General features: G+C 39.5%; 3 protein-coding genes across 3 annotated transcripts in view; 1 reads left to right on the top strand and 2 right to left on the bottom strand.

Moving 5' to 3' along the window:
- The first annotated feature begins 12,047 nt into the window (after positions 1-12,047).
- On the top strand, positions 12,048-14,258 carry TMEM252 (transmembrane protein 252). Its single transcript, XM_026100527.2, has 2 exons — positions 12,048-12,365; positions 13,477-14,258. Exons 1-2 carry the CDS (start codon positions 12,088-12,090, stop codon positions 13,760-13,762), a joined length of 564 nt encoding a protein of 187 aa, XP_025956312.2. The 5' UTR covers positions 12,048-12,087; the 3' UTR covers positions 13,763-14,258.
- A 4,078-nt stretch (positions 14,259-18,336) lies between these two features.
- Positions 18,337-90,689, bottom strand: PGM5 (phosphoglucomutase 5). Its single transcript, XM_026100526.2, has 11 exons — positions 90,414-90,689; positions 82,126-82,288; positions 79,669-79,815; positions 77,225-77,350; positions 74,226-74,416; positions 73,419-73,573; positions 46,719-46,834; positions 37,604-37,739; positions 36,396-36,579; positions 31,915-32,049; positions 18,337-19,883 (listed from the first exon to the last, which is right to left on the bottom strand). The coding sequence occupies exons 1-11, from the start codon at positions 90,672-90,674 to the stop codon at positions 19,794-19,796; spliced, it is 1,704 nt and encodes a 567-aa protein (XP_025956311.1). The 5' UTR covers positions 90,675-90,689; the 3' UTR covers positions 18,337-19,793.
- An 18,910-nt stretch (positions 90,690-109,599) lies between these two features.
- The window catches only part of LOC112983416 (zinc-regulated GTPase metalloprotein activator 1A-like), a 30,283-nt gene continuing 14,239 nt past the window's right edge, over positions 109,600-125,643 (bottom strand). Inside the window, 7 exon segments of the mRNA XM_026100522.2 lie at positions 109,600-110,089; positions 110,092-110,144; positions 110,846-110,975; positions 112,914-112,979; positions 113,079-113,147; positions 117,486-117,537; positions 120,718-120,774. Of these exon segments, the coding sequence (XP_025956307.2) occupies positions 110,039-110,089; positions 110,092-110,144; positions 110,846-110,975; positions 112,914-112,979; positions 113,079-113,147; positions 117,486-117,537; positions 120,718-120,774 (478 nt within the window). The 3' untranslated portion in view covers positions 109,600-110,038.

Raw genomic sequence — 125,643 nt, 5'->3', positions numbered from 1 at the left:
ATATATAGTGATCGTATTTCTTGGAAAGACATTATATTGGATGGTGTCTCTGTTACTGTAACTGCTACATATAGCCTGTCTCTCCTTTGTGGGAAGGAGCAATGTCAATTCCTCTTTGTAAAACGAAAGATCATTACTTCACTGTCTTATACAGGTGTGTAAGAAGAAAGTTATTATTCAAGGTGTAACACAGTGATCATGGTTTTATTAGTGATGAAATAAGAAGAGCTTACTGCTGCAATTTGTTAATGGTTGCTAACTCCTTTAGCTCCAGAAGTAGAAGCCCATGACATTAGTACCGAATGCCCTAAATCAAATCCTGCAAGCAGGATGTGTCTGCAATTCTTCAAAGAAAGAGCTACAGAGGTAACATAGAAAAATTGCGCCTCTGCTATGTTTAAACAAATGATTCAAAGCTCTGCTATTTGGCTCAGGATAATTTTGGAAAAATCATTTCCTAAACTAGTGTTTCTTGGTTTCCCATTCTACTCAGGCAGCATCAGTGCTTGGGTTTCAGTTCACTTGTTTTCTTTAGCTTAGTTCTACCAAAAAATGAAGTACCTATTCTTATCAATAATTATCATAAAATGTTCCCTGAAGAAAAGTAAATTAATGTTTGCTTGAATTTTCTAAAGTGAGAGTAGAACATTCTTTTAAGAGAAATACTATAGGTTCATCTTTTTTTCACTTGGCTTCATAATTGGCACAGAATGTATCCCTTCCTCCAGGAATTACTAGGTCATGTTCTTCCATTTTTTTTAGAGATTGGACTTAAAAATCTTACCTGTGAAACTTAAAAACCACAGCAGTGTCCCTTCCATTAGGGGTTACAACTTTGTGTATTAAGACAGTAGGTATAGAAAATATTGGATTTAACAGATGTTTTGTGGTTTATGTGGGCTACTTCCAGTTTGTATTTCTATCATCTGAATATGCGTTTTTGTGGGGCTCATGGCTACATTCTCCGAAACCATTTTATTTATTTATTTATTTATTTATTTATTATTGTATTTTACAAAAGGGCTTGGGACATTAAGTAAAGAGCAGTCTCATAGGTGCTACATCTTCTTCAGGTGCAGTTCATTCCTCAGACGAGACCCCCTACTCAAGACCTACAGACACCTCAGGCCTTGCCCTGGGGTGCACGTCAGAAGGTGCTTACACAATGCTCTGGTTTAAGCAGTGACTGACCATCCTCTCTGCACCCCAGCCGCTCGTTTCCATCTCCGCTGTCAGTGTCAGTGCGACCCAGAGCTGAGAACCTGGCTGAAAAAATTGCTCAGAGAAAAGATGTTATTCATGGTGGGATCGATTCTCCAACCTGCTTCGGTTGCCTCTGCAAATGTGGGCACATGCTAGAACAAGCATGCTCTGCTGAAAAAAACCTTCCCAGAGCTGGAAGAAGTGCAGATTCTTTCACAGCCTGCAATTTAATTAGCAAATGCCGAAGTATTAGCAACCCCGAACAGAGCATCCTTATTTGCCTCTTACATCATAAAAATTTACTGATAAAATAATATTTCTTTTCCTCATCTTTTATTGCTCATGAAAGTGCATTTTGGCTCTGCTTGGATTGCATATGCTATGTGTTACTCATTCAGAGTTGTTGATCAGTGGTAGACATTTTGTCATTTTTGCTCAGATGTCTGTCTCAGATTGCAGAGAATAGAAATTTCTCATGTGGACGCATTTTTTTCTTTGCATTTTTTGCAAGACCTAGTGCATTTATACTGTGCCCAATATAAGCAAATTTTATTATCATGCAATTCTTTTATTTTATCCAACATCTGGTCAGGAAAAGAAAAAATACTGATAAGAAGGTATCAAATGTAGGTATGACTTTCTTTCCATCAGTTTTGAACAGATACTGTGCTGGTATCAAAAAATTATTTATCAAAAATTTATCAAAGAATACTCATGCATTTGAAATGAAAAATGTAAGGAACATTCACTTTTCCGAGTTTTTCCTTTCTAAGTAATCTATTTGGAAAAAAAAAAAGAAAAATTAAGAAATGAATGAAATAAAATTCATCAAAAATAAATGATACTAACGCAATAAACTGGAGAGCTGATTTGCTTTAAACTCTCCAGGTTAACGTTCCTCTGAACAGTCTTTCACACCTTCCTGCTTTGAAGGCGATATTCAGGGAAGGAGATGAATACAGACATCATTTCCCTGCAGAAGAACACTGTTGTTTCCACAAGAATACATTACACGAGCTTTCATGACAGTACCATGTAGTTAAAGTTCTTTCATCAGCACCAAGGAGTTAACTTCATAGTCCCTAATATGAGCACAGGGTTTATATCCGCCCCTTGCAGAAGCCTGTTCATACAAACTCCCTTGGGAGCACAGGCTTGGGAAAAAAGGCACTGGGGATGTGCATTCACTAACGTCTAATCCCTTTCTAAAACCTATTAAGCTATTTTAATAGCTGTTACATTTTTTTCTTCCTGATTGTGGAGTGGGTCTGGAAATTCCCTTTCTAAGCCTATTCATTTCCAGGCTAAGTTTCTTCTGGGCTACTTTGTACGTTTTTTTTTTTTTTTTTATCTTATGCTTCCATGGTCAATAAATTAAACAGTTCTTTTTGTTCCTCTGGTGTTCACTTAATAATGTGTTTATAGACAATAACCATATTGCCTCTCAGCCTTCATTTTGCACCTGTTTACTTAATAACACATCTGTGCATCTGCTCCAGTCTCAAAGCACCCTTGAACGGGATAATCTAAGCTATGCATGGTAGTACAGACAAGGCCATCGTTGCCTTTGAGCACAGATACTAATGCTTCTCTGTCCCCACAGGAAAGACCTTTCCTGATACATCTTACAGCCATGTCTGTCTTTTTTTCTGGCCGCATCACAGTGCCTTATCTGTCATCAGCAGTGCTTCAGCTTTCTTTGCTCCTCTCTTGTGAAACTGTAAATGCTGTTCTCTTGGAAATGTTTACTCTTTTCTATATAGCCTTGCGGGTTTCTAAGAAGTTGAGTCAGTCCTGTACAGTGTACATTTGCCTGCATCTTCTGCTCCTCTCTAAGGACGTGTGTGATACTGTTTGCATTTACTCGTCAGTTCCTCTTAACTCATAAATTCAGTGTGGAGTTTCTGTCTCATGCAGACTTTGCTTTTGGTTGAGCTGTTTTCCTGCAAAACTTCCTTTTTCTTTACTCTTCTTTTAGTGAACTTGCTACCTTTCTCCTGTTGCTTTCCCTTCCGTGTATTTTCAGTCAGAAGCAGTGACTCCTGGCTCATTTTTGAGAGTCGCCGTACCATCCAGCAGATCAGCACCAAACAGTAACTCAGTCCAGTCCAAGGGTGGACATAAAGAGCTGACTGCACTGGCATTTCTTCCCCGTTTCGCTGTGAAGAGACACACTCTTTACAGGTCTGTCAGCTGTGGCTAGTATTTCACGTAGTCTCTTTGACTCATCCAGCCTTCCTTATTTCTAAATTGGGAATCTGTAATGAGTTTGTATTTTTGTGTGTGTGTGATTTTCATCTCCCTTGTTTGCTTTGGCAAGTCAGCTATGCTGTAAGTGCTGACAATCTGCTTCTTTACAAACTTGACTGCCTGAAAGACAGACTGTTGAGGCTTTCTTAAGTCCCCAAATAACCCGTTTGATTAAACTCATATGCAAGTAAACCATATCAAACAAAAACATATAAAAAAGCATCAACTGTAATCAAAAAATACAGATATTTGCCATTTCTGACAGCAGATACACTCTTTAAAATAATTGCTAACCAGGATTTGGTAACTAGAATCATTTGTTGTTTTTATATAAAACCATACAGAGTGATTCCTTTGTCTAAAGAAGGGCTTTTGCATCTTTCTCATGGCAACTTAAGATCACTTAAATTTCTTGAAAGTTACACCTAAAACAATTAAACGCTAGCTACCTATTAGTATCTGATGTTTGATCATGCAGCTTAGCCAGCCTCCCTGAGTGACGTCAAATCAGGAAGGTTTCAGGGGGTTCAAGTTAAGCACGTTATAATATTTAACTGTATTTTGCAAACAAATAGGAAGTCTGGTTTTAATATTAAACCTTCCAGCATAGCCAAAAGGCTAGCTGTAAGCTTTTCATGTTTGTTAGGACAGCAGTTCCCCTAGAATGCACTTTTAATTTGTTTCCTACAAAACCAGCCAAGCCTTACAGCCAAGCCTGAAGACCTGTCGTGGCTGCTGCTGCCAATGGCAAAACTGTCACAGGCATCAGTGGCAGCAGGGCTGCACTTCAGTGTCCTCTTCACCATAAAACTAAGGATTTTGTAAAAGTTAAACTGAACATGAGCACAGACTAATCCTCGCCTTGCCTTCAGGGAGGCAGCACGTTGTCATTTCTGTGCCTAGCTGAGCCCTATTTTGAGGGATTTACGTAAGGCAAAGCATTTGTCTTGCTTTAATTTCTTGAGGAAGAAGGTACTTTACACTAAAAATCTCCATTAAAAAAATTGTGGAAGCTTAACCTTAGGGACAACTGTCTTCTGTGTGAATGAAGGACATATAGGAAACGAAAAGATGAAAGAAAAGACTTTCTAAAAGCTGGAGTATGAACTTTGAAGTGAAAAATACTGCTTTGACCTTTCCTCCATTGGGACATTTTCTCCCCAGGATGGCTTACAGGGTCATTAGGCAGTATAGTCAGACAATTACATATGATAGCACTGCGTTCCAACTCTCTGGTGATTGTGCATCAATATATGGTTGAAAGCTTTACAGAACCGTCTTTAAGATGAACATTTCCACCGGCACGCCGTCTGTGTCTTCACCGCCTGAACAAAAGGGAACTTGTCTCCCATTCGGTGGGTCTTTATACAGCAGAGCCCAAAAAGTTTGTGCAGCAGTGCTATGAAGCTGTTTTTTTACCCAGAAGACATGGAAACACAGTTTTTCTTGAGACACCACTACTGAAGAGCAAAACGGAAGGGACTGCTGGACACTCCCAGTTGCGCCCACCGTATCATTGGACATCCACAATGTTGGCCCTAATTCTTGTGCCTTTGTAATACAAACGGCAAAGCCTTTTGTTTTGGTTAATTTTTGGAGTTTCAAAAGTTTTGTATGTCGTTATACACTTAAATTTTTCAGTCTTTAAATCTACAAAAGAACCATAATGTTTCTGGTTTGAAAGTGATGTATACACTGTTCACAGCTTTCCCGGGCTCTCAGATGTCATGCAAGATGTGATATAAGCACAGAGTGCCTGTATTTCCACTGGTAGATCCTTTTATAAGGATTTTATAACTCATTCCATATAGGGGAAGAGCAACATAATTTACCTGTATCTTTCTTCATATAGGTAACTAGAATTCTGTTCTTAACAGAAAGAAATGAAAATGAAAACCACCTGCTGAGAATTCATTCATTTTTATTTCAAAATTTCTTTAAAGATATGCAAATTCTGATAGTTTTGTTAACAGTCTTCTAAGTCAGAGATACCTTCACGTTATTTAGGAAACTGTCCTGCTTTGTGTTTTCTGTAATTTTTCTGACTAGCCAGTGAACCTGCATTTTTGCACTGTAATTTATTAAGATGTTAACACAATGATTGTATTACTTGACATTTTTCAGGACTTGGCATCTGGTAAGTATGTAAGATATCTCAATTTCCATTTTTTAAATAAATAAATATAATGGAGTTTCTGTCTCTAACATTTGGGAAGAATACCCAGAATTACTATGCATGATGCCTAAGATATTAAAAATAAAAACTCAAAATATGTTTTAAAAATCAAATTTTCTAAGTTGTTTTAAAATGTGGAATCCACCTTATTCTTATTTTAAGTATTATTATTTATGCTTGCTTGCTCTGGCCACTTGTGGGGTAAACTATTCTCAACTGTTTTGGGAAACTGCTCAATCAAAAGCCCTGACCTACTATTTCAAGCAAATTATTTCATCCCTGCTCCTCTCAAGTTGAATAACTTAACCTCGAGGTTACACTGTATACTGTCTCAATGTCTCAATTACAACCATCTACATTTACATTTCTAGGTCTGCATAAGCATCATCAAATTCATAGGTCAGGAACCAGTCTGTGAAATACGATTTTGATGTGACTATTACTCCCATACATTCTCATTCACTCTTAAACTCTCACATGCTCTCAAAACCTATTACTGTTAATGCAGACATGATATGGAGGGGAGATTATATCTGCAAAGCTAAAATTGTTCCCCATGACCTGAAGTGCAAATTTGCAACAAATATTAGAACTACTAAAGAGAGACAAGGTGGTAAAACTGCACTGAATTACATATGACATTATACAATTTCCCTTGAGTCACCTCCTACAGATAAATCATGTCAGCTGAGTATGACAGAACAGGAAAAGAAAAGAAAACTGGTTTAAATTCTGAGTTTTCACTTAATTAAAATTTGTACATTTCAGACTAGAGCAAAGTAGATAGTCTTGAAACTTCTGGTAAAACATCACTACTTTTAGTACATGTTACCCATTATATGATATGATATTATCTTGTTTTATAGAATATCATATGATACACCACTACTTCTGTCACAACTCACGTAATTCCATTAAAATTTCAATTTTTTTCTTTTCTATTATTTTTTCATTTAAGATTTTCCATTTTTAATACATAAAAACATTTTAATGTTTGTGTTTTGCAACTTTCATCACAATGCATATGATTTCACAAATTCCTTTTTGAATAGCATAGTTCAAGCACCTGGCTTGTATGAAAACTGTCTTGCAGATTTAAACAGGACACAGTGTAAACAATGACCTTTTAAGTGAAATACAAATTGAAAAACGATCACAGCAGTCAAATCACCTGGTAGAATAACCATAAAGTCCCTCTTCCATCGTGCTTCCTAAGCAGAAGCACTTTTTGTGCGTCTGCACTGCTACCTTTTGACCTTGGTCCTCAGCCAGCTCTGCTCTGCAACCTTTCCACTACGTTAGCTATTCCCTTTTCTCGCCTGACCCTCATTAGAAGCAACTTTCTTCCTGTTTTGTTACAGAGAAAGGACATCTACTCATTCAGTTTGGTGCGGTCCAAGACACTGCCCTCCGATTAAACACTCGAGCTGTGCAGTGGGAAAGGAGTTGAAAAAGGCCAAGAACAAGATTAAAAAGAAGATCCTGAGTAACTGAAAAGCAGAAAAATAATGGAACCATGCAAATTAAAATGTATTATGAGGCTATTGCAGCCTCTTGTCCTCCCTCCCTTCTTCTTTACATACCCGCTCTATAAGATACAGTAATTTGAAATCAAGCGTGCTGTTTCAGGACTGAGCTATCCACTGGCTGTGGATATAGCTTGCTGAAATGGGCAAGTCTGCAAATGTGACACAGATGACGGAAAGAGTAGAGTGCCCAGAAAAGACTCCCTTTATTACTTTGGCAGTGCATTATTTCAATCATCTTTGTAATTTCTTCATTAAAGTTTTCTGGCAAGATCTCTTTATTTCTGGTATTTAATGGGAATGTATCTGAATTTTCAAAATGTTTCACATAGCAGGAATATAACTTGCTGTCGGGCTTTTTCTATAGCAATTAACTTAGTATATATCCACACTGATACAATAGTGTCAAGTTCAGGCTATAAGATTAAAACATGCAGTCTGATAAGTACAGATCAACCGAAATAAAACAGCATGTATAAGTTCTTTATATCAACGTCATTATTTCAGTGAACACTGTGTTGTGCCAGATGTACAAGTGCTACAGAAGATATGAGTTACAATAATTGCCTGAGCTTTGGATAGGGGTCATGGATAGCTTGGATAGCTCAGCATTTCTGTGTACCTGTGTCGGTAGTCTCAATGATTTCAACATCAAAAAAAAAAAAAAAAAACACGGGTAAGAGGAATGATTTTGTAAAGTAAAATGTGTTTGACAGATAGGGAGAAGGTTCAAATTACATAGGAAAAAAATGTCATTGTAATTTTAGTTCGATCCACTATCCTATGGGGAAAGAAAATTGCAGAAAGGGCATTCCTGAATGTTTGGAGCAGCAAAGCATGAGGCAAAGGCGCCCCGGGAGACGGTCCTGCCCCAGCAGGGAGGAGAACTGTTGGACTTCATGTCAGACAGGACAAACGTCAAGCATGCCCCTATTTGAACAGTTTATTTTAATGCATTTCTGCTGTGTGCTTACACTTTTTCAGCTACATTTCCGGAAGAGCAGCTGTTGCTCGTGACCAGGTCCCTCAGCCTCTCCGTGAGCTGCAGGGCCATAACGCTGGTTTCCCAGGCTCGCTGCCCAGCGGTTGTGTGCGGAAACACCTAGGTTTAGGCTTGTAAATCCTGCATCGAATCTAGCCTGACACCTCTCAAGCGGGTTTTACTGTAGTCCTGCAGCTCATCGGACGTTTTCCTGCATCCTGATCCCCTCCTCTCACTTCCGCGGATGCAATCAGCTTTTATCCACCGTCTTCCCTACCTTCCTCAAACGCCTTCCTGCAGTTTCTGTGATTTCCCTTCCCTGTAAGACAAAACTGTCTGAAAAAAAAAAAAAATCAGAGAAAAGTCTGCCTGGAGACTTGCCTCCATAAAATGTCCATAAAGCACTACTAGCAAACCCTGGGAAGGTCAGAATGAGATAAAAACCTCCTGTGTTTTTCATGACAAAAAGCAACATTATATCAAATGCATTTTCTTCACCCTGTGTGCCTGTGGCACCTTGACACAGCAAAGCCTGCAAAACCTGCTGCTTCAGGTTCTGATTTTCAGCAAGCAATTGGGTTATATTTGCCACAACAGGGATCCATCCTCTTACAGTGTTCTCCATAAGGATGATACAAATGAAGACCAGTAATAACGATGAACAGCCGTATTTTTGTCACCTTGAGATACTGAGCCTTAAGGATGAAGTGTTACTGCAATACTTTCATTACTGGAATATAGCCAGGCACCAGGACATGTAGATCAGGGTTTTTAAAGCTATTTAATTAATAGGTGCAGTGGCAGATGGCTTAGTCTCCTTTTTTACAGCTAACATGATTTTGGGGTCCAAAGTTCTAATTTCACTGAAAATTAGGCCTTCGAGAGACAAAATCACTTAAATTGAGATTAAACTTATTTTGTTCACTTCAATTCATTTTTGGTTCAGCCTTCAAATACCCTTTCAAAACACAGATCAAATTTCTGTAAATTACTTTAAGGTGACCATGAAGTAAAGGCCGGACATTTATCATCTACATCAGAAAATAACAGTGATAACAAGAGCAATAACTTCAGTGCTATTGCTTGATATGAGGTATTGTATTCTGAACATGATGCTAGTTGATAATAATGTTTCTACCACCCTGCCATAAAACTTGTTCTTTGTCCCCTCCACCCACGGTGAACCAGCTTTCACTGAAGCAAAAGCATGACGATGTGGTGGGACTCCAAGTGCCTCCACTTCATCGCTGTGAGCACCGAGGATGCTCATGACCCTTTGCGGGATGTTAGGAGGAGCCGTCTATATTGGGAAGCAATTGCAGCAGGAACAAACTATCCCCTTATAAATCTCAGCTGGATGTGACTGCAGAAAGACAGCAAGTCAGTATTTCTTAAACCTGATGTGGTGGCAATTCCTATTTGGGCATACGTTTGATACTGAAAGCTGCACAAGTCAATGCAAATTAACCAAGGATCACCCCTTGTCAGAACTGTGACACCTCAGCCTTAATCCTTTCTTCCCTGTGTATAGGAAAAGGACGCACTTAGACTTTGCAGCCAAGACATAGAGCATATGTATGCTCAGTTAACTTCATTGTTCTTACCGGATGTCAATTTGGCAAACCACCATAATGCCATTACTTGCTGATATTCTTTAGCACTGCCTTACCTTGGCAAAACAGAGGTAAAAGGGTGACATGATGCTCCCTTTCAGAGAATGATTTAGCATGCATAATACTCAGAGTGCAGCAATTATTATCTATGTATGTCCATCTATGCATTGTATCTATGTATTCATAAGTAGGACATATATGTATGTACATAGATAGAGATGTATCATACAACTTTAAGGTCAAGCTTGCAATTCATCTTCAAGGGGCTGCTGGGATACACTGTCCAGAAAATGCGGAAGCACAAACCAGAGTTGGTTAATGACTGGTTGGATGCAGTGCGAGCATATGGCAGGAAGCACATGGAAAATTAACTTGTCAGACATATGTCCACTGTTTAAAAGTGGTATAGATATAATCTGAAGTGGTATAGATATAATCAGACAAACTGCCTTTACTGCAGTTTGTCAAGCGCAGAATTCATGTTTTCTGTATGAAGCCTTCACTATAAAAGAGCAAAAGCCCACTGAAAGCACTGATACACAAAATTTGCTCTCCTCTGTTTCAGACAGAATCTCAGCACAGGAGAGTTCACTGCTTGGCTATAAGCTACAGCATCACAGATGTAAAAACTTTATAGCTCCTTACAAACTACATACAAGCAAGATTCAGAGCTGCATGTAAAGTATTTTTTTCATATCATAAGGATCAGAAAAATAACCCAACATTCAGTCCAGATAAGCTGAAATCTCAGTTCAATTTCAGGGCACTCTTTTTTTTTTAATTATTCTGTGACAAAAAAGCGCAGAGCATGATGCTATATTCCTTAAATGAATAAACAGCCAAGTTCTTCTATATATTCTACATTCTACTAAAAGTGCTACCACAACATGATGAACAGTATATCAGTCTTCCCTGCAGAGTTAACCCAATGTTGCATTTTGGCTGGTTCTCCCCTCTTCTCCTCTCCAGGGAAGTGTAGCATGAAAGAGGTCACACTGGAAAACAGCATTTGGCTGCCCAGTGTCCACACCGGACTTGTGTGCAGCATTTAGGTTTCTGGGGAAACATCCCGTGCTTTTGGTGCTGCAGTAATTTCATCCTTTTTATGAGTTCTTTCACAGCGAAGTGGAGGATGATCCATGGAGGATGATCCGTCCACCTTTTCCATGTTTCCAGGCAAAAACGGTGGCAGCCTAGGCACACGTCAAACTAACGTGGCTCCAGCCTGGCACATGCGCTTCAGGCATGGGTCCAAACGGTGACGAGGATTGTATCCAGCCCACGGGTATGTGTCAAACACGGGCATTAACACAACCATTACTCTGGCAAGAGGAGAGGCATCGAGGCTCAAGACCCAGTGGCAGGGATCTTGGCTGCACCTTGCGATGTGGGAAGTCAGGAGAATAGTTTGCATGGCTGGATGAGGAGTCCAGATGATCTGGATTTTTAGGGGCAGAGGAACTCCCTCATGAGCAGGCCAGCGATTTCAAAGTAGGACCAGATTTCCTGATCAGTGAATTTGAATATTTTTTGATGTCTAAATACGCTCAAAAAAACCTGACTCTAGGTTTTTCTGCATGGCTTTAGGCACTGACACTTTCGAAAATCAGTTCCAAAGTTGATAAATATTGCTGGAAGAAAGAAGAGAATAACAAAAAAGAAATCAACATACAACTGAAGCTAGTGACGAAGAGATTTTCTGTGTGCCTATGTCCTTTTTTGGCATGATGTACCTTCAATTTCTTTCATTTTATATAATAAAATCCATTGACAATATCAGAATGCAAGCTAGAAATTTATCTTTTTTTTGAAGAACTATTAGAAAAGTCAAGGCAGCTGAAAAACATGTCAAAGAAAGAAGACCAAAATCCAGTGAAAGAAGAAAATGCATGATTAAGAAAGTATGTTTTCCCTTCAAACTTTTAACAGAGAATTAGGAACAGTGATCATTGCGGGGGGGGGGGGGGGTTCGAAGAAAGACAGATACAGAAGGTGTCATTCATAAGCTAACGAAGTGCCCAAACTGTTCCGATTTTAGCGTGTAATGACCGCAGCAGTTCAATATGCCCTCCAGCGATTACAGTGGCAAATAAATGGTGCAGGAAGTTTCTGTTTCCCCCTTAAAGTAGGTTTAAGATTATAAATTAATCTTAAAAGAGATTATGAGTATCTCAAAGAGTTAATGAGTATCTTCTAACTGCCTATTTCTCTTAATTGTCCAAAGGCCAATTGATCCTGAAGTGTATAAAACACTGACTCACGAAGATGAGATGCACAGCTAAGATAGCAAGCAAGCAAACAACAGACAGGGGCTAAGTGCTGTGTCTGCTGGGAAAGATGCCCAAAGGTGTTCTCTCCTTCATTCGTCTTTTTGTGCTCTTACTCAGTTTCTGTGCTATTTGTCTGGGAGCATTTTGCCTTTCCACAAGCACTTTGCTATGCAAGTGTGGAAATAAGCAGCTGGCTGTTTACTGTCTGTTACCTCTGGGGTTCCTGCTCCTTGTGACTGGCATTTGCTGGAATGCTTTCCATGAAGCCATCAAATACAAGGGCCTCAGCAACATCTTCAATCGAAATCCCAGCCTTAGAGAGCTACGTGTCAGCACCATAGACAGGTATGTGTTACTGTTCGGCTACCTATGGGTAGAGGGGAGAGATGCTGTTTTGTAAGCATGCTCCGAGAAGAAAGCAGCAATACAATGATAAACAAATTTCAGTCATTTTATTATATTTGCATGGAGAGAACTGTTGTCAGAAATTTTATTTGCAAGATCAAGTAGCAATCTGTGCAATGCAAAACAGTTCGTAAACTACACTTCTAAAAACATTGCAGGTTGCACAAAGTGGTCCAAATCCGTTCATGGAGAAAACAGATGAAGCTACACAGATTTTAGTGGGGATCTGCAGGGACATCATTAGTAACATCATAATAGACAATTCACAAATCTGTTGCTGTGGGAGATATTCTGGTACTGTTTATTCTTGCCACGTTGTTCAGTGAGCTTCAGTTCCCTATATGGTCCCTGCTAAGGTTGATTTTTTTTTTTTTTTTTTTTTTTTTTGGTAAATGTTCCTGCTATTTCTGAGCAAAGTCTGATGCTTTAATCCAGATAGTTTCTTAAGCTGATCGGCACCGGGCCTGACAAAGTTTTTAACAGGGTCACTGGATGCAAGTTAGTTTTCTTCAGCTGTTGTAGAAACAGTGCTATAAACACTGACAACGGGTGCTCTAAGAGCTCTGTAATTGCAACATATGGCAAATTTTGGTTAGATAAGCAGGGACATGCAAATCATATTTTAAACCTGAGGAAAATAGTGATTACTCTAACAATAATTTAACCTACTTCAGGCAATAGTGTCTCTCTTTTTCCAGATAAAACTTTTCTTGAGTACTTGTCCAAATATGTGCAAGAGTGAATGCTTACACAGCACAGGTGGAAACTCTCATAAAGAAGGCTCTTCTTTCTTGGAATTCTGTGTTTTAACAGAACATTTCGGAGAAAGACACAGATAATGATCCCGGCTATTGCAGCTATTCTGTATTAATACCTTCCATTGATCTAATCCTACTAAGTCAGGTTTCCATTCACAGTTTAAGCCTCAGCTAAGCTGTGGAAACATAGCAGACGCAATGTCTAATCAAGCTCTCTCAGCTAAAGCTCTTTTCACCGGGGTGTGCTTTATTTTGATTTGCATATGTTTTATTTTGATTCGTTTGTTTTTCAGACCCGATTTCTACCCCCCATCTTATGAAGACAGCACAGATCCTGAAAAACAGACTTTCCCACTGCCATTTGCCTCCACGCTAAAAGACGAAGAAGTCTCCAGGCTCCCTCCGCCTCTGTACACCGAAAGCAGCACGGAGTTCATCAGCGAGACCAGTGGACAAGAGGAGCCACCACCGTACGAGCTGTCTGTGCAGGAGCCACGGCAGCAGCAGACGGATGAGCAAGACTCAGCCGCCGAAAGAGTGTCTAGCACTCATGCACCCACACAAGAAAACAGTTGCTGACAAGGCACAAACTGCCCTGGGACCCAAGAAAGAGCAAAGCTGGTCAGAAATTCTGGGACAAAGTCAGTGGGTAAAGTCCCAAGTTTGTGAAGTGGGCAAAGGTGGAAGAAGATGGGTGTCCGTGCTCCCTAGTATTGCACCCCTAGAGCAAAACTGCCTAGGAAAAGCACTGATCACCCCCATGTTTGAGAGGAGCTGGACGCCTTATAAGGTGCGTGGTATTTTCAAACAGAACGAAGTTTTCAGGCTTGCAGAGGATTTGCTAAACCTATGGAGTGCCACCATAATGTCGTTATAACACTTGTTGTATAGGAGTAAATTCTTCGGCACACAGCTCTGCATAACTGCCTTTATCATGTAGAGCTCTGGCAGCGCTCTGAAGTACTGAAAGACAAGGAATATTTTTGTATCATAAGTCACTGAAGCTAGCTGTTCTGTTTTGGTGTGGTATAATGGGTATTTTACTATTGCATCCATGAATAAATTTTGTATTTAAGACAAATGCCATTTGCTTGCTTATGATACAAGGTGTCCGTGATTCAGGGTAAGCACACCAGAGAATCATAGTATCAAATACAGTTCCTGAATGCTAACACGACCACCCTGGTTATGCTCACAGCCTCTCAAAGGGAACTAGCAGGTGTAGTGGGAAAAACCTTCTCTGCATCATTCCTCTGAGCTGTCTTTAAAAGCAGTTGCTTCCTCTGCAGATTACTCAAGAGCTTTAGGGACTGAAAAAGGGATCCTATACTCTGTTTCTGACAGAAGTTGCCACATGTTTGGGGAGGGTGCAAGAAAGAGGACAAGAGTTTAAGAAAGAGGCTTAGATTGAGCCTCCCCCTAGTCTCCTTCCTTCCACAAATCCAGAGACAAATTTGCATCCAGGCCACTGTAGTCTGTAATTCCAGATGGCAAGAAAGAATTTTGCTGAGGCTCACTCGGGTTTGGACCTGCAATGCTGACTGTAAGTGGAGTTTTGCTCTTTGTTGCAGAAGCAGCAAGATCAAAAAGTTACCAGACTTTCCAGATGCCCGCCTCATTAAATAAGAACAACTTCAGCATTAGGGCTTCATTTACATTAGAAACGCAAGCCAGGGTGGTGGTAGTAATAGTGGCTAAGACCAGGGATGAAACCATCTAATCAGTTTTGTCTTCCAAAAATTTTCATCCTCCATGGAAAGGATATAAACTTTCACCTGATGTAGACAGACGGGAAAGCAGGATAAAGTGACCTGGAGTAACTACAGAGAAAGGAAAATAAATAGAAAGAAAGAGGAGGAGGAGAAGCATGTTAAAAAGAAAAGAAGCACAGACTAAAAAAGAATCTCTGAAAAACAGTAAAGCTGACAACATGATGTCATCAGCATACACAGGTTTTTTGAAGTGACTGAGAAGCTGTGCAGCACAGAAGAGAATCATAAAAGCCAGGGGAACATTACATGTTGTTTCCAAAACAGCTGAAGTGAGTATCTCCTACGCCAAGTGACCTTGGTAACGTCTTACCTCCCAGCACTTCCACATCTGCAGCCAGAAGTGCGTTGCTCCAGGGCCCAGGACCTTGAACGCTGTGGGCATTGCACAGGGATCAGTCACAACAGATGAGGCTGATTAGCCAGGACACATGACAAAATTCTGGTGATGTGGAAGCTGATTACTTTCTTGCTGTGGGTATTTACATTTTCCTACACATAACCTTTAATGTGAGCCCACGTGGGTGGGAAATAATCAAGACTGCAAGTAGCTCAGAGAGCAAGCACTGCAGTAGCTTTTCAGTAATCCCATATTTTCGTTTGATGACTTAGTGGCTTGCAGTATGGAGGAAGCATTTTGCATATCCAGAACTACCTTCTTCTTGCTGGATCATATGTGTGATCAGGAAACTGAAAGATACTTCCTGCTCCAAAGTATCCCACCAGCACAGACCTGAATTCATAGCTCTCCTTTAGGCAAGGTAGAGGATGACTCCTTTCATCCAAAAGACTGATGTGTTGTATACGCCTTTGAATAAATAAGGCCTCCAAAAAAAGGGGACATGTCTAGTCCCCATAGTGCAGGGAGGATATGGCAACTAGCCCCTTTTTTTAGGAGCTTTTTGACGTTTGCTTAAGGCACTTGGAAGGACGTTCTTGGACTGGGTTGCTATAGGGAATGCGACTCTCTCCACATAGTTAATGGACAGCCAGGAAGAGCTAAAACCATCTTCCTTTGCTTCCTCCCACAGCAGTCCTGCAGTGCCCTTTTTCAGCTCCGGTCTTCTGCAGATGTTTTTTTTTTTTTTTGAGTGCTTAATGGATCCAGAAATGTGAAACTGCAGATACTGTGTCTTCGGTCAGCCATATGTAAGGAAGCGTTTGAGAAATGAAGGTTCTTAACAGAGGGAGAAATTTCAGGTTAAGACCTAAATATTTTACTTTATTCAGTTTGTTTCTCAGTTTGTTTTTTTCAGCTAGATTAACTGCTCGGTTATGAGCTTAATGGAAAATGGTGTGGGCGATTAGCTCAAAAATGTCAACAATCTTAAAGCAGGGAAAGCTTTTAAAAGGTTTGTGTTGCTCACAGCTCCTAGCATAAATTCATCTTTGGCATGAACAGCCACTGAAGGTTTTAAATTAAAAGGAATCTTCTTTTTCCTAAAGGACCTGAATAAACCAAAATAAGGCTTCATAACAGATCAGGTATTTTCAGGTGAGTGCCATTGCCTTCCGGATTGCCTTCAGACAAAATGTACTTCTCATCCTGCCACCAACTTTCTTACAGAAGGGCATTCTTTCCAAAAGAAAATGTCAGTTAATATCCACTTAGCTGTGTCGACAGGTGAATTTGCTGATATTTTGTAATTTAGCTCAAGCCGCATGATGCTGAAGAGTAGAAGTTAGAAGTCTGTGTGGTAAAAAGCTTATCATTATGCTCCACACTTGAGACTACTCCAAACAGTTTGTTGCTTCTAGTCACCTTAGCATAACTACAGTCTCACACTGTTTTCGGTAATTTGGTGTCAGCTACTGTGCTTTTGTAAACTGTTATGGAAAGTTAAATCAGAGCATCCTTTTACCCAATTCCCCATATTTACCCATATTACCCCAAGTTTGGGTTTATTACCCTCCAGATTCACCTATTATTTATTTTATATGATGAAGGCAGTTATAACATTACACTGTCAATAAATACAAAAATTATGGACAGTAGGACATAGCTAAACACAGTAACATCCAGACTTGTTTAATTTTAACATTGCACATTATTAAATCTTTCTTGAACTACGCCACTTTCTTTTACTTCCTTTTCCTCTTTTTCTAGCTCTCAAATTCATTGTTGTGCTATTATATTAGCATTTTTCCATCTGCTCCTCATTATCATCTCTTTTCAGCTGAACACAGCAATATATCCTGTACATTCCTATCCTCTCCACCACTTGCTGCCTCTTTTTTTGTTCCCGGGATCTATCCAAGCCCCATCTTGGTCAGTCCTCTGCTAAGGCTCCTTTATATCTCTATCGCTCTCATTGGTCTTTGGGAATTCATCTTCGTTTTTTTTCTCCCTCTGCCTTTTCCCCACCCTGCATGCGAGGAATATGTCTTGGTATCAGTGGGTACAGAAAAACTGGAATTTTGGGAAATAGAAGGACTGTAAATAGTAGTGTAGTCACAGCTGAGCAGTATGGGAACATTGCAACTTCCAGACTTGATAATGCATACTGTGATAAAAAAAACAGTATTAATAGTAGCTTTCCCTCTGCTTGAAATGTGCTGTTTTCGAGAGCCTTGCATCTTTGTATAAGCTGATGCGTGTTGCTCTTTTCACTCACATCATGAATGTCCAAGTATTGACCTCCTGTGTTAGTAACTAAAACATCTCAGTGCATCCAGCACATTTAATGAGATTATGGCTACAGTCCTTCCCTGAACACAACAAACTGTTTGCAGTATCAGAAACAGTGACCTGCTGATAAAAGCACTGATATACTCTTTGACAGTTCTGATTCATTCTTCACGAATTTTCCCATTGCACGTTGAAAGACACTTAGATTTTTAAAAGCAAAACACACTGAGAATGCAAGTCCCACATTAAGCTCGGCAAATGCAAAGCTTGGTATTATAACTAGGCCTTCTCCACATCAGGTGATCAGATCACCAGGTGATCAAAAACAGTTTCATTACCAGGGAACTTGTAAGAGATTTTTGGAAATTCTTGGACTGTCCATTTCAAAATATTCATTCACACAGGGCAGTGATTTGAATTAAAGGGTTATAATCCAGCACAAGTGTATGCCTGACTTCGTGTAATCCCCTACAGTTAAGAGGTTACTATCCTGCACCTAGAGGAATCTGATCTATAGGAAAAATAAAAGATTATTTTTTCTAGGTAAACAAGCTTTCTGTAAAGATCAGTAGGCTTAAATTCAGAAGTAGATGTCCAAATTGTGTCTCTCATTGAGGTCTTCGCCAAAAAATCTATATAAAAAGCACTAAAACCTTAAACACTCTTTTGGCATATGAGAACACTTAATGGCAAAGTGGAATACTATGTGAAAACATTAGTGTCTCATCTGTTTAGAGTCAATTAAGTAGATAATGTAATCGTAATAAAGGCAGTTTTATTAGGATGCTTGAAAGTGCAGTGTTTCTTGTCAGCAAGTACGTATTAAGACAGAAATACAGCATTCCACTTTATTATGTACTAAATGTCATAGCAATTTCTGACAGAAGTGTTGAAAGAAATGAAAACAATTTCCTTCACTGCAATATTATCTAAATTGCACTAAAAATTCAACAACTGCAATGAATTGAAACACACTGCAAAGAGGCAAGTTGCACAAAGCCACCTTGACAAATGATGCAACAAGTGACCACACTGTTCCCAATGAAGCAAAACTTTCAAACAAGTCACATGCATAAAGTGTTTGTGTTCTTTAGAGCAAAGTACTGTAGCTAGAACTGCAGTATCATTTCGCAAGCAGAAAAACGTATCTGTTTCCTTCTCTGATTTATGATGGGACCTCTCTTCTCCCTTTGCACTCCCCAGCTGTTTGTTCCATGATTCACTATTATAAAGAATCTAAGAGAAGCTGAGTTCAGCTGGTGAGTAATTCATTAGTGTTCATTTTCATTCTGCCTTTGCTACACGCTCATTTGTGGTAAGTGGAACTTGAGTATTCCAAAGATTTAAAAAACATCCACAATAACTCCTTTATGAAAAATTACTGAACTCACAATGGTTACCTTTCAAGCAAACTAAGCCTGATATGATCTGCTGACATGAGGAATATTGCAAAAGACAGCTGAAGTTCCACACCCAACATACTGCTGGAAGGACACATTCAGCTCCTGTAGCACAACTGCCTCCCTTTGGAGGAAAAAAAGCGTCAAAATCAGGAAAACCTACAGGCACAAGTCACGCTGATACACTTTTAAAGCAGGGGTTAAAAAAACAAAGAGGGATGACCCTTTTCTTTGGGAGCAAGTGCAAGTGTGTACACAACACGGCTGCCAGCATGTCTCTGTGAGCAAAAGACAGGAGAGGAGTGGCATCAGATTAGGAAATACACCCTTGCAAAGTTTAGTATACAGCCCTTAGGCCCCAGACATGCTTTGTACATGTCTTTGTAAACCAACAAGAAGGTGACAAGAATCCCAAGCAATATTCACCATCATGTCTTTGCTTTGCAACCCCTCCCCCTCTCTCCCTAATTAAAAATTCCCCAACATTTACCATGGCATTCAAGAAGAAGCAGTTCACCCTTTCTGTCACGCTGTTGATAGCATTTGAGAGTTAAGGCCTTTTTCTTTGGTTATTTTGTTATCTGAAAGAAAGTTATTACAGCTATAACACAGAAGTCAATGCAGTACTGTCTATGGAGATCAATGCAACTGAATATGCTCAATATTATATTGAATTCTTCTTCCCCCCCTCCATATATCCCCAAGAAAACTATTAAAATCATACAAGGCACAAACAGCTAACATGTTTCAGCAAGGTCCTGTCTCTTCCTTGCTGTTCCTCTTTGGCCCTGGTTTAATGATCCTTTATGGCTTCAGGTGATGACGGTGGGTCCCTTTCGCCCTGTTCTCTCATGGATCTGAGATATTTTCAGTGCAATTGCTATAAGAGGACTCAGCACAGCCTAGAAAAGAAGAGATGTAATGAATTACATAAGGGAGAAAAATTAGCCAACACTGTACACGTATAAATCCCCTTTCTTAACTGCAGAATTGTAAAATAATAATAGCAAATTATTAAATAATAATAATAAGCCTGCCACTGCTACATCGTGTATGTTGTTCCATTACACTTGGTATAACTGAGTATTAGGCTGAGCATATATCTTGTGAAGTGTTACACTGAGTACAATCTAAATTATGCATGAAGAGAACCAGTAAATATAACGACAATGCGACAATGTAACAGGAATTGTGGTGATCTTGTGAAATCTGCTTATTTCTGTTCTGATAAGTGGAAGCCCTGAAGATGAGATTTTCTTACCATGCAAGCTTAATCTGTGAAGCTTAGGGTCAGAATGTGCTGTGACAAGTATCTTAATAGAAATCACAAAAAGGTGTTTGAGCATCTGAGGTTTTATTAGATGGGATAAAATCTGCACTCTCAAGTTTCAGGCTACAAACCTTATTGAATGACCCATATACATGAAATACTGCCTAGATGGGCACATAATAGCTATGGTAGTACCATATCAAGACCAAGTAAAATATAATTTTTTCAAGTGGCAACTGAATTTTCTCTGAATTAGTTATATGATATGCAAAGATAAACTGGCAGGAAAACTGGAAACCTTTTTTTCAGAGAATCATATATTTGACTATGAAACTAGTAATGTAATTTTCTGACTTTCAAGATTTTTCCCCCTCTCTCAGATAAACTACATTCTGGTTTATCTGCCTTTCTATCAGGTTTTAAAATAAAATACAATAAAATCAGTAATCCTGAAAAACTTAACTTTACAGATATATTTTTATAATCTTAATATATAATCTATTTTTATAATCTTAATAATCTTAGTCAGTACTCTGAATCTGTTTCAGCATTTAACAGTTTCTGACAGACTGAAGTGTTTGGTTTTTCTATACAAACGGTTGGATGGTTTAATAAAAGTAGTGAGCAGACAAGCTAACTGTCCAAACGGAGCAATGAAATGATGCCATTCAGTTTGTGATGTGCCATTGGTGTCAAGTGAGTTTATGATAAAGGTTAGTTATGTACAAGTGTGAACACTTTGACATGTTGCTATTCAAAAAGCTCCGTATTTGTAGATATGTATCGACTGAATAATGGTTGAAACAGAATACATGTCCATTAAAGTCAAACGTGCTTAGTGGAGATTAATATGTGAAGCACAAATACGAACATTTTTGGGCAAATCCTACAGAAGTACAAAATAAAATGGGCCAATTTATAATGTCTGGATCATATCATTCCTTTCTTCCAACATTATGGATTAAGGAGAACTGAAAAAGACCAAAGCATCTCAACTCCCTCTGGGACTCTCTAAGAATTCTCTTCCCTGTTCAATTAAAAAAAATAGGAAAACTTAATAAGCAACCCTACTGAACCAGTTTTACTTGACGATGCCTTCTTAAGCAACAAAAGCACTCTAAAGTGAAAACAACAAAACAAACAAAACCTTGCTCAATGCTTTGAACAAGAACCAAAATAAAATTAGTCAGATTTATGCCACAACCATTTACCTAAGTATTTTAGAGGCTTTTCTGTTGCCAAATGGTTCCAAATATCATTAAAATACTCCTGTCTCCTTTTTACACGTCTTACAATCACACTTGCAAACACAGAATGTCCTGTCTTTAGTTATGTGCTGTCACACTTCAGTTTAACTATACTTCTCATCCTGCAGATCTAAAAAATAAATAAATAAATAAACCATACATATTCTCCTTTTCTCTTTGAAGTGATAAGGTGAAAAGAGTAAAGCAGAATAACAAGTAATCTCTACAATGAGTGACTTATATTTCAGTTGTGAAAGAGAAACCACAGTTGGTGATCATTCACTTAATATGATTTTAGAATGACTTCTGGATCTTAAAGAGATCTCCAGTTAAAAATATTTTTAAATACTTCTTTCTACTTAATAAATTGTACAATTTTACTGGCATATGAACTTAGACAGCAATTGCAATCACTCCATACATTTAGTAATATATTTAACCCTGGAAACTATTTGGGAGGTATGGCATGTTATCCTTTAGATAATATTTAAGAAGGGAACCATAAATTAGCAAAATCATTGTCTCTAATCAGAATTTTACTTTTGTAAGAACACTGAGAAATTATAGCCTCTAAAGCCTATAACTAGGCTATAGAAATTATATCTCAAACTAAGTAGCCGGTAAGGATGACCATTCATGCCAGGAAATACATCAAACATGGAGATATCTGACACATGGCAAAGAGGTACCAAAAGCCCTTTGCTTGGGAATACTCTGCACTGGAGCTGTGAGAGGAATACCACTCCTTCCTGGCTCCTGCAGCCTTTCTTCTCCCTGTGACCTTGCAAGAAAATTCCATCCAGCTACCTTTCACCTAGCCACGTTCACAGACAAGATCTGCCCCTTGAGGCAGCCTGTTTGCCAAAGGGTCAGGTCTCTAATGTACTTGATTGTGGGTTGAAAGCTCAGGCGGTATCTGGGGTCTGGCTTTAGACAGATATTTTTGTTGGTCTGGGTGGATGAGTAACATCTGTATGTCAGAGAAAACCTTGTGAAAATCCACCATGTGAAAGTGGTAGTTTCATTTATGCTGCAACTTGACAACTTCCATCAAAAACTGATTCAGTTCTGACACAAAATCATAATCTGTCCAGACTTGCTTGGAAAGCTAGTCTTTTACTCAGTCTACACTGAATTAGAGTCTTGTTAGGAAAACCAAGTGTAGGTGAGTTTTATATAGCTTAGGCATGGATATCTTCATGGTCTTAAATCCTCTTTTCTCAGTTCAGTGTAAGCCTCAAAAATAAGTTGCCACATCAGTTTTATCAATGAAAAGAACGCTGCCGAACTGATCTGGAAAGGTAAAGCAACAAAAGCTCCAAGAGTGACAATAGCCTTAAAATAGTATTCGAAATATTTTAGTGAAAACATCATGTAACTACAACTATCTTCTGCCGTTCTCCAACTTTTGTTCTGTCTTCTCTTATAGTATAGCTCTGAACTTTGCATACAGCATCTTGCCAATGTATGTCACTGTGGGCTCTTCTCAGCTTAAAATGTACCTAACTGAATGAACAGGGGGGAACACTAAGAACACAGGACCAAGTTATGTGTATATACGTTGCTATTTGTAAAATATTAGGCACTAACCCATTTGCTCCTTGTCTTCTGGGATCACAGAGAAAGGTAATGGAAAGCTATCCAAGCTAGCAAGCAATTAAAAGAATGTCATACTGGGGGCAAAGGTCCAGCATCGGCCAGCTAAACTTTGTCTGATTGTTATACAGGTTTTAAGGCTCCTGATTTACTGATAATCAGAATGACACTTCGAACTCTAATTATTTCAGAAGAGACATGCAAGCCTGGCACAGTATAACTTATTCTAGTAGAATTCACCTTCCTGGAACAATAGTTAATGCCTCTGAGTTAAAGAGAGATAAACAAGTGGGTTAGTACAGCATGAAGTCCTCAAAGAAGGGCTATAGTTTAATACTTGGAGCTCTGTCAAGACAGTAATTCTGTCAAGTGCTTTCCATCTTTGCATCTTCCCTTTTTAAATGCTGCCATCAAACCCAAAATTCTATCTCCTCAGCTGCTCTTCTATCAGATTTACCATAAATTAAAGATGATTTATAGTAGTTTTCCAATTGATTCAGGATTTGCAGATTGCTCTGAAGTTACCAAGAAATGTAGGTGCTAGGTTGTGTTATTGTTGTTGTATGAGTTACGGTAAGTCTTGAAGTTTCAGGCAAGGGCTAGAGATTCCTTTCTCTCCTAATACTTAAACTCATTGTCAGTCCTGCTTTTCTTTAACCTTTAAATGTTATACAGAAGGCTGCTTAGAGGCCAGGGAAACTGAGACAGGTCTAAATCCAGCAAGAAGGGACACAAAGGAATTGAGGCATAACTCCTTCCTTTCTTGGCTCTCCCTGCTCCCATGACTTTTTCCCTTGCTTCATGAAACTGCTTATAGCTGCTGTTACCTTTTCTCAACATGTGCAGCAAAATCAGTATCACATGAACTAAGGGAGAGAAAAAGAAAGGGAGAAGAGAGGGAGGAATCCCTCAAACATGTCTCAGTGGCCTTACCTATTTAAAACAACTTTGGACATAACATGCTTTAAAAGTCAAACCAACACACTTACGAAGCAACACTGCTATGATGGAAGACAAAAAGAATGGACCAAAACAACTGGAAGGTGAGCTCAGCATTAGCATCGTACCAGATCATGCATGCTGTGTGGCACCATACCCGTATCCCCATCAGGGCTTATGTCGTGAGGGATGAATGCACAGCTCAGTGTGTCTACCTAGTACATGGATGCCTATGGGATCTTGTATTCCAAAAAAGCAGAAGTCTTTTGTAAAATTTATGCTACAGTCATCAGGCCTAGATGATCTAAGCAATGTGGATAACCTGGTTACTTGTGGAACAAACTGACTCAGTCTGTAACAGCCACAGCACTGGAGCTCTTCACTTTACCGCAGTGAAGAGCTACATTCACCGTTTGGGCAAAGGGAACTGACATCTCTGCAGTTCAGCACGGTCTGCCACTAACTCAAAAAAAATACTAGTAAAGGTCAGCTGTTCTGGCCTTAGCAGCTGTGCTGCCCGTAGCAATAAAGAGGAGGGTGTGTGTGTGTGGTGAAAAAGTGAAAAGAACAGGAAGAAAATGTAAATTGAGCAGTGCCTGCAGCAATCTATCCTCGTAACAGATTAGGGCTTTTTTCAGTATGTCCATGGAGCTCAGACTGAGGATTAGTTTTAATGAAGTAATTTATTTGATTCATGAAACATTTTATAACTACTGTCACCTGATTTATTTTTCTAATGTAATAGGAAAACAAACTATTCTATTTTCAACTGGTTTAAAGTTGTTCATTGTATGGCTTTGTGCAGAATCAGAAGCTAAATTATTTGAATAGCGTGAACATGCTGTGTTACATAAGAGTGATCAAACTTGGGGATGGAAATCCCCATATCCCACTTCCCCTTAAAGAAAACCTTATGAATTTTAACAGTAAAGGCAAAACTTTATATGAACTCTTTGAACCATACCGTATATTTTAAGAGTCAACCATAACCTTACTAGAAGACCTCATGCTTCAGAAGAAACAAAGAGGGAGTAGCGAACTGCCCTTGTGCTTAAGGATTGTAAGAGTTTCTTAACAGAACCCTATAGGAAGATGTAATTTTATCCCTTTTACATCCTATTGAGCAAAAAGATTTCTGCTTTATTGATCCCAGTTCCCTGGTCTTGAAGAAATTCATATCATAAACACTCACTTCATAGAAACATATTAAAATATAACCCCTTTCACATACTGACCAAGCTCCACCTCAGAACCAGTTCGTTTTTCCATCTGCTACTTGCCATTGAAATAACATTCTGGAAACTCAGTCCTTTGGTGATTAGGATACTTTTTTATCCCAATGATTTTTTTTTAAACAGAGTGCCTTTTAGGACAGAAACAAAACCAAAAAACAACTGTTGCTGCAGAATCTATGTTTGGCTGCTGTTATTCCAGTGATTCTATAGTTAACTAGCGTCTAGGTCAATTTTGCCTTTGGGAAAAGTAATTTACAGCATTTGTGATCCTCTGTGTCCCATTTAGAGACCATCTGATACAGACTGTGTAGGACTATTGCAGCACCTCTTCATTGCTATTGCAATTCAAGTAACGAATAATAAGATACTGTAAATAGAGCCAATTAGTCCATATTCAGAACAGTCTAATTTATTCACTGCAGTGTTTCCATGGCACTCACCCTGCAAAAGCAGCACAACAATATTTTTAAGGAAATGTTGTTTCCACCACTGAAAATATTCAAAACAATTCTACATAATGAGTCATTTCTTTTTTGGTCTTTGTATACAAAATGTCCTGTTCAAATCTTATCCAAGTTCAATGATACACCCAGGTAGCTAGGCAAAGGACAAGGAGATATTAGACATCTGTTGGGATCTGTACCTAGGGCACAATAAGGCGATCTATAAAATAAAACTATAAATGAACCTAAAGGTCAATAAACTCTTATTCTGGTACTTTACACCCATTCCACTAATCTCTAGCTTTGCCATCTGTGTTAACTATAGCACAACTAATAACTCAATAAAATTCAGAAAAAGAAATGTGCCAGTGCATAAGGGTACAAGGCTTCAGATAAAAGCTTGCTTGTTTCCACTGAATGATAAAGAAATAAACTTGCTGAAATTGCTGTTTAGTTGCCTACTTGACTGGTAAAAGCCAAAGAAGTTATTTCTTTCCTAAAATCTTCTAAGTTAGCTAGAAGACAACATTTTCAGTCATGCAAAGAAACCACTCATGAGAGGCATCAACAGAGTGTTTTCCCTTTCTAACAGGAACCTTCCAGTTTTAAAAAAGGCTTGGACATTGTGTTAGAGACTTTATTTTAGCCTGCTCAGAACTAGACTGCATCACCACTATAAATGATGCAATTTTAAAATGTTCACAGCAAATTGTCTTTAATTTACTTTGCACAGGTGGTATGCATCTTTCTTTATCGCTACCGATTTTTACTCGTATTGATACCAGCTTATAGAAAGTACTAAACCAGCCAGGGAAAAAAGAACAACCAATCCTTATCACCTAGCCAGCCATGAAGCTGGTTCTGCCAATTTCCTTCAACTGATCATTCCATAGCCAGAAAACACTGCTACTCACATACATCTATGACCTTGGACTTCTAATTATTGGCACATTTCACTATTCTCATTTATTGCCTGGTCTTTTATGTTGTTGATCAAGCACTTGGCTAAGCTTAATTTAACCTACGTGGAAAGTATTACTAATTTTAGTATCTATCAATCACACATATATATATACTATATCTTACTATCTATCACACAGTTAATAAGATTTTGGTGGCACTTACATTCACTAATAACTACTGTTTATCAATGAGCCCATTTTATTTGGCCTACGTATAAATCGGTACAAAAGCTCTTCTTATCTTTACTTCTCTCTAGTTCTTGTTCTTCTGTCTCTGCTTCTATCTAGTTACAACAATGTAGTTACTGAAGCTCTAGTATTTCTAAAGGAAAATGTGCACTTAAAGGCGATGAGGCCTGCAGATCTGCTGTTCCTCCAAGACCTGTGCAGAGCTATACATATGAGGAGAGCCTCACTGAGCACTGGTCTCACTGCTGGGTTGCATGAATGGCCCCCTGGGGCCAAAATTAAAAGCTACAGGTTTGAGCAGCCCCAACAGTACTTTAAAATACGTCAGGATTGCTGTTGGGTATTGAACCAAAGTAGGGCCTACAGCCAGCACTCTCCCAGCAGTAAAAGCTTGCTTTTAGTAAAAATGTACTCGTATATGTTAGGCTTAGTAATAGTCTCAGTTTACATGTATTTCATGAAGTGCCATAATGACATACTGGTTAGGACTGCCAGCATGCACATCTGATGTGTGTTTTAGATTCCTGCTTATCTGTGGAAAATTGACCATCATCAGTAGAACTGTCAAAGGAGAAGAGAAACAAACTAGAAAAGCTTGAAAACTGCTGAATAATTGGCTGATTAATTTGGAAAAGGCTTGATCTGAAAGGAAAGGAAAAAAATCTGGATGCTGATATGGGCACACTCAAACTAGCTAACCGTAACGACTCTACAAAATGGCTCTGTAATTTCTCACGAAGACGAACTCTCTACCAAGATGGAAAGATTTCTTGCTTGTAATGGGCAAAAAGGTGTTTCAAGGTATTTTTGCCTTTTGTCTTTGGTATCAACTGGTGTTGATACTAAACACACTAGTAGTGTGACTGGGCAGAAACATGGAGTAATGCAAAGCATTTTTCTCAAATGCCTATGTAAATAATGAAGAAAGGTACTGGAAGAAGGTGGTTTAGTGAGCAGAAGCAACCGAATGTTCACTTAAGTAAACAAGCAAAAAATAATTTTACGTATTGGTTTATGTTATACAAAGTATAGAAGAAATGGCATTATTCCTGATTGGCTGTCCCAGGCAGAGTGCAGTGATACAGAAGTTACGTGCGGTCATCTGTCTAATTAAAAAGGTCAGCTACACTTAAACAAAAATTGGCATTTATCCCAAACATAAGAACTTTATATGCAGTACATAAAGTACATACTTCATCCTTCCAGCTGTCTCCTGGGCTCTGCCTGCAGCTGCCCCGGAGGGACCCCAGACCTGACCACCCGCTTGCCTCGTCAGGGACTGCCGACGGGCCCCGTTACCAGCACCGTGCTCTACCAGCTCAGGCAGGTGCCATGGGACTGTGCCTTGGGCAATGCGGACACTGCTTGCACTGCAGCTGCTCTGGGTGCCCAGCTCCCAGCCCCTGAGGAGCAGCTCTGCTCTTGCTGCTCGCTGACATGGACCGGCTTGCTGGCGAGGTCACTAGACCTTGCTGTGGACTTGATGTGCATCCCTCTAGCTAATCCATTCAAAACAGAGATGAAATGCAATAGTAGGGCAGCACAGGTGTTCCCCCCCGCCATTTTTTATAGAGATAACCTCTCTTCTCTCAATCCAACCTCTTCATAGCTTGAAAATTCACTGAGAACAGATGCACGTTTCCAATTATTTAAAAAATAAGTTTTAAATATTAGACATTGACTGTAGATTTCTTTAAAACACACACAAGCCGAAACTCTGCCAGTATGTCCCTTTTCTCATATTGCATATATTATAAAAGATAATGTAGAACAAGTCGCTGTTACAAAAAGGATTCCATTATAAGACAGACTTTCTCATTTGTAATTAAATGGTCAAAGCTTATCTAGATGAATACTGGAAGTATATGTTTTACTGTTTGCTAGTGAATTTCATACAGCTTTGGGCAGTAAATCATTTTGTGGAAACAAATCTATTTTTTCTTGGGACTAGTTAAAAAGGAAGCATGTTCAGACCATACTTTTTGTGTCACATATCATGTTACTGTAAGTCCACCACAAACCTCTCATATGTGTCCACAGTGGAAATGAACTCTTAGTCTGTCTCCTCCAGTGACTTACTTTCATTTGGTCTATGCCTTGCCTACATAGGCAAAGAACCATGTTTAAACTGTGTTTGTATTCAGCCTGTCTGCAGATGGTAAGCAGTTTGTACTATAACAAAATTTGACATGCAAGTGTGAATGGGGTTGCAGCAGTGTTCTTCCTTGGTCAAAATACATTATTACCCTGTTAGCAATAGCCGCCTAAATCATGTGATAATTTGGACGCACAGAAACACATTAAAATTGCTTAAAATGGTTCTTTTTTCCTACTAGAAACTTCACATTGTGTGTATGCTATCCAAAGAGTTATTGAGGATGCAAAATGTTATGTTAAGGAATAACAAATAGAGTGAATGCACCATACTTGCAGGAATGGAATTTGGAAAACTTCTGGAGAAATGGAAGCACTTTTACGTGATTGGCACACAACTGTATAATGACAAAAAAGAAACTTGCTAAGTTTACCATGAGACTCGGATGAAAAAACAATGTCAAGCATTTACCTGGGGGTCAAATGCATTTCACAACATTTATGTTTCAGAGATTTTGCATTTGCATTCCAGTCATAATCACGCAGCTGCATGAGACCAAACTACAGATTTTTTGTTTGTTTTACTATAAGCCAAATGTTTATCCTGTTTTTCTTTCATGAAGCATCCTGAGTTGTCTTTTGTAGTACCTCATGTTGTGATAGTGTTTTTAGTGGAAAAAATCTGAGTAGTAAAAATCTAAGGAGTGAAAATACAATTTATATTATGAATTGTTTAATGTATCTGCTGGTAGTGAAGTACTGAAACTTGCCCTCTACCTCACTCTTTTTAGGAAAGAGTCTGGTTATGAATATGAGATAATTCTCAGAGTGCTGCAAATGCTTCCCTTACACGGAATCTCTATGTTGTTCAAGAGCTGGCAGTCATATTTCCCGGGATAGGAATCCCCGGGACACCTTAACTCAGTGACCCCCAGACAACCTACTTGAAAATTAGTTATGTTTTTGTAATATTGATCTATAACTCAGATTTCAGCACTTGCAAAAATGAGCAAAAAATTAAAAATAGCATGGCTTCTCTTAAAAGACTAAAATTCACACCCTCCAGCACTTATCACCGAGGTATCTAAGCCCTTAACATCCCACTGTGTTAGATATTACACAAACATATATTAAAACTGCTGGTTCTGCCTTAAAAAGTCTATATTCACATGCTTAGTAAAATTGCTCATAAGCACAGTAAACAAGGGTAAGTGTTTCTTCTGATTAAAGAGGAATGTATGTGGCCATTGCTATTGCAGAGGAAGTGTGTTACCTACTGACTCACTTCAAAAGAATAAAATGCAGAGAACACTCTACTGATCTGAGGTGTGAAGAAGTTTCTTCTTCCCCATTCCAGCAGTTAGAAGCAGAGGGAATGGATGGCTCCCCCAGCAGTTTTTCGGAAAGTCAGGAGTTTGCTCTGACAGTACCACTGGAGGAAATCATAAAATTAACCTTCAGGCTCTTCTGCAAAGAAAATATCCTAATGTCCCAAGTGTCTGGGAGTCATACAGATGTTGCTAGGGGAGAACTGAGCCTACACTAGTTACTACTCTCAAGCACTGAATGAGGATTATGACAGGAGCAGGTTGAAGGGGACAGAAGCAGAAGGGAACACTGGGAACAAGGCAGATGCCCTGTCATGGCTGGATTAGGGCTCCTGAGTCTGGAAAACGAACTTCACGACAGAGGAGCTATGGACAGCAAACATGAAGCAATGCATGTCTGGCCCTACAAGCCTCAGGCTAACATGATGCACTGAGTGGCTCTGAACAGAGTGAAAAGAAGAAAAGCAGACAAAAAGCTCACGAGCAGAACACAGAAGCACTCTCCTCTCCGTGAGCCCTGGAACTGCACTCAAGGCACCTGAAGCATCACTGCTACTCCCAGTGGCATAAAATGGGTCAAGACAGCCCAGTATCCTGTCTCAGCGTGGCACAGTGGATGGTTAGGAAATGAGTATGGGAACAGGACAAGTGTGCAACAGTTCCCCAGGACACTCTGCAAGCATCCAGCAATCGGTTGCTACAGACTTCCTGAGCTGGTGCTTACATCTGCAGCCCTGTGTTTTATGATCTAATAAATTGGGTTAAAGTAGCTCTATTTTCATCCTCCCAACTCCACATACTTGTTCATTATCCAGCCCAATCCAGATGTTACCAGCCCCTCAGTTGCGGTAATGCAACTATTTGTGTGATCATACTCTAAACTAGATCTGTAAAACATTTCAGATTGAAAAGGAGACTCCTACAGCTGATCCTGCAGACAATGAATGACAGCATGCTCATGCTATCAATCAGGCCAAGTGGCAGTACATCTTAAGGTCCTAAATCTTGCTTAGGACTCCCATGACTGGAAATTTAAGAAATTCCATATCTATTAAAAGATAGCATTAAAAGACTTGAGTAAAGCCAAAACATCATTCAAAGTTCAGGCAATATTTGGTGTTGGAGATGTCACAGTCATTCTGGCATTCCACTTAACTAATGACATTTTTGCTTTTTAAACAAAAAATGGGCTTTCTGTGTGTGTCGTATTTTCCACAGCTGCCTGGATTAAAGCATGAATACATGCATAGCATTGCTTTTCTCTTTATCCCTTGGCCCTCTGCTTGCATGGTCCTCACTGGTTTGAAGATCCTACATGCAGATTTCCAAAATGTCCTTCTAGAGTTTGAATCTGCATCATTATAACTACTGTAAATACTCCAGTCTCTCATTGTCTCTATAGAGGATCAAGAATAAGCTTTCCCAGTCCAAATCAAGGAATACTGATGCTTCCTGTTGCATTTTCAGCAGTTCTGGCACAATGTTCAATACAATCTGCCTTTAGCACTCAGTAAGAAAATACGTAATAGTGTACTGAACACCTCTGTGGGCAACTGCTGAAGAGCCCTGACTTCACAACAAGTACAAAGTGCATATTTTTGCAGGTCTTACTACAATGTTATTGCATTACCTGTGGTTCCTTGTCATGTTGGCTAGGATCCTTTTCATAACTCTCTGCATAGATCCGGAGAGTAGCTCGCACATGGCTAGAAGCACTCATTCTGAAGATGAGCCTGGAAGCATCCGAAAAAACAATCCGCAGCCCCTACAGGAAAAAAAAAAAGAGCAGCATATATGTAAGGTAGCAGCACCTTTACAAATCACAGTTCACTGCTCTAAAATAAAAACAAAATAAAAAGTGAAAGGAAGAGTGATTTGGATTCTGTTCTTCTTTGTGACTTCGTGCAACTTATTACCCTTATTTGCCTTCTGAAGATTAGAAACAGTCTCATGTTTTCCTTCCCATTCCTCATAACAAGAACTTTCTTACTGGTGGCTTTTCTTGCTCTAGCTGCTTTGTTCTTGTTCTATTTCTCTGAGACTTCATTGAAATCTCAGTGGCACAGCACAGAATCAGTAGCCTGAGAAACAGCTGTAAGATCAGTGAGTATCAATGGTCTGAGAGAGTTACAGGATCCCATGATCACAGAACTGTTGTCAGTAGTGAACACAAGGGACAGCATCAGTTCCTTCTCCTCCTGGACCACGCATCAAGATCTAGTTACAAAGATCTCAAAAAAAGTCTGTAGTACAACTCAGGAAACTTAACTTACAGTGTTAATTTAAAATACAGTAATTAATGCACATTAAGCTGTGTGTAGAACAAAAAGGATTTATTTTTAATTCACCATGAATGTGCTCCTAGCTCCCATCTTAATCTCCTTTTTCTTTTCTTTTTCCCCTTTTTCTACTCTGTTTATGTACACATTCTTCCACAGATCACATACTTGGATCCAGAGTCAATAGACTGTCTGTACATGAAGGCTGTAAAGCAAGCAAGGAGCTCAGACAGATGAACTTGCTCCTGCTAAAGCCAAAGGACTGAATTCTACAGTTAAACAGCTGCAGAGTTTTACTACTCTTCCAGTTCTACACTCGCATATTATCTAGTTCCCTTTCTGTGAATGTTATGATTAGGCTAAGTGCCACCTCTGCCATACCACTAAACTTTATTTCTCAATTAAGTCCTGCTGCTGGCAAGTGCCTGGTGCACGAGCAGAGACCCTTGCTGCTTCTGTTTGAGGGGCAGCAAGCCATTCAAAAAAAATGAAGAGGATTAAAGAGAGAAGCATTTTATTCTTCCTTTTCTATCAGCAGCTGCCTAGGAAGACACTGATGTTAGCAACATAGGGCTCCAAAATGCTAAAATATGAGCAGAAACCTTTGTTTGCTCAGGTATATGCTAAAACATTTTTAGTACCATATAAAGAATTGTTTGGTAGATATTGCCCACTAACACTAGAAAATACGCAACAGAAAAATATCTCACATGGGTAAAAGATTGGATTAGATGACCTAAGAGAGATTGCCCACCTCTAAATTTCGCAGTTTCATGAACTCTTTTTAGCTGCTAGCAATATATATATTGATTTTTAATATTATTTCAATGCAATTGAATTTTTAACATTATTTCAGTGCAATTTCAGTGCAACATTAATTCACCAAGTATTCTCAATATGTACAGCATATGTGACAAACAGAAATAGTTCACACTGAGAAATCTGAGATTTAAAGCATGTTTTTCTAATAGTTTGTGAACTTTCTCTTCTCTTTCAGCACTTGCTACGAAGCCAACTTTTTGAGTTCTGAGATAAAATCTTGGCTCAAGTGATGTCGGTGGGAGTTTTGCTGTTGACTTCAAAGGAATTGAGATTTCCTTACAGATTTTTAAAAGTATACAGTCAGTATGTTATGGGCTGATACTCTGAGCAATGGGTTGTCTCTCTGTGATGGCTAACTACTCTTAACTTTACAACAGTGAAGAAAGAGAAGATAAATCAAGGATTTTTGCAATTTTGGGCACGGTTTGTTTTGAATGGTTGTCAGAACTAGGATCCATAGCTCAAAGTATGTAAATTAATATCAATCAGCTGTAAGAGGGAAGGAAGGGAGTCTAACATATTTGCACAAAATGAATACAAGGGACCATAAACATCAAAGCATGTGCATATCTTTCTTTCCAATGCTTAAAGGCGCATTTTGCATATTCCTGATAGCTCTAGCCACCCCTACAATGACATGATTAGCAGTATTTGAATACTCTTCCCTATACTCCATCATTATCTGTCAATAATAACAGTGACAAACAGTTAGTTGGCTTAGTACATCGGATTCTGAAATCTTACCACTTGTTAAACCATGGTCTTCAGAAGTAAAAGTATTTATAAACACTTCCCTTCACTCTCTTCTACTGTATTATGCCAAAACGCTCCACCAAACTGGAGCAACTGTCGACTGTTTGATGCTAAAATTTATAGTACTTGGGACTCTTATGCAACGTACATATGCGCATGACCAGCATTCAGTCAGTTCTCTGCACAATTTCCCAGCTCTTCGTTTTCTTCATTTTACATTTCTCAGAGACAAATGCTTGGCAATATTAATTTTTACAAAGGGGTGATGACAGCTGCTATTTGTCTATAAGGGTAGGATTCCTGCCATGCAGCTGAGAGTACTCCAGAAAGGGGCGTTACAGAAACACAGCGGATGTACTCCTTATGAACAACAAACCTAAAAGCCAGGGAAAAATCATATACTAGGGAAACAATGGCCTTTAGAGCCAGGCTGTCAAAGTCAACTTTAGAGTCATGATATTTGCACCTGGAGATTTGGAACTCATTATTCAGAGAGTTCAACAGCAAAAATCTGCGTTCTGACTCTCCTTTGGGAACAATCACACTGATTTCAGAACTAGCAAAGCTTTTCACTCAGGAAGACCACAGAAACTAATGAGAGTTCTTAAAGTTTCACATTTGTCCCCACCATCTACTGGAACTTACAGCTAAAAGCCGTAAGTTAATAACATTTTTCAAAACCAAAAAAACAACCCAAAACATTGTTACCAAATAAATATGAAGACGCAGTATCTAGAGAATAAGCTATGGCACTGCATCTTCCCTAAAAAAAAAACAAGCAGTTTTTCCTCACTTTTTATAGAAAACCCATTCTAACATACACAGGGCTCCTTTTTGACATTTTTGAGCTTTTGTGGTCAACCTGATTAAAGCAAGCTGGTGAAATTGCAAGCACCCTACTTATGTTTGACATGACTGCATTTTTTCACCTGACATGAGCCCAGTTTAATGCCCCGTACTAGCTATTTTATTATTAATAAGGTATCAGATGCATGAACCTGTACCAGATAAAGTTTTATATGCAGAATTTATAAACCGATGTAAGAGGAAAAGAAAGCAGAGTAACATGCTGAAAAGCCCATGGGAAGGAGTAACTTTCAGTTATAATACGATGGGGCACACTATTGTCACTGACAAGAATAACATTATCTTATGGGAACCAGTAATTCTTTTTTCTGGGAGGAAGTAGATGAAAGAATTTAGTACAGCTCCCACACTGAACATCTGTGGATAATTATTTTAGTCAAATTAATCCTGCTAATAGATATTAATGAGCTGTGTGGAAACTCTGAAACAAAATTATGTCCCATGGTTAACCCACTAGCTTTGAAGCTGATGTGACAGAGACAAGCCTTACAGGGATTCATCCCTTTTACATTAAAATCCAGTTAAACAGCCCACTGATGTGTTAGTATTTATGAAGCACTCCCCCCCCCCCCCCCAAAAAAACCCTGCTACATATTCTACTATGTAGTTTGGTTTTCAGTGGTTTGGTGGAAATTTTGGTTTACAATTTCATAATTAAAGAAATAATTAATAATAAATTAACATGATAATTCAGCATGAACAAGACTAAGCAGCAAACTTACAGCAAAATAGCTTAGGACTTGCAAAACATTATTGAAGTACAATACCATGGAATATCACCAGCAAAAAATTTAGCCTAGCAGCAATATATTAGACATAGAGCCATGGACTGAGATAGCCTATGGTCAGCCCAGCAGGAACAGGTAGCTGGTCATTTGGGCTGGAGAGGTGACAGGTGCCCACATATTGTACAGTCCACCTATGTGCTCTGCATGCTACTGGCTACAAAGGCAATATATCTTCATTATGCAACCCCGCTGGGTCACCAGAAGCAAGAAACAATGGCCTTTTTCATAATGTGTGGCAAGTGGACATTTTAGGTGGAAAACAGCAAAAGCACGTCTTTTCTACATGACACTTGGCATCATTCGGGAAAGGGAATGCTCCCTGTACTTGAGTCTGTGTTGCTGTCCACATAGACTCCATCCCTTCTTACGTTCTCTGTGACACAACTGCCTCTAGCTACGTACAGGAAATGCAAGCTAAACCAGAGGTGGATATCTTATCCGGTTTGAGATAATCATGAGTAGGAAATGTGGTGTCTACTGCAGCAAAGAAAACATCATCCTATAAAAGAAAGGTGAGGCTTGTCAGCTCAAGGTCGGAAATGACGCTGTAAGAAAGGTGCTGATAGTTGTAAAACTTGGTTTTGCCATCACCACATCCCCACCTGTCTTTTGGTCACAGTGCCATCCACAGGATCCACATACTCAAAGCTGTCTGTTCTTTCCACACTGTAGATACTGCTGCCCACAGCAAACTGCTGATTGCTGAATGACTTGTCAGTGATCAAAGCTTCCAGGTCTCTCATTATGAAATAGGCAGTTCTGGGTTCCAAACCTTCATAATCAAACCTTGCGTATATAAAAAAAGTAGAAACAAGAAATAAGTCCTCTACTGCTGAAAAAACATATCTGTCTTCGCAAAACTCAATATATTCACAATTAGCAGTTTACTGCTTGCCTCAAAAACCAGAGGTGGGCTACTGAAATACCCACCGCAAATTAAACCAGCACATGAACCAAGTCCTGTGCAACCTGCCAGTTACGTGCGAGCATCACTGTTCTGTACTGGGCACCTGACTCTGAGTCAGCAGAACCCATTTAGAAAATGCATAGTTTCCGCAGTAGCACAGGAAAAACCACCGACATGCGAGCAGCTTTTTGAGCTGAAGGACACAGGCAATACAGTTCTCAATAGCCAGGAGAAACAGAGAAAACTTAGCTAAGAATGCTAAGGAACAGCTGTATGCAAAAGACATTATGGATATATAACCTCCACTGGATAAAGTCTATTCTGAGGGAGAGAGGGAGGGAGGGAGAGAGAGAGAGAAAGAAAGAGAGGCAGAAGCCAAGATAACATCTGTGTCATGTAAATTTCTGTCAGAATCCTCCCCTTTGAGACCCTACTAAAAATGAGTAAATGTCTATATCTTTGAAGGACTTCTCCTAAGTTAAAAGTAGGCATAGTTCCAGTTACCACTAAAATTGTCAGTATTGTCAAACGGAAGCACATGCAGGAACAAATGCATGAGTAAATCTTGCTGAGCTATTGATTTTTGTTCCAACACTATGTAAACAACTACTCCTATGGATTCCACATGTAAATAATTCCATATTTCTGCCATTTGATGTCAGCAAAAAAGTACTGGAAAGAAAATAAACACACTGCTCCTCTATTAAGTAAATAACTTTTGCTGCACTTAGTCTTCAGACAAAACTGCCTGAAGAACAGAGGCAATCCATGGCAGATTTTTGTGCTGTGGACATACCAAATATGCACTTAAGTGCAGCTGAGCATAGCTAATCAAGCCATGGTTGTAGAAGACTTGTCCTACTGTCTGCATAAGCTCCTGTGTCATTTCCTCCTGTTTCTCACCTGCAGTAGTAGTGCCGGCCAAATTTTGCCCAGTGATCCCTGACGATCTCCTCCACACTCTGCTTTCGAGCTGCTAGGATTGAAAGCCAAACTAGCACAGCCCACAGTCCATCTTTCTCTCGAAGGTGGTCAGACCCTAAAGAGACACAAGTAAAGCACATTATTTGGTACTGCTGCAATAAAGAAAACAAGGTGGTGAGGCTAGGTGAACTGCTCATTTAACTGTGTGTATCAGGTACAGTAATCAGGAAGATTTTAACTTCCACAGCTGTTTTATCTTCCAGGCTGATAACCAGAACCTATACCTAAGAGGTGATGCACCTATATATGAAAAGGTCTATATTACTAAGTTTAAAGGAAAAGATGCGCAGTTACTTGGATAGCAGTGGTAGAAGTGGGAAAACATTTTTAACCATGACTTTTGCTCACTGATGTACAGGGTGTTTTCACACATCTGGTAGTCTTTCCCAGAACTGGGCTAGATACGCAAGCTCTTGGTCATAAACCAGAATGTTCTGAGTTATGTGGGACAAGTTCAACGACATCTCCTTATCTCCACAGATGTTCATCTGTCAAGCTGAGGAGAAACAATTTTCCCATTCTGTGAAAAATGAAGATTTCCGGAATGTTCATGACCTTCCATCAGGACAAAAATCAGGAGCCTGTTTCTGGGAAAGAAAAAAAAGAAAACAGGAAACAATACTTCCCCCCCCTTCTGTAATTCTCTGTATTTCTCAGTGATAAAGATGTTTGAATGCTCAGATCTAAATCCTTTCTCAGGTTTATATCTACAAAAAGAGAAAATGATCCAGCAGTGGAGATGGAGAACTTCTCTGGAGTAAACCATAGGCTTTAGCATATGCTCTTGGATATGGGAGGCACAAGTTCAAGCCTAATGTGAATTCAAAAGAGCACAGATTTGAACCTGCAATTCCCATGCCCAAAGCCAAAATGTCAACCTGGAGTAATGGGCTGTCCTGCAATAGATAAGTAACATATCTTCACCAGCTTTGACGAAGCTAAGAAGCTCTGCAGGCTAAAACTGGAGTGTATAAATCAGCAAAAAGTTTCAATAAAATCAGTATTTTCTAACAAAGAACTATTTCATGGTAAGATTCTTGGACACATCATTAAGTGCCCCCTTCTTTGGGATAATTCAGAATAAACTTTTGTGGAAATCTGTATGCAAATCATATTACCCCATAAGATACCTGACACTCAGTAAATACTGAAGATGACTACTTATTCTAATAGGCTCAAGAAACTTGACTGGACAAGTCAATCCTGTGGCAATTACCCTGGCATAATGCCAGATTTGGTTGAAGTCTTAGCTGCAATGTTATCTTTTTCTGTCTGGTCCCACATTATGGAAACCCGGCTACAAAACAAGTGCAAAAATTCACAAGTTTTGCTTCCTGAGTGAATTGCAGTGACTCAGACAATGTGTGCCACTAGAAGACATTTAGCAAAATCCTACAGGATTCAAAACTTCTTCCACAAAAATCTTCTTGTACAAAATATTCTTCCTCAAAACCAAAAATCCTGTGGCAGCAAGACCACTTTGCAGTTCTGCTGCTTTGCACAGTAGTCTGCAAATTCTACACAGTCCTCTATAAAATGGCTGCTTTGCTGCCAGCAAAGGATAAGGTCACCATAATATAAATTGATTGGCTGAAGCAGCTAATCCTGCAAAAAACTGTCAACAGAATATTAAAGGCATATAAGTAAAACAGTAAGACCTGCAGGGAGTCGCTGTAATTCCTAGGGTTCACTCTGCCTTCTAGTCACTATTGCCTTTGACTTGCAGTGTCTATTACTGGGAGAGAGAAATAGTCATGGCACCAACAGCTACTCACACCCGTTTAGTAAGAGTCCATCGTCCTGGGCTTGTCACAGCTCTGCCTGCAACTCATACTTCTTGCCATCTGTTCATCTTGGGGGGTGTGGATGTCAACCCCCCTGAATCTTACGTTAAGAAAGTTTACTGCAGAGTTAACTAACAGCAAATAACTATTTCAGCACAATATCAGAGCTGTGTAGGCAAGGTTGCAAAGAGGAAAAGTAAATGTTTCTAGAAGGCACAGCCAAAAAGGCTTACGTGGAGATTGTGCTTGTGTCTATGAGTTTGGTAATACAGAGAGCTAGGACAATAAGCAGTGCAGAACAATTTAAGAACTGAGCCACACAATAACGTTCCTTTGCAATTGCAAAGTAGCTGTTATGATGCCAAGAACAATCCTGGTCTGCACTCTTTTCTGCCTTGATCTGTAGCCTGTGAGCTCCCTGGGACACGGGCAGTCCTCTCGTGCAATGCCTACAGCAAGGCTGGGCCTCTAGGAGTTGCTGTCGTAGCAGCAGCAGCTCCCTGCGTTCCCCTTTCAGAGTCTCTGGGTGCTATCATGGCACGGAGTGTCAACTAATCAGAATAAAAAGGGCAGGGTTATTTATGAGCTCTCAGGGCTTTGCAATAGCTTCAGATAAGAAAGGAAACAAAATGCCACTTCATAGGAAGTCAGCCCTTCAGATAATCAGCTCCTCACCTTCTCTACCCCCCTTTACGATAAGAGGCTGGACCAGCTGAAGGATGCCTTCCACAGAAATACCGAGAATGAGGCTTGCAGACACTAGAGTGAGCTTTGACCATTTACAGAGCAGGCAGTATGGTCGTGATCATTTTATCACAGCCAAGAGGGTCTGTTCCCTAGACAACTTTGCCAGTGCCAGAACCAGGAACACTAGGCAGGTTTCCACCACTGCCACCAAGAGAGACCTAGTGTCTAGCTGCCACTTCCCACTCACATCTGTCATTCCTCTGGCAGCAGCAGGAAAAGCCATCCAGGCACCATGGGGACCAGTATCAGTGGTGGCTCCTGGTGGCTTCTCCCACTGCCCCAAGAGAGCAGGACACTGGGGCAGCCGGGGCAGCCCCAGCCCCCCATGACATGGGGACATGGTGACCCCCAGCCATGGGGATGGGGACAGGCCAGGGCCGGGCTTGGCACTTGCTGCAGGTCGGGGCCAGGGTGGGGGGACTCTACGGGCCCAGCTCCAGGCAGAGGCAGGGCCGTGGCAGGGCTGGAGCTGGCACCACTGCAGTGTCACAGGGCAGGGGCTGACGGCCCTGGGCTGGGCAGAGATGGGGCCTCAGCTGGGCAGTGGAGGGGCCCTGGGGGCAGGCAGGGACAGAAAGGGCTGGGGGTGCCCGCAGCGCCCTGAAGACACCAAGCGTGTCCCACTGTGGCTTCTCCTTGCCCTCTTAATCTCCCTAGACATTCATCACGAGCACCAAAAAATTCAGTTTTATCGAAGTCTTGAAACCGTCTCTGCTTGCTGGTATTACCAGAAACTTAAGTTGCTTCAGTATCTGAACAGGTACTTGCAGCAAGTGGAGACGTGGTGTAGAGGTAAACACCTCAGTGGCCCATTCCGATGTAAGTAATGATTTATTCTTCTGTTGTGTAGCACTCTGTAGACTGCAAGCCATCCCATCACACTGTGAAAGGCACAGCATTCATTCAGCAAAATGGTCTATATATCATGTTAGCTGTGCAAAGGTCTGAGCTAAACACGGAAGAAGAGATGCATTTTGATTTAGCAAACACTTCAAGTATGTTTTATTGAACCTAAATGGTCCAGTGAAACATGGGCAGAAGAATTTTTGGAATGGCCTCTGTGGTGCTCCGAGCTCAGTGCTGGCACAACTTGAGCTCATAAATCTCCGTGAAGAGGGATGAGTGTATACATGTACCATTCTTCTGATCCATTTAGCAGCTTTGGCATGTGCTATGTCCTTGTACGTCCTTCAGGACGACAAACTGATTGTCGCCTCTGTGGAAAAAGAAAACATTGGAGGAAAGCAATCCAGGGGCAAAAGTCTGGATGGAAAAATGTGGAAGCAATCCAACAGGTCCAGAATCAAAAATCGCTGATTAAAAATGCTGATTAAAAATCCCTTTGGGCATACAGCAACAATAAACCCGTGTGCACAAGAAGTGTCTGAGTTAGTTCTTAATAGGAGGAAAGTTGACAACTAGGATTTCTCAAAGCTTGTTTATTCCCTCCCTTTTGTTTCACCAGCATATCCATCAGCTGGGTTACTGCTCATATGTGTGTTACTCTTATTGCCTTTCTTTTAGCAAACTAAAACTCTTTACCAAAACTCTGTTTTTTACCTACTGTATCTTTGTCTGCAGGTATCTTTGCTCACTTTCTCTCCTTCTCACTTATTCCTACTGCCCAGCTCAGATATTTGAAATATTTGAGATGAAGCTAGTTCCAATACCTCAGTTCACTGAATAATATATTTATTTTGGTTTATATATCCAGTATCTATAGCTAGGGATCAGCAGAGGCAGAACTGGTCCCTGCAAAGTGGTCAAATAAAAGATGCCTCGCAACTACCTATTCCTAACTAACACTGGCTGTACCTTGCTGAGGGCTCTCAGCAACCCCAGCATTAACTCTCAGCTGTACCTTTTCTTCAGACATCCAAAACATTAGTGAATTCTGGTCACTGTTTCAGGAGCTGAGGCAGGAAGGGGGAATAGAAGATTGGAGTCAATGAATTTGTTTTTGATTATCCCATTATATTTAATTTACCTTTGATAGGGGAAATTATCATAATGGCAACTACTTTGACAGCTTGTTTTTAAGTTAATCTGTCACACATCGCTTAATATAATTGTAGCAAAAGTTATTTTTTGCTACTGCAACAGTCAATTGCTATGGCCACACTAAGAGTAAACAATCTGGAAAAAACTGACATAGCATGTTCCCATTCATAAATAAGTACTCAATTTAAACAGGCTTAAACTGAAGTCTTGAGAATCAGTAGTCTGAGAAACGAAGCAAGCTCCTGCAAAAATATTCTTATTATCATTTCTCTGATACTGTAAAGCTGTTGGGCATACAGGCAACCTCTTACATCTTCTAATCCTGAAACAGACAGTGAGCCCAGAGGGTCCTATGCATGTAGAAAATATAACTTGTTTTCCACTAACTTAATCAATTCTATCTGGCATGTTACATTCTGTTAATGTGGTTTTTAAAAACAAAAATAAGACTTCAGTGAATATACACTCAGGCTTTTTTGTTTGCACACACTTTGCATCTTACAAATCCATCTTCCAGAGATCTGAATCTTCATGATACTTTTGGCAAATGGAGGTTTTGGGGCATATCATAAAGTAATGGTATTACATTAGATTTGTGTACTCTAACAGAGATACATATGGCTCTTTAAGTCTTTCATTACTTTCAGCAGTAGAACATCTTTGTGCTCTCCACTAGTTGTTCTTCCACATAATCTTACAGGAGAAGGTCACTAGTGTTGCTGACATCTGGAATTTTGGAAATGAAGCATGCAAATTTATGAAACATGCAGCAATTACTGAAATGGCTTACACCGAAGGAAGACAAATCAACCACACAGCTCTTTTAATTCTGATTAATAGTTTGCCAATGAAATTTAAATACTAATTGCTGATGATGATGCCCTTCTCTGAACTGCGTCCTGGGCATTACTCATAGCACCAGAAAGCTACTAACCTCAGCTGACAAGCTCCCCACACTGCTACAAAAATGGAAGAAGTTTTTAAAGCATTGGTTCAGTTCCAGGATTAGCTGCCAGAAAACAAGTCTGGGAAACACAGCCCTATGGGATGTTTTCAAAATCTTTTGTCCTTTTATAGCAGAAAATTTGCTTTTATTTACTGGAGCAAAATCCCTTATGTTATAAAACCAGGGCTCCCTATTATTTGGAAATTCCAGCTGGGCTGGATTACCTGGATATACAACCAGTCACTCTCCAATGTTGTCAGGTTAGTTTGACAATAGCATGTGGATGTCTAAAACCCCTTTCTCTTACACAGAACAGTAAGTTCCTTGCTCTGGCCAGCTATATGGTATATTTCTTTACATATTCCACACTGAAAGCTAAAGTGCTGCCAAGTTTCGCTTCCCTGAAGAGAGAGGATTGAGGGGAAGGCTGTAAAGCTGATTCAGATGCCCAATACTGAAGAAACTGGTGAGGATCATGCAGTTTAGGACATTATCAAAATATCTGCAAAAAGTTTATTACTAAAACAGTTTGCATTACTAAAGTATTGGTCATCAGAAAACCAGCCTGCATTTTACAAATATACCTCCTGGCATAGGAGATACTTTCAGACTGCTCCATTCAATTGACAGACAATAAGGAAACTAAGGCAGGGAGAAAAACAAACTTTATGCATCATAGTTGTTGCATAGTTGCCCTATATACCATTGCTATTCATTTAGGCAGAAACCACACACACTGAGAAATTTAAAACCCAGTCCTCAAGTTGTCTGGATGCCCATGGGCTTGAATCTTGGGGGCTGATATTAGTCTTTAGAAGACATTGGCAAAAATGCAAGGTCAGGGGACCTTCTGTGCTGTTGATAAAATAAGTGTGAGTAAAACAAAGCTCCTCTGACCAGACTGGACCAGGACGCACAGGTTAAGTACTGCTGTAGATGCTGGCCAACAACACATTGTTCAAGCACCCTTAAATCAGATGGCACCCTTAAAGCTCACAAGAGACAGGATTTATCAAGAATGTGAAGGATTAAGGAGAGGAGAGGAGGAGAACCAGATTAAGACAGGATCACAGAGAATGCTAGGAATGCAGAGACTGGTGTGAGGTCAAGAGAGGGGTGCTGAAAAACGGGAAGAGAGGCTATAGCACAAAATACAATTGTTCTAGGGCTCCACAAAAGGATACAGTGAAGAGAAAAATGTCAAGGGAAGAGAGACAGAGGGGTTACAAGAATATCTTGCCAACCTAGTAGAACAGGCAAGCTCCACAGGCACTTTCTTGACCTTCATGAGATATCTGTCTCTCTCTCCCACCTTCAACAACCATCTGCTACTCTAGGCACTGAGAAAGTTGGGCCAGCACAGAGCACTGATGCCATCAGTGTTTCAGTAGGTCAGCACAGCCCTGAAACCACTTATCTTCATTTCTGTGTAACTGATCTGCAGGGCTAAAGTCCATCAGTGCTTGGGGACAGTCTACTGAGCAACACCCCAACATGAATGTCAAGTCAAGCTTTCAAGGTGGCAGATAAATATGATGTTTGTTTGGTTGCTTTTTTATGATGGCACCATAAAGATTTCCTGACAAATCTCCTTCAAAGCCAGGCCTCTACTAATCAGTCAGAGATTTCTCCCTTCTCTTTGAGATGGGACACATTTGCAAGAATGACACATCAATATCATTAGATGCAGATGCTGCAGGAGCCACACCTTCCAAGCAGAAGTAGGCTTGAAGGGGTGATTTGTCATGGCATATGGCACATACAGGTTACTCTCCTTGCTTTACAGACCTCCACAGACAAAACTGCATGTAGTGGAAGATGCTGCACTCAGTGGGTCATGGTGCCCAGACACACTACAGTCTGTGGGGACTCAACATCAGACTCCTTTAGGCTCCTTTGAGTCACAAATCACCTTTACCCTCCTTCAGCACGATGATGTAGGCACGATTTTTTTCCAAATAATTTGGATGCTAATAAGGTCATCTTACTGTCTTGAGAACCACCCAAGTTTCATGGAAATATGTATTTTTGAATGGACAGGAGGAACTTTAATATTTAGAGAGAAGGGGTTCCAGAACTGGCCTGGTGAAAAAGCATTAAAAAGCCAGAGAGTTGAAAACTCCCTTGTCCAGAAAAAGTCTCACTGGCAAATGGAGAGAGAGAGCAACATACAGCAGAATGTGACAACACTTACTGAAAGATACAAGATCTTCCTGCTTCTGAAAATACCCCTTTCTACAAGCTTTCTAGAATTGTCATTCAAAAACTCTTTGAACACCATTTGAAAATATCTAGCCAAAAGATACGTATATCCAAGTCAACAATACAAATCTGCCAACCATGGCAACTGAGCCCAGGCATCCAGGTTGCTAATCATGGAACAGGAGTACACATTCACAACACAACGGCAAATAAACATTCATTATTCATTTTAATTCTCCTTCTTCTTACAGACACTCAAAGAAATCTAATGCGGTCTTGCTTCTTCCACCACAGTCCATCCAGATAGTCACAGAAAAGTTAATGAGAGGCTAGTGCATAAAAAGGTATGTGCATGGCTTAAAGGTTTCAGAAGGGCATCCTCAAATTTAAACAAGCCACATCCAGCTCTAACTGACCTCAACTAACTTAGTATTTGACATAAGTCCATCAAAACAACACGAAGTTTTACCCAAATTTGACTACATGATAAACAGTTTTCTAAGACAAGCTGTAGCCAATGAATTATCCCCCAAAAAAGAACTTCATATCAAAATACAAAATAAGTGTCTAGCCAGGCAAACAGTTGAGTTATTCTGATACAGGTTCATTCAAAAACATATACGTAACATAATGATGCTAATAAAAAAGAGGCAGAATTCCTTTGACAAAATCCAGCAGAGAAGAGAATATACACTGTGAAATTTATTCAGTGTTCCTTGTAAGTATGTGTGCAGATTTATAGACTACAAAATTTAAATATTTGCTCTGAATGCTTCCTCTGACAATACTGAATTCATGGGGGCTGCTCAGCTTTGTCATTCATACTGCACTGTATTGTTTGACTGCTTCTTGGGGCAGACAGAGGGAAGTACTTGGGGAAAACAGAGATGCCAGCATGCAGTGCAGTTTATTTCATTCTAGAAATGATTTTATCACTATCAGGCTTTCCAGTAATTATGATGTCCTAAAAAGGGATGCCTGGAACAGGTTTGGTTAGACATACCAACTCTTGTACTCTGTGTACCAAATGCTGTTGCTGTCTGTGATGGAAAAGCATTACAGTGAGACCAGTGAGACCGTTCACATTCAAGTCAGAAGAGTATGACAGGCAACTCTAAAAGTTGTCTAGACAGTAACAAGATGGCCTTAGGCTCCTGAATGTCTATTTATTACATTTTTCAAACCTCTAGGTATGTGTATTTGAAGTGGACTCTCAAGATATGAGCAAATGACAGTCCTTTGTTCAAGCACAAGAAAGAGTCAATTTGCCGATTCTTTTGGCTCTGACTTTAGGCACCCAAGAAAATGACTGTCATTAAAAGTCCATGGAAAATTTTGATTAGGGGTTGCTTACCAGTGCCAAAGCTTTCCTCTCCACAAAGTGAGCAACGTCCAGAGTCCATGAGATTGGAAAAATATCTCCACCCTGTTGGTGTTTCATACACAGGAACCTTCATTACTTTAGCCACTCTAGAGAAGACACAATAAAACATCACACAATTAAGAGAGTGCTTTTTTTGCATGGTTTGAGATCAGCTGAGGACTATATTAGGTCTTGCTGCATCTCCTTTGTACTCTACAGCTGGGCTATGAAGTAAAATAAAGGAGAACAGATCAAAATCAGTTCAGAACTGATTCTTGTCTCAGAATCTGACTTCAGCCCAAACCTGGATAGGTTTATGAACTCTAAGTGTAGTTTTTTGGTAAAGGAAGGAACTTCAGCTAAACGGGCTTTACTAGGATCTTTCAATTCGTAGTGAGCAACAATCAATTATAACTACAGATACACAGATATGTTATATTAATATTTCTAATGAAAGTTATAACACCATGTTGAAGTACCTTCCTTTGTAAAACATAGGTGGCCCACAGCTGCATGCCTGAGAGACATTTTTATTTCTACTCATGTATTCAAAGTCAAGACAATACCGGACTGTTTACACAGTGCAGCATCTGCTCTAACAACGCTGTCCCAGACCTGAGTCTGAATTTACTTTCCCTGTCTCCTCTGACACATCTACACAACAATGCTCCCCAGCTACTTAACTGACTGACGTGCCCGTATTCTCAAGGATCAAATAAAACCACGATATGTGCTGGATCTGCCTTCCCTTCCTCAATTTGCCAGCTGGTAATTACTCCTGTTACAAACTCTGCTGAAAAAACCCTTGCTTGGATTAAAAACAAAACAGAAGAAGGAAAAAACCCAAATCCTCTAAGAAGCCCATTACCAAGCTGAGGATTTATCCAGAAGGAATATTACCACTCTTCTTGTTCCTAATCATATTTGCTTGTTCTCATTTTGTGCTTAAGATTTTCAGTCTAATATTTTTTAATATGAAAACAAGACTTAAGAAATGGTCAAGCAATCTGACTGACTGGCAAGGACCTTAATACTTCCTCAGGACTGCTGCAACAACCATTTAATCCCATCCCACAGGAAAACACTTGAGGTGAGATGCTTTGTCTAATTTCAGCTGCAGTCAGGCCCAGGCAAAGCAGATCACTCAGGTGGGATTCACCTAGCACTGTCCGCCCAGAAGCTTACTGTTGAGGCTAAAGCTGTCACCTCTCTGATCAACAGAAAAAGATCTGTTTTCAGAGAGTCCTTCAACTTGTTTTAAAGTGGATGTGTAAGGTAAATAGGATGAACTGCCCAAACATGGTAAAACTGACCCTTTTGAAACCTGGTTCCTAAATGCTCTGGACAGTTCAGCCATTAAATATTGTCTCTGAAATCAGCACTGTACTAAGTCTCCAAATACACTGTTTTTTCCACATAATAGATATCCATTGATATCTAAGTCTCCAGCTATGCAGCCTAGATGTTCATCTTTGTATTTATATATTAAACTTAAAAGGGTGTTTTATAAATGAGATCACATACGAACTGCCAATACTTATTTGAAAAGGAGCTAATGAGGTATGTGAAGAAAAAAGAATATTATCAAAAAGTTTGATCTTAAACTTGACTTTCATGTCTCTAATTCAGAGGTAGAGGCACGTGTACACCTTCTTGTGTTTAAGCATTAAGTATATTATCGGCCTTTAGAAATAGCACTGCATAAAGCAGGTTATACAGTGCAGAGCTGAACAGGTGGCTGGCTGGCTCTGCAAGAACTCAAGAACATAAAAAGATTTAATCTGAGTGTGACAGTAAGTGCAGACTTGGAACGGGACCATAATGCCAAAAAGCGAAAAACAATCAAACAGAAAACAATGGCTAACACTCTGGAAGAGCAAAACCACTTCTCTTGAGGTAGCCTAACAAGACCCCAGGAATATCTATGCTTGCATTACCATATCCTGGTACTGTTTTTGGAGAAGGAAATTCTTTACCTTTCCCTGTTCCATATTCCACGAGTCTTGGGATAAACAGCCTCATGGGCCTATATTGATCAGCATCAAAGGTTTATCAGGGCTCCTACACTTTTTCAAAATTGTCTATTAACTAGGTCAGCACTAAAAATACAGATGATAATTCTGTTGGCATGAGGCTTACTTTAAACTAAGCCTTTCAAACAAGCAAGCAAGCAAACAAACATAATATACATATAAGCAGAATTTTATAGCAAAATATGATAGTTGATTCTTGCAACATTTTTTCATTCCTAAGTCTAAGGCTTTAACAGAGTAAATAAGTAGAAGTAGCAAATTAGGTCAATTTTAGCCACTTCTGTTCAGCAACTGGGGAAAAACTAGCTACATAATATCATGCAAGAAAGGCACAAGATCTAGTAGATAATGCACTAGACAACATACCCCATTCTAATCCTAGATTGTTTCTGTTATTAACTGTGCTTAGAGGAGCTTTATTTCTCCCTCCATGCCTGTTTTTCTCACTTAGACTGTCACTTCTTTGGGCAAGGACTAGATCTGTTTTCATAGTTCTGAATATGAAAAGGCTTCAATCCCAGCTGAGTCATGCAAACTACAGTAACCTTTAAAATAATCCTTCTTTGGCTCAAAGCTTCAGAAAGGTAATAGTACTAATAAACAAATACTCTGCATTAACATTCAAATATAATATCTGACAAGACTGCCACATCATCTCATCAAGATAGTGGTGGGCAGAATCGCATCCTAAGTGTGGGGCTGTATAATGATTAGACGATGCTAACTGGAGAAAATAAAGCCCCCCAAATTATCCCTGTCCATAGATCTGTGCCTACAAACTCAGTTACATGGGGAGAATGTACGTATCATACATGACAGCCTTAAAGAACCAGTGTATCTACCAGTACCATTTACTGGCAGCAGATAATACGTATCAGTAAATAAAGGGAATAGTTCCAATGGGTCTGGACATACAGAGGCATCTTTGAAGAGCACTGTTGCATGAGCTGCAGATTCTTCTAGCAATACACAAAGCAGTTAAATAATTTCTCTTGTATTTAGCTGTTAATCTCAAGAATACATAAACCCGTCCCTAGCAGTCAACAGCTGCTTTCAGGGACACTGTACTGGCTTTATAACCGCACAAAATGCTTCAGTTTCCCATGTTAATTGTGTGACATCACTAGGACTGAGGATGAGAGCTATAAAAGGCACACAAAAAACTGAATGCATCCTCTTTTTTTTATTGTCATATCATGGAAATAAAGGATCATCAATGAAAGTCTCAATAAACACAGAATGTGCCTTTCTGCAATCTGCAGGCAATTAAAGCAAATGATCACCCCAGAAACCATGAGGGGGATTCCCACAGGAAGGCACACAAACAAGAATAATGTGTTGCATCAGATTAAACAAATAACAATGAAGACCACAGGAAAATAACCTCAGAGGAAGGAAACATATATTCTGCAACTGTGAAATTACTAAATCTTCAAAGCCAGAGAAAACAGAGATTAAATGTTGGAAGGGGGAGGGATTTAAACTCCTCTGCACCTATGTATCTTTCTAAACAAGAAGTATGACTAGATTCAGTGCAGAGAAAGTTAAAAAAACACTCTTCATTTACCAAACCCTTTTTTTAAGTTGCAAAATCAGAACTGCCAGACACTGCTAGCCAGACACACAAAAAAGTCTGCCAACTCAGGCAAAAGGGTAACATTCCTTCTGAACCAAAATTTGTAAATGGTTTTATTTGTACTACAGAAGCTTTCGGGGAATTCCTAATGCAGCATATGACTTCATGACAAGCTTGAAAAAAAACTAATAAAATATTTTATTCTGCTAGGCGAAGAAATGCTTCAATGAAGCATAACTGGATTTCTGGAAATTGTAATTCAGAAAGAATGAATGCTGGTGAGTAAAGGTAAAGGTTCTTGTTTTGTCTCTAAGGTTCTCAGATTTGTTAATTACAGTCTATGAGGTTTCTAGCTATGTGCCTTCACAGGATATTCAAACAACTCTAAATATATACAATATTTTAAATTTCTCTTCTTCCTTCTCTATGTTCCCACTGGAGTCTGTGTTCTTGGATGCCTACACCTGGGGAGCTACGAATGGAAATTAAGTGCTTACCATAAAGTTTTCATTGTTTGTATGAGATCTCTTAGTCAGACAGGATACTATTTTTCTCAGAAACTGAGTTTTGGAACTAGTGCTGCAAAGAAATTCTACCTTGTAGAGATCACGGATGCATCATCTTACTCATCTCAGAATAAAACTAGTATGTTCTTATACATATATATATACGTATGTATGATACATCAGTATCAAGATACAGGTGCAGTAGTGCTCCTGACAAGACAATGCCCCAAACGCTGATTCCTCTGGATGTAGGTGTTAACTGTCAAAAAGGCCAAACTGATGTATGGAATGTACCTTCCAACTAGTTCAAAGTAAAACCTGAAGCAAAACACGCCTTATAAACAGGTTCATATTCCTAGTCTATTTGAAGTAAAAGCAGTCCATTTATGTCTAACCACATAGTTGATATACCTGTGTTTATATGTGCTGTAAGAATGAACTGTGTAGAAGCAATAGAGCAAACTGTGGACCTTCTGGGTCTTATCATCTCAGACATTTAATGGGACAGACTTCAAACAGTACTCTTGTTTGCCTTCTTTCAACTTCAGTGCTCACTACATCAATGAGATTACACAATAAAGTTTTTTGTGCCTGTGCATAGAGCTGGTTAGCTCTTGCTAGACTGGGACAGATGTATATACACTTGGACCTAAATTGTAGGACAATCATTTTAGTTATTGTACACATATCAGAGCTAATTGTATTTACGTTCCTAGAGTGCTGAAACACAAATTAAGGAAAACAAATCCAAATAAGAGGGAAGTGTGCTTTTTGCAACAACATATATCCTTTAAAACTGTATTTTGTGAATTAAAAAAAAATCAGCAGCAGTTGTTTTTAGATGGAGAAATAAAAAAGTGAGTTATAACATACAAATTATTGTAAGGTTATATAGTTAAATTTATCCTCCTATTGTAGAACTCCACTCTCATTTTTATTTTGAAGAGCTAGTCCCACACTACCTACACTGATCTTCCACTTTTTATTTAAATACTAGAAGAACAAAATGCAGCTGTGAGAAGAAGCTTGAGTTTCTTCATCACTAGAAAACAGAACCATGCAAGAGTTTAGTATCAACACAGAACTGCTAAGCCAATTCTTGATCTCTCCAATAAGAGCTATCAAAGCCTGAGCTGGCCGGTTCATAATAAAGGTAATAATGAACGTAATGGTTAGCTTCACAGTGAAGACCAGAACTTTTGCAAATTTCCTGCCAGAAAAAAAACTTAAGAACTAGTTCTAAAATTGCTTCAGAAAGCCTTAGCAGACTAATGTGGAAAACTTATCTGTCCTTCACGAGGCAGTTGGATTGCTTATTTTACAACCACACATTAAAATGCCCCAGATATTCTTCCTTATACTTTATTGGCTTATGCATGTCATCTAACTGGGAAAACACCAGGGTATAGGACTCTCCATAGCCCAAATCATTTTACTTGGCACTACAGCAAAAATATAACCCTGCTTAAACAGGGCATAAAGATTGCCTTCCACCTAACAGATTTGTTCTCTTACCTAAAAGAGTTAAAGAAACATCCTCATGATGCCTTTCTCTCTCTCTGTTTTCCATCCAGCAGAGACAACAGACTGTTTTTTATGGAAGGACTAATAAAGGCCAAGTGGCCCTTGAGGGTATCTCTGAGTCACTGCAGCTTTGTACTAACAAAATACCACTCACTTCAGCAGAATTACCCTGACTTACCTTAATGGAAGTCAGAGTCTGCTCCAACCTACTCTCTACAGTGCCACAAGAAGACCTAACAAATACTTATCATTTAGATACAACAAATGGCCAAGGGCAAGCTGGCTTTCTTGTGCCCAGTGAAACTTTGATAACTTCTCAGAATAGATCAGTCAATCAAACAGAATTATCCTGCCAAAGTCATGGCACCTGTTCACCACAAAGATAAAGGTCACAGCACTGGAGAAAGGGCTTTCTTTGACAGGTCTCATGAAATGTTGTAAGTGGTTAGAGCTTTGCATTGTAGGTGGAACACTGCCTGGGGTCAGCTCCAGCTTTGCATTCATTTCAGACTCTTACCTTGGAGGAAGAAAGAGTAACTAATAAAAGAATCACTGACGAAGCGGTTGTTGCATGTCTTTGTCTCTTGCCTTCCACGACTTGCAGGTGCCTGCTGCCCATCTCAAAAACACCAACAGACACTTGGACGAGGAGACCTCTCAGCACAGACCCGCATTTCACTGACACATTTTTTCAATATTGCTCCCCTCTGCAGAGCTAGTACTGAGGCAGACAGCGTGCAGTAACGCTTGGACCACAATGGGGCTGATTCTGCAGGGACTAAGCACTCTCAGGCCCTAGTGAGGTCAACGGGAACTGAAGGAATTTGTGAGACAGACAAGTGGGCCACTGTGGGATATTACGCCATAATTGCATTTCTCCAAAGATCAAACCTATATACCTGTTCCCTTCAGACTTACTGGCTACACAACAAATATGTTCCAAATTGGGGCTTCTAAATATTTCTGCCATGGAGGTAGAGCCTATATTACTTCCTCTAAACTCCAGGTGATAAAAGCCTCATCTGATACAAGGCCTAAAGCATACTTTATTCTAAAGTAAAGATTATTGTCTGACTAAAACTAAAAGATCTGTTTTTCTTCCCCGTTTTCTGTAGTCTTTCTTCATACAAAAAATGAAAATATCCCAAGTAGGGACCTGCAGTTTCTTTATCTAGAAAATCACTTGGCTAGCTGAAAAAACAGCAAGCTAGCTTGGCACAGTCTAACCTTGACGTACCTAAGCTATGTTTTATCTGATATTTTAATTACTGACGTGCTTCAGAATTGTTTTAACACCCTGGATACTTCTGAGATCAAAACAACTGACTTTTATTTGTCCACACCACTCTTTCCTTTCCCTTTATTAGAGATCCTGCTTTAGCTACTCTCTAGCTCTATGGCACAGTCTTTGCTTTGATTGACTTACTTAACAGTACTTGCAATTGAACTGAAAATTGCAGGGGTTCATTCTTCTGGAGTAATGAGATGGTATCCACAACTGAACTGCTTGTATCATGCTGCCACAGTTTCTCTTCCATGCCATCATTTGCTTTAGTCATCTCATTCCCTCTCCAACATTCAAATTACTTTTTTAAGGAAACAAAATATTTTTAAAACTTTACTGAAAATTAGATGCAATAGTCACTGGCTTTTTAGTTATACATAGAGTCCCCATCCCATTCTCATTGCATGGTTTCCACTCGTTCTTTCTGTGTTCTCTCCTTGCTGATGCTGAGGAGCCTTTGCCACTTCTTTTCTCAGCTTTTGGAAGCGTAACTCAGCTGAGCTTTGGTCAGTTCCCTCTTCATTCCTATTATTCCTCCAGAAGCAGGACCCATAAACTAAACAGCTAACTTTTTTCTTCAGTCTCATCTGTAAGTCCCCATTTTTTCATTTTAACTGTGAAACTCTAATAGCTTGTCAGAAATTCACAGCAGTAGCAATGACAGCACCAGCACTGGCACCACCTATAATGTGAAATAGACGCTCTGCTTCTGGATGTTTTCACTCTGCCTGCACCACCTTCCCTTAAAAGGCCTCGACTGCATATTGTTGAAGGAGCAGAACTAAAACAACAGTCACCCCCCCCTTATATGGTCAAGTATTACAGTGTTACTCCCTCATGGACTTTAATTTATTAAGCAAAAAGCAGTGGAATGCTAAGCCCTTGCACACAAAACAGATAGCCAGGACACTTCACTAAGATAAGATGTAAACGGCCACGGCTGGCAGAAGGGCTGTCAGGAGCACAAGGCAGAAGAAAAATATTTAGTGGACTGCAAGTTCATTTTCTTCCTGTTTTCTGGCATGCTATATTTCACAGAGAAAGATCATAACAACAGATAAATCGACAAACAAAAAGCATCTGAAGACATTCTAGCTACAAAGGATCTCAAACCATTCGGCTTTTTCTTGTTCCCTCCCCGCCCCCCAAGTTTTAACGCTAAGATGTTTCTGCAAGTGAGATAAAGGTACACTGAAACAAGGTCTGATGTTCAAGGGTAGTTTCTGGCTCAAGAGTTACTAACTTTAGGTGGGGGGTCTGGTCGACATTAAATCCGAGGGTGTGCATGCACTGCTAGTAACACTGCAGAAATCATCTCCTTGTTAAATTTTATCCAAGACTGCTTGAATTCCCTTTCTATCAATGGAGCCTCCTGGCACTCGTGCAAAATAACTGTGATGCCAACTTACTGTTCCAATATCCTTTCCTGCCCGTCAGTCCCACACTGGTCTTTCCTTGTGTCCGAAAGCTTTCAAGAGCACAAGCTAAAAATTATCCCAGGAGAAAGACAAGGTCCTATAAACACTACCCACCTTTTTCCTGTCCTTGTAACACACAGCAACCATATGTACAAGGAATTTACTTGAGCTACACGGAATACATTCATTTTCAGCACAACTACCACAATACTCTGAGGATATAAACTGTTGCATGAAAGTTCAGCCCCTTGGCTTCAAACTCCTAACATAAACAAATTAAAATTTAATATCTCCCTTTGGGCCTTTCAAGTTCTTTTTTTTTTTTTTTTTTTTTTTTTTGTCTCCTGTAGCAGCAGGCTTGAAAAATCTCACACTATCGTGACCATTGTTTAAACACTCATCAGGGAACTCAGGCTCCCAAACATATGTACGGCGTGACCCCGGGAGTTATTTACATTCCTTGTTGCCACCTATAGGCCATGCTGTGAACACAAAATTCAGTATTTCATACCACCAAGTTTTCCTGCACGCTGATTCTGTAACACCTCAATCAAACGACGCAAGCATCTCGTGCAACATACAGGAAAAAAAAGACAGAACTTCTAAAAGTCCATGAGGGCCTTACGAAATAACGGTAAACTAATTTGTGTCCCAATCCCAACAGGCATGTCTCTGGTTCAGGCCCCGGGGGAAAAAGTAAATTCACGTGCCTAACTTCATAGCCAACTATGAAGCCGGGGGAGTGCTGGGGAATTCAAATATTTTCCTAAGCAGGCCCACAGCTGCAGCACTACTCCACTTCAAAACTCTGAGAAAGGTCTGCAGACTGCCTCTGCCCTTTCCCTGCTGTTTAAGCAATAAATGATTGATGTAAAAATAGACAGCACAGCTTCTTGCCTTCAGGACTAATGTGATCATCCTGTCCACTAAAGGCAGGAGGTGTAAGGATACTTTCTATGGACACTGCATTCCAGCCTTGTCTTCCTAATTTGTTCTGGAGTGAAATACCATTTTTACAGAATTCATTGGTGAACAGGGACAGTAAATGTACCTTTAATAAATACAACAAGCAGGCAGCATGCAAAGCTGAAATGTTTCACTTCACACTCTTCGGTGCTGCAAGCAGGTTAGTGTCACCGTGACAAAACTACCGCTTGCGTAAAAACTACCAACGGCAGGCAAGTTACACACATATTGTCACAGTGGGATTGCTACCACCCCCAGCCTGTGGATAAAGTACCTTCACCTGAGAAGTCAAACCACTTTTAAGAAGTTGCACTGGAGGAGGCCTGATACTCAGGCTCTGCTTTTAAGGCCATAAATATAGCTTTATTTTAAGAGTTCCTAACTGAAGTCTAGAGGATGGCAAAGAGCCTGGCCAGTGTGATTCCAGGACAGATGAAAGCTCTCTGAAGAGCTAAGTGGTTAAGAGGCTTCAACTGAAGTTTCAGCATGTGGAAGCTGTCAAAGTTTCCTTCTTTTCAAGGAAATACGGCATCAAAGAAATTCCACCCCCAAAACTGAACTTTATCAGAAATCTCTCCTTCAGATAGGAAACTGGCCAATGAGGCTACAACATCTGCTTCTGCTCAGTCAGACTATCATGGTATGGACAGTGCTGTCAGCAAGAAAATCACTCTAGCTCGGAGTACAAAATGCACAATTCTTTGCAGTCTCCAGAAACCCCGTGCCAAATCCCCACTGTCAGCCATCACTCTGACAGATTTTGGCCTGGAGCAAATGTTCAGAAAATAATCAGAAGTGGACACAACCGCTAGACTCTAGAAGACTTCTGTGAGCATAAGCATAATAAAATAAAGCCAAATAAATACTTACTTAGTGGTACTTGCTATGAACAGAGCTACTAAGAAGCACTTTCTTGAAACTGCTTTGAAAATTAGAATTCTCCTGGGAATAGGTATGACCGCAGGTCAAGAGAAGAAAGATTTCTTCCTGTATTTTTAAAAGGACAAATCATTTTATCATAATGAGAAGCATTTCATTCCAGAAGAAATGCTTGCACTATTGTTACAGGCCGTGGAACCAGGCCTAACAGGAATTCACAACTAACCGCTATAAATGATTCTCGGTTACTTTTTACGAAGAATTAGTTGAGTGTAAAATTCTTTTCCTGAACTAGTTATAATTTTACCTATTTTGAGCTCCTCGCATGGCCAACACTTCCTTTTTCTTTCTCTCCAGTTGAATATTACATGCCACATTGAATCCACTGTGTTTAAAATTAACCCAGACCGTCAACCTGAACGCCTATATCTGGACTGAGTTTGCTTAGAGCAGGAGTTTATTCTAGGTATAGAACTGATACCAGTGGCCTTTTCTGCAGTGCATGAGGGAGAACACGGACATGGTGGGACAAGCAGAAACACTAAAGCAGCCCAGGAACCAGCCTGCAGCACTTCTCAGGTGCAGCTCCACAGAAGTCATAGCCCAAATATTTGCAGGGGCAGGGGAGGACTGAAGTGACTTAATGTCCTCTCGACCACCACTAATATTAGGCACCTCTCAGGGCTCCAGCGTCAGTAAAACATACAGTTATCCTGTGCAACACAGCATGATTCAGAGGTCTGTAATCTCATGCTCCTCCTACCCTACCACTTCCATGTCTTCTTATGTCTTCCCAGCCCTGCTGCAACACAAAACCCATGCCAGGATTTACAAAAAGAAGCAACCCTGGAGGCTAGTGCTAGGGGAATGCTGACTCAGCAGCAACACAACCTTGGTTTCTCCTTTACAGTACAACAAGCGTTTTATACAAAGGCTCAGGGCCAAAATGTAATAAGGAAAGTATATAATAAAATAGGAAGAAGGAGGAAAAAAATGAAGTCTTGGGAAAACTACTGCTCTATATACTCTCTTGTACAAAATTCATTTTTCTTCTCTATCTGATATTCAATTTTTTAAATGAACTACTACAAAAGGCTTTCATAGTCCCATTCAAGTCTCTGTGGTTTCTCACAAGTCTAAGAGTTAAGTGTGTGCTTAAGCATTTTCTTGAACTGCTGCCAAAAGGCAAAAGTCAGCTATTTTGCTTTATTAAGCAGTAAGCACCCATTAAAAAACAAGAAGACTACTTATGTGTACTAAAAAACCTGTTTCCAAGAAATTTGCTGCCAAATCCAGCACCTTGCAGGCAGAAATACTACTCCATATGGAGACAAAAAAAATCTGATACCAAGGTGCATAGGTCTGTGTAAATAATGATAAGTTGGAAAGTTTATTTTTTTAAGGGGTGGGAAGAAGTACTTTAATGTGCAAAAACGCATGTGTTCATCCTCTTGCTTCTGATTTCTCCTCAATGTGTACATCTATATAGAAAAACAGGATGCTGTGGGCACACCCTAGAAAGAACCCCAAGGTTTCTTTAGTTAGTTTCTGAAGCTAGTTGAGATGTTTGTCTGTGCTGAGCCTGTGCATTGCGCATGCTCTTCCTGCGCTTGGGGGCAGACCTTTTTTTAACCAGAAGTACCAATTTCTGTTCAGTTCAGTACCAGTTTCTGTCCCTTACATGACCTTGTTTAACCCTGTATTCAATATCTGTCAAACAGAGTAGTCAGTCATCAGTCATCACTAATAAAAAAATCCTAGCTGAGAGGGACTCCAAAGCTTGAGGGAGGACGCGCAGCTTGTGGGAATGGGGGAAGAAACACTTCTAGAATAAACAGTTACTGAAAGTTAAGAAGATTTTTTTTTCTCTGCGTCTCTGCCCATATGGATTCCACTCAATTATGGTGACTTGCCAGCAGTGTTCCAAGTAATAGGGTGCTATCTAACAGATCCTAAAGATAGCTGGTTGAATAAGGGGTTTGTAAAACAGCTGTCCTTAAATTGGGGCATGAGCAAGTCACCAAAGCTAAGGTGTAACATGTGTTATGGGCCCAGGAGGAACTTGGTGGACTCCCTTCCCATTTTAGCTCAGCTATGGGAATACTCTAAGGTATGCTAAAGAGTTGCTGGGCTCTCACCCATTCAAACAGTAATGCATTGAATGATCCATTTGAAGAATTTCCAAGAAGATACAGCCAGGCTTTCTGTAACTCTTTCCTGTGCCACAAAGAATGGACTCATCTGGTGTAAATAACAAAGTGCTCTGAAAACATCTGGCATATGGAGTTCAATGGTGGCTATACGGATGGAAGAGGAACAGACTGACAGCTTAGTTTAACCTGAGGTTAAACATTTTATGGTGAACATCTCAGTATGCTGTTGTACAACCACTTCATTCTTGTGAGTTACAGGAACCTCCATTCACTCTCTCTAGTTCTGCTGGCTGAGTGCTATCCACCACTAAGCAAATTTTTCAAATAAGCAAAATCATATTTAAATTGTACGAGGAGTATGCAGCTCACAGCCTTGTAATAACACCAGTAAGATCCCAGAATTAAGGAAGCTAAGCATGAATCAGTCCTCTTAAGGTCTGATTTCTAAATGAGGGGAGACAGGCCAAAACGAAATACGTCTGTACAGAGGTTTCTTCTGGAAGACGCAGAACCCAAGAGCTGGTACGAACGAGTGCATGAGAGCTTATATCCAGTGCTTCTGGCCCACAAAAGAGCTATCCTTATGACTGCATCATGCCCAGTCCTCCCTAAGAAATCAGTCTTCACATGGGAAAAAAGACTGAGAAAAAATATGAGATTGGATGACTGAAGAGGTAAAATAATTTGGCAGACTACCCCAGCAATGAGTGATCAGCCAGTCAGGAGCAGCTGCTAAATAATTTAATTCTCCAGTTTACAAATAGATCTATGACTAAGATTATTTCCTAACACAACCCAGCAGTAATTGCCTCGAGATGCTTGCTATATCTATGCTGCAGTTCTTCTCAGGAATCCCAGAAAGATTCTGCATGCTAGTTGAACCACCTGTTATTCCTATACACTGACATTAAGCAAGGAGGCTCTGTAGCATAATAAAGGAGACTCATAGCATGCTCTGAGTCTATGCATTCAGAAGTACAATAAATTTACAGTGGAAAAAAAGATATGGATTGGTACCTTCTGCATGCTGCCTGGGAGTCTATGTATATATAAACAGGTTCTGTCAGTCTTAGAGGAAGCAAAAGCAATTTTTACTGATAGATGACACAGTATTTGTAGTTAGTGCTGGTGACAGAAAACAGCCAAAGTGTAGATCATGCTCTCATTCTCACTAGACGGAATGTACACAGTAAAAGTTAAAAGGAAATGTAAAAAATCTGAAGAAAATGGAAACAAGGAGCAAACAATTAGGGCACTGACTAAATGAATTACAGTGATTATGGATGTCTTATAACCTAAATTAGATATAATCATCAGTAATGTTTATGACTGATTTCAACATATTATCATAGCAGGAAAATACTGCTGAGATTTGGTAGTTAGGGATGGAAATAAATGCCAGTTTGCTGTAAATGCCTTCTAAAGCACACAAAGACACAGCAAAGGCTGTGTCTACAGTGCTGTACAGTGCTATATTGCTACACACACCACCCATGAGATCCGCGCTGCTGAGAAAAAGAAACACAAAGGAGCAATCCGTACAGGAATCGTACAGGCTGCCATTTAGTCCACACTATAGCATTTTGGCAATTTCATGATGTTGGTTTAGAGGCAAGCTATTTTAAATGCAGTTCTATCAACATGAAAGAAACTGAAATGAGTGATACAACTGAAAAAAGTTATGAAAACAAGAAAATCTTCTTTGATCTCACAAACAAGTTGGCTAGGGTAAAAACTATTTGTGTTATACTTTTAAGCTATATATGGGAAATTACTCTTCTCCTCTTTAACATAAATAAGCCCCACCTGTATATAATACATGAAAATGCCATCACTCAGCCTTTTGACTTTATTGTATTTCCAGGAACCCCAACTGGTAAGTTTGAAAGTCCAACAAAAACTATTACAGTAACTAACATTGTTTTCATCTGTTTCCCTTGGTTACAAATGCATTGGAAAGTTTTGTACAACATGCAGTCTCTGTAACTCTTCCTTATTATGGGTTTGTTTTCTTCAGCGTGTGGGATGCTAACAGGTGTGCGCTCATCGTGATGTTCCATACCAGTGCTGTTCTCATGTTGCTTTAGTCATCAGTTCAAGATTCCATTCCGAAATGCATTAACTTTGCAACCACTTTTATAAATGTTTCTAGAGTCAGCTCCCAAAGGATGTGTATCCTTCAGGACAAAGTGCGTGTGAATCCCTGCCTTGTGCAAATTTCAATGCCCTCTTCATACAGGCTCTGACAGAATCACTAGAAAGAGCTGCTGACATATACGATATCTAGCTACAGCTGTTTTAAAAGTAAGGATAAAGAGAGAGATAAAATTTGCTTGTCTAAAGACAACTAGCAAATAGGAACATTTCTATGGTTAACTAATAAGGGAGAAATATGCTTTGGCAGCAACACATCCTGACAGAATTTTGTCTTTCAAACAATGAAACAGTTGGCACGGTGCTCAGATTCGCTATTAGGTAAAATTGCACACACATGTACTGTAGATCAACACTGATTCTGAGGTTTGATTGCACAGAGTTCATAACACTAGTGAAAAAAAATCCAACCATCTGGCAAGCACGTGGCCATGCACTACGGAAGTACTGCAGTAATCCTTAAGGTTATTCATGCCCTTGTTGGCTGAGATGCGGGAATTGCTTTTCATTATTATTTCAGCATTTGTTCCCATATACAGTAAGTTAACCCCTCCATAGCAGCAAATTAAAGGATGAAGGGAAAAGGTGGTGATCATGTATGATGACTTCCATCATTTTCAATAAAGTTTTATAAAACAAATGTAACTTCTTTAAAGAGTCCAAGCGTATTCAGCCTCTGGAAGTTGCCATGACTCACAGCAGAAAGGCTATACCTTGTTCTAGGAAAGATACTGGTCACATTTTTTAATGACTGCAGGTGGCTCTATCAGACAGCCTGTGACTGTCCCATTCCCCAAAAAATGGTCTGTGACTGTAGTTAAGCTTCATGAGCAGAGGCAGGTTTTTTGCTCTACACCCAGAAAAATGGCTGTCACTGTTAAGCTTCAGTATGTGCTATTAACAAGGCAAGTCTGCCTTGTTACTTGCTTCCTCAACCAGACAGAAAGAAGAACAGTTTCTCAATGCATGGAAAGAACAAAAACAAATTAAAAGGCTTAGGTTGTTTAAAGCAAGCCTGTCCCTCCAAAAGGAGATTCGGCTGTGAAGGTAAAATACAAATGAGCAACATGAAATGAATTTCAGTAGTGGAGTTTGTCCCACTGAGAATTTGGCAAGTATTTCATATTTACTACAATGATGAAAGCTCTGAAGGGTCTATAAGGCACATGTGCTTTGGGGGAAAAAAAGGCTTGAGCAAAGAATAATGTGTGCTCAAAGTTTCTGCACCTCCCTACATTTGAATTTTCTGTTCTAGCCTTGAGTCCCTCACAGGGCAATGCAATATATTAAATGTGGGAGTTCCTCAGCTAAAAAAATGGTCTATGAATACACAAGGGGAAATATTTTGTAAGTTCTCTTACTCAATGGAGATGGAGTTTTTATTATACCAGGAAATATGAGATGCAAGAAATGGGGAAAAGGAGGAGAGATTCTCCTTACATCACTTTCTCACCTCAGTAAGGTTACCACAAATGACTGGCAAGATGAATGGTGTTTTACAGAAAATAAAAGGATCCTATGAACCAACTCCTGGAAAAAGATCCTCCACTAAATTAGGAGTACATGCGTGACCCATAATCATTAGCCTCATCAGGCCTATCACAATGAGGTCAGCTGGTTGAAAAGGCACCATGCCTATGCTTTTTGGAAAAAGATACAAAACAGACAGATGTGAATATAACTGCAGTATGTGGCACCAAACTCTGTAACGACAGTGATTTAAATTGGAGTTTCAGCACTCTGAATTGTCTGAATCACTGAGCAACAAATCTTTAGGTACCTATCAGAAATTACTGGTTGCTTCCACAGCCTCTTCTTCTTCCCCTCCCAAATACTTTAAGACTACATCCATCCTCAGAGTCAGCAGGTTTGCTCAGAAAATGATCAGCAGAAAAGCACTGCAGCTTCTCCCACCTAGATAAATCTCTTTGACTTAGAATACAATAAAAAAAAAAGTAATGTACGCAAGCATGAAGATTTTCTATACTCCCTTTGTTGTAAATCATGCTAACTACAGAAGTGCTCAACAGTGTTGGTAGCACCAGGAATTTCCAGCAATGGTGTCTTTAGAGAGCCACAGCATTTTAGCATAATTCAAGTCTGGAAGGGACCTTGGGAGGTGTCTACTCCAATCTCCTGTTCAAAGCAGAGTCAGACCAGGTTTCTCAGGGCTTTATTCAGCTGTGTGTTGAAAAACTCCATGGATGGATACTGCACAACCCCTCTGGGATGCTGCTCCACTACTAGGTTGTCCTCATGAGGAAAAAGTTTCTCTCTGTATCTATTCTGAATGTCCCTTGTTTCAGACTACGACAGTCTCTCATCTTCCCACTATGCATCACTGTGAAATACCTGGCTCCATCTTCTTAACAGCCTTCGTGTAGGTACTGGCGGCTGCTGTTATGTTCCCCTGAAGCTGTCCTTTCTCCTGAATAAGACCAATTCCCCCTGCCTCTACCCCAGAACAGAGGGCTTTGAGCCCAACCATCAAACCATTTTTTTTACCCATCTAATTGTCCACCCATTCAGATTATGAGGGCCTAACTTGGATATAAGAATGCTGTGGGAGACAGTGTCAACAGCCTTGCTAAAATGGAAGTGAATGACATCCACTGCTCTCCTCTCATCAACAGATCCAGACATTTTATCACAGAAGGAATTCAGATTTGTCAGACATAATTTACTCTAGTTGCTCCTTAATGATGTCATCTGGATTTGGATTTCCTTCTTTACACTAGTTCTGCTTTTTCTCTTTTGCATATCGTCCTACAGATTTTAGAAAGTGGGAAATTAGTAAATTCTCTGTGTGGCTGTGGATCTCATTTGGAAAGGAAAAGTAAGAGAGCAGTTTCATCAAATTCATTATGTTCACAGAAACAGTGAAAAACAAAAGTAAAAAGGAATAAGAAATTACAATATGCCATAGAAAGAGACTGTTATAATGAAAATTACCAGAATATGAATTATATATGCCAGCACTTTCATATATACTGGTGATGGAAAGAAAATGTTTCATACTATTTTGAACACCGAGTACAATTAAAAACTAAAAATGATTTCTCAAACTCACACTAAAAACAGAGGTTTAATGGTAATTTACATGACCATTAAGAAAGGATAACTGCATTCTCTTTTAATACCTGCTTCTCCTACAAGCACTCTCTGACACAGACTGCCATAACCCTTTTCACAACCCTATTCTGATTCTGCAAAGATCTTCGGCCTCTTCCATTTCACCACAAAAAGAAGCAGAAGATAATGTTTCTGTTCTTTGGAAATTAACCTGACAATTCAAAGGACTGAGTCTTGAAGTAAGATCTGTTCCAAGGACACTCCCAAATGTCTTCAAATAGTGTTGACTGCTCTGGCTTTCACAGTTTTACAGAGATCTTCAAAACACCTAGAATTTAAGGAACAATTGCCTGTCTTCATAATTTGTAAACGACCTTAAGTAATTTAGCAGAAGATTATGCTCTAAGAAACACATTTAAGAAATAGGATTTTAAACACACTGTTTTGAAATTCTGTGCTGGAAAGAAGGTTGTCTTTTAAATCAGCAGGATACCTTCCCTATGAGGGTCACCCATTACAGAAGTCCTTTGATGGGAAAGGTTGCTCTCGGGGTGAATCAGCTGTGCTGTTCAGCACAGACAAAACGTGTTGAGACATGCTAATCCTTGTGAGAGCCTTTCTAGCTTGAAGCCCAAAATAAGACTGTGTAAGCCTGTGAGGGAAAAAGGACTTTTATTTTAAGCTCTGTTTTAGGAGTCACAAAGTCTTCTATAACTGCTTTGCTGTTGACTTCCTTGTATTGCTTTAATTAAAACACTTTTGGACTTTCTATTAGGACATTTGTAGGAAGTCCTATTGTTTATTCATACTTTTGTACTTTTTGAGACATAAGAGAGACACAGCAAGACGACCTTGTACAGTGCAAGAGCTGCTCAAAACAGTTGGATGAAAGCTTATTTTTCTTGGGTAATTTCTCACATGTGGCACATTAAACCCAGGTAAAATTTTGACTGTCTGTGAAAACTGCAAAAAGAAGTATTTCTTAATAAGAGTGGATCAAGTTTATATATTTATGGCCCACCAAGCACCAAAACCTGCTTTAGCTGTAGAGGGTAAACTGTGCAAGCAGACCTCATGTACAGCCAAAGCTTAAGCTGGAAAGAGAGCACTCTGTATTTTTAAACTAGCTTAGCCCTTCTTGTGGCCTAGCTGTAAAGGACGACACACAGGGTTTCTCTCCTGAAAATTTCCAAAATACGCAACACACTGAGAGACGTTCATTCTCCTCTTTGGCTGAGAAAATATCTGATAGTCTGTCTGTAGCTGTTCTGAAAAAGTGCTAAGAATAAACACTTACCCTTGCACTATTTAAACTGTAAAAGCACAAAAAGTCTCCTCACTGTCATATGCTGGGGATAGCAGCAGGAGTTAGATAAATACAAGAAATTCTAGGATCAAAGGGGTAGGAATCACTCTAAATCTTCATACCACAGGCTTTTTTGGAGTTGGCTCCCAAACTATTTTTCTTCCTCATTCATTACAGAAAGACTTTTGACTCTTGGCTCCATGTTATTCTCCTTTCATGCACGACACGATTAAAATTTAATGACAATTGTGAAAAACAAAGAAAAAAATGTTCTCCCTTTTATGAAAAAGGGGGAGGAAGGACTGTGGAGGAAATACTAACAGCCATTAAAGAAATCTTTGCTTTGTTACAGCTGTTGTGATGAATGTTCATAATGCGGTCAAGGAAAACTCAAGACACTCCTTTGGAGGAGGGTAGGAGCTCCCTTTTTACGTGGAATCTCACACTGCTGAACTGTTCTTCTCAGTCTGCAGGCTATTGGTTTGCAGCTGAAATCTAAGGAGTGCTTCTGGCTGAAAGGGCATGATTATATCATGCCTGCTTGAAAACTAATCTCTAGAAGGAGGGAGGGAAAAAACAGGCCGCACATACATCTGAGATGTGGCCTGTCATGACCGCAGTGCAAGAATGTTTTCATCAGTATAGGCTAGGATAATGAGACACTGGATAGCCAAAAATATAGTGGGCTTGCCGCAGTCAGATATACCACATTATACCAAAGCATACCATACCCAGCATCAAAGGAGGCAAATCATCTCCTTAAAGATAGCCCTGAAAACATTTGCAATGACAGATCACCATCACTGCTTAGGAAACATTCAAATAGGAGAGGATAACAGCTAGGTTGGATGCATTTTGTAGAAATAAAACTAAGAAGCACAGCTAACGAATGCCTTGTAATGACAATTGTTTCTTTTTTCTCCAAAAAGTTTTTCAAAGATGTCATTTCACTGTAAATGAAACATTCAGCTTTATAACATACTTCAAAGCTGGTACAGACAAACTACCATTTTTTACCAGGCATACAAGTACACAGAGGACTTCTAAGGCTATTTTTAATATTGCAATGTTATTTACAAAATTATAAATCCTGAACATATTTTCCAGCACACAGTGCTCAAAAGCATGGTCAAATGTATTAAATTTTATTTGCGAAGGCTTTATGCAGTTATCCTTCTGCAAAACAGACCTTCCACTTGTTCTTCTGTTCCACCTAATTTGACATGGACTCATTTTGACAGAGGTGTCTTAAAAAATCCACAGCCAGCCTATTCCAGATAAGAGCAAGTGAGACTGACTTATCCTACTGAAGGATTAGAAGATAAAAGAGCGAGGTTACAGCTGGCATAACATGAACACATCACAGTCACAGCAGTAAATGCTGTATCACCCAGATAGAAAGTTGTATTTATAACTTGGAGAAGTCTTTATTTCAGAAGAATCCCTAACTATTCAACAGTAGAGAACATTCACGTTGAGAAAGGAATGCATAGAACCTATTCTGCTTCTTGCATAAAGTTTGTCATGGAAACAGATGACCAACAATACAGAAGAAAAGGAGATGGCTGCAAAGAAGCAGTGAGCTACAGATTCACAAGAAAAGAAAGACAAAAAATCTGTGCAGTATTTATAAATGAAAAATTCAAGGAGATAATCAAAAAGGCATAAGTGGAATGTAGGTATATTGCTTTCCATAGCCATTCGGAGTTACATGCTTCTTTAATTTCTACTGCTTGTTAAACAGAGCTGAAAAGCCTTGTTCATTAATTCATCTCATACAAAACTTTGTTCAGTTCTTACAGAGGAAGGACTAAGCTTTAGCTTTGCCTATGATTAAATAACAGGAAACCCTGAGTCAACCTTGCTTTGCTGCAGACTTGTCTGACTTTACATATGTCATTTAGGCTTCATTTTTCAAACGTGGTGTATAATTAAGGAAGACTAATAGCCACTGACAAACTTTTCAGAGGTGCTGATCACCTGCTAACTCAAATGAGGTCTATCGAAGCTAGCGGTTCTCAGTATCATTTGAAAATAAGATCAAATACATCTAAACCAGGGAATGAAAACTTGATAGTTTCCAAACTGGAAACCACTTTGGAAGCAATGGACCTGCATTTCCTAGTTGACAACTTTCTTATTTACAATGAACTCACTATAAGCCATATTTCCTGCTTACATAAACTGACACAATTCCCCTGTTAACCTGCTTTAATCCCTGACAGTATTTGGCCATATGCCATCATTCAAGACTGTTGAGGTTTGATTAATCCCTTTGTGTCCGTAAAGTACATGAGATATTCAGACTGAAGACTAAACTTGTTTGTGTTAGACCTAGTTGAGTACGGATAGGCAGATTTCATAATAATTCTTTTAATACTTAACATGTTGGAATAGGCTCCCTTCATTAAGTATTGCAGAAAATCTTCAAATAGAAAATAATGTACAGCTAAATATCAGATTGAAACCATGTTGTAACAGAGTCAAGGGAATATGCTGTAATCAGGTTTTCTGATCAGTTGTAATAGTGCGGATGGGGCCTTTTTAACCTTGTTTAAACTACAGAATTTCACCCTTTCAGTTGACTCCAGTTAGAGCAAGCTCTAGCATTAAAAAGACACTTCATTCCCCAGCCTAGTTAAGGACTATTCAGTGCACCACACATAAGTTGAAGGCCTTTACTCCTTCAGAATTGTCCCTGTGACATACACTGTTTATTGGCACCTGTTCTGCTTGTGATCTGCCGGGTAGATGGATTTCCTAGTGTGGTTTCCTCCTATTATGACCCTGTTTTAAATGGCAAAGAGTGGTTATATCTGTTAGTGGAGATAACTGTTTGCTTCTCTAGCATTTCCAGGTAGGAGAGGACCTCTTCTTCGGCAGTTCCCTAAATCCAGCCAACTCTTCCTCTGTTTCTTAATTCTCATAATGAGGTTAAAAACTGGAACAGTGTTCCTCCTCTCTAAGCAGTAAGAGAGAGGAGTTCAGCTGCTTACAAAGGATAAGAAGAAAAAGAGCCTTTGTTGCATAGCTGGGAAAAATAACTGTAAGACAGTTAGATGAATTAATATTTTTCTTTCTATTTTTGTGTCATTCACTAGTCCTTTTATAGGGCTTTGGGCTCCTGTCCTACAGAAACAGGCAAGCAGAGCTATTAAAGCAGAGCTTCAGACAAAACTGACCCCACTCTGAATCCTCAACAGCACTGTGAATTTAAGAGTTGCTTGCTGCCAGGGACAGCTGCCTTCCAGCACCCAAGATGGCTTATTCAGAGCTAATCACATCTCTATACTCCACTCATGAAGACACTTCTTAAAGCAAGTCAGAACAGTCACCTTAAAACCTGCCTCTGGCCAGCCAGAGAGTAAATGGACAAGCAGAAGACAGAATACCAACCTGTCAAACATGCATTAAAAGATGGACAGCAGCACTACCAGACTTAAAATTACAGGGTCAGGTACTTAGCTTTGCTCAGGATAAGTATAATCGGAGCAACTACACAGTGTTGCAATGACCTGATACATATACAAATACAATTAGATAGTTCTAGCCACACTAGGATTGTCTAAACTGTCCTCTTTTCCTGTTCCGGCTTCACTGCTATTTTTCACATCCATCCAGCCTCTAATTCCTACAGAAACAACTTTTACTTGCCTTTGAGATTTTCAATTTGTAGACCATTAGCTAAGATCTCAGTATGCTGTTTCCCTTCCTGTTGTGCAGGCATGAGATAAATCAGTATGCAAGCACATGAAAAAGAACAGTTTGTTGAACAGGGTACACAGTTTCACGTTCCCCACAAGGAACACCAGCGGAAGGGCATGTACTGCCAGAGAATTCAAGTCTGAAGTCTGGAGACTTACTGCCACAATCCTGTTGATGTTGGATCATATTAACACAAATGTTTCCTGTCAACTGCTACGCTCTCCTAGCATGAACACTCTGTACATGGTAGTATATTCCAGCGGTCACTTCAAGAAAACACATGTCAACGTTAAACATCTTAATCAAATTCTCTTGTAATTCACCGTTCCATTTGCAAGTGCTACATCCCTAAGCAACATTTAAACTCTCTGGATTATTGCTTCCTTCTTTTAAGGTTTAATAATGCACGGTGAAAAATGTGTAGTGATTAAACAACACATCCGCAATCACACAAGTGAACAAAGCATCAGATTTTCTAAATCCTTTCTTTCAACCACTATGTATGATTTTTGTATAGCTAAAGTAAAAGCCCCAATACAATGGAGCGTTCCTTTCCCTTTCCCTTTCCTTTCCTTTCCCTTCCCTCCCCTTCCCCTTCCCCTTTCCTTTCTTTTTTGCCTCACCTTGCCGTCTATTTCTGCTAACCTAGGGCACCTATTTTTACTAATGTTGCCATTTCCTTTACAATCAACTTTATTTTAAGACGATTTCTCACTCTCTAGTGTTAAAACGTCAATATACCAAAAAAAAGGAATATCAGCATTCAACACCATAGTAAACATTTTCTTTAAGTATTCAGTTTCTTAAGTGTACTCTCCCTCCGTTGTTAATCAAGTCTTCTTATTCTCCTGGGGGCAATGAATTTCATAACTTCATGACTGTCCATACTCTTACATCATGTAGATCTAATTTGGCGTTGGGTATCTTTTCCTATATTTACATATTCTATTCTATTAATCAAAAAGACTTTTCAAAGTATTTTTAAACAACTACTTCTAGGGAACTAAAAGGTTTTGCATACACATTAAAGGCCAAATTATGACTAACTCAAGCTATCATATTTGGGGATTAAATCTAGTGGTATAAGTAGGATATGTCTAAGAAAACCACGAATGATAACAGAATTTATCGCTTAATGTTTGTCTAAAAGCAGATCTGTGATCCATTTACAGCCTCCAATAGAATGAGTATTGATTGAATGAATGGGGTTATAAATATGGCAGAAAGATTTAAGCATGTAAGGGATTTATTTTAGATGTTATCGTTCACAGCCCATAAATATTTTGATGCATGTTCCATTTTACAAGTTTCAATAAAACCATTAGTATTGGTGTAACTGCAAATAATTAACAGTTGCAAAGATGACAAAAGCCAAGAAGCTTTGGAAACGTATGCAAAATACACTGCAAAGGACAGATTACAACTAAAGTCAAAAGACAATCTGTAACATTTTATTTAAAACTGGTTTCATTACTTCTTTAATTAAAATCACTGTTCAGAAGTTCTTCAGAATTTATTTCAGTGAGATAATTTTAGTTGGCAGAGGAAGGCAAACCCTTGATTGCTATATATTAGAAATTGACCTTGTGTTCCTAAGCTACAAGAATCATATGACTTTTGTCTCAGTAGCACAATTTAAGCCACCAGCAACAATGGTATGATTGAATAAGGAGTGTTTGATTATGAAATGCAGAATTCAAAATCTACTACAGATAAAAAATCTGACATTTGAATTCAAACCCCACATTTCTTCAGAATTTATGCTAGTAAGACAATTCAAATGAACAAAGATTAATTTAAGAAGCTGAATTAACATTTACTGAAGTGATTTATCCTACCAGATTTTTAGCAGATAGAGCACATCATGGGTTGCTGACTTCAAATAATAAATATGAAATGTCTGTTAATTACAGAAATGGTCTTCTCATGGTACTCTGATCTTATCGGATCAAGAAAGTTTGAGGGAGTTTTCAAAACCTATTGTAACCTATATACACATAAGCTTTCACTGTCAGAGTTTTCACCCTGTGCCTTAACAATTCATATTTTCTACTGCAACTAACACTATATGACACAAGGGCCTTCTTCTCAGGATGAGGATGAGAAGAGTGGTGAGTGGGAAAGTCTGGAGCAAGGAAGGCTTACTTCAGTAGAGGAGCATCAGTTTAGGGAACATTTAAGCAAACTGGACATACAGTCCCTGAGACCTAACGGGATGCACCCACAACAGCTGAGGGATCTGGCCATGTCACTGTAACGCCACTCTCGATTTTCTTTGAAAGGTCATGGTGATTGGGAGAGATTCCTGATGACTAGAAGAAAGCAAATATCACTCCCTTCTTCAAGAAGGATGATCCAGTGAACTACAGGGCAGTCAGCCTCACCTTGATCCTTGGGAAGGTGATGGTGCAAATAATCCTGGAAACCATTTCCAAACATAGGAAGGACAAGAAGGTGACTGGGAACAGTCAGCATGGATTTACAAAGGGAGAATCATGTCTGACCAAACTGATGGCCTTCAACGATGAGATGACTGGCTCAATGGATGAGGGAAGAGCAGTGGATGTGGTTTATCTTGACTTCAGCAATGCTTTTGACTCTATCTCCAGTAACATCCTCATAGACAAAATGATGAAATGCAAAATAAATAAATGGACAGTAAGGTAGACCGACAAATGCCTGAATTGCTGGGTTTAAGAGGTTGTGATTAGTAACATAAAGTCCAGCTGGTGGCCAGTCACTAGTGGCATGTCCAAGGGACTGATATTGGAGCCAATGCTGTTTAACATTTTCATTAATGACCTTCATGATGGGACAGAGTGCATCCTCAGCAAGTTTGCAGAGAACATAAAATTGGGAGAAGTGATTGATACACTAAATGATGGTGCAGCTACTCAGCAGGGTGGAGAAGTGGGCAAACGGGAACCTCATGAAGGCCAACAAAGAGAAATGCCAAGTCCTTCATTTGGGGAGGAATAACCCAACGCCAGTACAGGCTGGGGGATGGCAAGCTGGAAAGCAGCTTGGCAGAAAAGGCCCTGAGATCATGGTGGACACTAAGTTGAACATCAGTCAGCAACGTGCCTCTGTGGCAAAGACAGCTGCATGAGGAAGAGCATTGATAACAGGTCAAGGGAGGTGATTATTTCTCTCTATTTAACACTGGTGAGACTGTATCTGGGGTGTCGTATCCAGTTCTGGACCCCAGGACAAGAAAAGCATGGGCATGCTGGTGTCCATCCAGTGAAGGGCCATGAAGATCATTATGAGATTGGAGCATCTGTCCCTGAGAAAGCTACATGTGTTCAGCCTTGAGAAGAGATGGCTCAGGAGGGGATCTTGGCAATGTGTATAAATACCTGATGGGGGGGAATGAACAAGACAGAGCTAGACTTTTCTTCTAGTGGTGTCCAGTGACAGGATGAGAGGCAATAGGCACAAACTGAAACACAGGAAGTTTCATCTGAACACAAGGAAAAACTTTTTTACTGTGAGGGCGACTGAGCACTGGAACAGGTTGCCCAGAGGTTGTGGAGTCTCCATCCTTGGAGATACTCAAAAAGCATCTGGGAACAATCCTGGGCAATGTGCTCTAGGTGACCCTGCTTGAGCAGGGGGGTTGGACTAGACACTCTCTAGAGGTCCCTTCCAACCTCAAACATTCTGTGATTCTGTGATTCAACCGGTTGAAATAGGAATAATTTTTTTAGATGTTCATTTAGTACTGAATTAGCACTTTACCTGTTTTAACTTTCATGACTTTCATAAGAAGAGCTGCCAGATTGTGTTATAAACCATTTTTTACTAAGAAAAAGATTTCAGTTACTTGGAAAAGAAATTACCAGTCAGTGGTTTCACTCTTAAAAGGATTTGACCTATTCATTTCTCTTTCAGGCCAAATTTAACTATTTTCATCCAAGCAAAGGTTGGGCAAATTAGTCTGGATGCAATCAAAATGTCCTTGAAACTAATTAAAACAGTGAAGCACATAAAGATTGCAAAAATCAGAAGCTCTTATCAAAAGACTTCACAATTTTGGAATTGCTATATATTACAGAACAGGGAGACAACTAATGTCAAAACCAAGGTGGTATAAATGAATGTTTTATCTTACTTGTCAAGGGCTGTGCTGGTAGGCATGCTCCTCCCAAATCCTCGAACACCCATCTGACGGAAGTATGGAATGCAAGACAGATTGGCAGCAATAATTGCCAATGAATCAGATGCATTAACAAAGAAACCATTTTGGCCAAGGATCATGTAGCGGTCCTGGAGAAGACAAGAAAATCAAAAAAGCATCTGAAATCCTGTTCTTTGGGGAGAGTTAATGATGCACACTAGAGAGGGAGTAGGAGGGTATTTCTGTTTACTAACAACAGAAAACAGCTTCTGTTCTTCATAGCCTTTTCATTCTTCTCACACCCTGTCAGGTCAAAAAGTTACTCCTGTAGTACTGCACTGTTTATAATGCTAGTGACAAGACATAAAGAAAAAAAAAAACAGAGCTTATGATTCAGTACTTCATTTAGATTAAAAAAACCAATTTATGATGTTAGACAAAACTGACTTCATTTAGTTACTACTTACTGTGACTGATCTCCATCATTTACATGTACTGTCTTTTTTTCTGCCCAGGGAGGAGAGATGTTATGCCAGTACAGGAAAAAAATCATACCAATGTTTAAAAGAATTCTCATTCTGGATTCAAATCCTTGATGGATTTGCAATCAGCTGCACAGACAAGTTATACCATATGTGTCTGATTTATGGATATGAACGCTATCATCTGTGCCTGAAGGTAGTATCACCCTCAGCATTGAGGGCTTACTGAAAAATGAAAAATTATACTTACATGTGCCATATCTGATCTCAGACAAAACAACATCTATGGTAAAACCTCTGGACAAGCCAAAATACTTACTCCATCAGCATCAAAAGCAGCGCCGAATCCATACTCTCCACCTCTCATAGCCTCCAGCAAGGCAACTGCATATGTTAAATTGGGATCAGGAGGCTGTCCACCAAAATCCTCCAGAGGAATACAGTTTATTGCAGAATTTGCAGGAGCTCCTAATTCATCACACAGGATTTTTCTCACATAAGGTCCCATAACTGAAAAAAAAAAAAAAGCCCTGCAACCACAAGAGCATATGCTTGACATTCAGATTTTTCACAGCACCATGGAGACTTGATGCAAAACATAACTTCTATGAGTCTATACATCGGTCCTAAAAATAAAATAAAAATTATTATTTCAAAGAACAGTATGTGATGGTCCCCACAATGAATGATAAGTTGACAATTCAGCAGCAAAAATGCAGTTCCTAATGAAGGTGAAAAAGTAATCACCGAATGGTGAAAGATGCAGGTTTTATTTACCCACTATTAGCAAAAGAAATGATCATTTAGGGGTTTAGGGCATTAACTTTATTAACAGCAATTAACATTTAGGGTTTTTCCTTACTAAAACAAAATGATGCTAATTTATCTGTCTGAATGGACAGGCATTTTACAATGTATTAGCAAATAAAGTGAACAGTAAGGGAATACAAATTGGGAGTAAGCTTATCTCAGCCTTCTAATTGGTAGTAAAATTACAACAGGGTTGTCCACCCAAGAACTTTAACACATTTTGGTTATTGCCATATGGATAGTAAATAACAACTTTTTTACAACTAACTCCAGAATAACTCCTTTATTCTGTTAAAGATACGGCCAGCTGAAGCCTCAGTTCATGCTATTATATCATAACTAATATAGGCAATGCTGTGGGATACCCCAGAACATTACATAGGTTCATTTTGAAGCAGTATTTTATTTAACCTAGATTCCAAATCAATGCCTTGGACCTTTTCTTTCTGTCCTAATAAGATCTCCTCCTCCTAACATAGAAATGCAGTCACTACGAAACTGTAAGGAACATTATTCAATCCCAAAATCCAGTTCTCTCTACTGAGAAACTGTAGTGGTAGATCTGTGTGAAGTCTACACTTCTGCATTTGGTGGCTGAAAAGAGACTAGCAACTGAGAGAGATCTCAGCATCCCTGAAACAAATGGGAGCAGGTCACTCATGGGGTGAAAAACTCACGAATGCTTGCTTGCTCTCTCTCTCTCTCCCTTTCTCTCCCTCTCTCTCTCCCTTCCTGTACTCCCAAATCTTGCTAACTGTAACCTGAACTTGACCTATGTGAGAAACTTGTGTTCAAGAAAATTTAGATGTTAATTCTGTAAAATACACAGTACTCAATCATTCAATTTCTTCTCAAGAGTAGACTCTTCACGAATCATTCTTTTCTATGACAATGGTAAACTATCAGTGTCTACATGCATAAAAGCATATTTCAGAGTTGAAAAGCTAAAACAAAATTTGGAAGACATAGTTTGACCTCTTATATATGTGGGCCTCTAATGTTCACATATTTAGAACTACGTTGAGGCTAGTGATTCACCTTTGGTTAATGCATACCATCCCGAAAAGCTTTTTGATCTGATGACATGAAGAAAAAGAGAAATCCCAACTATCTTTGGTAAATTGCTCTAACAGTTAATCACTAACACACAGAAATATGTGCTACATTTCAATGTAAATATTTCTGGCTTCAACGTCTCACATTATTAGTTCTTCTAAAAATGTCGTCTGCTGTATAAGCAAATCCTCTTGTATACACTACTGTATGTATAGTATGACTATTTTTCCATGAAGATACAAAGTCATAAAGATAATTCTCTATCACCTGGTAAATAAAGTAAGCAAACTCAATCATTTAATTGTCTTCTGATGCAGCAATTTTTCTAACTCCTCAAAAAGACTATGGATCTTTTCTATCACCTCTACAATTTTTCAGTATTCTGTGGCATATTGATGTCCACATTATAGATGCGGACATCGGAGCTCTGAGCACTATTTCAGTAATATTCCCTCCAGTGCTGCACATGACACTGAAACAGTCCCCTCCTTATTGTTCCCCCTTCATATTTCAAGGACACCATTTGCCCTTTTGCCACAGCCTGGCACTGGGTGCTCACATTGACTTCATACCCATTATAATCCTTTGAACAGTGACTATACTAGATAAAATGCTTTACAAAAGCTCATTAAGTCCAACCAGTTCCCTTTATCAGTCTGACTGTGTAATCTCCTTAAAGAGTGAAACCTAGTTTGTTTGATGAGAATTGTTTTCCATAAAATAATGTTGAATGACATTACTTACATTCCTATCCTTAAAATCTTTACATATGGAAATCTTTATTCATTTGTCCATGATTTTGCCCAAGAACGATGTCAGACTGGCCTACGTTTCCCCAAGTGGCACTGCTTATCATTTTTGAATACTGGCACAAAATTAGTCCTCTTGCTGTTTTCTATAATTCTTTCTTCCATTCTGCCCCAAGTACACTGAAATTTATTAACAATTAACATTAGTGAGACACAAGTCTCAGATAACTCTTTAAGGACTCTTGGGTGGAACCTTTTCAGACTTACTAATCTTATAGCATTTACCCGTAGCACAGACTGTCTAGTAACCTTCTGGTTTACTACACACTGCAACGTACTCCATCATCTTTGCATGATAGGATGATCTCATCCTGCTTGCTTCCAAATGCCGAAAGAAAACATTTATTGGACACATATGCCTTCACTTCTTTTTTATTAAGGATCAGCCTCTTTGCTCAATACGGGACCTAATCCATTTAGACTGCCCTTGTTACTAGTCTAATGTTCAAATCCTTTCTTACTAGCTCTAACCTTTCTACAAAGTCTGAATTTAGCATACTGTACCTTTATTGGGAAACTATTAAGGTCCCCACCTCTCCAATGATAAAAACATCTACTTGAGGTCAATGGCACAAAATATTCTTGAAGGACTTTACTGTTTCAGATGACATAATTTTGTCCTGATAGTAACATAAGTTCATACCTCCATTCATGGCATCAATCCTTATCTTAATCTGGTTGGGTCCAGTCAGCAAACTTCTGATCGCATTGAAGTCAAAGATACTTCGAAGGAGATTGAGGTAGATATCCACAGAATCAACAATTTCCACTAGAAAAATAAGGTTAAAAAAAGCACTACGGTTGGCACATGGGAAAATCTCTCCCCAAGCGCTGTTCAACAACCCACGTACCTGCACTAAAAACAGAGCATGCAGCCTCTGAGCATCATGGATTTGCTCTGAAGCCCAAAAAGGCAAAATAAAAGACTTGCACTGATTTCAGTGGTCTTTCCATCAAATTTTAATCCTCGCATAGATCAAAAGAGTTTTGCCTGCTACAGGACTGCAGGATAACCTCAGAGGACAGTTCTATTTCACTGAAAACATTCATAAAAACACATCACATCAAAATAAATTCTTTGTTTATCATTCACTAAATCACTGAACAACTTTTCAAGCTAAACAGGCTTATTCTCAAAGGGTGGAAGGTGTCCATGCTGAGAAAAAGCCACAACTTCTATTCCTCCATCTGACAGCAGTATCAATCTGCATTGCTCCATCAGGACAGAAATACTGCTTATTCTTCTTATTTTTTGGTATCTGGAATATCTGTTTCCACTTTGTCATCAATCAACCATTAGACTTTTGAATTTACATTTTACTAATTTAGAGAAGTTAAGCTCAAATACAGAATCTGTTTTTTGCTAAAATCATACTTATTTGAATTGTGAGTTGTAGAGGCAGGCAGCTATAATTTTTCTAATTCTGTTGGATGTAGAACAGATAAAACTAAAATGAATTAGTGAAAGTCTGTCATAATGAAAGCAGTTAGCAAACAACTGTCAAAAGCATGGCTTTTCAGTCATCCTGGAACACTTCTTCTGATTAAATTGAAGACCATGCATATACAAATGTCTTTTTATCTAGTCAAATTAATATCTTGAAATATTTTTAGTTATAAGATAAATTATCATTTAAGATATCAGCCAGTTTTCCTCAGAAACACTGACCTCACCTCAATGCTCTTCTTTAGGATAACATGAAAATGACACAGACATTTTTTGTGCCTGAGACAAAAGCTTAGAATAGATTAGGAAAATATACTTGAACTGAGCAACAAAAAAGTTCTCAAATCTGAGAAACAATATCCAAAACCTATTTGAAAATGAGTTAATTCTATCGAATATGTTGAAAGTCTCAAAGATTCGCTAAAATTAAATTACTGTATGGCTTCTAAACCCTACTCCTGACAATGTTTATGCAGGCTGTAAGCTTTACACACATGAACAAATGCCACAAATTCAGTGGAGCTACTCACACATGTTAAGGTAAGCATGCCAGCAAAATGCTGAAAATAATTTTAGCTTCTGCAAAATTGAACTGATTTATTCTCGATTGCTTCAGTAAGGTTCCCTTGGAGCCATACTGTCCCAGAACGGTGTATTCTGGGAAGAGATGGCTGGGAAATGACTTCTCCTCAGACAAATATTAAATCAAATTGGAATTATTTTTAATCTGTTTTTATCCTAGCTATTGCTTATTTTTTCTCATTTTCATTTTTAAAAGATACTATCTGGAGAGAAACAACTGAAAACAGAGAATCTTAAACTGCAGCAACCACCTATCTATAACTCTGGAGTGGTATCCACAACTGAATTTTCGTTGTTTTTTGTTTACCAAAAAAATCCAAAAGAACATGTTTTTCTCAATAAAAAAGACCATTTTAAAGATTTTTTAAATCAAGCAGTTTGTTTATCAAAATGTATTTTCTCTCAAAAGAGAATTTGATGGTGGAAAACAAACCAGCTTTAATTCTAGGATACCAAAAACGAGGAAGAGTTCTGGAGGCAACAAAGAGTTCTACAGTATTTGAAAAACTGTCTGGTCTGCTTCTTTTTTTTTTCTTTTGACTCACTCAGGACAAAATGGCAGTGTTAGCTCATTTTAAATCCAGTGTAAGCATAAAACTATTCACATGCTTAAAATTAAACACGTGCTTTAACAGTCCTTTCATATCTGGAGTCACTGGATGTAAACTGCCTTCTGCATCCCACAACATTTCAGAAGGGAACTGTTAGCAAAGAATGAATAAGCTGAGACTCACCAAATCTCCTGTCAATTCTGTCAAACTGTTTCTAGCCAGAAAGTGCTTATGTTTGGAGCTTAGCTACAGTGGGCCTAAGCACATACATGTGGCACAAGTATTTGGCTAACCGGTAACGCTTGATGCACTTTAAGTACATGCATCAGTTTCCTTATGGGCAAAACAAATGCAAAGCTTACCTGTACTGCATTGTATTTTGACAATTGGTAGTAAGGCATTCTGAAGAATTAAAGCTCTGTTCAAACAATTACCTACTCTCATTCTGTAGCAAATGTAATAATCAGAATCAACAGATTCACCATGCATAAAAGCACATATTGATACCTCGGAAAGGTTTGAATTTGTTCTCCAGATCAAATTCTTGTCTTCCTAGGCGAGATAAATCAACTCTGAGATCAGGACAAATGGCATATTCCTCCAAGGTTTTGCTGATTTGATAAATTTTTTCTGAAACAACATCTGGGGCAGGTCCTAGAAGACAAAGAAGAGTAGGGGTCATTTTTAAACAAACGTTCCCCACTCTAAAAACAGTATGTTTGCTACAGCACTCACCTTTTAAGAAAGTAACATAGCTATTAAAGAACAAGTTCAAACAAAGAAAACTATAGTAAAATATAGTGTCTTATTACAGTGAAAGGCACATTACACATTTTTTGAAAAAATGCAAAGTGGAAATACAGTGCATCACTCGCATCATTTTAGTTCATAAAAAGTATACAAACCAATCATCTGCCAGCAAACCTCAACATGTAGGTTAAAGAAAGCTGGTCCTTTAGCAGCAACTTCTGGGGTTTGGTAGGGCTTTTTGCAAATGCACACATGTGAAGCTGAGATACCTTTGTGTTTCACATAATTTCATTAAACTTATATTATCAGCAAAAAAACTGTCTTACCAGTTAGACAGTGTTAATTTCCTGCAGCTTTCCTCCAGCAGCTTAAGAAAATATATCTTTGTTAGAATTCAAAATGCCTTAATTTCTTCCTGGAACAATTAGGTCATTCAGAAATGGAATTCACATCTTAGTTGTGTATTACTTTCATTACCAAATCCAGAAGACTGGCTATATTTTTAAAGATTTACTGTCAGTCAAATGAAAGTTGCAGGCTTGAACCAAAAAATTATCTGATCAGCGATGTCATACATTATGCAAGAGTTTAGTCTTAATTACAACAGACACCTTTTTTGGATTTTCTGACTCTGCATTATTTACACTAAAGCACACTTCCACTCTGAAAAATGACTTCTTATATTCTCTCTCAGACACTAATCCAATGTCTCTATCTTTTTTACTACCGACTGCCCACCACCTCTAGTAATGCTGCTGTATTCAGTGCAGCTCCGCTATGTAAATTAGGATGTCACATCTCAGGTGCAGTGTACCACATCGTCCAAGGCAATAGTATAAATAACAGTTGTTTAAGTCTGCACTATAACAGAAACACTTGATTAGAAAGGAACTTTTACACATCTATTCCAAATCCACCCAAGGAGTGAGGACAGGTTTCATCAGCTGTATATCATCCTTGATAGATGGATGTCCTGCCTAGTAATATGCTAAAGAGATCCTATAGCCTCCCCTGGCAGCTCACCCTGGTGACTAACTGTTCTCACAGTCCAAAAGCTCTTCCCAATACTTAACATATATTTTCTCAGCTGCAGCTTAAACCAACTACTTTCCATTATGCCCTTGCTGACTAGCATAAATAATTGGTCCCTGTGATGTGTGCATGAGGAGGGGTTTAAATTTAAAGATTAATGGCCTGTTTAGGTTTTCTTTAAAAAGGCAAAATACACAAAAAAAGCCCCACCAACTGTTTCCCATTTATCAAACAGATTTTAAGTGGTATGCGGTATTTTGAAGTTTATGAAGTGCTAATGCACCTAATGGTTTGGACCTGGCCATGGCTCTCTCATTGTCTGACCTTACACATGCCGCTTAATCTCGCTGGGATTTAAGGCTGTTCTGTTTATAAAATTGCACTGGTTTAAACCTGCACATTTTTCAGTTAAACAGGGGACTCTACTGAGAGCATGCCCTTCTCAAAACAGAGAAGGAAACATCATTTTTACAGTAATTTGAGATTTTCAAACAGAAACCACTCTACATATGCGAAGTGCATGAGGTTTTAGCAGTTGTTACCATGATGTCTCCAATACAGAAAATCTGCAACATATAACATATATGATGTGTGACTTCTCTACATGTGTTAATTTGCAGACTTCAGAAAGCCAGAAATTAGCTACACACACAAATTCCATTATGTAGTGGAATTACTGTATTTAAAATGGTACAACCTTCTACTCCGAGAAGTGTGGTTATATCCTGCGCAAACATGAGAAGCGCTTACTTCCATATGAGAAAAACGAGTTACGCTGCTTACAGCACTTCAGAAATTACAAGCTCTAAAATAAATGCCAAGACAAGCAACACAGAAATATGAGCAAAACAGGGCTCCATCATAGGCATCTTTATAACAGGAACAAACTGTTACAATGTTCTGGTAGACTAAATAAAATGGTATAAAAATAAGATGACAAACCTCCTTTTAATAGAAATCCTATTGATATCACAAAGACCTCAATGAACATTTAATGCTTACTGTAAATACACACATAAATTAAGACATTCCTATCAGAGAAAAAATAGATGTACACATGTTCTTCATGGTAGTAACAGAATAACTGAGGAACCTATCTAGTTAAAATAACTTGCTATCCTTGTCAATGTATTTTCACCATTCTGAGATGCAATGATGTAATGTGTTACTAAAATAACCTACCTCCATTGGAAACCTCAAACTTGACTCCAAACTCTCCTCCAGGTCCTCCAGGACTGTGACTAGCTGTTAGAATAATTCCACCAGCTGCTTTGATCTTTCGGATAATACATGAAACAGCAGGTGTGGATAAAATACCATTCTGGCCAATAACCAGTCTGCCGATCTAGGTGAAAAAAGAAGTCACAGTACTCTGAATGGTACTAAACTTTAAAAAAATAACACATACACACACACACATACACACACATGCACACACACAAACACAGCCAGATATACATGTTCACAGTAGCTGGGATGGAAATTTAAAAGTCCTAGTACAGAACCTATTCTCTTGCAGCGAAACACACACAAGTCAGTAGTACGCTCATCTGAAGTGTTGACAAAAAATGTTGTATCTTGGCCCATTTATCACCAGCGGCCTGTGTGCTGCCAGTAAAGCAAGGGCAGAGACATGCTACTGATTTGTGAAGTACCCAAGCACAGTGCTGGGCTAAGGTCCTGCTATCAAAGCTTCCCAGGTATCCCCGTGGACCCACAAAGCCCCTCAGATATCAATATAGCTAGAGGCTGACCGTGAGGATGCAGTTGCAGATTTAGGGCTTTAATTGGCATAAAGGACACCAGCAAGCAACTGCTTTTCACTAAGTGACTTTTCAGAGCAGTCAGGGAGATCATGACATACTAGGACCTGCAGTCTGCATGAGCCGTGCTTCTGTAACCCAGACACCCTTGGAGGTCCTGCCCTGTAGAAAATCATGCTCCTTCTTCAGTCATGGGTCATTCTTTGGCTATTCCAGTTGAAGAGGGTGTGTATCCCCGGGCAGGGCCAAGCAGGGGAAGTTCCCACCATTCTTAAAGTATAACAAGCTTTCAGGTGCTGTTATTAAACACTTACTCAATGTGTTTGGTATTATGTGCAGTTCCACTGCAAGGTTCCAATTTCAAAACCTTGCCTTCATCGCCTACACAGATACTACAGTTTCAACTCAACATAAATAATCTAAGAGTCGACTAAAATTTATTTACAGAGAAATATGAAAGAGTTCTAGTTCCTGGGAAACAGGCAGATTAAAAAAATTTAAAAGCAAGGGAGAGGTTAGTGTCACAGATGATAAGTGAGGCAGCTGCATACAAAGCTTAAAAGGATGTTGCCAACCAGGTTTTTTTAATAGCCTCACTGAAAAAAAAAATTATTCAGTAACCTTTTGGGAAGGAAAAGAAGCAGAGAGCAAGAATACAGAATTCTTCACATTTCTCATCAAAAAGCAGAACAGGAATTCAACCTCAGATCTCCTCCAGTTTAAGGAAGGTCTGCTAGCTCCACTATCTGCATGGAAGAGCAGTAGCACAGGAGATGTCACTACCTGCCTCCTTTGCAGGAAGATCTGTTCCTTCATAAACAGAAGACCTTTGGGGTTCACATTTAGTGTAAGGCCCCCAACAAGATTTAGAAGGGGAATTCCAAATAATTTCAAAAAAGTAAAGGATTAACATTTTATTTATTTAGCCTGCTTTTGTGAACTATTCTAGTAAAAAAGAAAGACATACACTGAAATTATCAAAATTTAAAGTAAGTACAAGTAACTTCTTTGTAAGCCTCACAAAGCACAGAACTGTGATTTGCCATTTTTCTTTCACTGGCAATTACAAGACCCACTTTGGAACTGTAAAAAATGTTCAGAATAATATATTCTATTAACCAAGATTCCTGTCTCAAGATCTGATAAGATGATGTGTTTATTGGTTTGCTCTTCACAGTTTTATGCAGATAGTTTTGATGGCTATAGATTCTTGCTAGAAAACAGGAAAGATGGTCAAAATCATAAATGTACTTTACAGAAAATCTTCTAGGTTCAGTTGATTTGCTCTTACTACTGATTGGAAAGTGTTTTGTTTCACAGCCTTTTCTTCCCAAGAGTGGGGACAATTTTGAAGGAAAGAAAAAAAGAAATTTAAAAAACCAAAAATTTGGGTTTCTCATTTTTCTTCAGCAATTAAAATGTTTTAATTTCAAAAACAAATATCCTTTTTCGGGGGGAAAAGAAGCAATTCATCAGAACGCAAATGTTCTGGTTCAACAAATCATTTTTAAGTAGTCCTTCCACTGACATGGTCAATTGGCGAGGGTGCAGTGTAACACAGTTAACATACATACTATATAGCTGAACTTAATTTCTGCTTGAGTAGTATTGACCATTTTTATTTTCTATTCTGGTCTACTAACTTCACTATTACAGTTTCATAATCCTAAGATTGAAAGGGTAACAGCAATACCATCTCCCCATTATAGTTCCTGATAGAAGTATCACATAAATACCTCTGGTTATCTGTGTTATGAAGAGCATTGGTGAATACACTTTTCCCTAAACAGATTAGATGTTATGCTTGTGGACTGCAGCAGCATTTATTTCTGAGACTCCATGCCACCCACTGACATTTTAAGTTGCCTCTTCTGCCTTCCCACTCTTGTTTGTCATTTAATTGATTACAAAACAGAACTGATACCTTACTTACTGATTAAATTACTTTGTACTTATTTAATGCTTCTTCCAACTTTTAGAACATTTTGAGATGTCCCAATGCTATATACACATTTTCTTTTTTCAACTGCCTGGAATACTAAACTGCTTCAGAAATACTTTCTATATAACCTTATATGTTACCACAGAAATGCAATCCCTGCATTGTGGAACAAGGAATCCATTTTTTCATAGCAAAGGAGCTTTCAGTTGATGTGGGCTGACTTTTGACAGACACACTCTTGCCTCAGAAAATGGATAGGGTAAAACTCCATCCATCAGGAGACACACTGAAATCACTAGGAGCTCAAACACATGCCCTAAGGCACACTGGGAGTCAAGTTCAAGAAAGAAAACTTTCCATTAGCCACGTTACTTACTGTTTTATTTAAGCCAGCGCCATGTAAATAATTTGAAAGAGAAATAAAGAAAGATTTTTTTTTCAAATTGTTTTCAATTTGAGTGTGTCCTTTTATGGCTCCTTTTCAGTCCATGAAGCAGCTTTTGGACAACATGCCACTTCTTGCAAGACTCTTATATTAGTGTTGTCACTTAACCACTATTGCCAAATTGTACTGAGGCACTAGAAAATATACAGATCACTGGAAAACAGACTTTAACAAACTTTCTTCTGTTCTATACAACAGTCTACCCATGAACCTTTTTATGGGATATGAGGAAAAAATATTAAAAATGTTTTTTTTGATTCTTCTCCCTCCCTTTTTAAAACAATGAAGTATGTAGAAAAGCTAGGGCAATGACTCAGACTTCCAAATACAGCTGTCAGAAAGGGGTGCCAGCTTATAAACAGTATCATATATGCGTAAGCAAAAGGAATAAGACAAGAATTACATTTTGCAAAGCAAATGAAAACAACAACACTGAATCTATCAGGTACTGAAATATAAATGTATTTAAATTTGCATACAGGGTAAAGTATATGAATACATACTTCTTTTACGTCTCAGTGAGATTTATATTTTGCCCTTACGCACACAGAAACTAACTTTTTTTAAGTAAGCAAGATACTCAGCATTATTCAGAATGCATAAATTACCCAGCATCATCTCTTCATTGTATTTTCTTTTTTTTTTCCTGTTGAATTGATGTCATACAAACCAATTTTCTCATTTTTCTGGGTGACCAGTATTAACATGAACAGGAGTAATTTACTTGTCCTTCAGCATTTCTCATAAGGCTGTTATTTCTATACTACTTGGAAATGCTATTTGCAATACTAATGTCTGCACTACAGGAGTACTATAATACTTCTTATTCTACAATAAGGATGAAAGTGAAACGACACATTCTGATACACAGGTATTTCTGTCACAGCGACTACTGAAAGACCTTCATCTTATGTGAAGGTCTTCAGGTCTTTTATGAAACCCCTTGTAGATGCTGCAGAGTTGAGAAGTGTGCACATCCATCTTCTTCTGTCCTCTCCATCTTGATGGCAGGAAAGCACTCGCTCATTCTCTCTTGGCCCAGCTGCTGCTCATTTTGTCTCAGAATCAAATACTAAATTGACATTTATTTAATTTTAAGTAATGAACTCTCAGATTTACAGACTTCTTAAAATCTGGGCTAGAAAAACATCTAACTGGTGTCCATGTACTGATTCACAATTAAAGTTCCAGCTTCCTTCTGAAAATCTCAGACAGTCTCCTTGCATGGAAAGACTATCTTTGGTATTCAAAATTTGAGTGGCTACAAGATTACAGGCATGTAATGTCCCTTCTAATACTGTGCCCTATGCCACATTCTATCTTGTCACTCTGCTTTTAGTAACAACAGCAAAAAAAAAATCATGATCCTTAGCAAACCGTTACAGCTGAAAGAATAGCTCCCCAACAAGTACTTTACCAGAAGACTTTTCAGCAACGTTACCACATGCAGCTGTGCATTTTCAGACGTTTCAGTAGATTAACATGGAGTCACTTCATGTTCTTATTTTTCCTAGTAATCTCTCACATGCCTCAGTCAATTAAGCTTGAAAAAACATGAAGCAAACAGATTATATCCTGGACAGCATGGGGCTATGCCTTCCTATCTTTTGCTATAGTATCCTAATGGTGACTGCGTGTCATGCCCAACTGAGAAGCAAACATATCAACTATACAGGTGCAGGGAGGGAGGGCAAGATTTGCATGGAAGATCATGGCAAATAAAAATAACACTGTATTATAAAGAAGACAACTGGAAAACAACCATGGCATCTGACTGGTAGCTCTGCCATCTCAAGCCTCTACAGCATTACTAGCAATACTGCAATGTCTTCTATCCAGGATACTACTGGGACTTTGCATAGGCAGAGTATGGATCATCAATTCATCTGCTTCTTATCTGCCACTAAGACCCAGGCATATCAGCTGACCATTTAAACCTATCCTAAACATTGCACCAAAAATAAGGCATTCCTGGTGGAAGTGCATTATAAGTGATAGAGTTTTTTGCCTCAGTTCTTTCTGACATCAGGATACAAGAATACCACCTTTGGCAGCACAGAGGTGGAAAGGGAGACAGGGCCTCAGATGCTCTCCTACCGAAGCACTTCACAAAACTGCATGCTGCAGCATGGAGTAGCACAGGGCTTCTGCCTGGCTTTCCTTCCTGCCCAGGTCATGTAGTCCCTTTGCCAGATGTGAGTGTTTGCAACAATCCCAGCCATGGGCACCACAGAAGGGCCACCACCGGTTGACCACTTTCAGGTAACCCAACCTATTTGGGGGAATGGAACAATGCAGTGAAGTACATGCTGATAATGTTCTGTAGCACGGACCAGCCTCTAGCTGCTGCCAACAGTGAAAGCCTACACAAGCTGTAGCTGTGGAGAGTGAACCTGCAGCCCCAGTTTGGAGGGTGTCAGCAGGAGGGACTGAAGATGAGAGAAAGGCAGAGGCAAGCACTGGTCACTGACTTGGGAGGGGGCCTTGTCTCATTCCTTGTACCAGGACCGATGCCAACTCTGCTGGGCTGTTACAAACGGAGAATATGGGGTGAGTCACAGAACTAGGACAAGGGGAACCCGGTGAAATAAAGAACAGCACATTTAGAGATGATAATAGAAAATCCCTTTTATTTCTATACCCGGGCACACAGTTAACCATAGGATTCACTGTGCATCTTCCCAGAAGGAGATTCAAGCTGAGTTTATCAGCATGACTTGGCTGTCACCCTTGTGCAGCTCCAGTGTGGTCAAAGGTTTTGAACACAACTTCAAGGCATTCACACATTTCATTTGATCCTGTCCAGGCCAGCTCACTTTTTTTCCCTGTGATACTGGCTACGCTTCTTCAGTGAGATACCCCTCACTCTCAGGATGCTCTCTTGCCCTCAGTGTTCCCTTTCTCTCCCCCTGCTTATATAGTACAGTGATAAACAATGCCTTCAGGGTGGTTTATACGTTTTACCAGAGGACATATTTTAAGGGTCAAAGATTCAAGCATGTAATTAGTATAATCAGTTTTCACTAAAAAAAAAAAAAAAAAGTGAAGCTTGTGGGTTTACAGTCCACTTTAGCAAAATGGTTGAGGATGAGCACGGTGAGGATGGTAAAGAAGGGATGGATCCTTACCATGTGGAAATGAGAAGTCATTTCAATATCAGTATCGCCCTGCTAGCCAGCCTCCTGAACTTGTAAGGATTGTGTCATTAGTAAATGAATCATGCTTGAATTCAGATATCTGTAAGAACTGAGCAGAAAAGCTTGTTTCTTGGCTTCAGAAAACACAAAGCAGAAAAGATGTTTCCAAGAAACTTGCAGTAACTTAGGAAAGGGGAAGCACTAATCCAGCAAGCTGCCAGAAGTCTGTCACACTGGAAATCTCATGAGGTCAAAGAGACCTCAGGGTCTGGAGGGGGAGCAGAACAAAACAGGGAATGTGACAGCAGAAGCAGGAAGGAGGCAAACAGGCAAGTGGCCAGGAAAACTGCTCAGGAAGGAGTCCTGAATACAGCATAATTTTGCTGACAAATCTCTGGTCTTCTAAACGCTAAGCCTCTTGCTCTCCCCAGCACATTGGTCACCTTGTAGCCGTAATTCCCTCTATGGTTTACACTGGTACACAAGGGCAGCAGAAGACCTTGGTAACTGTGGATAAGCTCTTGCTGCAGGGCTCTTGCTTTAGCTGTTGCTGTGCTTCATCCTGCCTGGTCAATGGATGATTGTAGCAGAGACCGTTTCTTCACCAACATCTACTGCAGAGAAGTTACTAGACCGGAACACACCTCTCCGTCTCTTTCCATATCCCTTCATAATTCCCACATATATTTGTCTGGCACCCCTCCACTCGGCGCTACTCTGTGCCCACCCATACCGCGTCCCTGTAGCTGTGCAAGAAGGTGCCATGCTACCCTGGCCCAGCTGCTTCTGTAGCTTTGCTCACATCCCATGCCACACGAGCCCCTTCCATCTTGCCCCAAGCCCTTGTACGAACGGCAAGTTTCCAAAAGCTACCTGTACGTAACACGGCAAGTCTTTCTGAAATCTCTGGTGTCAGTCTCTGATTGTATTTGCAAATCTTGGCTTGGTGAGAATGTGCTTTAGAAACAAACTACAAATGTTCATTATTTATGTCAGGCAGGCTAATCTGCATTGCTAATACTTAATGATAAATCAGCAGGGAAAATTTAAACGTAGAGAGCATTTTGCTTCAAAGTGGAAAGTACTTCTGGCTATAAAATAGGACTGAATTTGAAGAACGGAGCTTTGGGGGGGAAAAAAAGGAAAAAGAAAGTAACTTCACTAAAATAAAATACTATAAAAGTGCTATCACTTCTTTTTCTGGATCTGGAGAATCAATTTCACTATCATAATGAGAGACAGCAGTTTTAACTCTGCTTTAAGTGGAAACTTCAAGGCAACATTAGCCAGTATTTCCAGCTTCCTATACACTCAAATTTATGTATGTGTATATGTGTGCATATACCAACCAAAAAACCCACATTTTTTTCCCTAGGATTTGTTATGTTCTTCTACAATTGCACAAAAAACTGTAGCGCACCTACTGACAGAAATATGTGTCACTGTTGTCTTTTCTCATTTAATTAAGTGAACAATACAGAAGAACAATTGTTTTCTTTAGACGCAGCAATAATTTGGAAATTCTCTTGTTTTAACATTACCATTTTCCTTGAATACTTTTAGAAGATCATCGGTAGCAAGTACATATTTGATGTCTCCCGTCTTCTATGCACTTATTTTTAATTCTTCTACCTTTCCTCCCGCATATTCGAACGCGTTTTTCAGCTTCCATTCCCCCCCCCCGTCGAAAACAAGGTGTGAAAGCCTGTGTGCGGCCAGCAGCCTTCCGAGGTTGCCAAGAGCACCGCAGCCATGTGCCGATAAAACCAGCCGTGCCCAAGCGCAGCGGCGCAGCCTCAGGGACTCGCTCGGCGGCGCCAGGCTGGCCGGGGCGGCGGGCACGCCGGCCGCGGAACCACAGCCGGACTCCAGGCTCCCCTCACTTCTCCGCGCGCCACCGGGGCGATCGCACGGCAAAGCCGCCCGTTTCGGACGCTGCTGCTCCCGCGGCTGCCCCCGCCTTCCCGCTCAGCAGCGCGGAGCCGCGAGGAGCCGGGGAGGGGCCCAGGGGGCGCGCGGGGGAGCGGGGCCGTTGGCGGCCGTTAAACGGCCGTTGGCGCGTGAGGGGCTGCGCGGGCGCGGCGGGAAGGCGCCGTGAGGCGACCGCCGCGAGGCGAGGGCGAGGGGCGAGGGCAGCGGGGGGGGGGAGGAGGAGGAGGAGGAGGGCAGGGGGAGCCGCTTACCCCGTTGGCCGCGGCCATTTGGACGATGATCTCGATGGCCGCCTTGCTGAAGTACCTGCCGTCGCTGCCCACCACCATGGTGCAGCCCTGGCGGTCGCGGAGGTCGACGGAGGAGAGGAGGCTCTGCACGAAGTTGGGCAGGTAGTTGCGCTGGCTCTCGAAGAGCCCCGTGGGCCGGCGCAGCCCCCCGCCGCCCGTCGGGCGCTGGTCCTCGTACGGCGCCGTCTGCACCGTCAGCACGGGGATGGGGGTCACCTCCATGGCGCGGCGCGGCGCCGCGGTGGCCCTGCGCCGCCCGCCCGGCTGCGGCTCCGCTGCGGCGCGGCGGCCTCACACAGGGCCCCCTCGGCGGCGGGCAGCGGCGCGGGGTCGGGCTCCCTCACGGCCGGCCCCCGCGGGGCCGGAGGCGGGCTGGCGCACCCCTCGGCGGCCCGGCGCCGCCAGGGGGGCCGGGGCGGGCGCGGGGCGGGGGCGCGCCGCCCCTTCCCCCCCGCCCCGCGGCTTGCCAGACCTCTGCCATCAGCATGCGGCGGCCCCGGCCAAAAATAACCTTGGAAGGCGAAGCCGAGAATTGTGGTCTCCTGCCAGAGATGTAACTGGAGGCTGTGGGGGGGAGCGGGCAGGACACACTTGCTCGGGGGGATCACGCTCTGTCAGCGCTGGAGCCGCCCGCGCCGACCCCCGCGGGCTGCCCGCAGAAGCGCGGCCGGCGTGCGGTGGGAGCCAGGCAGCTCTGCGCTGCTTCGCGGCCTCCCCGCGTGGGGAGCACCTGCCAGCTGGACGTGCGAGGAGCGCCCGCAGGCTGTGCGGCATCAGCTGCCGCGCTAGGGTGAGAGAAGGAAGCGGCACTGCCCTGTTTTGCAGGCAAGAAACCAGAGGAACGGGGAACTGAAAAGTGAACTAGCCCTTCCACTAACAAGCCTTCAGCAAGGGGAATGGATTTTTTTTCTATGTAAGGGCCACTGCTCAAAAACAACTTGTGCAGTAAGCAACCTTATGGGGCAGGGCGGCAGAAGCTCTGAGTGGTAGGGAGGGTCTGATCTGGTAGGAAGTCATGCTAATTTCCATCCAGGCTTACTCCCTGTGTGGCAGAGCAACGGTCTGAGAGTGTTTTCCCTTCGAAAAATTGAAATATATTACATACTTCGGAGAGATGTGATGAGACTCAGTTCATTGACATGTGTGTTCATTCTGCTTAAATTAAATGCAGAGCTGGTAGCACTGACTATTGTAAAGATGCCTGACATTTCCTAGTATAAACTCTGTTTACAGGTGCTTAGGACTGTCAAACATCAGCTGAAATTTTCCATGCAAATGCTCGCTTCACCCTCGGTCTACACAACAGTATTTTGCCAGGACAACTCTGCTGGCTGGAGAGCTGGAAAAAAAATAGGCATGCAACCTACATGTCATTCTTGTATTTACAAAATCCCTAGTATAGATACGCACTTGCGCAGACAACAGGTAATTTCATAGCTCAGTGTGTTCACTTTCACGGAGGCATTCACAGGGTCTCTGCTGGAGGAGTCTGCTCATAGTCTGCTCAGGAACATGATCGTGGCTCAGCAAGACAACATGTTCACTGAGCTACAAGAGGTGACCAGGCAAACATGAGGTAAAATGCCTTTGTCTATTGCATGTACTAAGTGCTCACTAAGAGTGAGCAAAACTCACCTGAGGAATGGTAACTCCCTAAAACCAGAGCAACTTAGTCATGCTTCTGGGCCCTGTCTGTACAGACCTTTTAGTGGTTCACAGCAGATAAAGTGTGACAGTTTAAGAACTGTCAACTCATCCCTTGGCCGGTGACTGCTTCCTCCATAACAGAATAGTACACAAGGCAAGGCCCAACAGTTTAGTTTAAATAAACTAATCCACTAAGGCAAATCAGGAGTTTTAACTCTGTTGAAGGAGCTGCCATCTAATGGCAGAGGGCCAGCACAGATACAGGGAAGCAGTAACCTCTTTATTCTCTTTTGTTGGACCCCTCAGAGCTTAATTTACCGTGGTCTGATCTTTCTGTGCAGGTGAGGCCTCATACTGTTCTTTTTGTGACAGGGGCTGATTTAATAGTCAATCATTCATGAAGAATGGTTGGGAAAAGTACACTTTCCCTTAAGGAAAGTCCTGTAATTATCTGATTGAGAAATTCTAGTGCTTCCATGTTTTGGGACAGCTGTAAAAGTGGGACAATAATGTGTATATTCGCAGAAGGTGAAGCACCTGTTTAAACCTGTGAGCTAGTTTTTTAATCTGAAATCATACAAAAATAACTAAAATAAAAATCTATCTTTGAAGTATTTGTTAGAAATGTTAATTCTGCAAAAAATAATCACATTTACAGCTTTCTGTTGTGATTCAGAATGCATTTTAAATAGGGGAAAAAAAACCCTGCAGTTACGGAAATGCTGTTTCTCTCACATCCTTAATGTAAACAGGGCACAGTTACAGATGAGGTTATTAGACCTTAAATAATTTTAGACAGTGCCAGTAATGAAGCCATGGTATATAGGCTGCAGTAGCCAAAGCGGAGGTGGAATCAGATAACTTGTATATACCACAGCAGCAAATCAACAAGGAAACAGCAACAAAGGTTAAAAGCATTAGAAACAATGGATGATAAGTTACGGGTGCCAAATAATGGGAAACACAGGACCAAAGTAAGAAACAAAGTACTAGTCTTCAAAACAGGGAAATGATTGCATGTTTTTTGTGGATAGGGGAAACATATGCAGCATTTGAAAGAAAATAAATCCATTTGCTAAGCATATGAACACTGACATTCCTAGAATGGACATATAATAGGAACTATCTATTCTCAGAGGTTTTTGTCTTCACCTGTACATAAACAAGAGTCAAAAATAGAGAAAAAGTGTGTTTTGCAGTCTTCTCATGCATCACCTTGACATCGGTTCTACTAGGAGTATAATGGGCTGTAAAGAGTACTGCAGATTTTTTAATTCAAATGCAGACTATGCTTGAGAAATAACTCAAAGCAAAAGTTTGCACAGCCTCTCTTTTACTGTGACTCCTGCAGTACTTTTCAAAGCTCAGGTTCCCCAAATCCTGCTATGTCTTTGTATAAAAAATAATTTACTGTCTTCAGTGCAGCAGAGGAAAATGTGAAAAAGTGAATGTAGTAGACCTGACCATTGTAGTACAAAATCTGAATAAAAGTAACTTTTTTTTATAAAAGCTTCAATTCTCAAGTTTCTGGATTAGCATTACGCTGATATATTTATCTATGGGCAAGCTCTAAAAATTCTCTTTCCTAGCAATAGAAGTGCCACAAGCAGCTCTGTGCTCAGCAAATCTGACTGAAGAGTTGAGCTCTCTGTAAATGGCAAATGTTGCAGTGTATTTGGTAGTTACTACTGTGTATTTCTAACAAAGGAATAATTATTAAAATGTGATGATATTAAAAGCTTGGAATGTCTTCTTGGAAAACAACAGCTAAATATATGCTAGTATTACCATAGTGTGTTGTCAGTGATTTTTAAAAAGTAGTTAAAAAAAAAAGATCAAACTTAATGCAGTGACAGAATGCATGTTGTATTTCCTCTATTTCCAAAAAACACAATTAGCTCTCTGACCGCCAGCTTTTCAAATGCAGCTTGCTGTATGCTATCCAATTCAGGAACATTTTCAACACTTACTTTGATTCTTAAAGTGTGTTAATTCCTGAGCTTTAAAATGTTTACCCTTACTTATTTGTATTGTACAGTCGACTGAGTCAATGTTACTTACTTTAAGAGACATAATTTTTGTGTTGCTTCTTCTTTTTTTTTTTCCCCCACAGCATTGTACTGGTGCCTTTTTTTGTCCCTTCAGATCCAATTCCTTCATCCACTGGACTGGACACTGGGTTGATATTTGTGTTGACTCATAGGAGAGAAATTGGTCCCACAGCAACAGAAGCCCTCTATAGCCATAGTTACTAAAGCTTCTGTAGACCTGGTGATCAACAGTTGCCCCATCTACAAGATGGCAGAAAATATCAATGGATCTGTTTAAAGGTAGATTATAGAAACCTAGCCCAGCTCTTATTTGGCACCAGTACACAGGAAATTGCTACAGAAGAGAAGCTTGTTTCCTGTTATGAAAAAGTCTTCCTTTGTATCTTCTTCCCAGTGTTGCCTCACCAGCAAAACTGTACAGCACCACTAACTAATCAAGATTTACTCCTTCATTTTTGTAAAGAACATAATTCAGCTCTATTACAATTGCTGAGTTTTAGCCTGAAACATATTTTTACAATTGTTTCACACAGTATATGTTTGTGATAGAAATGTGAACATTCAGTTAACACTAATTAAGCCATTCTGCATGGTGCCATATTTTACAGATCACATTCTCATTTTGCCACTCAGCTGCATTTTCTAGTTTCTTTTACAGTGTGGTTAACATTTGAAGGATGGCATACTTATTAAGATGAGGATTGTGAACTTGAGTATTGAAAAAAACCCAGCATTTTATTATTAGGACTTTTCTGCAGATGCTTATCAGAACCACAACTTTCAAAGAAAATGGCTGATTTCAGTTAATGTATTGTTTTGCAAATAAAAGCAAAAGTAATTTTAAAACCTAATGTTTCCAACTGTGACATTTTCTACATGTGAAAACTTCATTGTGTTTGATTTGAAATGACTTTGTTTCAAAATATAAATTACCTAGAAGTTTTAAAGAAGGATTAAAAAAGAAAATAAAACTGAAAGATTTTGAAATGTCTTGACGGACCTGATTTGTCTTTTTTTTCCTCAGTTCACAACTAAAAGGTTTTTTTTTCTGTGATCCCTGATATAAATTTTTTGGAAAAAGCAGAGAAAGTGTGTTTTTATAGACTTAGACTGTGTATTTTTATAGACCTAGAGAAAAATAGTTCCCTTGTAGCAGAAATTTACTGAGAGACGGTATGATCTGTTAGATATTACAGCCCAGTGGGGTTGTTTTCTGGAAGTTGTTCTTAATCACCAGAAAAGGCTGTATTTCACCACAGCTGTAGGTCTCTAATTACTATGAAACGGAGCTATTGTTCTAATCAAGATTTTTACATAAACCTACATGCAAATTGATTTACAAAAGCCAGAGAGCAAAAGTTTCCTAAAAACTCAGTTCTCGTAACTAAGAACTGACTTAGTGCTGTGTCAGCAACTCATTATGTTGTATAAATCAGGAGTGACTTATAAAATTGCCTCTCACTGTACATTAAATGAGGGAAAGGAAGGGAGGGAGAGGGGAAGATCACTAAACACTAACCAATCAGAGAAAGCAACCTTTTTTATAAGAGATATCCCCAAAATGCCAAATACTCAGCTGCAGAAAGTTTATTCCTATAGTTTCCTATACAACTCTGAGAAAATCAGGATAAATATTCCATTAAAAACTTTCAGTTCTCTGGATATCATAGAGTCACTAGCAATTTTTTATTTCCCACTGCTAGTAAAAGACCAGTTCTGTCATTGTTATTTTCAAACAGTAATTCCATAGGAATATGCAGGCATGCTCATGGAATACAAGGGTATGTGGTGCCACTTAAGGGTATGAAAACCAGATTCATCACATGACAGTTCTTGCCAATGTGGAGAATCTGACCATGGACCCAAACAACTGCCTTTGTTCCTGCTCTAGTCCTGCTGCAATTGAGCAGCTCCACTGCTGGCCTAGTCCGGGCTGCCAGGAGCGGGACAAGCAGGGGAAGCAGCTGACACTCTTAATTCTCCTGTCGCTTTAACAGCAGCTTGGAATGTCACTCACCAGCATGGCAGAGGAAACAAAATACAACGCCTGGGAGTCAAAGTAAGCCCGCTCTTCAGTCCTGCAAGAGGATGTGCAAGGCTTCTCCTCTTAGTATATCTCCTCACTGGAAAGAGCACCATTCAGCTTACTTACACAGGTTTTTTAGATCTGTCACCTGTTAAGCATTCCTTTCAGAGCAGAGGAAATCAAGATGTGTTAAAATCTTACTCCATGTGCTAGGTTTGCTAAGTGGCTGTGTAGACTGAGGCAGGCAGAGCTGTGCAAAGGCTTTTGCTGGATGTCTGAAATCCAGGATATAAAGGATTTGCTTCTGCACAAAGTACAGCTTCTCATTAGGCAGTCTGCCTGGATTGGCACTTGGGGGACAAGGGGGGGAATAAATGCTTCATTGATAATAAGGCTGTAAATGATGTATGATTCAAGTTTTTCCCAGCATTGTTCAGTAACCCCTTTAAACAGCTGCTATATTCCATCATTCAAATAAAATTCTAAAATGTGTACAATATTTTGGGCATATATTAGCCACCAACAACAGGAGTTAACACATCTGCAGAGGACATCTTCCAGGAGGATATTCAGCATTTTTTGCTTTGGTCCATTTCGAGATTTATATCTAGATGTGAGATTATTTTTTCCTGTGTAGCAATTAAGAAATTAATACCAGGAAGTTCAGGATAGGATGCTAAACCACCGGCACATGCAATGCCTGTGGTTTAATTAAGCAGATTGGGAAGTCACATGGCACAAGGGTAAAAACAGATATGATGGGGTTGAGGAAAGGCTAGGGGCAGGAAGGACCTATGCAGTATTGTTGTCTCTTTTTCTCTCGTGGGAGGGAGAAGGCGGCTGGAGAGGACACTGTGCAGTAGGGTTCCCTCCTGTTATCCCATAAATCTACCTCAACACTGTTAGTGCTCAGAATGGATATAGCACAGATGCAATCCAAAATCCCAAAGATGCCTGAAGCGGATGCTATACAAGTTATTTACAAAATCTGGAAATGTATTTAAGCCCTCTAAAATATTAACGTTCTCAAATACTAGCACTTTATAATTAACTAATTAAATTCCATGTTTAGGAACTGACAGACTATCAGAGTCCAACACAAGCCCTGCCCCTATGCATTCCTGTAGGAATTTGTCTTTTTGCTCTGGAAGTGTTGAATATGGGGAGATGCTTCACACCCTTAATTTGACCACTGTCAAGAGATTCATAAATTTTTTTTAAAAGCAAATGAGTAAGTTAGCTAAGCCTATTGCATGTAAAATCACATGTGAAATCTCCACTGTCTTGCTACACTACGTGACAGAGATAGGTTCTGTTTAAGAACCTGTTTGTGCTGCCAAGTAGACAACGTGTCGCCAATGCCTGATTTAGCAAGAGCTTACTCCATATATACTGTGGAAGTCTTCCACTTCCATTTATGGCTATTTACCATTTATTTCATGAGTAAAGAGTGGAAAGCTCTATTTACATGATCGGCATTCTGGCATGTGATGTACAAAGAACAAAACAAAATCTGCAAACAAATTGTACTGCAAAAGAACTAGAGACTTCAAGTCTAATTTTCAGAGGTGCAAGAAGCAGCCACTACAACTGCAGCCGATGAGAATGACACAAGACTAGGCCCTCCAGGCTGTTCTGCTCAGATGATATCACCTTCTATAACCATGACAAAATGTGCTTTAGTGCCAACCAAATGGCTTCTTCCACATGATCTCCCACTGGCACCCTTCAAAATCTTGACAGATAAATTGCTTCATGATTTAAAGTTCACTCCTCACAAACTGGCACATTCTCTGTGTATGTTCATCATTTTCATTTGAATTATTAAATAAAAACAAAATATCAGCTGAGAGTCAATAATTTGATCCTGGGTGCTGCACAGTGGTAATACAGAGATGAAACATATACTCTCAAATATGTACTGGTTGTCTCTTTGAGCTGCCATCTCCAGGGACCCTAGTTCATATGGGTAACATATAGAAAATGCTGTTTTTCTTACCACACTAACAGGTTGGTGCATGAAGCAAGAGGCTGAAATTATAGTGCAGACCTAGGGCACATCAAATTAAAAAGTTATGAATTTTTTCCATTAAGTCAAAGCAGATAGGAAGTTTAAAAATGCAGGGCAGGAAACATCCTCCTCCTGAAAATAAACATATCTGAAGGAAAATACCAAACTGGACATTTTTCTTCTGTGTTACATATATTGGCTTCTACAATGATATGCCAAGGTAGGAAAAACAAGGGATCATCTTGCCTGGAGACATGTAAATACCTGCTCTGAGTCACAGTCTCTCTGATGAGAGCCCAAGCCCTAAAGCCATTCAAGAATACAGCAAAAATGAAAGAGGAAAAACAGCTCCTTGGAATGTGAAAAACTTGGATTTTAATACCAGTTTGCTTTATGCTTTTGGGGAAGTCACTGTATCATGAAGTACCTCAGTTTGCCTACAAACTTCACTGGCCTTTTAGAAAGCACTATGAGATCTAAGGATCAAAAAGCCACCCTAAGTACAGTATTAAGAAAGGATCTCAGGCAAAACTCTACTTCTTCACTGTCTCCTGTTTCTGGCCCTGCCGCTTGCGGAACATTATTCTTAAGAGAAAAATCTCTTCTCTCATCTCGTTCTTGTGAATGGTGAAATAATGTTTTAGCACACACACTCTAAACAGCTAGCTGACAAATTCTTTTTTTGCCAGAAAGCTTATTTTATCTTCTAACTATAACTGATGACAAGAAGAATAATTTCTCACAGTAGTATACTGTGTCTGTTAAACTACTTCAGATTCTTTTTTAGTAGCTTTGATCAGTTCTTTGGCCACTACTGAGGCCAAATAGCAGACAATAAAGCACTAACTGCATTATTCTTATTGTTTTTATTTTACAACAGTTAAAGCAATCCAAAAAGAAACATTGACTCCAAACTCCAGAAAAATCAGACTATGACAAAAGGAATCACCACAGAATTATCTTTTTAACTAAAAGGCGTGGTTCCAGGATGCCTCAGAACACCCCCATTTTGAGTTTTGTGTTACAGATAAAAGCCCCACTTCACTGCTGACTTCAGCAGCAATGTGGAAAGCAGTCAAGCAGCGCCGCCTCCTGTGCGAAGTGTGCTCCATTCAATGTCTTCCTTAAGAGGCTGTTCCCAGGCAAAGTGCATTTCATTCTTCCCTTCCTCCACCCACCACACCTTGTTGCTCACCTCTGAGAAGTGAGATCCCGGTTCTAGCCTCCTGCAAGCCACGTAAGATGCTTAATTAGAAATATCCATTTGTATGTGTATCTTTGGGCGCCTGTATTCAGACAAATTAACCCTTCCTTTTTGGTGGGTTCTTGAGTCGGCTTTCCTATGGCCTTAGATAAATCCAAAGTAACTCCAGATTTTGTTATGTAGATGCTATGCAGGCATAGGTGGAACAGAAATTAGATACCCCCGGCAAATGAGTGTAGCTGTACCTGTAGTTATAATAAAAAGTTAACTAAAATAAAATTAATATAAAAGTATTAATTATGGGTGCTAAGTAGGACATTTCCCGTCAAACTTCCAGAGAGACTTGGTCTTGTATCTACTATTTCTGTGAATGTAAAGCCACAGAGGAAATAAAATCATAAAATTTGCTTCTCCATAGGAGAACTGTGGGGCCAAACTGATATTTGTACTGGGGTTTGAATCACTGAAGTGTTATTTGTTAGCACTTCTGTTGTGTTTTGCATTCAAGAATTTCTGAGTACTTACAGGAGAGGAAATGAGCTTGTCTCCACACCATAGTGTAGTGGACAAGAAATTATCAGCTTAAATGGCAGGTAGGGAGATGAAAGTGACTTTTGCAGTAGCTGTGGGAGTGACTCCTTAAACTCCTGCTATATATGAAACAATTCATTTTATACCAGCAGTCCATATCCAGACTGAGGTCTTCAGAGCCTACTGCTGCAGAAATAGAAATTGCCATGGAACTGGTTCAAGACAGGAGTTTGTTTTATTTAAACCACCGTGTTTTTTACAAACTAATACGTTGCTTTATTTCTTTGCTCTAGAATTGCCAGATCTTTTTCCCAGGAAGCCACCCTTGCACAAGAGCCTGGACAGCTGTTTTTACACACCCCTTTCAATGAGGGTGCTGGCCTGACTTGACCTTCCTGGGCCTTGCCTGTCAGATTTTACTTCAAATTGTGTTTTTGGTGCCATTCCCAGCTTTTTTCCCATTCAGCCTGTCCGATGGCTTGCCAGTTAATCAGCAAATACCTTCCCAAAACAATTATTTCCTGACTTTTATTTTTTAGCCTTTCTTCAGTGTTGAAGACAGCCCTCTCTTAACTCAAAATATTTCTTACAGATCATGTTGTTCCAAAGTTTAAAAGGATTTCTCTTTTGGCCTTGTCCCTTGGCAGTGCTATTTCTATTCACAAGTGGAAAGGGATGGAAGCATACTCAAAAATATATGATAAGTTGGTATTCTCTTCTGTTTTTGCAACAACTCAGGTCATTAAAAAGGGACTTAGACAAATTCACAAATGGGTCTTCGTGGAAACCACATCACTTTCCTTAGTGATCTCTCTTAATCAGGAGTATATGATGGCATAACCTCATTTCACTTCCACCCTACATTTTTCCAGCAGTGCTGTATGTGTCCTTTACCTCCTTGCTGAAACTCTTCATAGAACACAGAATCTCAGTTCTAAACCTCAAGATTTCATATGCCAGTGCCTGCCCTGTAGCAGCAAGAATGTGACCTAGCAGCCCTCTGAGATTATAAAAGTCTTAGCCTTTTCACGGTATGATATAAGCTTTGGCTGTACAATTTCTCGTTTTGACATAGGGGTTTCTTTTTTCTTCTCTTCTCTTCACTTTTCACTTCTCTTCACTTTTCTTTTTTTTTTCTTTTCTTTTTTCTTTTTTTCTTTTCTCTTCTCTTCTCTTCTCTTCTCTTCTCTATCAAATTATACTGAGAAAATAGTGGCTTTCCAGTCTTTTAGAAATCCTACAAACATGGTTTACTGGTTTTAAAATGGGCTATAAAGTGTTTGAAATAGACAATTAAAGTTACCCTGCCTCTTTTTTGGTGAGGGTGAGGGAGGGAGAAAACTAAAGCTTACCTTTCCAGGCACCTTTGATGCAATTCTTTCTTGCAATGTTGTCAGTAAGGTACTTCAGCAAAAAAAAAAAAAAGAAATCACAATTCTTTTAGTTGTAGAAGAGAACCAAAGCATTTAGTAGGAAAAAAAATCATTCTGATTTTAGAACTATCAGTAAAAGGACACAGTGTTTTCCTTCCTCATAATTCTTAGCCTTTACTACCTGGAAAAGAGTAAAAAAGCCAAAATGAATATAGAATTTTCTAGGAGAAAACGAAAACAAGAGCATTGGTTGCAGAGCTAAGGTCAAACAGTTGCTAAAATTAACCTTGCCACTAGATGACAGCAAATACTAGTTTTCTGTAACATTGTCTTTCCTTTGGACAGTGGGATTCTGAGAAAGGGGAAAAGCACAAAGAAATCCTATGCTAAGGGAGCAGATGGGATAAATACCCATTTCGAAACAACTCCTGCTCCCTCTGAAGACAACAGAAAAATTCCTCATTAAATAAAAGTCACTTTCTGGGCTGTAAATCCTCTTCTCTCCCTCAGCCTAAGTAGCATGCTGCTTTATGGTCACAACTTTATCCCGATTTGCTTTCTGAGATACAGAGCTTTCTGGTGTTCTGGCTTGCACACTGTAACTCCTGAAACTGTGTCATTTATGTTTTTAATCCCCCTTTCTTCACTTCCTTTTAAGGTAGATACTGATCTCAAAGGCATGGAACTCTTACCAAGAAGTAAAATGAAACACGTGAATTACAGTTAAGAAGTTGTGTATATTGATGCTATTATCTATGACTGGCTCCTTCTTATGGAAAATACAGCATCTACCATCATACCAACACAGTCTGATCTTCGTTTGGAGAACACCAATGCGCTGATGGCGGCAGTATCAGCATAAGGAAGATATCAGCCAAACAACCAAAGCACCAAGTGAATTTAGATAAGGAAACAAGACTTCACTTGTGCTAACTACACTTTCTTTTCTGCTAGTGATGAACTGATGCAATAGGCTTCTGTTGAAGAAAGGCTGTTTATTGCAAAGTGGGCACAGCTTTTGGCAACAAGAAGACTCCACCACAAAGCCACCATCCTCTCTATTCACTTGCTACCAAAAAAAAGAAAAAAAAAAAAAGAAGAAGTATTCCTATCACACGGATGTCCTTAAGGCAATTTATAAGCTAGAAAAGAAAACTGAATCCTTAGGAGAGCTGAGCAAATTAACACAACCAGATTTGCTTCACACCAGCGTTTCTGAAGAATACGTTTCTAATAGAGCTGAGCAGTAAAAGATGATATTTTAAAAGTTTTTAAACTCAGATTTTATTAAATTTACCGAGGATGGATCCAAATTCTGCTGCAAAATATGAGGCTATCCTGTCTTTAGCCCTCAAAACTAGGCAGTTTGACAGAAACTAACATAAGGAATTCAGGAACAATGACACCCAGAAAGTTTTAAAAGATACTGAATAACATATGCAAATTTGCTGTAAAATTTCATAGAGGAATACATGGAAGTGTGTGAGATCAAGTTTGAAACCTGAGGGACTTTAATCCAATGAACTAAAAAAATACTTCAGAGGTAGGAATTAATGTGTCTTTGCTTATAAAATGGGGTGCAGGCAAGGTGGGTGTTTCCAGAGCTGGACCACAGGCAGAAGAAAAAGTTGGAGGGTGAAATGACAGCTACCTTTGAGAGAAGTGGGAACACAACAGCTGTCACAACATGCTGCCATGTCCCTTAGCTTGCACCCCAGAAAGCAAGAGAGGCAACTGTGCTGCTGAAATTCCTAAACTCTACTGGATACTGTCCTTGGCTGAGGCACTCTGTCCCGGGGGGGGAAAGCCCTGTGCCAGGTCTGCTCCATACAGGTTTAACCCAGTGCAAAACTCACATCCTGTGAGAGATGCCATGGGACATAGGGTGTTACTGCAATATAAGTATCCCACTGTAGGCTAATATTGTCTCTTTCCTCCCTATGTGCTTCCAGAGAAAGTTTTTGGAGTTTTCAATAATGTAAGTCACAGTGAATGAAGAAGAGCATAGTTTCACAGAATGCTCCCAGTTTGTAGTTCTCTGCTGTTTCTATTGCTCATGACGCTCCCAAACTGTTTTCTAAAAATGTCATAGACAACCAGTAAACCAAAAGACCTCAATAAGTAATCCTCAACTGATCTGTAGATGACATTGGACCCTCTGCTCAAAAGGCCCCTTTAGGAAATATTCAGCATCTCTGAACACAGCAGCCCAGTCATTTCCCCCACCAAAAGACTCAGCATGCCAGAAACAGACCTTGCAAAAGAGATTCCCTGTCCCAAGCCACACACCTGCATTCTGCACAGAAAAAATGTTTGACTACCACTTCATTGCACTGTTACCGGCACAGGTCCCAAATGGCAAACACTAATTTGTAATGGGCAGGGTTTAATCGGACTCCTCAGCTAATGACGAGTGAAACAGAGAGCTGCTCTCTTTCTTCCTCAAAAGAAGAACAAGGAAGAAATTGCTTTACTAGGAAAAGTAATGCAACTACAAGACTTCAGGGATTAAAGAAAATCTCACCTAGTTTTGCATTTAGCAAGAAATAAAATCCATTTTAAGTACAGAAAATGTGCAAGGCTTTTCTGTCTCCTTTGAGGGCTCAGCTGGCCATCTCTTGCTTACCCACATGTCTTACAGCCCAGTGAAATTTTCCCTATGGAAAAGACCCAGATCAGGCCCTGGGAGATAGATGTCTGCAGATGATCATAAGGTAGAGAAACTAGTTTATTGCGGACTATTCTTTCCAAGACCTTGCATTGTGGGGCACAGTGAAATAACGTGACCCATCAATGATCCCCTACAGTGGAGGAAGGCTCTGAAGATATAGGCGAGGGCTTTGTGCTTTAGAACAAAGGAAGGAAACACTTACAAAATATATCATGATGTATAAAATGCAGTCTACACAGAAAATCAGAATAGATTCTTAGACTCAAAACTGCAGCTTCAGATCATAGCCAATGCCCATGTGCGTGGTGAAATAAACCATGTTAAAGTGCTGGCTGCTATGTATACTGAGGATGATGAATGGTCAGGAGCTAACTGGTCTGATCACGGTTCTCCTGATCCTCCTCACAATGATGATTCAGATGACCTAGGAGTAGAAAATAATGTTGAAAGTGGTTGCTCCCATAATAAAAATCAAGCAAACACTGGATGCCCACCCTTGGACAACTGTGAGAGGTTTTACTTCCTAGGGAGTTAACAGATCTTCAAACTAAATTTTCAGCTAAGCCTGAAGACACAGTCCTGGAGTGGACGGCCTGTATGTGGGGAGAGGGAGCAAATCAGATTACCCTCACCATGAATGAGGCTCAAAGGCTGGTACTGGGACCAGGCTCCTCCTACAGACCCCTACCCCACCGTGAGCTGACTCGTTGTGGGGCTGTGCTGAGGGCTGGGCCATGCAGACCCCACAGTGCTGGACGGGGAGAGGGAGGGGAGAAGTAAACGGCTGTGGGAGAGCGCTCCGGAGTTGCAAACTGCCATGCTGAAATCTGTCCTTTCAGACATGTTGGATGGACCAGCGCCCAGTGGATCAGGACAGGCAACCCTCGAACATTAACCCGTGGCAATCCCATGCCCTCCGGGAGGGGTGTGTGTCCTGTAGTTCAAGCAGCAACTGCAGCTCTTAAACTGCTTGCTCTTTCTGCAGTCATAGCAATAAATACATGTACTCAGTGGCAGATGGCTCTGCAGCCGATGCTGTCAGCTTTGCACTTGCATGAAACATTAGGCACTAAGGAAAAGACTAGGACCATACAGGTGGTTAAACCCAGCAGCAATACCCCTCACCCTCCACCTCACTCAGGAAATACCAAAAGCAAAACTCCTGCAGATGAGGTTTCCGGGGGACTCAAAACCTGTGGCCTGTGAAATCTGTGGTCTGCAGAAAGGTGCGTCTGTGATGGAAATGTACTCGGTAAAGGGATAACGAGGCAGCATCTGCATGGTCTTCCAGCTAAAGCAACCAGTGGGAGAAACTAAAGTGCAGACATCAGGACCTGTGCCAGCTTCCTGCATCCATCCAGAGGTAGAGGGTGTCACTCAGCCTGTTGGAAAAAGGGATTCAGGGGAAGAGGGGAACAAGTTCAGCTCTGCCGTCTGGGTTGCAGCCATCAAGGCAGCTACACAGAACCAGATTCTGGAAAGGTTGATTGCTGTAAATGAGAAATATACCACAACATTTTGATTGACACAAAAGCACAAGCTTTAATGACAGATCAGCATACCTATGAAGGTGTTAATGGCATAAGGATTCATTATCCAGTTTTAGGGGCTAAATTTATATTGTTCAATGGCTGTACTGCACGACTCTTGTTACTAGGTAAAATGAATATTCTGGGAACGAGTATTCTGAAAGGACAATCTTGATAGTTTAACGGGACATGGGCAGCCCTTCAGCTAAAGGAAAAACTAATGCCTCTACCATTAAGCGTATAAATATGCTACAGATCCCACCCTTGCCTAAGAGCCAATCAGTTAAGATGCCTCATTATAAGCTACCTGCCGCTGCTGCAACGCCTGTGATAGAATTTGTCGAACCATTAGAGCAATGAGGTGGGGGAAAAAAAAAAAAAAGCCCTGTAACAGCCAAGCATGGCCTGTCACAGGAGCAGACGGGACCTCCCCGGCCGGGCGCACCGCCCCCGGGTGCCTCCGCGCCCCGGCGCTGCGAGCAGCAGCAGCAGCTTTCCGTTGTGCTGAAGGATTGGAAAATACGGATTGGAAAATACGGATTTAGCGAAAATCTAACGAATCCAGGGCCGCTGGAATTTTAAAGGGAGCCGTAACAGGTGAGCCTCGTCGACCTCCCTGGGATTCCTAGGTACTGGGTGGTGTCGCATATTAGCAAATGGCGATGTGGTTGGTCTACGGAGATAGATCGTTGCTGTTGTCTATTTTCAGATTAACAATGTCTACAGCAACATACAACAAATAAAATGTAAGGGAGTGAATGAGGTTTACGAAAACGTGATTTACTGTAGATGTGCACAGGGCTACCGCGATGTTTGTGGCGGCGCAGAGAGAGGTGGTCAAATCGCTGCAGTTTGCCTCTAGAAAAGCAGCTGCTTCTCCACCTCTATTAAGGAAAAAAAAATGCATAATTTTCTCGAGCGATGCCGATTATGTTCCTAATATTTAGCGTTTCCCTCCCGGTTTAGCTCAGTTCGACTGAGACGCTCGGTCATTTGGCTACAGCTGTAATTCCGGCTCGGGGTCTCCCTTTCCTGCGGCTGGGAATTTAGGGACGTGCGTGCACGGGGGCAGCGCTTGGGAGGGCTCGGACGGCCGGGGTGGCCGGGGGGGCCGGTCGGGCCGGCTGCGGGAGAGCCGTCCTCCCCCCAGAGACGAGGCCACGTGAAATCCTTGCTTCCTAGCAAGGAGTTCGGGATCGCTCCCCCCCCCCCCCCGCCCCGACCCCACGGCCAGGGGCCTCAGGGAGCAGAACTGCATTTCCAGGCTTCCCTCGCCGGGGAGGGCGAGTGTTGCTGGGGTGTTTTGCTAATGCCTTCTTGAAACGGTGTGGAGACGAACAGTGTTTTATGGGACCTGCCCTGGCAGCAGCTGTTTCCAGGTGCCGTTTGTAAGCAGGGCTGCCCCTGCCTTCAGAGATGGTGATTCCCTTGCTATTTACACTCTGCTGCTTTAAATCCCATTGAATGCAAAGAAAGAAATACTATTATAATCACCCAGCTCCTCCTCCTTCTTCATCCCTTGGCAAATCAAAGTCAGTGGCTGAAACACTGGAGGAAGTCCACTGTAATGAGAGGTGAAGATGTATATTCCCTAGACTGCATCTGCTACGATTACCAGTAGTGACAGGGAGCAGGAATCACGGTGAGTTCTGCTATTTTTCATGCTTTATTAATCTCCCAGCTTTAATATATGTTCCATTGCATGAAGAAGCATATCCTTAATACAACTGCCAGTAAGATAAAACAAATAACAAAGGCATTCAGCAATCAATTCTCTAAGGCTGGGCTTTATGGGAGCCTCTATCATGCACACTTCCTCCTCTTTTAATTTGGTGTGGTACAAGCAGAAAACTTAGTGCCTAAGAGACCAGAAAAAGTCCCTTAAATACAGATCCAAGAAAAGAAAACATCAATCTTACTTGCAGGTAAGAATAAAGAGCAAGCCCTTGACTGTGGTACAAATGTTTTATGTGCGAACAGAGTGTATCAGGACAAGGCATGGAAGGGCAAACTGACAACCAGCAAGGATGAGGAAGAGGGACAGAGTCCACCTTCTCTCCGTACCTGACAACCTTCTGTGCTAGCAGTTCTCTGAAGGCATATAGGAGGAAAATGTGAACGATTTACAGGAGAAACAGAAAAGCTGTGCATGCTGACTAAAGCTACTCATGTAAGAGGTAGAGTGAAGTCCTACAGAGGATGAATGAGTAAAAGCAAGATGAACTACAAAGACACACAGACTCCTAGCTGTAGAGGTGCATATGGAGAAACAGAAAAGGAATTAGGACTCCCACTCAGAATGAACTTGCATAGCTACAGTATTCCCCATCATTTTCTTAATAGTGAAATCCCAGTTGACTAAGGAGACAGAGAACAGCCTTGTGGAAAGGCAGCTTTATGAACAGTTAGCAACTTTTACTGCTTCTGCCTTGGATATTCTGACTGTTAACAGCCAGGTTACAGGTATAATCCACTCTTTTTTCAGTCTGTGAGCTGGTGGAATTTACAGCTCCATTACAGTCTATAGACAATCTGTAGTGAGATTTCTGGAGTACGCGAGTTGAGGAAATAGAAAAACTACACATCTTAAGTATGACAGTAAATGAATAAGGTATCATGGCTTGTCTCCTTATGACACATGCCTAAAGTTCTTCTTGTTAAATCTCTGAAGACCTTTTACAAACAAAAAATGAATAATCAGTTGGGCACTCCAGAGGATTAATTAATGTTTCTGAAGGTAGAAGAGTTCCTAAATTGCATGAGGCACTTAAACCATACAAGGTATCTCATTGCTTTTTCTGTGAAGAATGAAAATATAAGCAGCAACAAACACAAACTCCATACCCATTATCTGCAATGTTTCCTATACAGTCTGTTCATAACTCAGTCTTTAAAATGATGACAACTGCTTGACAAATTTTCATGATGGACTTGGCGTCACTTATGCAACTGAAAATACGTGATTTGCAAGAACATGTGTTAGTTTTCCAAATGAAATGAGATATAACTGCTGAGGCAAACTGACAAATTTGTCACAATTCCCCTCAACGAATCTACCCATCTAAATCAAATGACACCACTGCTTTACTGACATGAAGCGACATGGTAAGTAGATTATTCTCTTTTTACCTTGCTTCAGTTTATAGAAATAGTATCTGTGAACTTCTTCAAGCTATACAGAACTACTCAGGACATGAGACATGAAGTCAAGACTGTTAGTGTATCCACCAGGAGAATGAAAACCTCTATCTTATTGGACATATATAACTTATTACTTTATACATTAATCAGATGAGCTACCGGTCCAGGCAGTGAGATTAACAGTGTCTCCTTCAAATCTAGAAACAAATCCTAGTTGCTTCCTTAAACTAATTTATTGTAGTATGAGCAGAAATAATGTTTAACACTGATAATCAGAAAATGGTCTCCTTTAGTATGATGCAATGAATGCAACATATGTGATAGACAACACACCAGGAGTTTGAAAACAAACTCCTATTTATTCAGACACAGCAGCAGTCATTTGTGAAGCACTGTAGCATAAAACTCCGTTCTTAAGATTATCTGCTGCATGTCCTAAAATTATCTTTTGAAACTTTTTTCATTCCATCTGACCTTCATGCATTTACTCTTTAAATATTCACCCAGTTGTACTCAACATATCCCTCAGTACCAACAGGTGCAAGATGACTACTGGAGAGGGTACAAGGCAAGAAGTTCAAGTCTCATCTGTAAAACAGGGGTGCACAGAGATAAAAGCTTCAAACTAAGTTTACCAGACAGCAACCAAATGTAGCATCAAAGACTCGCATGACAAATCACACTGGACAGTCCAGACAATACAGTGAAAAATGTGCCCCCCCCCCCCCCCCCAACTCTTGAACTAGCAGGGTCAAGGCCCAGAAGATCTACGAGGTCAGTTATATATTTCAACACTGTGACTATGTGACTGAATGCTGAATTTATAGCAATTATGCAGATAGTAATATATTTCAAGTGGTCTTGTGGCTTTGCTGCCTATGTATTTTTAGTTTCATTAATACAATGCATTTAGGGTTACCTGGGATGGATGTACACATTCACAAATCACAAAGCAAGTGGAAAGAGATTTTTAAGAGAGTTTAATAGTAAGCATTAAATACATTTTACTATGATTACATTACTGGCAGTAATCAATAGTATTTGATTTTCAGTAGTAAAAAAGAGTTAGAAGGAGAAAGCACTAGGTTTGAAACGTGTTTACCAGCTATTTCTTTTGCAAAACTTTGTGGCCTCTTTTCATATACAGTAAAAACAAAAGTCTTTTATTTATGTGCTTTTTTGAAAAGCTAAATGATGTTATTGACATAACATAAGCCAAATCCAAAATGCTAGGATTTACTGTGTTTCATTCTAGACTGTAAGAGCTAATCTTCAAACAGTAGGTGAGCTGGACTTGTAATAAGACTAAAGAGTTTAACCGTTGTGTAAACTGCATGAGCAGAAAAAAGCTTCTGTACTGCATGTCATTCAGTCTTTTTTATCATAGAAAAACCTTGCAGTGTTAAGACTTTTCATCTTCTCTGTAGTATGATGTCAACTGTTTCCCTGTTTCCCTGTCACAGTGGCTATAAATACTTCTTTGAGGATCTCCTTATCCAAGTTTCTGCCTGTAATGAGAACAAAATTGTCTAGTTATACCTTATAGTGTGTTACAAAAATGCAGGTAAGTAGGAACCTGCAAGTCTTCCGATTGAAGAAACTGTTTGTTACACCAGTGAGTGAAAACAGAGCTTTATGAATAGTAAGCTGCAGATAACAGATAACTTCACATTTTCCAGGCAGCAACAGATTTCAAGCTGTATGAGTAAGGGAAACAAGAATAATGATTTTTTGTTGTTGTAAAAACACTTGCAGTCATCCCAAAGCAGAGAGTAACAAGGAGGAAATAAAAAATGTGCAATCTTAGTATTACAAGCTTTTCAGAACAAACAAGATTTTATGTATTTTAATGGCTACAAGCACTTTTCTTACACTTACTGAACACTTGATTGCAATCAATCCCATTCTGTATTTATAATTATGGATTTTTTTTTAAATAACATTAAATATATACAGATAACATTTATGAATATTTCATATTTTATCTTGTCTCCCTAAAAAGCATAACGTGTATTCCTATCAGCTGGAACATAAAATCTCAGGAAGTCCTGACAGATAAACTTTGGACAGAAGTGCATTCTGCACAAATTCAGTGCTATTATTCTGGCTAGTCTAGACTGGTCACTTTACCCTGGACAGATCACAGGATTTCCTGCTGAGAGAACCAGCTACTTAAAGTCAAGTTATGAGATAAGTAATTTCCTCTTACCTATTAGAACCAGTCTATTTGTTCTCTTTTCATCTTCCTTCCAGCTTACTGAAGTCTCTTCCAGATCATAGAGTTCGTGGACACCCTGAACTATCACCTGATGAGATTTGCCTTGAATAGATACCAGTCCCTTATCAGAAAAATAACTGTTAGGATATATAAACAAACCTTTAAAAATGAAATACATAAGTGGGAAAAAAACATGAAAATAGGCAAGCAAATCAGCTGGTCAGAACAGCAATGCAGTATGATCCCTATCACTCATTACATCCATTCTCACATCTCCTTACTCTGTTAAGTCCAATAACTATACTGTCCCACATTCTGTCTTCTGTTCCTCACTGGGACAACACGTAGTACAGCACATCTGAGCAGAATAAAATGCCGTCTACTACCATGACACTTCCAATATATTATGTGACATATGCATCTATGAAAGAACAGTTGCCTATGGAAAGATGATGTCAAGCAAAAATGTCTGATTTCAGATTATTCTGATTAAGTTCTCATGCTTAGCATTTTTACTGTTCTCAGAGAAAACCTCTGAGTACTAGAGGAAGAACAAATATTTGTGAGGAAAAATGACTAGCAACAGAATAAAGGGGATTACTGTCAGACTGAGCCTGTTGACCCACATACCAAAAGTTGTATTAAAAGAGTTTTCATCACTTCATGTAAAACTTTATAAAATATTCTAGTGGAACACATTCTGTAAAACAGCTTATACTTCCCTAAAGAAAAAAAAATACAAACTTAAAAATCTTTCATGGAAAAAAGGTCTGTATGTGAAGTATCAGCTGGAATTCAAATTACTATCTGCACCAACAGGACGGTGATGTCAGATAAGATATAAATACAAAAGGAACAAACTCCAGAACCCATTCTATAACTACCTGTGGCTCACTCGCTTTGGTGTGTTTGTTTAATGTGACGGAGGCTCAGCACATAGTCCATTACAGACATCAAATCTATTAAAGAATTACTTTAATTCTAGTGCTCAATACAACAAAAATGTATTTGTGCACAGCAGTACTGCTTTCAGATAGCTTAAGATGCATCAGTGGCTGTTTTCTTCTATCTGTCAGAAATGGGAAGATAATCCCTTTTTTTTTGTTGCTGAAAGATCAAGAACACAACCTTTCTTCCAATGAAGTAAAAATAATTATGTTGCTATTCATGAAGCATAATATTCTCAAAGAACAAACTAGAGTATATTTTTTTGTGTTTCTTACACCACTTAACGATTTACTTAGCTGTTTTGTATAAAGAAAATGGAAAGATATCCTAAAGTAAGTCATCTCTAATCACCTCAAATGCAAAAAACTGAATAATATATCAAGTGCTGCGGGAAGACAAATCTATTTATGTGTGCGTTGCATCTTTTAAAAATATGGTCTGACATTTTGTAAGAAGCTCTAAGTGTAGACTACAGCTAGCATTATGCTATAGTCTTTCTACCTTATGTTGAATTCAACTTCTGCATAGTATGTCAGTAATTGTAATTACAGACAGCACTCTATAGTTACATTTCCAGATGAGGAGACATTTACATGAAACGGATGGGACCTTTCAGAGGAATGAAGGCAAAAAAGGAGAGATTGATTAAAAAATTATATAGCACTGAAGACCTAGAAAAAAGGCTTCTTTACAAAGAAAATTCGACAGCAATATATTTTGCCCATTATGGACTAAACTGTGACTATTGCTCTTCCCATTGCTTACAAGAATAAGAAATCTCCATCTTGCATAATTGTAATCATGTCCTGATCATGAATTCAACCAGTGATGTTTGGGGGAACTGAACAGCTGTACTCCTTCCCTCTCAATTCACAATACAACCAATGTTTGGTTTTGTACTGGCTATTTCTTTTTTATTTATTGCACCAGCCAGCAGAGAACAAACTGTCTCCTAAATGGAACACTGATAAACTGCTGTTCTCCCTGTTGTCTGCTCAGCTACGGTGATCCAGTAGTGCCTTTCACAGGCCTATGACCAGATGGTACACTGCAGTTTTTAGGTGTAAAGAGGAAAAACACAAAATGAAGAAGTTGGTCATTTTTGACTAACTTTCAGTCTTATGACATCCATGGTGCATCCAGTCTTATCTTTCACATTCTTCTCCCACAGAAGATTCTATGAAGAGGAAAACAAGGTTTTCATAAACAATGGCATGGGATAATTTTCTAAAAAATGCCAAAATGATTTTTCAATTGATGATGATGTAGCACTTACCTGAATAAAAAGATTTAGATCTTCCTCTATTATGTTTCCTAGAACTTCAAATGTTACTGTAATTATACCCTGCAAACAGAAAGACCCACTTATTATTACTGAACTGAACAAACATTTCAATACATTTATTTTAAAAAGTTAATGTTCTTTATAATTTGATCTCAGAAAAAACCAACTATACACTCCCCCATTTTAATCCGACTAGAAAAAAAAAATCTCCATTTTTGTACTGCTCTGATTTGATATATTACGCTGGGCTTTTTGGTTCTGTTTTACTGTCCACTTAAAATACTCTCAATGTGCTAATGCCATCAGCTTACACACAGTAATTCTTTGTTGTGGCTGATCTTTGTTCTCAAACACAGCCTAAAATATTTTATGGGTAGTGAGATTTACCTTTCACATACATTTAAGAATACTACTTTCTCAGGCTTCTGGTGTTTTTATCATCATTTCAGCTCTTCAGCACAGTTCTATTGAATAAAAAATATTTAATACACTTTTCATCCATCAGTACTTTCTGATTACAAAAAGCTTTTTATAAATAGACTATCTAGCAACAGATTCCAAAATAAAGATGTCTGAAGTGCCATTTTATTCCAAAATAACCACTAGCTTACAGCTCAGAACCAATCAGTTTTAAAACAGAGAATCAGAATAAAAGTATAGTTGAAAAGTGCTGTAAATTAATAATTTATGTAAAATAAAGGAAAACGTGTCTTAAAGTTACTGCTGTTGCTATAATCTCTCAATGGCATACTAGCACAGAAGTATTTTTTGTAACCACCTAAAATGACTTTTAGATGATCAGTAGTAAAGAGAAAAAAGCAACAAGCAACAAATCTAAATGTTTATCCATTGACCAGGTTAACTCACCAAATCAAGCACGTAGCTTCAAACAGGACACATACAAGTTCACTGCACTTCACACATACTGCAGTTACACTTCTATTGCTGTTGCCCTTATATGTGAAGTAAGCATCCTGCATCATCTAACAAGAGCTTGTATTTTACTGTGAGAAAAGTATTCTGCCTTCATTTATTATCTGCCTTAATTGAAACTTAAAACTGTGGGAGCTGATTAAATAGGGATAATAACAATTAATTCTCACTGTTTCCTACAACTGTTTCACACTACAAAAACAACAATAATTTCCTTAATAATGCAGAGATTATCATCCCCCTTGTAACATTCAGGAAAGCTTCTACTTCACTTTTCTCCTTTAGGGGTCCATTTAGACTTCTCTTATGCTAACTGAACATACTTAAGATGAACACAAACTTTAACTGAGCAAAAAACTATGAAGTGAAGATTCTGATCATAATTATAGCTAAGCATGACATAAATTTTGTATTTATTAATTAGTTCCAAAAATAAAAAATAATGCCCTTTGCTATTTTGAAGAACAGCAACTGCATAGTCAAGGTATACCATTCAAAAGGGAAAACATAGGCAGCGTATATTTTAACTTGAAAAATAAATTTAAGTGTAGTAACTTCCCAGAAGACAAGTGCATTTTTCTAATCTACTGTATAAAAATACCAGGTTTTCTTTTTTGCAGTCCCTGAGGGGACTGCAGCCAGTGGGCAACCTGCACCAGACTGGGGACACCCCTGAGAGGACTGTGGCCCACAAGCAACCTGCAGAGCAGGGGACCTGTAAAGGGACTGTGGACCATGGATGACTTTCAGAGCAGGGACACTAAGGAACACAGCAGAAGGAAAATCATTAAGGAGGAGGAGAAGAAAGAGGAGCATTGCACAAACAACCCAGCCTCCTTTCCTCCATGGGGGAATTTTAAAGGGCTGAGAAACCTGCTGGGAAAATAAGGGAAGTTGAGACTAGGGAGCAGGAAGGATCGGCATTTGTGTTAACTGCCTGTGTATTCTGGAGACCCTGGAAGAAGCCTTGGTTCTGGTCCTGGGAATCTGTGCTTCTCTACTGTGGTGTGAGTGGTGCATCTGCTCCATGTTGGGAATGTGTGGAGACGATGCATAAACTGTTAAGTAGGGACCCAAGACAGCCCTAGTGGGACGGAAGGTGGTTGGGAGGAAATGGGATAGTGACTGCTTCAAGCCCATGCTCGTGTGACTGGGAGCCTGAGCCATCCCAAGGGCAGGATCCAAGAAAATTAGTCCAGGAGTTGCAAAAGGGAGATAATGCCTGTGAAACACAAGGAGAGAGGTATGCTGCTTTGCTGTGGGGGTGTGCCAGAGCTTATTATATGCCCCAAACAGCTTCAGAGAGATCAGGACCACTCAACAGGTGTCATCATGTTGCCATCACGCTTACAGTCTCTGTGAGAGTAAGTCTGCTAAGGTAAGCATTACATTAGCAAGTGCTCAGCCTGAAAGACAGACCTAGTAGCTAATAGCACTAAACTGGCTAAATGGAATGCTGAGTGACAAGCCACCTGATTTGCTAGAGGAAGAGCAAGCAAGTATAAACAAAAAAAGTTCTAACAGGCACCCTGTTACAGTGATTAAACAGACCTGTAAAATGCAGCTCCCCAGAGTGCAACCACTCAGTGACCCCTTGTTTGGAGAGAAGTAAGAGGAGGAGTGTGGGAACCCTGCAGTGACTGTGGTGGTGTAGGGAAGTCAGAGTAGGCAGGATACAGCTTTGCGCTTGGGACAGAGTTGGGTTTCCGCACCACTTGTAAACAGAGCCCTGTGCACCAGAGGAAGGCTTTGGGATCGCCTGATGGAGCGGGTTTGCTGAGCTCAATCTGACCATGAATGAGATATTCCAGATGAGGGACAGGAAGAATGAGCAATCAACTGCAGTAGCTTGGGCTGCTAAAAGTATGTTTATAAGCAAGGGGAAGGGATCCCAAAAACGTGTTGTTTGCTTGAAGACATGGCCTGAAAGCTCCAACAACTAGGCACAGTTACTAATGCCCCGCCAGTATCACCAATAACCTGGTGGGACATCTTGCTGATCAAGGAGTGACCTGTAGTATCATACTGGGAGGAGTATGCCAGAAAATAAGTGCAAAATCAGCAACATGGCAAAGGATTATGCCCAAAGTCTGTTAGTATGGCCAACCTCAGAAAAAGTGTCAGAATGGGATGAAATATCTCCATGCTCCCACCCTATGCACTAGGACTTGGAGTGGGATAGAAAGTCTTCTGAGATCTAAAGCTGCAAGTAAAACAACTGCAAGTGCACAAAAAAGCTCAGAGCTCAGTTATTATGGATACAGGATGTGGAGAAAACTCCAGGAAATCTAAGTCATCTAATACCTCATTTTAATTCACAAATGGGGAAATGCCCACGCTGAATCAAATCAACACTATTCACCACCCATTTGGGTTCTGGATGGAAATCGACAGCCACTGGACTCAGAAACCTATTGGTATATCTAATATTGGTGTTACTTCCTTGTACTTCTAATCTGTTCTGCTGTACTGTTCCTCATATTGCTAATCATTCTAAGATATGGTGAGTAAATAAAACTGTTGATGGTCTTGGTTAGGTGTCTTGCAGGAGAAAGGCCTGAAGCTTGTAAGAATTCAGATTTTTGTAATGTTAACCCTGCTAATCCAACCCAAAAGTGCAAAGGGTGGAATCTGTAATGGAAATACCTATGTTAAAACTGTTACGACGTTAACCCCTATAATCCGGTTTGCCAGGAATAAGGGGTGGTATTTTTAAGAAGTGCATGTCCAGACTGCTATGGTGTTAACCTTGCGCTGACTCACAGGAGCAAGAGGAGGAGTTTGCAGTAAGTGTGTGTTCAGATGCTTACAATGTTAAGGGTAGAGTTTTTAGGCAATATAAGTTCAGACTGTTCTGAAACAAATGTTTAGCAAGGCAGAATGATAAGATCTCTAGTATGTGTCAGCTACAAGGCTTAAGTAGCAGTGATTGATGTGTGTAGGAGAAGGTCATCAGCTGCCTTATGCCTGTCACAACCAGTTTCAGACAGCTCTGAAATGGTTGGATGTAACAACAGAAAAGAAAAACATCCCACCACATCTTCAACCAGAGAAGCTGGAATGGCACCCCTGTTCAAACACATTTAAGAAAGACGCCTCCAGCCTAGTTTAGGGCAGAGTCTAGTCTACTATTTTGAGTTAGATTCTTGTTAATCTTTGTAAAAATAATGGCAAGCATTAAACAAGTCATTTTATTTGTTTCAGTAACACTGTCCATGTGAATGAATGAAAGATGTGACTGCCTGCTGCACTGGACCTCTACAAGCTGTATTGGAAAGTAAGGCTTGTTGCATCCATTTAGAATCTCCCTACTCCAAAGCACATTCCTATATATATTCAGTGTGACCTTTCAAAGATTTTACCCATTTTATTCCTTAGCTGAAGCCTCCTATAAAAGTAACATGATTAGTAATTATCCTGACCAATTCTGTTACAAAAAACTGAAGCAGTCCTTTTTGTAATTACCTTATCTAGATGTGCGTGTGTTGTCCTTACATGCTGAAGCCTTTTCTGCAAACTGAAAATAAGTAAAATTAAATGTTACATTTGAGTAGAATGGACAAATGATGTCTTTATTTCAAAAATACATGAATTCTTCTGTATTGCAGAGTAAATTTAAAAAAGCAAAAGGAGAGTATATCCTCAGAATATCCTTCAACTGCTAAATCAATTTTCATCTAAAAATAGATATTTTTAATTATATTGGTTTGAACTACTTAATGATCTGTGTTAGAATGTTAATTTGTCACAGTTTAGAATGTTCTGGTCAAATTGCTGGAATTCCACTATAAAGACCATTATTGTTGATAATCATCTGATTTTACTGTTACATTGCAAAAACACAATTGCAGGATTTTTTTTGTCCAGGTTAGAACTATATTAATATGGATGTGTAGTGATTCCCTGATGTGTCTGGTCACCATATTCCCACCACTTCAGATTGTGAGATTAAAGAAGCTCATGGACAGAAGAACCATCAAAATACGTTTCTAATGAGAGACTAATCCAATTGCTAAATCAGTATATATAAAAAAAAGACTCTGAGATCCATTTTCATAAAAAGGCCAAGAGGATAGCCCTTCAATTCATTTGTAACAATTCATTTGTAACAAAATATGTGGCCACACAATTTTTATTGATATTGAAATAGATTATCAGTTTAAATTAGTAATACTACCATGAAACAAAAAACATTGTAATAATTATAAAAAATTGTAAGGAATTTATAAAAATTCTTGCACCTTAAACACCTGCCATTCTGGACAGTATTCTTTCACAAAAATGAACTCAGCATATAATTTTCAAATTGACTCATACCTATGCCTTTCCATTAACACACTGCAACCAGCAAAAAAAGTAATTTTAGTTCAAACTTCTTGTACAGATGTGCTAAAGTTCAAATGGAAGAAGAAAATCAGAAGACAAAAAGAAACCATGATTAGAGGAAAAGACCACGATTCTAGCACTGGGACTGCAGCCAGAGCAAAAACCCAATGATTTTTGTCAATATTTTAAAAGCAGAACCAGGAAATGTGTGTGAAATTTGAACCTACTACTTAAATCACGAATGGCAATCTCTAGCTAACAATGCTCATAGAATTAAGGATTTGATAATGTATGAAAAAATTCTTAAGAATAAAAATACTTTTAAGTTACTGGCTTTGCCCGATTAATCTTTAAAGTTCTCTCTGAAGAAAAATACACCCGTTAGCTTATGCACTTCATCAGAAGAAGCTGCAAGTGAAACATTTTCTACCAGTTAAAACACTAGACAGTTGTAGCACAGGTAGCTACAAGGAGGCTGTGGACTTCAAAACAAAACATCTGCAAGAGTTTAAGATCAGCAAGGGGTAAACTAGTAAGAGTGAGCTAAAAAAGGGTGGAGGAGTTCATGTTTACATAATCTGTGCAAGTCTGTTAATCACCAATGGGTCTTGGTAGGGAGGGTGTTAAATTTAATGCTTTGCTGCTAATAGTTTCTTGATCTATTTTCAATTCTGCAGAAAATAAAGCTCATGAAAAGAGAATCAAATTACTAAATATTTCACATTGTGCTGTTTACTGACCAGCCCATATTTTATAGCTTCAGTTTCATAACCCAAATAAAATAAAACTTAACTTTTGAGTATCAAGGAGAAGTTTATTACTGTCAGCAACAAAAGGAGTCATTTCTAAAAATAAACGTCTGTATGTATCTTCTGATTTATTAAAGAGATGTTATCTAAAACAGAGATAAGATCATTTTATGGCCTTATGGGTATTACAGCCTTTAATCACTATTTCGACTTCTCTGCTGCAACCTATGACAACCTGCAGAGCAGCTGTAAGTGAGCTTGTGAGACAGAAGACTAGATCAAGGAAGGAAATACGGGTATTTTTTCAACTGCTTTCTAGGGACCTTCTCAGATTTGTAAAGAACACTTCCTAGTAAACCTCACAGAACACATCTATCTCTGAATTGTCATTGGCAAGGATGGTCCCATTCTGGTAACACTCTTGTTGCTTTCTTTCTGTTGTGCAGCTTAATAATGAGTCAGTTTAGCTAGCTGGTCCATCATAAAAATTCAGGCCACGGGTTTATCCCCTGCTTTATGACCTAATAGATAGCAACTGCCCATAAAGGTCATCTTCATCCTCCACTTGCCATTTTTTGGTGACCTACTCTGACAATGCCCTCATGCTGCCATTGGCGCAGATCTGACTGAGGAGTCATACACTACTTTTCACAGTTCAGACAAAATCCACTGCCAGCAAAAAGGAAGTAAGGGGAGCATGGTGTTATGAAGCAGGCTATCCTTTGGGCAGTAGCTAACTATTGCACCAGCTCACTGGGAATATTTCATAAGCTCATCTTAACACATCTACTAGAGGTTACTAGCCTGTATCTTTAGCAATTTCTCCCTTCTCCGAATAAGGAAGTAGATACCTTCCCTCACTTGAAGGGAAAAACATTCTTCTCAGAAGATAACTGAAGCTGATAATGTTCCCCAGTTGCACATTCCCTCCTGTCCTTTTGTTTGTTCTAGCACTCATTACTCTGGTGGTTTTTGCAGCAAGCAAAGTCAGCAGAAAGTCTTTTATTCTCTCCCTCCTCCTCCAATTTTACTTTTCCACCCATCTAACATCCTGAAGTGTGCAAATGGCATTACAAAAAGGAGGATGGGTGCACGCTGCTGGAACCAGCAACACAGTAACTAGCGTCTGGAATGGCTTAGGTTGTTGTGGAACCTCAGTGCCTTTTTACTTTCTGTGAAAACTAGAGAGGCTTCCAGTTGATCATGATGTGAAGTGAGAAAAATTTTGAAATCCTAGAATTTTTAAGAGAACTAGAAAAATGTCCCATTCTGCACTACTAATAGTATTAAAGTAAAACTTAAAGCTGTAACTATGTATCTAGTATATAAGTTTATATTTAGGGCAAAAAAAAGCCAAACAACTATGTGTACTCTGGCTCTCATTTCATTTTTTAAAGCCAAAAAGCTTTATTTCCAAGCATTTCAAGCGGAAAAAATATTCAAGTTATTACTTTTGAGGTAAAATGAGACAAGTGACCAGACTAGAATTTGTAATAGAAATTCTGTTGTAAATTTAACCATGATATGAAAGTGTCTACTTAGTGCTACTATTTCTGATAATGGACAACTATTTCTGATAATGCAACTATTTCTGATAAGAGACAGTTAAATTATTGCCATACCTTACTCCAGATAAACTGTCAAAAGCATGAAGATCCAATACATTGGAGAGATCAACTCTATGCAGGGGAAAAAAAAAGAAGCTTTATGTTTTCACTACATTTACATATTGTGTATATTTAAACAACTATTTAAAAAATGTTTCATTTACATATTGTGTATATTTAAACAACTATTTAAAAAATGTTTCATTTAAGCTTAGGTTTGTTTTCTTGCCTATCATTCTAATGCCATCAAGCACTGGCAGATAGAGCATAGTAGATAAGAATATCTCCTATACTGTGCTACTACTAAAATAGGTCAGGTTTTATTGGAATTTTAAATAGTTTGTCCTATGAGGAAAAGCAGTTTTTAATTACACAGTAATACCTAAGCACAAAAAGAAGATTTTAAAAAAATACAGAGAGAATAAAATATAACAAAACATTACCAAGAAAAATGATAAAATCTCTCACACCAAATGCCTGAAGAAAGACTGATCCTGTCTCTAATTGGGAATAGGAACCTTGAAGTTCTTAGCATTTCTTTTGCACCCTCAGTATTTACTAATATATATCCTCTCAACAAAGCATGAAACTTGGTAATTTAAAACACATACACACACTAAAACCCAGAAGTATGGAGTCATACTAACACACAACCAACACAACTGAAGCTTTTGTATTTACAACTTGAGCTAAGTATAGCAGTAATAGGCATACTGTCTCTGCCTACACAGAGGAAATGAGCCACACACTTTCCCAAATGTTTCCTCGAAACAGATGAGTATCAGTATCCAAAAACTTCAGCTCTTACTTTAGTTCTGAGAAGGACATAAACTAGTGATCACAGATTTTCAGTTCCCCTCTTCACATTCCCCTTCAACAGACCAGTGATGTCTGACCCTTTCTGTCCTGTATTGCTGTAGCTTGGTTAAAAAAATCAAGTCCCTCTGTATTTTTCAGACTCTTCAGTGAATACGCACCTGGCATGTACCACTGTATTCTGAGTGCGGAACTGACAAGCAATTGATGCTCAGCGTTTGCAGCCTTGGACTGAAGCTAGCTGAGGAAAACCCAGACTGCTTGGCAGTTGAGTTCTCCAGACTAACAATTTTCCACTAAGTACGTACGGACTGGCATTTTCAGAGAGTGGATTTCAAGAGTAAGGGAGTAGATTTCAAGAGTACACAAAAAACCCACATAACTAATTGTAGGACTATTTGACAAATCTAGAGTCCTTGTCTGAGAATATGGGATGTTAGAACATCGCATCAGAACTGACCATAAAATGCTTTCAATACTGGTGAAACAAGGCAATACTACTCTTAAATTCCTTCTCAGCAACAACTAAGCTTCAGCTGCTGAAATATTCACAAGAAGTTTGCGGTGAGGCAAATGCTGTTGTGAAGAATTTCAGCTCTAAAAGCCGAACCTTAGATCAGTGAAAATGGTAACTTGGAACAGAGAGTGCTGACTGGATTTATTTGTAAGAACAGCTGCCTGTAACACATGCATAACTTTTTTGGAAAAGTGATACACGTTCATTTTATTTGTAATACTGGTTTCACTGCCAATAGCACATGATAGCCTTATAAATGTAATTAAGCTCAATACAGGGAACACATTTACAGATGAGAGGTTAAAAAAAACTAGAGACCTGTGGAGTGTAGCCAGTACTATTATTAAACTTTTACGCCCAACAGCAACCTTACAAAGCCATTTCTAAGATGAAAGTTTTATAATGTATAATAATACATAAATAAAACTTCTGAAGTTTATGACCAGCTGAGTTTGAATTGTCTATTCTCAGCGGCATCCTGAAAACTCATAACTGAGTTACAGAAATACTCAAAAAAGTGCTATATTGCTCTCTTTAACATACTGACTTTCAATGGACAAAAAAAAAGCTAATTAAAGAAAATACATTCTCAAGTAACATGTTAATAAACTAATTTTGTGCCTGTTTCACTTTTGGAATGTTTAATCATGGAGCGACAGTATGGGTCATTCACTAAAGAATATTTACTAGTGACACAAGTGTTGTCATTGGGGACTGGATCTGAGGTCCACTTAATCCAGTATCTTTTCTCTAATACTTCCTGGCACCAGACATCAGAGGAAGGTACAGATGTGGATATTATACTTCTCTTCCTAATTCTCTGTAGACAAATACTGATTTAAGCCTCAAAGCATGAAGTTTAATATCCTCTTCAAAACTGTTGGTGACACTGGATACCATGATCTTTATAGAAGTCATTCTTTTTTTGTATCTTACAAAAAGTGCTTGGCCTCAATCTTCCACTGATTTCCCATGGCATTAAGACCAAATATATATACAATTTACAGAGGATTTAATTTTACCAGTATAATTTGCTTTTTTTCCCCAAAACTTTTCACTGATCATTTCTGTTCCCTGCCTTGTAACACAAGAACAAGACACACTTCATCTCCTTTCTCAAAACTGCTCATTATTTTCAGGAAAGTTATTATGTTGCCACTTCTTCAATTTCAGTTTGAGTAATCAGTTTCAAACCTTTTGTCATATAAGTTTTTTTCCTATGTCCTAATTATTCTTCAGACACCCCTCACTGGTAGAAGTAGCATTTCCCATTCCTCGCAATACTATAAACTCCAGAATTCTAACCATTATTAAATGTTCCCAAAAGTTTACTAAATTTGAGGAAAGGGAAATGCTGCAACTGTATCTCTGTAAATCTGCCACTTAGCAGCATTTTTTCTTCTTGTATCTTTCAATCTTTCATGCTACACTCAAAGTACTCACATAAGATTAAAAACTCTCACACTGCATAGAGGTCATGGCAAGTATAAGTAATACAGAAATCCCCAAAATAAAAGATAGTCAAATTTTGATATTGTGGAGTTTGCTATGAGTAAATATCTAAGATTTACCATCAGAATAAATTCCTGGTTAAATTTAAACTGGGGTCACCAGAGCATTCTCACCTCCATCTACAGACAGAGAAAAATGCCAGTAGCATTACTCAAATCTATAAAACACTACACTTAATACTACTGAATCTACGTAATAGGACAAGTTCAAAATTCAAAAATCTGCAGCAGAAATCTAAGGTGATTGGTTACACTTTAAAACCTGTATATATATAAAAATTTGGGGATCATTAAAGGCTTGATTATTGGAATTGTTCACAGTCAATTAGAACTTGCTTTTTGAAACTATATCCCTAAACGACAATAAACCCATTGAAGAAAATAAGCTTTTATATAATAAAAAGAGACACATGATGATTTAAGAGAAATGATTTAGTTACGATCACTAGAAGAGCAACAAATCAACGATATGAAGCATGCATTAGTAATGGATTTTATGATCCCCTCTGTAGTACTGTTTATTCTTGTTCCAAACATTCTTCGATACAATTTAAAAGTTAATGAGAAAGAACTGTTGAGTTGTAGAAGCTACTTAAGCACGTTTCACCTCCCTCCTTGAACAAAATAATGAGAACAATCTGAGAATAATCCTTAAAAAGTAATATGACAGTCACTACAGAGAAGACTTCTTATAGGCCAACTGTTTAGCAGCAGGGCATAAAACTTCCAGCAATGATCAGATTGCAGACAGAATTTCAACTGAGTTAACAGAAATGTTAACAAGCTTAACATTTTTGGAAGTGTAGACCAGGCAAATGCTGACCTTCAGATAAATATCAAACAACAAACATTTGTAAAAGTCCTCAAAATTCTGGGTTGTTACCAAACAAAATACATGTTTTACACTGGCACTTGCTAGTCTCATCTGCTCAGCCAGCATCAGCAAATATTTCTCTCCACACTTTCAAACTGCATTTGACAATAACTTTAGAAAGCTAAGCATCTTTTATTAGGACTGTGTCTACTATATATCTGGCGATTGATAAATAAACCTATTTTAATACTTACAGAAATGACTTAACGTCTAAATTGTGTATTACAGGAGTATAGTGTGCTTTTATCACATTGTAGTCAAACGATTCATTTAACAGCACACAAATCAGTACAAGCAGTTTGAGAGATACACTGCTTTTCCTCTTCTTTTCCTCTAAGATTCCCGGGAAAAGCATCTCCAAAGAGTACGACTTTGTTAAACAAGAAATCTGAGTCACGACTTTCAGTGAAAAACAGCAAGAACAATACCATTACTTTTCCTTCTACAAACTCCCACGACTGCTTTCAAAGTCATTTTGTAGGAGCAATTTTTTGCAGTAGCCATCAGGAGACAAATCATTAAGCTGACTTAGCAAACAAAACTGCTACAGTGCATATGTGATCAGCGATTAGCTCTGATACCACATGGCCTTGCAAGCCTTTATACTCTTTATTTACAAGATCTCGTTAACGAGTTATGAGAGTAACTTCAAATTTCTACCTAAGACACTCCCTTGAAAATACGCTACATTTCTGAAATATACTGAAGCCAATTAAACTGTATCTATATTAGCATTTTTCAGGAGCTCACTGATTGTCTCACTCCATGAGTGGAAACTTTATCAAAATGTAATTTTAATCATTAAAAGGCATATTCATTCATAAACAAAATGCAGGTTTTGAAAAACTAACACCCAAGAACAAAGACCTAAGCTTTTGTAAAACCCACTTTTCTTGCAAATGAGAAATACTTATGATTACATAGCAATATCAAATAAAAAACACTAACGATAAGCTCTGTAAACTAAGCTACACTAAAATTCACAACAGTGAATTTTAAGTTTTATTCTGGGGAGAAGGATGTGAACAGTAATCAAGAAAAATACAACCAAAAAAACCCAAACGTTTTAACCTTTTTTAAAATTAGCTTTATCCTAAGTACTCAATAGTAAAATAGATCTTGACTTAAATATTTTTAATTCAGTAGTTTTCCTATAAGTGAACAGATCTAACAGTATATTAAAATTTGTCATGAAAGAATCAAGACATGGTACCTAGTAATAC

The sequence above is a fragment of the Dromaius novaehollandiae genome, chromosome Z (genome assembly GCF_036370855.1).
Source record: "Dromaius novaehollandiae isolate bDroNov1 chromosome Z, bDroNov1.hap1, whole genome shotgun sequence".
NCBI classification, from domain to species: domain Eukaryota; kingdom Metazoa; phylum Chordata; class Aves; order Casuariiformes; family Dromaiidae; genus Dromaius; species Dromaius novaehollandiae.
The sequence above is the reverse complement of the archived record's forward strand: the minus strand, read 5'-3'. Positions and strand labels throughout refer to the sequence as shown.

Bases quoted from the DNA above. Each gene is read 5' to 3' on its own strand.
- TMEM252 (XM_026100527.2), top strand. From the start codon at position 12,088: ATGCCCAAAGGTGTTCTCTCCTTCATTCGTCTTTTTGTGCTCTTACTC. The intron at 12,366-13,476 runs GTATGTGTTACT...TTTGTTTTTCAG, and splicing joins CGTGTCAGCACCATAGACAG to ACCCGATTTCTACCCCCCAT.
- PGM5 (XM_026100526.2), bottom strand. From the start codon at position 90,674: ATGGAGGTGACCCCCATCCCCGTGCTGACGGTGCAGACGGCGCCGTAC. The intron at 79,816-82,125 runs GTAGGTTATTTT...TTTGTCTTCTAG, and splicing joins GTTTGAGGTTTCCAATGGAG to GACCTGCCCCAGATGTTGTT. The intron at 36,580-37,603 runs GTGAGAAACAGG...TATATACGCAAG, and splicing joins GGCCGGCACTACTACTGCAG to GTTTGATTATGAAGGTTTGG.